We start from the raw sequence: 144,179 nt of genomic DNA, 5'->3' as shown, positions 1-144,179 counted from the left end.
CCTGCAATTATTTCGAATTTTGAATCAATTGACAGATATGTGAAATAAAAATTTTGAAGAAACATATCGGTTATAATAAAACTTTTTGGAAAAAGAGAAAATTGAAATCAGTTTAAAAAGAGTATATAATTCTCTCAACTGTGATTAAAGTTTTTCTGTCTGCATATGACTTACATATGTATGAGGTGTTAAAATTTTCAGGTTTGCAGAGTCTAATTGCCAAATTTTTTTGCAATATGTTGATATTTGATATACTATGTTATACGCCCCTGAAGTACCAAAAAATATTGAGTTGTTTTCGTTGATTACTTTGTCTATAGCAGCAGTTAAGGTTAGACGTGAAAATATGAGCTTTGCGATTTTCGTTTGTTGAAAGAAATGGATCAAAGAATGTGTTCGTAAATACTTGACCACGAAGAATACTGTAACGATGCCCCATCCTTCATATTCGTCAAACATGGCTCCGTGTGACTTTTTCCTATTTCCATAAATAAAAGGAACCGTCGCAAAAAGGCCGCCGCTTTACAAGCACAGATGACATTAAAATTGAAAGAGCTAAAGGCTATCGCAAAAATCGATATTTAGGAGAACCTCGACGATTGGAAGAAGTACTGACATAAGTGCATAACATCGAATGGGAACTATTTTGAAAAAATAATGAAAATTTCGCGACATTTTTTACACCTATGTAGTTGTAATCGAAAAATAAATCCTTTGTCCAAGTATTTAAGAATTATACCTCAAAGACCTGTGTAAAATTTCATGAAGATCGGTTCTCAAGAAATCTTCCACAGTTTCGAGAAAAACGCGTTTAAAGGCGACGAACTTAGAAGATCGGTTCTCGATTTCCGAAATCTTCCACAGTTTTCTTATTGTAGAAAATAAGATATAGAAATCCAAAAAATAAAGGTTGGTGCCACACACTCGCACTCGATTATAACCACAGCCACTGGTCAGTTTGAAAACAAAGTTTAACTCTTCTATATTAAATTAGAACAATTCCTGCTATTGCAAGGGAAGCTTAAGTGTTCTGTTCGCCATATGGGCGGTAATATGAGTTCCTAATCAGTTTATGAATTATTCAAAAAACCTTAGGCTTGTGTTATAAATTTTCATTTTTTGTCAATATTAGAATAAAAAATTTAATATCTGGTCGGATGTTTAACATATGGCTTCATTTTCCTCAAATAACAATATTAAATAAAACCTATAAATTAACGCAGACTTCACTCATGCTCTATGGTATGTATAATAAAAATGGTTGTTTGTGTTAACTGCAGGCAAGCGATGCTGCTTTTTATAAGGAGCCTTGTCCTGGAGAACACGTCGCATGGAATTAAAATTACATTTTAGTAGCTTTAGCTTCTGCAATCGGGAATAGGCGGTAAGATGCGAAACTTTTATACTGGAGTTATTTTAATTGAGAGAACTGCTTCTACCATCTACTGAATTTAAGATTTAGCTTCGATTTTCACACCAGAATCTTTTACTGCTTCAAAGATTAGCAAACTAAATGATATCTTTGATTTTCTACTAAGAATAAAGAGCATCTCATATTGTGTGACCCGAATCTTTATACGTAGTATAACATAAGTGGGACAGAATTAGAAGCTTCTATTACTAAATAAATAATTTCGGTTTGATGACTATTCGTTTATAAATATTTATATAAGTATGTACTTATTATGTTCCATATACATTACATTTGCTTAGTGAACATCCATATAAAAGCAACCTCTCGCGATATTACTGAATTAATTATACTAAAAAATAAAAAAATCAACCTCTCTCCAACTAATAATGATTCTGCTGCAAACACGAACTTAGAGCGTTGAGCAGTGGCATTTAGGAATTTCTCTTTCGATTATAAAAGCAAATGCTACAAATTATTTCGATAACAGTATATATGTGGATTGGCACATTGTATACATATGCATGCATATGCCATACAGCAGTGTTCATTGAAATAGCAATGCAACAGAGGAAAAATATATTTCGTTTTTGTTTTTGCATATTCCCTTTCGTTAGTTGATCGATTGCATATAGTTTTTGTAAAATATAATATAAAGAATAGAAAAAAGGAAAAACCTTTTTATATTTGCCTAGTTTTTATGCTTTTTTTGATATTTTTGCTCACATTTATGCATTTTTTTCTTCACTGATATAGCAGTTTTTGATTTTTGACGAAAAGTGCGGAAAAAATTGCAAATTTGTACAAAATGAGTTAAATTGAGTATATTATTATAATTTAAATTACAATGTACTATAAAAATGGAAAATTTTTAATTTTAATGCTTGGAAGAACTCACAGTTCCAAGAAAGATAGCCAGCTTACTGTTGAGCTAAGAAAAAATAAATAGAAATAAAGATTCGTTCAAAATGTTCTAGCCAGATGGCATGTAATGCCATAAATTATGACCTGAAATCAAGTAAATCTGCAAACTTAGAGGACCGCCGCATGGTATTAGTCAACAAATACACTCCTTTTGTATCCTATAGGGTAATAAAATCTTAGCTGAAATTGAGGATCAGCGATATAAATTTTCGATGACGACTGTCGAATGAAAATTTAAATTTTTGAAGCCCACGAAAGGTGCATTTACCTAACCAAAGACATATCAAAGTCCAGTAGGAGTTTGCCAAAAGTCAGTTATTAGCTAAAAACTGGCTTAGCCAAGAAAATATTATTGGCTATGGTATTACTAGCTCAATTCACAAATTTCAAACCTACAGAAAACTTATGGGAGGATATCATACTTTTTCAAAGCGATCCCCGTCTTCTAAGCTCAATGATCAAAAGTAAACTTATATTAAGTACTATATATATAATAAAAAACTTAAAAACTATAAAAATCTAAGAGTTTTTTTCTTTTTTCTTATCTCTGTATTCTATTTTACAAAAACTATGTGCAATCGCTGGCGCCTACGAAAGGGAAAATGCAAAATAAAAACGTTATATATTTTCGTTTCTGCTGCACTGCTATTTCAATGAACACAGCTGTAGTATATGCACTTACATTACATTTAAATATTCTATATAAGAAATTATACCACCAACCAATGTTCATGTTCAGCATTATATAAAGGAACAATCATTATACACGTTTCAATTTATCGTTCAATAATTTAATTATTTTTTGTTTTCACTGCTTATATACATACATGTAACATACATACACATATATATTATGTTTAATGGGGTTTGTGCATGCAACAAATTCTGAGACAAATGACAAAAAAGCGTGATTCATGGAATTCTGTTTTTGGGCTAAAAACAGCATTCTCTTTTTAAAACCTTTTTTTTCAAAGAAGAAAGGAATCTAGAGAATATGCGCTATGGAAATCCGATTTAAAGAACGTATCATACAATTTCGCCATACTTTTCGTTGAATTATGACACGGTGTAATTTCTGCTCAAAACCGTACTTTCTACGCACAATTCACAACATCCGATATATTTGCATGACTTCGATTGGAGGGAAATCACATATCTGCACTAATAGCGTTTTCTTTTTCCACAAATATGTTGTATTTATATGGTTCTTTACTGTCTAATTTACAGTTTTTACCTTAACATTTTTATACCATGAACAAGGTATATAAAGTTTGTCCCGCATTTTGTAACACCCAGAAGAGTTGAGTCGATTTAACCATGTCCATGTGTTTGTATGTCTGTGTAAACACAAAACAGTCTCTCAGTTTTTGAGATACCGATCTTAAATCTTTCCTTAAGACGAGTAGCTCGTCGGAACCAGCGTATAGGACCACTATAGCTGCCATACAAACTTCATGAAATTACACTGTTCTACAATGCTTTTGTTGCCCTAAATATAAGATAAATTCTGAATATAGAATATTAGAGCCCACAGTTCATGAAACTATCAATGGTTTTGTAAGATTTTCTCATATTTATTTTGAAATTTTTTATTTCCATTTTACACTATTAAAATCAGAAAACAGGACACAAAAAAACTGTTATTTTATAATGTTTCATTTTAAAAAGGTAAGGATATATTCAAATAAACGGAGAGAAAAATTTCTAAAACATGTGTTATATTTAAATGAACCGCCTTTTATGAATTTTTCTTTCACAATTTTCAATGTGGTAATATATTTTTAAGCACCAACAGTAATCAGCCATCATTTGACAATCTCAACAATCTTGATATCATTCCTCCATCACTTTTAGAATCTGGTTAAACCAGAGGAAGCGTTCCTCACTATCATTTGCATAATTAGCCGAAAATTTATCCAAATGTTTGCGGAGGTAGTGTAACTTGAGAGTTTGCCAGCATATTTTGCACAAATTTGGTGCTTTATGATTACCTAGGAAATTTGCGACTACCAACGCTAAACTTCATACAATTCACTTTCCAGAATAATCATAAGTTTGATAAAGTCTGTATTTTTCAATAATTTTCATGAATGAGATTGGAATCTGAATATTTGAAAGCATCAATATTTGCTAAACTATCCAGGGCAATAAAAAAAATTTGTAGAGCTGTTTTATTACCCAAAGCAATGGTACAATCTGCGAAGAAATTATCCAAAATTAAGTTCTTGTATGGAGTCTTTTGTATTTGTGAATGGTATTATAGCTTCGGTGCAGCGGAATTTGACGTTTTTTGTTGTTTGAGGTTTGTTAGTTCTTTTCTCAAAATATTGCCTTCTAACCAGGAAATAGAGCAACATTTTCATAAAGAAAGGAAAATGCTATAACGATCGATTGATGGGCCTGATCTTCAGTCTGGATAACACTCATCAAGCTACGTTTTAATATCAATGTAATTTTTCTTAATCGGAGTTTCATTAACATGTTTTCTTAAAAATATCTAAAAACTCATCTCTCAAACTGTTCAAGAACCAATACAGAGTGTCAGAATTAAGTCTGTACTGATTTTGATATATTTTTTCTATTATTCTTATATAATAACTCTTAAAGTTGAGGCCACAGACTCCGAATTTCGGTAGTAAATTTTAATAATTTCGACTCGTTGCTGGATCGTATATTTTTCCATGATTAAATGGCAAACCTTACTGAAGGGAAATGTCAAAAGAGTTGGAAAAATATGGCGTCGTTTGCTGTCCCTATCGGTCTACTTTTGTAGTGCCTTATTAAAAACCCTATGTGTATCTACACCAAAACACCAAAAGCTCCGTCAAAATCGGGAAGGACCTCTCCGAGCCGTTCGATACCAAACGAGGCTTCAGACAAGGCGACGCCCTATCGCGCGACTTCTTCAACCTGCTTCTGGAGAACATAGTTCGAGCTGCAAAACTAAATAGAGAAGGTACCATCTTCTATAAGAGTGTACAGCTGCTGGCGTATGCCGATGATATTGATATCATCGGCCACAACACCCGCGCCGTTAGTTCTGCTTTCTCCAGGCTGGATAAGGAAGCACAGAAAATGGGTCTGGCAGTGAACGAGGGCAAAACGAAATATCTCCTGTCATCAAACAAACAGTCGTCGCATTCGCGACTTGGCTCTCACGTCACTGTTGACAGTCATAACTTTGAAGTCGTAGATAATTTCGTCTATTTAGGAACCAGCATTAACACCACCAACAATGTCAGCCTGGAAATCCAACGCAGGATTGCTCTTGCCAACAGGTGCTACTTCGGACTGAGTAGGCGATTGAGAAGCAAAGTCCTCTCTCGACGAACAAAACCCAACTCTATAAGTCACTCACAATTCCCGTCCTGCTATATGGTGCAGAGGCTTGGACGATGACAACAACTGATGAGTCGACGTTGCGAGTTTTCGAGAGAAAAGTTCTGCGAAAGATTTATGGTCCTTTGCGCGTTGGCCACGGCGAATATCGCATTCGATGGAACGATGAGCTGTACGAGATATATGACGGCATTGACATAGTTCAGCAAATTAAAAGACAGCGGCTACGCTGGCTAGGTCATGTTGTCCGAATGGATGAAAACACTCCAGCTCTGAAAGTATTCGACGCAGTACCCGCCGGGGGAAGCAAAGGAAGAGGGAGACCTCCACTCCGTTCGAAGGACCAGGTGGAGAAGGACCTGGCTACGCTTGGAATATCCAATTGGTGCTACGTAGCGAAAAGAAGAAACAACTGGCGCGCTGTTGTTAACTCGACTATAATCGCTTAAGCGGTGTCTACGCCAATTAAGAAGAAGATGTGTATCTACATTATATAAACAAAAACAATCAAGAACGATGAGAGATAAGATGATAAACTTCTATAATGAAATTATGTTCATTGGGAGATTTTGAACTAGAATTATTACTGATCAAAATTTATATATATTTTTTTTAATTAATCATTGTTTATGTTACAAGTTGCATGCTAAGGAAAGCTTTCGGAAAGACGGTTGCCGTCTTTCAAATTGTCTATATTCAATTAAGATGATCATTTGAGTGAGATATTACACTATACCAATAACCTGTTCATATGTATGAAGAATTTCTGAAACATTTTCTGTAAATAAGTATATAAAAAATATCTATGTGTGTATATAACAAATATTTTCAGCATGATCAGTCGGTACTGATTAAGAAATCATTTTTTGTTTTAATAATTGCTACATAGTAATGTGGGAACTATTAATTAGTTTCCTATAAACCTGAGTTAGTGTCTTGACAAAGCTGAGGATGAGATCACAATTTTCCTTATAATTGAATAAGGTGAGCTTTTTCAATATTTGATTACTTGACCGCTTCCGGTGTGATATTGAGCGTGGGGTCGACATCATAACCACAAAATGGTTTCCACAAGGGGCGATTTCACATTATTTTTAAGCAAGCAAGAGTGCATATTTTTTATAATTGTAAAGTAATTTCGCAAATGTCAAATAAATATAATAGTTTTTAATGCGTTGTCTGATATATACACGCGACTATTTACAACACTAAGCCATTAGAATTTTAAAAATGTTTTACTTTGTAAATTTACTAGTTAAGGTTTACATAAACAAATATTGAAAACTAAAAATAAACTTTAGTACAGAAAAATGCCGATAACTCAGTATTAATTACTGTATTTAACGTTAACACACAACTATGAACGCTTAATGTCAATTAAAAGCATTTATATTTAGTGGCATGATCACCGGCAATACAAAAAAAACAAACAAGCACACACACACATACATAGTCTTTATTGACTTCACACACGCACACAATGGTATTAGTCATAGTTTAAGGGAAAAAGAAAATGATAAATTAATTTACCTCTCCCTTTAAGCCGGTTTTAGTGTTTAGTAAACCGTTTGGCTGCTGCACTGTGGCCATTATTATGCTTATTCTTTCAGATTCACTCGAGCGATAATAAAAATTGCGAAATTATGTATATGCTACGTATTATAGCGGTGCTAATACACTTTTTGTTTTTTTTTGTTTTTTGTATAAAAATATATTTTAAGACTTTGGTAAATTTGTATTATAAGCAAATGCGTGGCAGTTTTATTATATTTTCTTTTTATTATTTGTTTGTTTTGCTTTTTTTATGATTTTTTAATGATTTATTTTTTCACGAAAGTAACACGAGTCAAGTGTGCACCCGCTTTTGAGGTTCCCGATGAACTGATTTTTGAAAGTGCTCAGCGCACAATTACAACTACTACGCGATCAAACAACTACTGACCATTCTCCCGTTTGCTAGCAATGAGATGCGAGAAAGAGCAGCGATCAACACGCTATGGTCATATACTCATAAACGGATATAGGTTTGTTTGTAGGTTCAAAAAGCTTTTACGGTGAAACCCCAGTAAAAAATAGGAAGAGAAGAAACAAGAGTGCTTTAAAAGCGTATATTCTACATATCGCAATGTCCAAGCGTTCAGCATCAGTTTCGTGCAGAGCACAAACATACAAAAAAAAATACTTTGAATTTGTATGATGTATACCGTAAGTAGCAATACGTATGTATATATGCATTTATGTACCTCCAAGTGAGATAAACCTTATGAGGGAAATTGGAGAAAAACCATAGTAGTGGAGAAACCCCCGAAATATACATACTTTGAATTACTTTTATATGCATACACGCCATATTATGATTACTCATTTTAGGTGTAACGGAACTGTGAATGAATTACCCGTATTGCATGCTCATAAAGCAATTATGTATGTTAATATTTAATTATCTAATTCTCACTAACTAAAACATAGATTATTTCTTTGAAAATACCTGGGTTTTAAAGTGTGCTCATGACGTATGAAGTTTAGCAATCATTTACATAAGCACTTTACCGTTAGGTGCGAAACTTCTGATTGTGTAGTTCCATAAATTTTATTACTCTATATTGTTGTACTCCCATAGCAAAAATTTGTACTTCAAACGGTTTTCTGTGGCATTTTAAAATAGTGGGTATTTTTATCCAAATTTTCAGGTAAAGAAAGCCAAATAGCTAATTGAGCAATTTATCTATAACTGTGGGGACATATTCTAAGATAATTTTTAAGGAGATTTAAGCAAAAAAAAAACAAAAAAACGATTGTTGAAGCTTCTAAAGCAGGCTCCTCCCTTAAGATTTAAATATGTAAATCGTTTTTTTTTTTGCTTAAATCTCTTTAAAAATTATCTTAGAATATGTCCCCACAGTTATAGATGGGAATCCGAAATATTGTTGAAGCTAGAGAGGAAATAGTGGCCGAGCGTCTAACATTTATATGAGAGCTTGGGCAGACAGGCGTGCGATTTTTCGGTTTTTCTTGGAATTGGGGCAAAGTTTATAATTTTGGCATTAAATTATCTTCTATTTAAATAAAAAGAAACTAAGAAAAGTCAAGTTTGAACATATTTTTAAACAACATAAAGTAAAAATTTTTTGGTCAAAAACCCCCTTTTTCAATTTTAAAAAAATTGTAGAATTTTACACAATTTTTGGAATTTTCTTAGTTTAACTAGAAGATAAGTTATCAACTTATCTAGAAATTTCGCTTTAATCAATTATTTCTTAGTAAGGAAGAGCTAAATTCGGGTATAACCGAACATTTCATAGATTGCAACTTGCAAGGATTAAAGCCAGGGAAGCACCTTCAGGTACATAAGGCTCTTTTCTTATATGGGGTCTAGAGCGAGTTTTCACCTGATTTCATTCATTATAAGCAGAAATGTGCCCCGTTTTTAAGATAAACACGCTCTCTCAATTTTATTAAGATAACTCACATATCGGCCGATATATGAGTTATAAAGTCACCCGGAAGTACGAAAATCTTTATATTAGGTAAATGACGGCTAAGGAAAGTATTGACCTGATTCAAACCATTTTTGATACACAGAGATACTTTTAGCAGGAAAAGATTCTCGCCAAATTTCAATTATATACTTTACACAGTGACCGCTATTTCCGGTAAGAAGTCTACTATAGGCTCTGAGGTCCACATATTCGGTACCAAGGGGTTTCAACAGTTTTTGTTGGATTTGAATAATTTCAAGGTGGCATACTCTAAAGGCATTATTCGGGCAAAGTTTTATTCCGTTATATTATATGGAAAGAAGGCGTTGCTGCAACCCGATTTCACCCATTTTCACACTGTAATATAAAAATATCATAGGAATGCCAAATACAGACGGGCTCGAGATATGTGTTTTCACCTAAAAGTGGGCGGTGCCCGTCCATCGCCCAATTTTCACACCAACTCCATTAAAGCCCTATTACACCATCTCGCGGGTAAAGTTTAATGTCTTTGTCATATTTAGTTATTGATTTACCGAGCTTTTAGTATTTTTTAACACTTCCGTTATATGGGGAGTGAGCGGTGTTATCATCCGGTTCATCCATTTTCACACTTTTGGTAGGAGTTCTTATACGAGGCTTAAGAGATACATTAAAATTATTAGAGGGCGGGTTCACAAACACTTTTTCAAAATTTTTGATGCACAGGTGCCCTTGCTACATCTATATTTTAATTTGGTGCTTAGTTATGGCACTTTATAAATTTTCAGTTAGTGTCGTTTTGTGAGCGTGGTAGTTATCCGATTACGCCCATCCATCCCATTTTGGGCAAGGAACGCGCATACGAAGTTTCATCCAGATATATCAATTTTTACTCAAGTTACAGCTTGCACGGACGGATGGACGGACAGTCACCCGGATTTCAACTTTTCTCGTCATTCTGATCATTTAGATATATAACTCTGTAAGCAACTCTGCAGCAAACATGTCACAAAAATATAAAAAATATCGACCAGCCCAACTTTACTGTTACATACAAGTATGTATATATTATTATAAATGTTTGAAAAAAATTATCCAATTATTTATTTTATTTTATTAAAATAATTTATATTTTAATTTTTTTAACCGATTAATTATACACATACATATATTTATTAAATGTAGTTAAATATTTTAATAAATTGTATTAGTAATAACTCTGTTAAAATGTGCTTATTAACATGAGTCGCAGTGTTTTAAAATATTCCAATTTAAAGAGATTTTGAAAAAAATGTAAGTGAATATAGACAAATGTATGAGTTAACTTTCATAGTACTATCGATTTTCAGTTTACCTACTCATTTTCTTTTACTACTGTTATTTGTTTGAGTGTACTTTTGCATAAATCTAGAAATTCACTGCATATTTTCTGATGTAATTCTTAAAGGTTCTTATCACATACATAAATGCCACAATTTATTACAACAATCTAGCTGTAGCTATACCTCAGCGGTAGTTTACGTAGCTGTGTACACATATAGCATCTACATACATACATATGAATTTATGTAGCAAAATACATTGAGTATATTTATATACTAGATGATACAAATATAGTGCATACCGATTCTGTGGTGAAATCTCACTGAGAAATAAGCACATTGCGTTTATCATTGAAACAACAATGCCTTGAGCATCTTCGATTGCCTCATCTACATTCATAATATATAAGATATGTAAAACCTGACTCAGCATGAAATATTAAAAAGTTTATATTTCCACTAATCTATAATGTAGTGGCATCTACTTTGCAATGTGTATACAAACATTTCCTAGAAACATTACCTCACACATGTTCTCGTTGTACCTCTATAATACCAAAGTTCGTATCGTTTCTATGAGAGGGCAACTAGGATGAAAACTATTCGACACATGCATAAATTCAAAGCTTTTGGCCAATTGCTTCATGAGATTGATACTTTGAATGAAATTTTGGTATTTTGAAAAACTGGATAAATTACATTTTTTTGTGTTAAGAAAGCATTATTATTCGTTTGTGGTTTGCGAAATTCCTTATATAAAGTACAAAAGATAGTGACGCCAATGTACATAAAAAAAGAGATTACGGCAAACATCAAATCATTACACAGGTTAACACAAAAAATGTGTATTTGGTGCTGCTAATTCTATGTTGTAATTTGGTTTATTACAAGTAAACTTGTTACTTGTAATAAACCTCTAGATATCCTGGGACACTGTCAAAATTTTGAAACTGTGTGAATTGTCCAATTAAAATACCTAAAAACTTTACGTAACCTATTACAGCTTCATGGAAGAATATACATATACATTGAGGGCTCTAAAGAAACTCCGACTTCCAAGCTTTGTAATGAAACTGGGGCTCTCAAGGTACAAAGCTGAATAATGAAGATTGCTTATGAACAGCTCTAAGCCAAGTTTAAAATATTTTTTTACTAGAGATTTAACGGTACTCTTACGGGTTGAGACCGATTTCAACATGTTTCAAACCCAAGAAAGCGGTGGCAAATTTCAGCTCGAAAATTCTACGAAAAATTCTACGACTAACACAACAGAACCCTCAGAAGTGATCTAGTGAAATAATGGAGGGAACACTTCTCCAGCCTGCTGAATGGCAGTGAAAGCCTAACACCAGGAGATGGTGAACCCAATTCCACAATCGATGATGATGGCGCAGACGTTCCATTGGCCCATCATGAAGAAGGTCGAATAGCAATTACTCATCTGAAGAATAACAAAGCGGATTACTGGCCGAACTATTGAACTATGGCGGCGAAGAACTGATCAGGAGCATGCACTGCTTAATTGTGGAATATCTTTGTGGAATATCTTTGTGGACGAAAGCATACCCGACGATTGGAATTTATGTATGCTCAGTTCAATCCACAAAAATGGAGACCCCACAATCTGCGCCAACTTCCATGGGATAAGCGTTCTCAACGTCGGATATAAGGTTCGATCGAGCGTATTGTATGTAAGATTAAAGCAACCGACATCAAACAGATTGGACCTTATCAGTGTGGCTTCAGATCTGGAAAATGAAAAACTGATCAGATATTCACCATGCGCCAAATCTTTTCTTCGTCGATTTTAAAGCCGCCTTCGACAGCATGAAAACGAACTGCCTCTATGCCACTGTCTGAACTTAGTATCCTCGCAAAGCTTATACAGCTGTGTGCAGTTGAGAAATAAATTCTTAATTTTTTTCCATCATCAAATTGCCTTTATGTTTAATTTTTCACCTAGATGGCTAGTTTAAGAAATTAGATATAAAATTTTATGATTTATGATAGAAATTGAGATATAGTCAAAATCATCGTCATCGTTAAATCTGAGTTTATATAGTAAAAAATTGGACTAACTAATAAATGATTACTACATAAATGTATAACGAGGAAATTTAAAATCATGTTTTACTTAAATTAAAACGACAGCGGGTATTTTGCAAAATAAAATTTTATTTTTTGAGCAGAAATACATTTAAAAGTTGTATATATGATAATTATATTCAGATTTGTTATATATGCGAACTTATAAACCATTTATTTGCTATAAGTGCTAAAATAATATATGCGCATTGGAGGGTTAAAGAATGGCTAAGTTAACGCTGCCTAAAAGCATGCAACGAAAAACTCGTCGAAACATAATTTTTGGTGGTCATGCATATCTCTGAAATAAAAAAGTAATTTTTGGAAACAGTAACGACCAAATATTCAAGTATGTAAATATTGTGTTTATTTTGTTTTACGTATAAAAGTATATAACAAGTAAAAATAACTAGTATATGATTTGATGTTTTAAATATAATTATGCATATATAAAATAATGAATTCGCAAAGCCAACTGCTAATACTGACTGATGGATGAAATTACAAAGTATAAGTAAATCAATGTTGGTGAAAATATTTTTTGCTTAGAAGTATATAATTATATATGTATATATGGTATATATAGATATTGTAACATATCTTTATATACATATTTAAATAAATATATTTTCTAATATAATGATTGCCGCGAAATTGTTTTTTATATTTTTATACATACATACATACATAAATTTTTAATTACATATTTTTATAAAAATATATAATTTATAAATAGTTATAGCATATACAAGTTCGTTTGTAAAGACTATTTAATAAATATTAATTAATAAGGTACACATGGTGCATTGTGCGCTCTGCTGCGCTACTAGGATAATCATACCTACAAGTATTATTATTTTTCACTAAGATTAAGCAATATTTACAATTATAGAACTAAAGTTTTGAAAAACATTCAAAAAAGTATAAATATTATGTATTTAATGGCTATTGGCTGGAATGTTGATCCTGCTTGCTATCGCTTGATTGGCTTTAAAGCTTTTAAGCTGTATTGTCTACAGCAAGCTTAGCAGAAGAAATCCTCTTCACATTTGTTGTAACAACAATATGGTATGTTGTTGTAGCTGAGCGCATGTTCACGCTTGTAGCGTTCCTTCTTGTCGTGATGCAGCTTTTTCGGCTTGTAACGCGGAAAGACATCGACTTTACTCAGAATTTTGAAGTGCTCTTGGCCCACTTTCAGATAACCACCATGTGGGTACAAGCTGCGGCTGATGAAGTGACGTTTATCATTCAATTTTGGATCTATATGCGTGTGCGTGGGGAAAGAGAGAAAAAGAGTTTAATGAAATTTCATTCCACATACAATATAATTGTCAATAAAAGTCTAAAGATGTCTGTAAATATTTATATTAAATATATGTAGTTGCTATGGAAGCGAAACAATAAATGCGTGGTTTCAAAAATCTGCATTGACGCAAATTGCGGCTTGCTTGTAGCAAAAACAAAGAACCCGAACAATAAAACGGGTAAGAGAAGCGACAAAGTTTTATTTTTGAGCCAACTGGGTATAAATGTGTACCGAAAAGTATTTACTCAAACATACACATACACAGCTTAAATGATATGCATGCTTCTGGAATTATGTATGTATGTATATGATACGCATATGTTCCAAAGCTAGCTGATTTTTTGCAAGTAAGCAGAACTGCATTGTTGCTTTGTTGTTTTTGTACTAATTTGCCAGTATTGGTGCGTTGGTGTTTAGTGCGTCAAAATACTGATATGGTTCTCAGTACTTTAATGCTCTGTTCAGTAAAAAGCTTTAACTCCTTGAGGCACGCGAATGTTATGAGCCAAGCGAAAGCTAATTGAAACAAAACCCAGCTTCGATTGGAACTATAAGCTATAACAAGCGTTCTTGCCAAAAAAAATTCCTATGAATACAACAACAACTTTATTGTAAAGCGTTATATGCACCGAAATTACTACTATAAACTAAAAACTCACAATAAATGTCAGCTAAAATATCATACTTCCGCCTCTAAATTGCGAATTTACTTAAAACAAAAAAAAAATATTTGTTGTAATATATTTTCGTTAAACCTACGTGCAATTTGCATTCGCCGTTTTAGCGACAGAAACTGTAAAAATGAAATGCAATGCCAAAGTTGACTGACTTGGCGGCCTTTCCATGTCAGCCAGTCGCCACATGTAAACACAGGCACGTTGTCATGCTTGTCTGCCGTTCGATTTAAACTAATATTTTTTTAGATTTTTATTTACTAAATGTTTTTCTTTAATATCAGCAGGCATTTTTGTGCACATTTACTGTTGGCGTCGCAACGACATAAAGCCAACGTAAATATTTATTATTATATATACGCGTTCAAGTGCATGTAAGTCAATATATGCGCATAAGTATGCGCGCAAGTGCAAGTACATCTAGTTTAACACTTAATAAAATGTTTTGCATGCCACTTATTAACACCTTCGGTGATATTCCAGTTGACAATAAATTAACGCGTGCCAAATTCGTGCACTTGTCACACGTACGTTGCATTTCCTCCTACGTTCTTTACGCGCTTCACAGTCTACAACTCAACTCAACTTGTGTACACACGTACTTTTGTACAATATAAATGCTCAAGAACATATGCATTTACTCGCAAAATAAATTTTCATTAAATTTAATTTCATGTACAACTTACATTCATTGTGATGTATGTAATTGTGTTCGTATGGCATGGGTAGTGAACGCTTCTCTCTACCCTCATCTTGCTGGAATAGGTGCTCACACGCTTCCATAGCGAACATCTTCATTTTTTCCAGTGAACAATAGGCATGGCTTTTGGCCAGCGCGCCGCAAACAAGCAGTGTGGGCAATAGTATTCGCAGCTGTAAGATAAGAAAAATATAAAAGATATTTAATTTTAATTTTGTTGTTAATGTTGATACATTGTTGTTGCTGAGTTTTAATTTTTTGGTTTTGTTAACTAAAATTAAATGCATTTATATATGTTTGCTTTATGATACCCTTTTGAATGAAAAAGTTTGCTGCAAGTTACGTATACGCAATCGCGCACCAAATATGTGCAAAGATAGATATAAAAGACTTAAGACACGAACACCTACATTTTTTCATTTTCATGGGGTTATTGGTACTATAAATATGTGGTCTGAAGGATTCTCTAATTATTTTGATTATTTGTTAATGTTGCGGGATATGCGACTTTATAAGTTATATAAATCTTGCTTAATCACGTTCCATATATTTATAAACAAATAAGAGACATACAATTATTATGTAGGAAAAAATAGTATAATAAATTAGAAATAAGAAAAAACAAAGCATACTTGCACTATATAAATAAGAAAGATTTTATATAAGAAATTAAATTTGACCGATCAGTTTGTATGACAGCTATTTGCTATAGTGGTCCGACATCAATATGTTCGGCGATTGTAGCGCTGCCTTTGAGAATAATCTGCGCCAAATTGTATGAAGATATTTTGTCAAACAAAAAAGTTGTATGAAAGAAAGATTTTTATCGATAGTGTCAGCTACATATAGCTTTAGTGGTTCGATAGCGGTGATTCCGACAAATGAGCACATTTTTGGAGACAAAAGAACGTGTGCAAAATTTTTGATCGATACTACAAAAACTGAGGTACTGGATCGCGGGCAGATAAACGAATCGGTTAATCGATTTAGCACGTCATGCTGATCATTTAAATATATTTTTTAAAGGGTCTCGGACGTTGCCTTTCTCTGGCCGACGCATACTTCATTTTTGTTTTTCGCAGTTGTCATAATTTTCGTCAAGGAATAGTGATGCTTATTAAAAAAATTCGATTTTATGCTTTCAATAATATTTATAAGCCTTTTGTGCTTTATAAAATGCAATGAGTAAATACGAAAATAATGCTGAAGTAGGTATTAGCTAAGTAGTCGTATCTTTTTAGACTAAGAAATTTGTAATATTTCATAACTAAATGTTGTCTGGATGGTGCTACAATTTATAAAAGAGAAAGGAAAAGTTTACTTTTTTCATTACTAATCCTTCTCAATTTCTGTTTGTCTTATTGGCTAGTGTTTTATTCCAACCATCTAAGCTATAACAGACTAAATGAATATGAAGATATACATATATATTATAGATATAAGATGGATCTTTCATCAGCAACAAATTTTCTTCCTAGAATATATAGTAATGGATGATAAATTGATTTAGTCCTTTCGGAATACATTACGGTTCTATATGATACTTCTGATAAGCAGATGAGAATTTTGTTTACTACTATTGATATCATTGAGCAGCAGAAACGTTTATAAATGAAACATAATGACACGTTTTACCTCACCCAGTCTCAACTATTTGTACATCTGAATATACAGTATTTAATTCTGCCACTTTTATGAGTCTCACAGTCGTCGGTATTTCCTTAGCTTTTGAAGCAGCCATTGCTTCTCAGTCAAATATTTTTTCATATTTTATAGCTGAGTTCTTTATTTAAATAAAAGCAAATAACTGCTTTATCACTCATAAAGCTAAACTAAATTGAATGAAATATACGAATGTATTATATAGAAAGATCAGATGCGTACCATAATAATTCGCCGATCGCGATTTAAAATTAGCTCTAACAGAAACTTAATAAGCACTCAATCTGATTAAATTAAAAGCTAAGAAAAAGAAATTTAACAATAAATACTAAAATATATGTAAAATATCGGCCATACATTCATTCTTTGCATTACTTATTTTATTACAATTAATTGTGCTGGTTTTATGATTAAAAAAAACCACATTATTCCAACAACACGACAAGAGTCATCATGAGCAGTGAAACTCTCGCACAGTCATCATTGTCTTAGAAACCCAATTTCACTTGTTATGAAATTCGTACACTCATACATACTGATGTCACACAAAGACGCCAGCAGCTACATAAATACATTTCCATACAGTAAATGTTGGCAACGCATGCTTCAAGACAACATAAATGCTATTGGCTTGATGACTCAGATATTTTATTTCTGCTATTTCTTAAATTTGTGCGCAACATGTGTATTTCAACTTATTTCCCTATAAAAATGCTTAAAAAAAATTGTTCTTGTTTTGATTGTAAAATTGTGGCCAGCGCTTTGCCTTATTTGCCAACTTGCAGATATCGAACTTTTGCAACACACGCATATACATACACATATGGTGGCTGTGTACACTCAAGCGCCGCAACAAGATGCCGGCATTAAATTAAGATGCGGAAGTATTTGCGATAAACAATGTAAGAATGAGGCGTTTCGTGCAAATGCAAAATATGCCGAATTGCCAAACTGAGCGCAGAGAACATTGGGCAGAGAGGTAAAGCCGAAATAAAACGTTATTTTTAACTGCATCGTGCTACGATGCAGCAGCTGTGAGAAATGGAAAGTCCCAAGGCAAAGAAGAAAGGAAAAAGTAAATGAAATTGCACTTTTCGAAGCTAATATTTTATATTTTTAGTGTAATTTAATTAGGAAAATTATAACTAATAGTTAGTGGATTGATTGTTGTCAGTTTTTGTGCACTAATTTACTAGCACTACACTGCACTTACCGTTATATGCATTTTGATTTTTTTTAAGTTGGATAAACTATTAAAACTTAATAGCACGTAGTTATTTTTTGATGTAACACTTTATTAGTCAAATCAATTAAAGTATTTTTTTACAGTTTTTTTTTTTATTTTTACTTCAGCTGCCTTTTTAAAGGTGCCGTTTGGTCACTTGTTAGTTTTTTTTTTTTACAATTTGAAAATTTTCTTTCTTTAATATTCAACACTTTCACGAAAATAACAAAAAAAGGTCTAACTCAATAGACTCAAATTTCACTTATTTCACACACGTAGCGCTAACCGTAATCCAAGCGCTGTATGGCTCCGTGCACTTTCCGTTCTTAATTGTGCTTGAATTCGCCGCGTTCAGCGATATGTTTCATAATTAAAATATCGAGTGCAAATGAAAGCGCCAATTTCAATTGGTTCATTTATATATTCGCGTCGACTTGACGACAGGTAATGAAAGAAAGGATTGCCGCTACACACACTCACACACACACAGAAGCACAAACCGCAGCACTGGCTAACAACAACGCGAACAACGCAAGCGCACAGCATACCGTTTAACGCTTAAGCGGCTGAGAGCGCCGGTAAAGTGGCGCTCAAATGAAGAGCGCGCACATTATTAATTGAGAGCAATTAAAGCGATCGCTTAGCTACACATCAACTACTGTTGAATACAATAGAAACAAGAAGCGGTTTTTAGTTGTGATTGATTAGGAGATAAATATAAACAGCAAGTGACGAACGCTAAGACACGAACACACGTTCGATTTAACAGCGAATTAGTAACAAAACAACAACAGCACGAAATAATTTTGGGTGGGAGTAGGAAACTATTTGACAGTTCATAAATCAAACAATGCAACATCAATTCCGTTTTTCATTATTTGCATGTTTGCAGATAAGCCAACTGTTATTTTCATATTTTTGCTTTTTGTTGCATTCTTTATACATATACTTGTATGTACTTCGTGCATATACACAAGCACATACAATTATGGTAAAAAAATCGCTGTGCGTTATACTATTAACAAGTTAAGTAATCTAAATTATTATCCGATGCGCGTTGCTTTGACTTGTAAGAAATAAACAAGTTTATTATAAATACATGCATGAATAAGCTAAAAAATATATAATAGTTTTACTTTTCAGCAATTTCAAGCCGGCTATTCATACCCCAAAATATGACAAAAAAAACATTTTGTAATTTTATTTTTAAAAATAAATTATAATTAATTTTAATAATTAAATAATTTTATTTTAAAAAATAACAAATTGCATGCCCTCCATAAAATAAAATATTATATGAATTGGACGACTTTCTCAGTAAATTCGGGGTCAAATCCAATAATTCTGCAAAGTAGAACTTTATGACCGTTTTGTTCATCTCCACGTATACAATGTAGGTACATCACACCTTGTAAAGCCGAGAAAACAACTGCTGTCTTCTTCGAAGTGTATTTACCAAGAAGATCGTGAAATCAAAAGTCGATGTGCTCACATGTTGAATGGTCGCTATCAAAACAGAAGAGCTTGATGGCTTTTGATGGGAGAAGCATCAAGCAACATATCACTAACCAATATTTTTATACCCTGAACAGGGTATATTAAGTTTGTCACAAAGTTTGTAACACCCAGAAGGAATCGTCGGAGACCCTATAAAGTATATATATAAATGATCAGTATGTCGAGCTGAGTCGATTTAGCCATGTCCGTCTGTCTGTCTGTCCGTCTGTCCGTCTGTCTGTCTGTATATATACGAACTAGTCCCTCAATTTTTAAGATATCGTTTTGAAATTTTGCAAACGTCATTTTCTCTTCAAGAAGCTGAACGGCCGATATCGGACCACTATAACATATAGCTGCCATACAAACTGAACGATCGGAATCAAATGCTTGTATGGAAAACTTTCACATTTGATAAGATATATTCACGAAAGTTGGCACAGATTATTTTCTAAAGCAACAATGTAATCTCCGGAGAAATTGTTTAGATCGGTTAACTATAGCATATAGCTGTCATACAAACTGAACGATCGGAATCAAGTTCTTGTATAGAAAACTTTCACATTTGACAAGATATATTCACGAAAGTTGGCACAGATTATTTTCTAAGGCAACAATGTAATCTCCGAAGAAATTGTTCAGATCGGTTAACTATAGCATATAGCTGCCATACAAACTGAACACATAGTTACTAACAGAAATGCACCTGTGAAGGGTATTTAGCTTCGGTGCAACCGAAGTTAACGTTTTTTCTTGTTTATTTACAATTTTTCTGCAGACATGCTGAGTTCCATACACCGGCTCCAATACGAATCTAGGCGCTAGGCATTAAAGCATTTGCATCAGTACTTTCTGAACAATATCAAGTGACGCTGCTGAAGTAATACTGGCTATTGACATCCAGGGTGATGAATTCGAGCGGATATACAAGTTATCACAGCCGTCCTTTGGCTCCGATAAGAGAGAGTTAAAAGCAGCGGTGTCTAACCTCACTCAAAGGATGGTTGGCCCACAGATTGATACCGGACATCCATTCGTGGATCAACAGACGACATGGGGACCTGGATTTCCACCTAACCAAATACTAAGTGGACATGGGTGCCTTAGAAGGTATAGCACGACATTAGTCCGAATAGTCCGACGTGTTCAGAGTGCTTTGAAGACTCTGAGCATGTATTCTTTTATTACTCTCGCTTTTTAAGTACAAGGGAAAAACTGAAAACTACACTCGATGGTAGTTTTACGTTGAAAAACTTGACCGCATTTATGTGTTAGTCCACTAAGAGTTAATAATGACAAAAATGCTTAAAAAAATACACAATTAAAACAAATTTACGAGTCACAATGTATGATAATTATATTATATGAAAATCCTATAGTAAATTCGGCGTTTAGCCTAAGTACCTATCATGACTAGAAACTTGTAAGGCTTCACTTATGAGTTAAACATAAATCTAGAATTTATCCAGTAATATATGACAATAATAAGTCTGAAGCAAAGCATAAGGAGTATATTGACTCTACAAAGATAATTATTGTGTACTACGCTCAATTTAATAATTGGTGGTGTGGGTGGTGAGCTCACTTAAATGTGTTACTAAGTGAGGTATTTCATCAAAGTTAGGTGTAAGAAAAAATTAGAGATGGGCACATTTTTCAGCTTGAGCGTTATATGAAAACGGCTTTGGACAAACACGGAATTCCTCTTTTGTTAATCTAAACATTTATATTATTTCATATATGTACGTTTCATAGGAATGTGACATAAAAGTTCTGTAAGCTTGTTACTCAGCTTTACTGAAGCCATTAGTTCAGCAATTCTTTGAAATTATGTTATTTATTTGAAATAACGGAAACATTTCTCATTGACTCCCCCTAACACTCTCTCTCTTTGAGTCGCTTTTGCAAACAACAGTCGTGCCTCACTATATTCGGGGGCTTGACCGACCACGCAAACATTTTTAAGCAAGGGTATAAAAAAACTTGACAAATTGAAGGTGTGTTTAAAAATAACACAGCATTTGTACTTATTTGTGTCAAAAGTTGTGACATCAGAAGAATTACGTTACCATCGCATCAGCCCACTAATTCATCGATTTATCTGGATGGTTGTGGCCTCCACAAACCAGTACTTAATAATTCCAGACGCATGCCATCAAAAGTTCAGTGAACTACTTGCGAGACTCATGTGATATATGCATTTGCTCATATATTTATAAGTTGTAGCTGATTGCATTTAACAACCATAAAATAATAAAGTATGTTTCTTAATTAACTGAACAAAGATATTTCTTTGTCGGGAATAAAGACGCGATCAAGTTTTTGGTCTATGCCAAACGAGGAATGCAAAAATTGTGTGTGCATAAAGTCTGCTCATGTATCTTTAAGCATTCCAGTTTGCTGCCGATTCCGGTCACCATCACCATCAATAAAAAACAACAAAAAGCATCGCTAATGAATTGGCGGTGTTTTCAGTCATCTGAGCGATCAGAAATTCAAAATTATTCTTTCATAGAAGTCTAACAACGTGTCAGTAATTAATTTTTTTCTGCTCTAAGATGATCATCCAGCACTTGCATATGTTTACATAAACATATATTTTTTTATTTTTTTTGTTGGCTTTAGCAAAATTTAAGCTTTATGAATTGAAATTAAAAATGCCATAGCAACGCTAAAATATAGTATATATTGGGTATAATAAAATTTGGTAAACTTTTGAAAAAAATTAAGAATTTGAAGAGTATTTCTTTAACTTAATCCCTTCAGCTCTTTCCATGGACTTTCTGAAAATTGAAAGCGAAAAAGAACTCTTTTCAGTTCAATTTAATTGTACCTTAACATAAATACTTCAAAAGTTTAACTATAAGTATATCTTTAGGGCTAGTTCAGATTGAACCAAAATACGATTTATTAGCACGAGTCATTCTGTGTTGAATTTCAATTTTATGGGTATAATGCTTGTCCGCAAGTAGATGATAAAAATGACTGTAATTTCGATTTTGTTTCAACTTCACTAGTGCCATGAAATCGAAAATCCAGGTGAGGTGATGTTTTATATGACTTCGATCGATTTTTCAGTATTCTAACAATGACCTTATCAAAATTCTGTTTTTAACAGCGTTAAGGGGTGTGATACTTTCAAAAATTTTTTTTCCTATTACTTTTCGGACAAACCCTATATAGTTATTTGTGACCTGGGTAAAATTTACAAAACTGTGCTGTTGAATTATTTAGTAAAAGAGAGTAGAGTTCATTTGAGTAGTCTAAAATCTATATTACTCAAACCAGTTCGATTCGTCACTCTCCAAGATTTTTTATGAAATTTACATCACTACATTTTGCTTCACTTCCGAAACATTCGTAACAACATAATCATATCAGCATTTTTATGTTTTATGAGTTATGTCTTTCCAAGAGACTAAATATAATACATATAGTATATTGGGTATCAAAAATCCATCCAAATAATAAGAAATCATTCCATTCCTATTCAACGCTAGACCACATTGTGGTTAAGAAATCCATTAAATTTCATTCACAATCACATTTAGACCAATATGATATTTAAAATCTGATGGAAAGTATAAATTGATAGAAATCGCTGTATAGAGTATATTTAGGAGAAAATCTGGGCTGATTGCATTCATTTTTACCATTACCAAAATATACTCGAGAATATGCTTCTAAATAATGTTACAAAAATAACTCACATATTGAATTGAATGATATCTGCGGTATATAGCCTGCTAGAATAAAAAAAAATTATTATATAAGGTGATCCATTTCAAGGTTCCCTACTTTTTTTTAAGAAAAAACACAGAAACTTTAAACCGAACATTACACACAGCTAATCTGGGGGGTGATGGTACTAGGTCAGTATAGTAAAACCCTCAAAGAGTTTGGCGTTCGTATGTGTCAGTTTTTTTTACTATACTGACCTAGTACCATCACCCTGACTTGGAATTTCTCACCCCCAGACAATAATCCCAAAAATGTTTCACAGTGTTATTTGGCATTTACTTTTTAAAAATTATCTCTTTCAAATGTTGCCCGTGGCTATGTCTCGGATGGTCCATCCGTCGGGTCCAATTTTCGATAACTTATTCGAGCATTTCGACTGATAACTGGAAAACTGAAACGCGTGATCTTTTGCTCCAAGGCCTAAATCAAAGTGGGATTGTCCGCATAGACTTTAGGCTTAACATATCCCCACAAGAAAAAGTCTAACGGTGTAATATCATACGATCTTGATGGACAATCGACCGACCCGAAACGTGAAATTATCTGCTCACCGAAGTGTTCTCTCAATAAATCCATTGATTGATGCAATATGTTGGAAGTTGAGCCGTCTTGTTGAAACAAATGTCGCCGAGATCAGGAGCTTCAATTTCAGGCATCAAATAGTCAATTGTATAGTATCATGGCACGATAACGGTCACCATTGATGGTTACGTTCCCACCAGTATAATTTTTGAAGAAATATGGACCGAAAATTCCACCGGCTCACAAACTACATCGAAGCGTTGTTTTTTCTGGATGAAATGGCAGCTCTTGAATCTCTTAAGGTTGCTCTTCATCGCAAATGCGACAATTTTTCTTACTCAAAATTTGGCTCGAAAGCGTCGGACCTTCTTTGATATTTGCAAGAATCGAGCGAAGCGATATTGCTTGGGAAGGTCAAGCGGCTTCAGTTCTTGCACAAGCTGTATTTTGTACGCTTTCAATTTGAGATCCGGGCGTTAAATGCTCAAAATTGTACATCAGTCCGAGTTGCTAAATCGGCTCTCAATGGTCTTCGTGTACACTCTCTGCTACGGCTGCTATGTTTTCTTCTCTGCGTGCTGGGCATAGCGATCAAATATTATCCAGTAATAAATGCTGGGTCTCAAGTTGGGTGATTGCGTTGCGATTATGTTGATCATAAGTTGAGCGAAACGTGCGAAACACATTCTTTTCTGAGGGTGAATTTTCGCAATAAAGCTGGACGATTTGTAAACGTTGTTCAGGGGTAAGTCTTTTCATAATGAAATTCCAAACAATACTGAATAAAAATAGCATGACAGCTTGACACGACCCAGGCGTGATCTATCAAAAAAGTCCCATAGATTTTTTTTTTAGTTTTTATGCTCATATAAATAACGGAACTTGAGCAACCAAATTTTTTCTGGAGAAAGAAGGCCTCTAAGTTTTTTTAAGATACCTCACATATTGACCAATATATGAGATATAAAGTCAATCAGATTTTTGAAAATCCTTAGAATAGTTATTTAAGAGGGGGAACACTGACAAGATTTTATTGATTTTCGGCACGAGGGTACATTTTATTAGATGCAGATACTTTCTTAATTTATTAAAATACTTCACAGATTAATAAAGTCAACCAGAAGTTCGAAAATATGTATGTTAGGTATATTGGGGCAAGGGGAAGTAATGGCCCGATTTTACTCATTTTTGGCAAGGGCATTCAAGTTTAAGCTTGTCTTCATATCATACATAAACATATTCATCTTAGCAAGTTTACTTTTGATTTCAAAAGAAATCGAATTATTAATAACGTAAAGTTGGCTGAGATTTTTCTCAACTAAGATATATCACTAGGAATTTGTAAGTAGGGTATAAAAGTGACCACCAAGCTAATGCTAATATGTGTTACTGTTGCTTTCAACAGTTTACATATACGTAACAGTTTGAGTTTGGAAAAATATGCAAGGACGAAATTAAAATGCGATCAACGGGTCGAATGTGTTGTTAGTTCGATTGACGATCATTGCGCATTACATCAGCCGGTAATTCGGCGAAGTGGGTGCGACTGTCGCGTGAAAGTAAATATAATTTCGCCGATTGATCAACGCAAATGTGGTGACGTTGATACTACAAATACACCCGCATATTCAAATTTAAAAGTTGGCAATGACATGTAACGGTTTGTTAGCAATGCTCAATGCAAAATCACCGACTCGTCACTATAAATAATACTAACATACAAACGTCGTCGTCGAAAATATCCGTAAATCGTGCACTGGTCCAACAGGTGGCGACAATGCGATTTTTAACGATATCTGAGGGTGTATATATGTATGTGTATGCATATCTGTGTCCGTAAGAATAATGCGTGTGAGAATTAGTAAATATGTACATATACTCGTATATGTATGTATGTATATTTATGTGTACATCTAGTTTTAGCGGAATAAATTAGCTCTGTGCATCTAAAATTAGTCTTAATTAATATTATTATGGAATTACATATTCACGTACACACACTTACATATACATTGAGTAATTTTAAGTAGGTTGTTCTTACCGGTTGCAAATTATGTTATTTTAGCTAGAGTGAAACAAGTTTTTTTGGTTGCTCAGGTGATCACGCTGAACTTCGGTATCATAACTGTAATCTCTTAATATTTGCATATGCTTTTTGAAATGCACGCTTAAGGAGCTTACATCAGACCACATTAAAAACCTATATTCAGCAATTGATTTTAATATGAATCATAAAAATATGAATTTCTTTACATGCTCATACTCGTATTTGGTTATTTTTTACATATAATGTTAAGAAAATACCCGAATTACTCATTCCAATACCAAAAAATTAAAAATCAATAAGTAAAGAAAAAGGTTTTCTAACAGTGGTGCTCTTTTCCAAAGTCATAAAAACTGGCTCGCTCCGTTTCTTTGTGTATCAATAAGTTAAGTTAACAAATAAGCGACAACACATTTCTCAACTGTTAATGTCAAAACAGCATTTTAGTGTAATATCGAAACACTTTACAATGCACGAGACACATACATACATGTAATGTCATTGAGGAAAAATTATAATATTTGATATGAATTCGTTTCAAATAATTCAAATAATTCTAAATATTCCTGCAGTGGCAGCCCAATTTTTAGTGATTACATAAAATTGGCACGGATGCTTAGAGATGATTTTTGCAAACCTTAAATAAATATTGTGGAGAATGGAATCATGTGTAAAAGTTCACGCAAGTGAGGAAAGTTCTCTGATTGTCATTCGCTTGGGAGTGGCCAGTAGCGATTCTTATACATATGGTTCAAGCAGCAGAATATCCGTTTGAAGGCGAGATAAAGTGAGAAGGCGAACCATCTCTCCTCAGTTCTTCAACATATCGCTGATTTGCGTCCACGACCCGACGTAGGAGAAGGACGATGTGACCAAAGATCTCTTCTATGAGCGCTTTGAGGTCAAAAGCCACTAACCAGATCGATCATTTTGTGATAGACGGAAGACACGTCTCCAGTGTTTTAAGCGTTCGTACGCCCCGAGGTTCAAACATAGACTCGCACCACTATATTGTTGCAGCCAGTTTGATAAGCTGAACGAAAAAATGCGTGGATCAACAGAATTCAAAATCGAAGCATACTCTTGTAGAACCCCCAGAGAGGTCAACTTCGACGGAATCATTCTGCTCTTTAGCGATAAACAACACAATAAGCAAAATAATATATCGAATTTAAGAAAAAAGAAATAGTAGGAAGTACCATACCCAATTCTAATTGATGATCCATTTCGACGCTCCCTACTTTCTTAAAGAAAAAGCACAGAAACTTCAAATTTAATGGGAGTGTTTATTATCATTAGAAAAAGCATTCTTTGGCATTAATTTTTTGAAGTTAATCTCTTTCAAATGTTGACCGCAACTACATACGTCACAGATGGTCCATCCGTTGAGTCCAAGTATTCACCGACGAGTTCTCTCAATGAATCTATTGATTAATGCGATGTGTGGGGAGTGGCGCCATTTTGTTGAAATCAAATGTAGTCAGGATCAAGAGCTTCAATTTCAGGCATCAAATATACCGTTATCATGGCGCGATAACGGACATCATTGACGGTTAAGTTTTCGCCGGCACCATTTTTGAAGAAATGTGGACCGATGATTCCACCAGCCTTCATACCACAACAAACTGTTGTTTTTTCTGGAAGAAATGGCAACTCTTGAATCTCTTCAAGTTGCTCTTCGCCCCAAATGTGGCAATTTTGCTTGTTTCCATACCCATTGAACCAGAAGTGGTCCTCATCACTGAACAAAATTTGGTTCGAAAACGTGATATCTTCTTGGAAGTTTTTAAGAGCCCATAGAGCGAAGCGATGTCGTTTGTAAAGAGCGATCGGCTACAGTTCTTGCCCAAGCTTTATTTTGTACGCTTTCAATTTAAGATCTCGATGAAAAATGCACCAAGCCATTCCATACGTCAATCCGATTTGCTATGAACGGCGCCAGATTGACTCACTACGGTCTTATGTACACTTTCAGCTACGGCTGCTATATTTTCTTCACTGCGTGCTGGACGTGGTCTATTCGTTCGAATTTCATTCAATGGTGAATGCTGGGTCTCAAGATGGGTGATTGTGTTGTGAATAGTGTGCTCAGTAGGCCGATTATGTGGACCATAAGTTGTGCGAAGCGCGCGAAACACATTCTTTGTAGAACGTGAATTTTCATAATAAAGTTGAAAAATTTATAACTATGTACTAGAGACAAAGGTATTTTCCTTTAATTTTTAATCGTTACAAAGTTTGGAACTTTTGGTAATTTTGAAAATTCCTATTATGTGGGCATGGTTCATTGAGCTAAAGTATCTCCATTTATATCACACGCCAAATTTTGAATGTTGGTATTAAAATTTATTAGTCTTTCTTACCATTTGAGTAACGCATTTGCCATATCAATGTCTAGTAATTAACAATGTCTAATATGTAGTTAGTAATGGTTGAACAAACACGTGCCGTATGTAACACCGATTAGCGTTAAGCATGTAAACAAATACATAAATACATATCTATATATATACTTGTGTGTGTAAGTGGTGCGCAGTTCTTAATGACTGAAAACATACATATGTAAATCAGACTGATTGTTTAATCATTGCTAATTTACAAATAGTAAACATATTTTATATGCACAACGGCATTCATGTTAACCAATATTTGGTAAATATATTTTAATCGTGACATACAAATGACAAATTTTAAATATATCTGACAGGTGACCGCATTATACCCAAAAACCAGACTTTTTTATGACAACAAATTTTGCCACCTGAATAAATGAATCCATAAAACTTATTAATCACTATTGTGTTCGCGTGAGTGCATTTGGTTTAATTTAATTAAGTTACTCAGAAAACAGTTTCGTTAGTACTGCGCATTTTCAAAAATGTGTAAAGAATAGACATACACATACATTCATACACTTTATAAAATAATATTTACAAATTTCCGCTGAAATATTTTTTGTCAGTAAAAAGCAAATTTTTATTCATATCTTCTGATTGAGGACTGTTTGTTATTGTTTTAATTTACATAGTTTTATAATAATACGTGATTAGCTGTACATTTTTAATAGCAGTGAGCTATTTTTTAAATATTTTCACAAACTTTTGTTGCCCTTGTGGAATGCCGTTTACAGATGATGCAATTTTCTTTCATGTCGAATGCAACTACTATAACAAAGTACAGTTAAGTATATCTAGTTTGTACATACATAAGTATGTATTGTAGTGCACGTAGCAAAAATAATTTTACAATAACAAATAGACAGTCAACAAAGTTCCTTTTTCCGCCTTTTTCCCTTGAATTTTCATCTTTCACACTTGTTCAAGAGAAACAAGTTTAAATAGTCCCTTCAAATGCTATTTTAAAAAGATAAATAAAATTAAACTCGATTATACGCATAACTGTGGAGAACGCAGGAACTAGGTTAGTTGATCGGCCTTTAAAGCTTCAAAGAATCGGCAGGCATATTTAAAGTTATACGATCTTCCAATAGTGAGATAACATTCCACACAACATATTTTACTCATGTTATTGCAGGCAACACTCACGCTCGATTCTTGACATTATTCTTGAACCTCTAAAAGCATTTCGAAAATGAGTTTCGGTGGTCACGCCTACCCAAAACTAAAATACATTGAAAGAGTTTCCATGGAAACTAACACACGGTGAAACTCAATAGCTCTAACCATTAGTGCGGGATGAGGGCTCACACGTTTTTGCATGGGATCCTCACGAAATTTGACATATTCAGGGCAAACATTTTTTAACGAAATGATTTGATATCGATAACGCTGAATTCCATTCAACTTTATTACGAAAATTCACGTTCTACAAAGAATGTGTTTCGCGCGCTTCGCTCAACTTATGGTCAAAATAGTCGGCCTACTAAGCAAACGAGGTTTCAGACAAGGCTCCCTATCGTGCGACTTCTTCAACCTGCTTCTGGAGAAAATAGTTCGAGCTGCAGAACTAAACAGAGAAGGTACCATCTTCTATAAGAGTGTACAGCTGCTGGCGTATGCCGACGATATTGATATCATCGGCCTCCACACCCGCGCCGTTAGTTCTGCTTTCTCCAGGCTGGACAAGGAAGCACAGAAAATGGGTCTGGTAGTGAACGAGGGCAAAACGAAATATCTCCTGTCATCAAACAAACAGTCGTCGCACTCGCGACTTGGCTCTCACGTCACTGTTGACAGTCAGAACTTTGAAGTTGTAGATAATTTCGTCTCTTTAGGAACCAGCATTAACACCACCAATAATGTCAGCCTGGAAATCCAACGCAGGATTGCTCTTGCCAACAGGTGCTATTTCGGACTAAGAAGGCAATGGAGAAGAAAAATCCTCTCTCGACGACCAAAAACCAAACTCTATAAGTCACTCATAATTCCCGTCCTATATGGTGCAGAGGCTTGGGCGATGACAGCTACCGATGAGTCGACGTTACGAGTTTTCGAGAGAAAAATTCTGCGAAAGATTTATGGTCCTTTGCGCATTGGCCACGGCGAATATCGCATTCGATGGAACGATGAGCTGTACGAGATATACGACGACATTGACATAGTTCAGCGAATTAAAAGACAGCGGCTACGCTGGCTAGGTCATGTTGTTCGGATGGATGAAAACACTCTAGCTCTGAAAGTATTCGACGCAGTACCCGCCGGGGGAAGCAGAGGAAGAGAAAGACCTCCACTCCGTTGGAAGGACCAAGTGGAGAAGGATCTGGCTTCGCTTGGAATATCCAATTGGCGCCACGTAGCGAAAAGAAGAAACGACTGGCGCGCTGTTGTTAACTCGGCTATAATCGCGTAAGCGGTGTCTACGCCAATTAAGAAGAAGAAGAAGACTAAGCGTACTAATCGCAACACCATCTCCCATCTTAAGGCCCACCATTCGTTATTGAATAATATTCGACCGAATACATCATGTCCAACGCGCAATGAAAAAAATATAGTAGCCGTATCTGAAGCATTTTACGTCGGAATCTTAAAATAATTAAAGCGTACAAAATACAGCTTGTGGAAGAACTGAAACCGCTCGACCTTCCCAAGCGACATCGCTTCACTCTACGTGCTCTTGAAAAGTTCCAAGAAGATCCGACGTTTTCGAGCCGAATTTTGTTCAGCGATTAGACCCATTTTTGACTTAATGGGTATGTAAACAAGTAAAATTTCCACATTTAGGACGAAGGGCATCCTGAAGAGATTCAAAAGCTTCATCTCATTCATAAAAATAACGGTTTGGTGTAGTTTGTGGGCCGGTGGAATCATCGGTCCATATTTCTTCAAAAATGATGCCGGTGAGAATGTAACCGACTATTTGATGCCTGAAATTAAAGGTCGTGATCTCGGCGACATTTGGTTTCAACAAGACGGCGCCACTTCCCGTACACATCGCAACAATTAATGGATTTACTGAGAGAACACTTCGGTGAGCAGATAATTTCACGGTTTGCGTCGGTCGATTGGCCACCAAGATCGAGTGATATCACAGCGTCAGATTTTTCCCTGTAGGGATATGTAAAGTCTAGTTCAGGCATAGGAGCAAAACATCACGCGTGTCATTCGGCAGTTACCAGTCGAAATGTTCGAACGAGTCATCGAAAATTGGACTCAACGGATGGACCATCTGAGACGTAGCCGCGGCCAACATTTAAAAGAGATAATCTTCAAAAAACAAATGCCAAAGAATGTTCTTTCGAATGATAATAAACATTCCACATTCAATTTGAAGTTTCGGTGTTTTCTTTCTAAGAAGTGGGGAACTAAACGATTTGTAAAATAAAGGGTGATCATATTACAAATCGTTTAGTTTCAAAGTTTTCATCTACGTATGACCCAGAAGAACAGCCGATACAATATATCTGAGAGCACTTCTGAATTCTCAATAACAAGCTTTGAACAAATTGCATTGACAGTGGTACTTGTGAGAATGTCAAAGGTAATTAATTCATTACAGTTTTATTATGAAAACTTACTTCAGGGTTCATACATATGTAGAAAGCCATTAAACAGCTATAACTCAAGTTATCAGTATTAGCAATTATTATATTATCATAACTTGTTGAAGTCTTTCACAGAGATTCGAAAAATTGGGTCGTTATTAGCATAACATAGTTAAGTTGATTTAACAAAAATTAAATTTAAGGTCAAATACATACATACATATGTACATATCTAAAGCGTACCCATCAAATAACCGTGGCTATGAGTCAACGAAATTTCTATGAAATCTCCACGTTTCACCAATAAATCTTCGTTTGATCGTCCGTAAACGGTGTTTCATAGAAAATACTTATTTTTAGTTTTATTGCAAAAGAGTCCGTGTGTGCAATGTTAATTATTACTTACAGATACCTGCTCTAAATCCAAATATTGTTTGTAACTATTAAATTTATAAATGAACGTTGTAATTCAATTATTCATCTTTGAGGTCAACGCTCCGTGGTACTATAGTGCGTGTTATTAATAATTATAAACAAAAAACAGCCAAAACTAAAAGTGAGTAACCGAAACGTGAACTGAGTAAATATACACACATAGTAAATAATTTTCAAAGCTTAGCATTTTTGTTAACATTTTTAGAGATTTTATTTTTGCTCATACCAACGTGAGCACTTGTCGAGCACGTTAACCCTCAACTAAAGAATTCCAACTATGCTTAAAATAACAAAGAATACTGTGTAAATTGTGAAATTAGTATTAAAAACAAGATGTCTAGGATATTGACCAGTAATTGCGAAAATACTAGAGAGAACAGAGTACCAATTTTGCTGTGTCATCATACGATGAACAAAGCGCTTGCGAATTAGCTCACGATCACTGAAACGGAATAGATTGTATCACTTCTCCATTCGGCGCTTGAAACACGCTACGCGCTTATTCAACCCTTAATCTTGTGAACCCATTAATTAAACTGAATGAAATGCCCAAGTTATGAGGATGAATGAACACCGTTCGTTCGTAGAAAAGGCACAGCGGCGTCTAGACGTCAACCGCATAGCTGGTGGATGCCTAGCAACAGTGATCGAGTTGGCCAGCAGCATTCCAGCAAATTACGCCAATAACTTCTTTTGTATCTTAAAATGTGTGTGTGTGTGTGTGTGTGTATTTAGGCATGAATGAGCTAACACTTTTGTTTGCTGACATCTTAGTATTTGTAAACAAAAGCAAAACAACGAAATTAACACCAGTTGTTGGGCTTGTTTCCTATACTTTGAGATCTCCGCATTTTTTAATTGGAACAAACGTGGAAATTGAAATACAAAAATCGCAAATATCAAAATACAGTATTCCGCAAATAAAGCAAACATCATACGAAAAATAATTAATTGGTCTTATTATTTTTATAAAGAACAATTAGTAAGATTTTGTAGAAAATTTTAAAATACTTTTGTGAATAGCCAGAAGTCCCAAGGCGTTAAGTCATGGCTCAAAATTTGGCAGCGTTGCATTATCTTGGTGCAAACACAAAGAGTTGTCGGCCCATAATTTCGAACTCTTTTAAGAATAAGGAATTCGGTAATAGAAAAAAACTCCCAAAATAACCTTGATTTTCGACCTACTGTGTGGTGTTTTCTTCGGCTTCGGATCACCTTTACTACGATATTCGCTGTTTTTTTTTAATTTAGTGATTTTGGAACCAATCGTGCTTTCACTTTTCTTACTGATCCTTCCGATATTCCAACGAATCCAGTAAGATCTCTGACTATTAATCGTCGATTCTCAAGCCCCAATTCTTTTGTTTTATTAACGTGTTGATCATCAGTTGATGTTGCTGAGAATTGTATCTCAAAGACCTGTGTAAAATTTCATGAAGATCGACTTCAAAAACATAGTTTCAAGAAAAACGCGTTTGAAGACGGCCACTTAACCTAGCTAGCCTCGAGGACACAAGTGCTCAAGACTGTATCTCCGAAACTATTACTCGGATCAACTTGAAAATTTAGGACAAAATTCTAGAGGTGTTGTAGAATTTAATAAGACAATAAAAAGTTTCGATTTTGTGGAACCCCGTAATATAACTTCTTTGTTGAGTAATTTAACTGATAGTAAAAATCGCCGAAAGCAGACAAGCGTATGCTGCACACAAATGATTATTTTGATGTAACATTTGGCACAAATGTCACGGACAGTCGTAAAACTACGACTACAACCTAGGAAAAAAAATATTTCGAGGAATGGGTTTTCGCATGAAATTAAAATTATAAAGTCTTACTTTTTTTTTTGCTCATAGTAGTACCTCCTCCCCGCAAAACTAATATGGTTGCGTAAACTGACGTTGAGCAACATCAAAAGCTCCGTCACCATCGGGAACCTCTCCAAGCCTTTCATACCAAACGACATTGATATCATTGGTTTCAGACAAGGCTTCGTGTGACTTCTTCGACCTACTTTTGGATAAAATAATACGAGCTGCAGAGCTTTACAGAGGAAGTACCATCTTCTATAAGAGTGTACAGCTGCTGACGTACGCCGATGACATTGATATCATTGGCCTTAACAACCGCGCCGTTAGTACTGCTCACTGCAGGTTGGACAAAGAAGCGAAGCAAATGGGTATGGTGGTGAACGAGGGCCAAACGAAATATCCCCTGTCATCAAACAAACAGTCGTCGCACTCGCATTTGGCACCCAATTTAAGTTCGAAATCGTAGATAATCAACATCAACAGCAACGTCCGCCTAGAAATCTAACGCAGAATGACAGCGGCACGCTGGCTAGGTCATGTCGTCCGAATGGACGAAAACACTCCAGCTCTGAAAGTAAAAAGAACAAACATAAGAAACGACTGGCGCTCTGTTGTTAACTCGGCTATAGCCGCGTAAGCGGTTTCTACGCCAGTAAAGAAGAAGAAGAACTACTTCCTCATATGTAGTTCATAGGTTCTCACTTAAATTAAGAGGCGCATATAGTGTGGCAGCATAAAATTTTTCGAGGTACACGCGATTTCCGAAGACGTTAAAACAAGGTCCCCCATTGCCGTGTTTCCGCTTTCTCAGTGAAAGTACACTAAGGCATAAAAATCTCTACAATAAAGTCCATAAAATTACTCTGATCAAAAAACTGATCGGTTATTATATGGAGAACTATATCCACATCATGTAGAAATATTTGATAGTGATCGGATCATTTGTCTTCGAGCATCAACCATTTTCAAACAATGTAGTTTTGAGAAAAACACATTTGAAGATAATCTGCAGGAGCTGGCTTAAAGGCAAGGCACAACCATTATTTTAGCTTACACTAAATGTGCCCTTTAATATTTTTATTATTTAGAATTTTTGAATAGTTCCTGAGTATATGTATTTTAACTTATATATATTTTCTGTTTATAAAAAATTTGTTTTTATTTCTCAATCGTAAGATCGATTAACTCAAGCTGTCACAAGTTGTGTTAGGACTTTCAATATTTTGTGACGCATTCGTTGAAGAGTTCTTCAACATTTCTTATGATTTAAGTTAGTAATTCATAATTGGCGTATTCGGTCAACCTACCGAAATACTGAAAAAAATCACAACTTCACCATACTAAAACATTAGCTGCCGATTATTAATAAAATATACTGGAGTGAAAATTTAAAAAATACTTTTGATATTATTTGAATATTTTGAAAATTAAAGAAAAAATATATATTAGTTATATTCATTGACCAGCGCGTACATAAAGGGAAACGATGTGTCTCTTAAACGGGTCTGTTGCAACCCGAATATCCACTACATTATCTTATCTTTCTTCCGGCTACATATTTCTCAACTTGTGGCTGGTTGTTTAAATATTTTTTGAGATGGTCGTTTCAATTTTGAGGATGTTCTTGATGTTTATCTTGATTTTGATCGTCAGTTAGTATAGCAGCTGCATGCGATGGTGGTCCGATCTAAACAATATGACCGACGATTGTAGCAGTGCCTTAGATAATAACCCATGCCAAACCTCGTGACAATATCTTGTCAAATAAAAAAGATTTCCATGCAAAAACTTGATTTTGATCGTTCAGTTTGTATGGCAGCTATATGCTATATTGGTCCTATATCGGCGGATCCAACAAATAAGCAACTACTTGGAGTTGAAATATTTAGAAAATATTCCTCAGACACTGAGGGACTAATTCACGTGTATACAGAAGGTCGACAAACAAACACACGGACACGCCAAAATCGACTCAGCTCGTTAGGCTGATCATTTATATGCATAGATATAAGAAACCCTATAGCTCCGACGTTTCCTCCTTGCTGTTATAAACTTCACAGCAAACTTAGTATACCTTATTTAATATAGACATACTAATATAATAATATAATGAATTTTTATTCATTAAGCGTTTCGTGAAATAAAATTTTTAGTTTTCTGCGTTGAAACAAAGACACTATCATCAAACACCTTTACAGATTTAACATAGTTGAATTTGTGGCCTAAATTGGAACTTTTATGTTTATTTGGGAAACACTGTGCCACAAATCAGCACTGCTCATAAACATTTACACACTTAAACATTATACATACTGTATAGGAAATTTGTTATGATTTCATTTCATTTGATGATAAATATTTATTTGTATTTATTTCTCCTTGTTTGTTCGCATTGTTGCATCACTTCCGCGAACGACATCAAAGTCAAAGAGAAATTAACTTTTTCGAAAGTAATGCTTGTTTTTCCTACAGGGCAGCTTAACTTTTGACTAATTTTTCTTTTCAATTCAATGACTTTTTTATACGTCATGAATTCTTATACCACGAATCTCGATGACTCGACCACAATTAGAAAAAATGAAAAAGGTCAGTAAAAGAGGCGAACAAAAAAAACAGTTGCATTTGAGTAACCACATTCATTGAATTAGACATAAAAACCCCGAAATGTGGACTTATACCACGTAGTTAAACGAATACCTAAAACCAATTGGTATTTCCTTTGGCGCACAGAAGTGCATTCGATGATTAACTGAATGTGCCGCTAAATGCCGGAAATGCCATACCAAATTTTGGTCTGCATTAAAAGAGAGCTTCTTGGAATTAAAAAATACACACAGCGACACAGAGTGAAATAATGATGAAATTCGGAATTATTAAAGTTTTTATGAAGTATTATGCATATGTAGGTACATATGTACATATGTACATACATATATTGTAAGGTTATGTGGCGGTTAACCTATTTCATGAAGTTATAAGTAGTACTAAAGCACTTAAAATTAAATATCTCATATTTTAATCGATAACGCGTTATCACGGCAATATAGCAAAAAACAGGGAATCTTAAAATTAAAATTAAATACCTATAAATACAGTTCTTTGCCAAAAAAAAAAGAGAACTGACCACATTAACGGAACGAGTTTTTCAATTTTCAATAACAAATATATTTTTCTTTCACAGAATTTTTACAAAACATATTTACAAATTATTAATAAACATCCATAGTTCGTATATTTCAATTAATGTTGTATGTACCAGACCATGATCTAGACCGATTTAGTTCTTAACGCTAAACCACATTGTGGTCAAGAAAACTTGTTCACTTAATTTCACTAAAGGTAAACCGGAAGTTTGAAAATTGCTATACAAAGGTACATACATATATGTAACATATTGGGCTTCGGTAACTTCTGGACGTATCTCGCCAATTTTTGGCTCCAGTCTATAATATATACAAGATTATTCATTCATTTCTTTTGATTGAGACCCATGATATTGTGCGACATTGAAACATTCATATAAACCTATGTTGTATAAAGTCAACCGAAAAATTGAAAGTATCAATAGTGTGAATATAAGCGGCAAATATTTATAAAAAAAATGTAAATGCTTTTGCCGCAATGAATTAGTCTGAAAACACACTATATTCAGCTATTCACACCTGCAAGCGAAAATTCTCTATCAGCCATGGCTTTCAGTTAATGCTCTTAAATAAAACGAATATTGAAATGAAATATTTATATACAGTAATATTGCATTCACGTTACTATCGTTGTTTCCTTTTCCGTTTTCCAAATTTCATAATACTATTATTCACAATAAACTTATTTCGTGTTGTGAATAGTTCATTTGTGAACACCTAACCACAATGGGTTGCCATTACTAGTCTTATTTTCTATTTTGATCAGCTGTTCTTGCAAGTAAATGAGTTTTATTTTGTTATTTACTTTCCAATAATTCTTACTACAAAAAAATTATTGGTGACATTCAGAAATGTTGCATAATTTACTTATATAAATTAAAAATTATTTTTTCAAATAGCACAGTTATTAATATTAGCTTGCACTATTATGCAAACCCTTTCTAAAGAAATCTAATGCAACCAGAGTCAACTCTGCCTTTAATAAAAACAAACAAAAAAATTTAAGTTCTTCCATAAGGTGTGTGAGAGGGTAATATTTATTAAAAATTATGGTTTGTGGAAATGAACTTTGATGTTTGATATTGTTTTATGTAAACTAGAAATCGACGATTCGCTGTTTTAATCCATTTTATAAACATATCGCAAATAGAAGGGCTATAAAAACATTTGACAGTGTTGTTTATGTTAGAAAACCTTTGCAAAGTGTGCTTCCTACAAGTGTTTACACATGTACACCCTCCTCCATCCACCCACAAAGTATTAGCCGAATATACAACACGCACATTTCATTTGTGACGCAGCAGCAATACCATTGTTAATGGCTTCGAATTCGCAAGTTGGAAAAATTGTGGTCGTCGTTGCACTCACATTATTTTTCTACTATTTCTTTTGGGTATCCATATTGCCGTTTATGTTAATTGATGAAGGTGAGCGGAGTGATGACAGATATGAAGATTTTAATATATGATAACTAAAGGCATTTGCTGTCCTTTTGTATTCCAATTAATGTGAGCTGATGTCAGTGAACATATGTAATGTGACCATTTTAGATCCGTAAAAGAAAAACATACGCATGTATAAATACTTCAGTAAAAGAATATGTGCTTTCTAAATTCTGTTCCTTTGCATATGTTACGTATTTTATTGTATCAATATATGAAGTTTTATTCTTTAATTCCTCTATTTATAGGTAACTTCATACATTCGTTATTTCCGCCGCTTGAATATGCATTCATATTTCCCGCAATATTTGGAGTGATATTTCTTGGTGGCATATCAATATACACGCTGTACCATATTTGGGATCATATTTGGAAGAAAAAAACTATCTAAAATTGTACGTCATTAGCTGCTCTTACCTTGTTCTAAAATAAAAACAAAACATCAGTGAAAAGCAAATAATTGTGAAACGCGTCAGCGTCTGGTTCATAAGGTTATCTAACATTGGCACACTATTTCCCGTTCGAACTTTATCAGCTCTAATTGCATACTTCAACTTTCGACAAATACCGGCAGTAAGTGTATTGAACTGGTGTTGTGCGAACGGTCTATCAGAATGCCGCCGTGGCTGGTAATAGGTGTTTCAGGTGTAACATGTGGTGGTAAAACAACTTTGGCACACCGCTTGCGGGACTACTTTCAACAATCACGCGGCGGATCACTGTGGAATACCCCTTACATTGTGGGCGACGTACAGCTTATATCACAGGATGATTACTTCCTACCAGTTTTCGATTTGCGACACAAGTGGAATGAAAAACTGAACGTGATAAATTTTGAGCTATTAAGCTCACTCGATATGAAACATATGCTCTCTGACATAGCATGGATAATGAAAGGTCGCAACTTGGCAAGTGATCCAATGGAATACGTTGATTACATTAACGAGATGTCCATGTCAACGAATTTCGAGCATTATGGGCAACCAGTTACGCAACAAATGTACCATCCCAACAGCTATAAAGTCAATCAATGTGGCTTGTCATCGCGACATCAAAGTCAACAAACACAAAGTCAACACAATCAATATCTACATCATCATTGTCAACCACTGCATCAGCATGCACACATTCATGCAAATGCTAATGTGGCCCATTCTTCCCACATAATGCGTATCAACTCACAATTGGCGCATATGCGTGACAACAAAATCAATCTGCTCATAATTGAAGGTTTCACCATCTTCAATCAGCCGGAGTTGTTAACATTATGTAATATTAAGTTCCATTTTCATTTGCCATATGAAAAATGTTATGCGCGTCGTCAGAAACGCACTTATGATCCACCTGACGTCACTGGATATTTTGAAATATGTGTATGGCCACATTATGAGAAGAATTTCAATGAGATACGAGATCGACAAGATGTTACGTTCCTAAATGGTGAATTAAGCAAAGAACGTATTTTCAAATTTGTACTGCAAAAAATATCCAACTACTTTGAGGAACGCTGTGATGTGGCCTGTCCGCCACCACAAAAGCTTTTAGGCATACCGAGTTGCTTGGCAAATGGTCCCTTGAGTAATGAGAGTTGTGCTAGCAGTAGTACACGTTTAATAGCCGGTATTGGTGGGAACGTGACAAAAGCCAGCCCTATGGAGCAACAGTGAATTTATGGGGGAATTTGTTTTGAAATTCTCTAGTACGAAAGCTTGTTACAATTGTAAAGATTTCCTAACATATTATTTACATTAATTTATTACTATTTAAATGCACCGAAATTTTACATCTTAAGAGTGTTATTTAAGAAAGGCGGATACCAGTTTATAGTTGTAATAAAGTTGCAGTCTTTTTGAGTACCGAAATTGTAAAAACTCAAGATGTATACTTATTGTATATAGATATATATTAAAGATGAACCATCGTACCTTGTACTCACTATGTAATTATGCGTACAAAATATTAAATAATTTTGATGAATGTAAATGAACTATAAATAATTGGAAGTAGTAATCGTGAAATAAAATATTATATTATCTTATACATATATAAAATTGAAACGCTTTTTGTTTTATATCCGCAGTACGTCCGAATTACAAATCGAAAAGACGTGAAAATTTGGACAGTTATTGGTTTACTCCTGCAGAAGGTTCTAAAGGAGTTTTTTTGCAAAATCAATTTTGCAATTACATTCAATGAAATATATGTATTTCTACTCAAAAAATTGAAATTCAATTTATGTTTATAAAATAAATATCAGAATTGAAAAAATTTATTTCGGCAGATATGATTGTTTGTTGAAAAATTTGAAAATCTAACAAAACAAAATCAGACCAAATTTGGATTAACACCATCACGACGAAGAGGATCTTCGCGGCATGGTATTTGTGATACATTGATATTTATTCAAGGAAGTCAATGCGAACGAAGCCGCGAAAAAAGCTAGTAGTTGATGAAGCAAATCTATGTTTTCCTATTTTTATTCAATAAAGAAAACTTACCCGCTGCGATAATGTAAGCCTTTTTTGCACAGAGTAGTGGATGAGGAACGGTAATCATACTATAGTAAAATGTACTTAAATATTTCTCATTCTATTTACTTTATCTATGAGTATATAAGCGCAAGAGCTTAAATTTCGTAACACAAAGCTTAAGTGTTTCACTCTAATAATGATCTGTTTATTAATCTTGCCAGAATTATAAATATTTCATATTTTTATTGGTTTGCTACACTTGTAATTATTATCCAATACATTGCGAAATTGGTTTATTATTGTATTTATATATTTTTGTTTTAACTTCCTATCATACGATTTTATTATATATTTGTATAAAGTGAACATACTACAATGGTATTCAATTTCAATGCATGCCATTACAAATGTGTGTGTATGTATATTTATAAACTACTAAATGACGTGTTTTCTGTTTACATTGCATATTTATGCATGTGGTGTGGGGTGACTACGAGATACAAACACTTTTTTTTTAATTATTCTGTTAAGTTTCTAGTTCTAGTATGCTTTGTAACAATTATGTATGTGTGTATAATCATGTAATGTAGTTTTATATGCGAATCTTGCGCATAAGTTATATAAACACCAATTACTTTGCGGAATTGGCATGCCCAAAAAGAGACTGCAAAACAATATGGTTTGGATGATGGCGAAAATGGTGACGTAGCCAATACTTGCATTAGGCGTAATTGCTTTTCCATTTTATTTCTAGTGTACTAAAAACTAGCAATTTGCGTTTGTAACGATTATTTTTGCAATTTTCAATTTTTAACAGCTTTTCGATTTACAAAAGTACGTTTACAACTTTCTATGAAAAATTATGTTTATTATGTTGGTAAGTATTCGATTTCTGCGTGCCAATATATTTTATTAATGTGTCTGTCTGTATTCTAGTGGTTAAACTTTATGTGTTAGTCAATAACTTCAGTAGCCAGAACAGTGCTTACACTGAATTGATTGAAGTTTCAGTTTGCTTTTCCTCTTACAACGCATCCCAATCAATTTGGTTATTGTAAACTTCTTCTTCTAGCCATATCGAATAGTTTTCCTTGAAGTAGTCGGTCAATTCCACTTTGCGATCCCACCAGCCTGAGTGTCCAAAGAAAGCAAAATCTGAGTGCGATAGAATTTCGTCGCTTGGAAAGCCCCCCTCGACTCCATAATCATTCAATTGTGCGTGTCCATTGCCACCACCGCCCGTACCACTACTGCCGAAACCGTTAGCCTCATTTCCACCAGCAGCCATGTTATTACCACTTCCTGTGCCACCCCCTATATTACTCGAAGAATTATCTGAATTTCCGGAATTTCCATTGTTGCCACCTGCACCACATTTCTGTGTAGCTTCGGGATAGCGCCGCAAATTAAAACGATCTACGCAGGCACGCAATGTACATTCTTCAGCCTGAAAATCCCATGGACGCGACTCCAAGTCATTGCCAAAAGCCCAATCATCGTTAAGACGATGTCTTACTTTTGCATAAATGGCACTCATTGTCTTCATATTAGATTTGCGCCATTGGCGACCCAAATATTTGGTTTGCATTTTAAGTAATTTCAATACATATAACTGCATCATAGCATGGCGCACCTTTAGTGTTTTCTTGAGTATCGGTGCCGATTTGAAGACGACCAACATCATAACTCGTGAATGTTTCCACTTAATTAACTTATTAAGTATTCGTAAGAGATTAATGCAGGAGAAAACGTTACGCCATGAATAGTAAGGCTTGTCGGCGGTTTCGCCGCTATAAACGAAGCTTTCGCCCGATAAATCTGGCTGTTCTCCAATTACACAGGAAGGGAAATCCAATAGTGGTATAGTGTTTTTCATACCTACATATTCGGTGATAGTTTGATTGAAGAATTTGAGCACCAAAGGTATACAATTGGCGAATACAAGATGCTGGGACATAAATTCGAATTGGTATATGTGGTTTATTTTGAAATGTTTCAAATATAGCAGAATGATAGCTGATACCGCTTTAACAATTATTTCCTTATGCCTACTCATGTCAACGGTTAATTTCTGCGAGTCCGTTATTGGCATTTTTTTCGGTAAAACATCTGCCATTATATTAATGCTTTCCGTTTTCGATTTTGAAGTGGGTGATGCAGCCAATAAAACCTTCAGCAGTGCAATCATGTATTGTGGCAAATTCGGTAGAATCGCCTGATAAAGTACTTCGGCGGGATTTAATGGGATTTCGTCTTCGTGTGTGGAGATCGGATTTCGTGCGATTTCTTCTTCTTTTTTTATTTGCACATCTGCCAGGCTCACGTACATATGACGTCGCAAAGTCTGAACGCCTTCATGTATTGGTTGTGGCAGTCCCGCAAGGCTCTCGTGGTCATCAATCAACGAATAACCAATAAATTTATTTCGAGATATATCCAGGAATTGATCTATATCCTTTTGCCTTACTTTCGGTGTCCACGGCAAACGTGTTGTAACTTGTACCGGTAGTACGGGTGGTGGCTGTGAGAAGCTCGGCTGATTGTTAGGGTTTGCGGTGTTTGCAGATGGATCTTCGAACTGACGATAAAACTGGGAAATATCTTCCTCTTGATTTCCATTTCCGCCGTTATTGTTGGGTGGTGCGCTTTCATTACCTGGTGTTAATTCCATGTCCATCTGTTCTTGCTCATCAAGAAAACGTTGCTTCATCAATGATCGTCTGGAAATTAAAAAATCATTATAAATTAAAAATTTTAATTAAATCAGTACTGACCTAAATGCATTTCGTTTGGGATTTTGATTATCCAAAATATCTGTAGCAGTTGCTGGTGGCGAGCTTGCACGCATATTTTTCGTGACTTCCAGTGTGTCCTCAGTAACCGGCTCAAGTCCAGCTTTAATGCGATATTCATTTTTAAGATTTTTTAACTTCTCCATTCCACCTAATCCCAATAATGTTATTTTCCACAATAATAGAACGACTTTTTTCATGGGAAAGTGTGGTGCGGCGCCACTACAAAAGCGAGTTATCATTCCCAAAAGTTTGACAGCAAGTAATTCACCATCAGGTAGTGGACTATTTATTTCTTGTATGAAAGCTTCGGCAATATTTTTGTAGTCCTCACTACCCTTGTCATACTCATCGCGAATAGTTTCCGCAATTATATACAATACCGAAAGGATTACTCGTAAGTCGGTTGAGTCTACCAAAGTAACATTCGTGATTTTAACAGCAACAATATCAGGAGAACATGCGCTCTCTATTTCCATGTTAAGTAGATCTATAAAAGACGAAAAAACTCCTAATTCATATAATACAATTATATTGTCTCGTGTGATCTGATGTTGTTCTTCATCAGACTGAACTTCAGCCCAACATCCCTGTGCCAAATAGAGTATACAACGGGCTGCCTGCATTCGAAACGCTCGACTTGAAACTTCTAGTTGATCTATCAATTTCATTATAATACTGCGCTGTGATGAGCTGTCCTGTTTTTGCCAATTAGGTGGCAAATCATACATTTCCATTTGATCTTCGAATGCTTTAACATTTTGTTGAAGTTCATTAAATTCTGTATAACTATATAGTTCTGCAATTTCATTTTGATAAGTATCTACATCAGCATAAACAAAATCTAAATCAGGCCCATCACAATTGCCATCAACATCATGTGTATCCTGCTCGAAGGAGTTATTTATAGATGACAACATCATTTGGAAAACTTTCTTGGCAACGCCGTCTCACCCCTGCCAATAACAAGACTTGACTCCCTAGTAGAATGCAGATAGAATAGTGATATTGTAAAAAAAAACCCTGAAATAAATAAAAAAAAACTATATAAGAAAAAATAACTTTTCTATACAACATATAATTACCGGAAAACTTTTAATTGTTTTTAAATGCTAATTATGAGACGAGAAGCACATCAAGCGTTGTTGTTGTTTATATATTCGCCGAGTTGTCTTCAGTTAGGCCTTTGCTTTGCGCTAAACCATCGGTGTAACCGACCTAAGATCTTTCTTCCAACATTTCATATAAATGATAATCTTTCAATTTCCGCAAACCTATGAACTTTTTCTTTTGAATATTTTACTAGATCCCTTTTGGAATATTACAAAAATAAATTTCTTTCCCGAGACAAGTTTTTGTCTGTATGACGGAAAATTTTCTTTGACAATCGATACTTTCCACAAAACAGTGTATATAACCCTCAATTAAAATAAGGGTTAAAAAATGCCCGTATTTGTATAGGTTTATTATTCTAATAATCAATTATGAATATGTGAAGTAACTTAAAAACTCAACTGCAATAAATGTAAAACTTGTTGGTTTCAAGCCAATTAAAAGATACGTTTCAAGTGGCGACTACCTGAAACTCCAGTATATTAAAATAATTAGTATGGACTGTGCAACTCATTACAACTATGTGTAAGAAAAGACTGAGCAACAGGATTTCAGGTATTCATCCTTACAAAATTCATAGAAAATTTAAAAAAAATCTGGTAGTGTTCACAGGTAAATAACATATAATTTAACCATTAATTGTATTACAGTTATTTATAGTGTTCAAGTTCTTTACAAAAACAAAAAATAAATAAAATATTATTTCAATGACGCTCTGTAGTGGAACTTAAAATCAGCTGATAGAACGATGACAAGGCCAAACACCATTGGGAGGAAAAACATATTTTTTGTGGTTTAAGCCGGTCGCAATTTACTTCTTTATTGTAGATAAAAATAGTAAGTAATTATTTCAACGATCTTTTTCTAAATACGCATATTTAATTTAATTTAAACATTTATACTGAATATAAAAAATTACTCATTAAAAAATAATTACACGTATACGTATCGTAATGGAATGTGAACTTTGTACCAGACGTTGTAAAAAAATATAATTTTCGGATATTTTTTTTTATAGAGGACACTGATATATCACTTATATCGTAGTAAAAAATATATATTTTTTTATTCAACGCAGAAGTGAGTACATACATATTTACCACACATTTCACAATTCTCATGGCTAGTTTGGTGCACTTTTTTATTGGAGCGCTTGTCACAGCAATCGGGACTTATTACTACTACAACCACCACGTACAAGTAAATAAATATATCGTAATCAGAAGTTAAACCAAATAATGAAGATTTAACCTTTTGAAGCATATTATTATACATCTGCATATATCAATATTTATATAGGGTACTTTACACTAACTAAATGGGCAATGCAAATCTGACTTACTATATATCTGGTTCATAAGCTTGTAAACAAAAATTGCTTAGTCATTTTATAGGACTACTATAATAAACGAGTAAATTTTTTAACTACTTGATAAATGGTATCTGAAAGTCGCAGTTATTTTAAAACGAATACCATATGCCTGCATGTAAACAAATTTTCAATATGAAGTGTATGGTATAAAAATATGTGTATGAATTCATCGAAAAGGTTATCCTAAACAAGCCTTAAGCATCTAATAAGTTAATGCATATTATTTGAAATTCATAAAGTTCGTAATTTAAAGACTGCCGATATTTGTTTATAAATAATTTTGATTGTTTTGTACCGTAGGCAGCTAAAAATAATTAAAGCTTTAGCGATAAAGAAATGATGAAATCGGTTCATATCTTTTCCAATCAATATATACCGAGTTTGCTGTCATTTACAATTTATAAGAGTATATAAACTTTTCTTCTGTCTTATTTCCCTCAGATTTTTAAACTCTTAATATTCGCAATAAATTAAGCATAATTTTTATGAGCACTCTCATAATAATCCTTAGGGCTTTTAGCGAATATATACCCATGTTTATGTACAAATATGTATAAATATATACACTCGTATATAATATATTCATTCCTTATCTGTGAAGAGTTTGAAAATGAGAGTGTGAATGAAATATATGTACATATATGCATGTATATAAATTTTTTTCGCTTTTTTCGACAGACACAAACACATTTGAAGGTCGTGACTTTGCTTCATTTTGAGTACTTACATAAATGATATGTTGTTATGACTGTGGGAACAAAAAAAAAGAAACATATGTCCACAGAAGTTAAATCAGCAATAGGAAAATATGAAAGTTCCTTTTACTTTCATCGGTCGAAATTAAATTAAATATCTCTATAAATCTTTGTTGTTATTTAATAGATTAAGCCGAATCCGTCGACACAAAACGATTTTGTACCAGATTTTGTATGACTCAGCTGACAATAACTTATTTAATAGGCAATTCTTTTTTTTATTGCATTTACAGTAGCAATGTCCTTTAATCAATTGCTTAGGATTGGTCAATCAATGGCTAATAGCAGCGCCATATCTCTCAAGTTCATACGCTCTGCAATACCACAACTGCAACAACAACAATTGCGTCAAGTGCAACGTTGTTACAGTCAGTTTAGTTTAAATCCACCAACGATAACATCATTTAATACAAGCACTTTGCCAAATAATAAACGGCTATGTGTAGTTTTGTTGCCGATTTCTGGGGTTAGTTGCGCCGCTGCCTCACAACTTGCAAAAACCGAAAATGCACCGTCATCGTCTACCGGTGCTCTCCGTCCACAAGTCGATGATGTGAGTAATCGTTCAAAACACAAACAAAATGTACTGTGCTTATTTGAAACTTTTATTGGATATACACAGTTACACATATACATACATTGTTTGGAATTTTTACTACTATTACTACCATCACGTACCTGGAAATACCCAGTAAACATAAAAAGGAAAAATAATCATATTCAAAATTGATAAGCAGTTTGAGAAAAAGAATTAAAAACTGAAAAAATTCTGGCTATGGAAAATTCTTGAGAAATTTATTATTAAAAATTACTTACATATGTATATACTAATAAGTATATATTCATTTACATATCTGAGAGCAATAGAGAACATTATTCGTGTTCAAATTTCTTTTCAAAAATAATAATATGGGCATTGTCAGTTAGTTCATAACAGAATGTAAGTGTTTATTGGATGTTGATTGATTTGGGGACATAAAAAGGACCCTTTTGAAAAGTAGCACATCAAACAATTTCCATGACAGCCGGTTTTATCCGTCCAAGGGCTGTTATTTCGGATATCTAACCCCGTTATGAAAAAATGGGGGATCAGACGCTTTTTTCTTTGAGTACACAAAATTTCATCGATTTATCTGCAGTAGTTTATGAGAAAATAATTTTACAATTTTATCGTGCTCTAAAATTCTACCTCCAATAACATTAACAAAAAACTGAATTTTGACCAAATATTTATATCACGAGGTATGCGTCTGATCCCTCTTCTAATGATGTGCTAATTTTGAAAATCGGTGATTTAGCGAAATTTGCAGGACCCACTTAATGTGGTTTGACCCATAGGGTACATACATATGTGCAGGTGTGTTCAAAATATAAGTATTGTTCCAGCTAACACCTGTCATGTCGATTTGCGTACCCATAAACATCCACCACACTTACTGAATTGATTTCTATCGCTCTTCATAAAATATTAACGCTTAATAGGCTGTATACATATGTAAGTACGTAACAACAGTCACAATGTTGTGATATCAGCTGTACGTATACACATGCAAATATATCAAGAATTGTACATAACGTTGGGTTCGAACTTTGCATTTCTCACTGTCGCGTTTTTGATTAACTTTTCATAGGATTTGCATGTATGTGTGTATGTATATAGACACGCATATACCTTTGTATTTATGTGTGCTTGTTTATGTTCAATAATGAAATAATTGCTACTTTCTGAATTGCTGCTAACGGTTTAATACTAATAGGCTTTGTCACATTAAATTTTTGTAGTAGTTTTATTTTGCCTGTGCTTTAGTACGGTTGACAGCAGTTTTTACTCTTACTTTAACCATAATTTCAGATTGACAGCAACAACATGTCAGGTCCAGATCCTAAAACCGCCAAAACAATTTACGAATTCACCGTAAAAGACACGCATGGTAATGAAGTGTCCTTGGAAAAATACAAGGGTAATGTTGTATTGGTCGTGAACATCGCATCGCAATGTGGTTTGACCAAAAACAATTATGCAAAACTAACCACTTTGTTGGAGAAATATGAAGAAAAGGGTCTGCGCATTTTAAATTTCCCCTGCAATCAGTTCAACTCACAGATGCCGGAAGCAGATGGTGAAGCAATGGTATGCCACTTGCGTGATGCCAAGGCTAACATTGGCGATGTTTTTCAAAAGGTATGTGTGTCATAAATTTTTGTTACTATTTTATCCCATTTTTACACCCTGAATGAGGTATACATATATATTAAATTTGCCCCGAAGTTTGTAAATTCGGCAAGGTAAATAAAAGTGAAGTAAATCAGCGAACCTATAATCTTTACATATAAAAAGTACGTGTCACGCTGTTAGTCCGCGATGGACTACTGAACTACTGATCTAATTTTAGTAAAATTTAGCACCTGCGTCCAGTTCGAACCAACTTAGAAGATAGGATAGTAAAAACAATTCATAATTAAAAAATACTATATTAAATAGATGCTCTATTAAGCGGGCATCTCCATTAAACAGGCACATTGTTGATGTTTATTAAGTACAATCTATTAAGCGAACAACTCTATTAACTGGACAGAAAGGTTGGTAAGCAGACATTGAGAAAGAAGCCTTAAATTATTCTTTCCAATGAAATTTATTTGTATAAACATATTCAAAATTAAACCTCAAGTGCAATCACTTGGATTCTTACACCGACAAAAACGTTTTCGTCTTTATTCGTAAATAAAATTTTCACAGCAAAGCGTGGCCGAATCCCCTAGTATACATGTATATAAGGGTGTTTTTTTTCTTGAACTATTAATTTTTTTCAGTCCCGTCACAAAATTTCCTTGGCAATACCCTAAAAAAAATCCTTGAAAATTTTAGACCTTATTATTAACATTAAGAACTGGACCAATGGCTGTAAAAATGTTCCATAGAAAATACACTAAAATCGTGAATTTTTATCTTTAAATTCCTACAGATCAGAGGTATTTTATGGCATCGCTTTGACTTTAGACGCATATTTCTCAGAATTGTTCACTCTACAAAAGTGCCCGGTGCAACAAAGTCGTAACTCACACCGGCGAGGTAGTACGGGGCTCTAAACCCGATTTTTCCAAAAATTTCGCATTTTTTTGTATATATCTCATAAATGACAGGAGCTATAGAAAAAATGTACACGACAAATTTGTAAGAAATTTTATTTGTTATAAAAAAGGTCTAAGGTCAAAATCGCTATCGTTAATACTTCTCGAGATATTCAGCTTTTTATGTAAGGCTGTATGCAATTTTCATAGATTTTTTAATACATACCATCTATAAAATTTCCATATAGCCCACTGCGCCAGGCGCTTAATATGTTCGTTATTTCGGAATACTGCTGTATAACAAATACAATTATACTAATTATAATATACTTTCTTGCTTTATTCTTTACTAAATAACCTGATACATATGTATATTTAAAATAAATGAACTTTACAAATTTCTGTTGAAATTGAAAATTTACTGAAAACCTTACTTTTTCAGGTTGACGTAAATGGCTCTGGTGCAGCCCCACTTTACCAATTCTTGAAGCACAAGCAAACTGGCACACTCGGTAGCTCCATTAAGTGGAATTTCACCAAATTCCTTGTAAACAAGGACGGTGTACCTGTGGACCGTTATGCTCCTACAACCGATCCAATGGATATTGCAAAAGATATTGAAAAGTTGCTCTAAGTTCAAGTCGATTGTATCGAAAATAACCTTGATTATTAATCATACGCAACTTATTTCAAATAAGTAAAAAAACATGCATTAATCTACATTTATACTTTATAATCAACGCAGACTTTTAGTTTTTGGTTATGCTATTTCTGTGTTGTAATTGTTGTCTAAACCAGTGATTTAGAAAAGTCTGTCATTCATTTTTATTTTATTGAATTGCAAATAAAAATAAATTATCAAAAGGAAATAAACAAAATATCTTTTTTAACTCAGAAAATCAGGCATTTTAACGGTTTACAATCAATTTTAAATGCAAACCACGTTTCCGAATAATCGTATTGTAATGCTTGTTTCAGAGGTGCGCGTCTGTGTGTTTTATGGTTTGGCTTGCGCCACCGAATATATAGTGCAAATCAGTAACAGTAGACGCATATAAAAGTGCATCACGTACTTCCAAACATGCAAACACACACAGACACTTTAGGCACATTGTTATGAATGTAGACTAAAGTGACGAACATTAACCTTTCGCATCAAACTATTGTAATTTATTACGGGGAATGCTACCATTTTTAGTTTGCCTTTTGATATTTTTGATTTTGTGTATTTTTGGCATAATTTGCGAAACCATTAATTTGAATTCAAAAGAATAAGATAACACAAATAAATCCTGCGACAATTTTAATAGTTTGGCCAATGTCGTTAAAATACATACTTATGTGCCGATATATTTTTATATACATATGTATGTATTTGTTTCGTGTTCACAGGCAATCGTTGAAGTATACCTAAAATATTTATGAGTCGTTTATAGTTGTAGACCCCGTGCCAGCTGGGTCCCTTCGAGTTACCGGCAGAAATAAGCACTTGCTTGAATTCGAAAGTATTAATGCAACAATCTAAACATATGTCGTGTATGACCACTTTTGGAACACCTTTTTGCACTGACAGCATTCGTCCACTCGTAAAAAACTTTCTCGGTCGTTCTAACACTGGGATGTCGTTAGCTTTACGTGAAGGATAGCTTTTTGTATTGGTGTTCTGCGGCCACTCCAAAAAAGATTAATTCTGGCTCATCTAACACCCGCTGAAGTTATTATGTTCGTACCAAATATAACTACTTTTCTTATAATTTCAACTTAAGGGCGCTCATATCATGGTTATGTTCGGAACTACTAAAATTGTGAAAACTGTCAAAAGAATAACGTCAAAATTTAGTTCAACAAAAGGGATGACATAGCCTTTACATCACAAACAATGTGATAAAATTTAATACATTTTTCTGAGTTTTACATTTAGCTAATGTCCAATTACCAGAGTTTGAAGGATATTTCGAATTACAACAAAAAAAAACGGAAATAACGATGAGATGACTCGAAGTCCCTGTCACACACATATATGGCTTTTGTTGTTAAATTTTTATCTCGTCTGCAATAGGATACACGTCTTACCTACGAGGCATTCATTCTTGGATAATATTCGACCGAATAGACCACGTCCAGTACGTAGTGAAGAAAATAAAGCAGTCGTAGCTAAAAGTGTACACCAAGACCGTGGAGAGTCGATCCGCGCCGTTCGCAACAACTCAGACTGACGGATGGAACGACTTGGCGCATTTTACATCGAGATCTTAAATTGAAAGCATACAAGATAAAGCTTGTGCAAGAACTGAAATCGCTCGACCTTCCCAAGCGACATCGCTTCGCTCTATGGGCTCTTGAATAGTTTCAAAAAGAGCCGACGTTTTCGAGCCAAATTTTGTTTAAGGACTCATCGCCCATCTCTGGCTCAATGGGTATATAAACAAGCAAAATTGCTGCATTTGGTACGAAGAGCAACCTAAAGATATACAAGAGCTGCCATTTCTTGCAGAAAAAACAACGGTTTGTGGACCTGTGGAATAATTGTCCATATTTCTTCAAAAATGTTGCCGGTGAGAACGTAACCGTCAATGGCGACCGTTATCGTGCCATGATAACCGACTATTTGATGTCTAAAATTGAAGCGCTTGATCTCGGTGGCATTTGGTTGTTACAAGACGGCGCCACTTCCACAAACATCGCATAAATCAATGGATTTATTGAGAGAACACTTCACCTTTTGGGCCGGTCGATTGATACACAAGATCGTGTGATATCACACCGTTAGACTTTTTCTGTAGGGATATGTAAAGTCTTACGTCTATGCAAACAATTCCGCTTCGATTCAGGCTTTGGAGCCAAACATCACTTTCGCCATTTGTCAGTTACTAGTCGAAATGTTCGAACGAGCCATCGAAAATTGGAATTAACGCATGGACCCTCTGAGATGTAGCCGCGGCCAACATTTGAAAGAGATGATCTTCAAAAAACAAATGCAAAAGAAAGTTCTTTCGAATGATAATAAACATTCTCCATTAAATTTAAAGTTTCTATGCTTTTTCTGTAAAAAATACCGAACCTCGAAATGGATATTGCCTGCAAATCGTCCGCGTCGATTTCATCAAATTCCAGAAGAAGACAGTTAACAACGTGCTAAAACACTCGCTAATGATGGTAACGGTATTTCCTCTCTGATTTCGAAAGTAATAAGGCTCGATCCGCATTCGTACTACAATCCGCAACAAACGGTCAATTTTTGGGTATGCTATTGCGTTTCTTGAACATCACGAGAATTCGACTCAATCCAAAAGCGACAATTTTCTTTGCTGACGAAGCCGTTAAGCCAGAAATGGCGTCATCTGAGATTGTCGTGGTTTGGACTTACAGTAGCCATCGGAGAACGCCGCTACGAGCGGTCAAAATTACGTCACCCCTATTGGTAGAAGTTGTACATCCACTTTATTCCTGAAAAATTAAAATATGATTTTGGTGAGAGATCAAGGGAGAATACGGTGTAATGGGGAGGAGTTGTAGCCTAATTAGATCAATTTGGAAGGAGAAAGTAGAGGAAGAGGAAAGCCCATTGGAGAAGGGCCTAGTTATACTTGGAATCTCCAATTGAAACCAAACGACGAAAGGGAAGAACGACTGACGCGCTGTTGTAAACTTGGCTATAACCAAATAAGCGATGTCTTCGCCAATAAAGATGAAGAAGATATCAACTGAGATGGTTACTGTTGCAACAATCTCGCGCAACTTCAATCGACAGTTTACCAGTACAAAATCGTCATCTTTCATGATAGCCGAATGGCTCATTATAAAACGACGTGCGATCCTTTTGAAACTTCTTAAACCAATTTTAGATGACTGTCATCGTAGGAGCAGAGTTCCCATATACAGACTCGCTTCCAAACGCGATCAAAACAAAATTATGAATCCGATTCGGTGTCATTGACCGGTGAAGCTAAAAACTTATCGGAACGCGCGTGCATTATAGCGTTTTTAAACTCCTTACGCTGGAATACATGTTGTTTATCCATCGAAGACAACTTTATTCCAAAAACTTAAGGACCTAAACGCTGTACATAGCTTAGAAGCTCGACCTAATTTCAATAAACCATTTTCGTGACTCGTCAAGACATTAAATGTTTCGATATTAACAAAATTTTCGGCAACATTATCACAGCATCAAAGGAAAATATTAAAAACATTAAAAAAATTTACAACCAAAAATGTGAAGAAATTTTTAAACTTTTTACAAATGCAAGTTCGCACGCCAACTAGTTCTAGTTCAATGAATAATCAGCAAAATAAGCCACAACAACTGCGAATTTGGATATTTCCAAGTTTAACGTAAAAATCACAAGTTTTTCCACTCAACTGTAACAAAAAATTGACCTTCCGACAATTAGCCAAATATGCATGCCTGCCACCATTTCTGGGAGCATAGCTGTCGCCGCAAATGTTTTGCCGCAAAGCGGCGCGGTCTTACCCTTTTCGTAAATTTTCACGCTTCTTCTGTCACCGTTAAGGCGCTTACAACATTGACAACCGTGTGTACAAGCCGAAAATAGTAATTAGAATTTCTGTAGCGCTGTGTTTGTTCGATTAAGCCGAGCGTGCCAGCAAAGTAGGTGGCACAAAAACGTAAGCGCATGCGTATTGCATAATATCGAACAGAAAATAGTACATCATAAATCAATCTGAACAGCAACGATGCGCCTACTTCGGCGAGCAAGTGTGCGGGCTTCAGTTTTGACGCGTAAGCAATGAATTCGGAGCATTGGAGATTCCTTGTGTAGCGCTTAAGGTGACATTCTGATTTGCTGACACACTCGGCGAACACCTCGAACGCATAACTGGGTTAAAGACAATGCATTTCTTCACGATCACGCCGCGCATGTCTATAGACGGCGAGTAACGTAAATAACAGCATGATCATGCTGTTCAACAGGTCTGGTATGGTTGTTGTCAGCGATCGTGTGTGTTCGACATCCCCTGGCGCGGAGATTCGCCTGTGTGTTAACAGTATCGCGCAGTTGCCGGCCGGTATATGACTCGGCTGCTGCTTTGATAGACATAGTACAACACAACGATGAAGATCAATCGCTTGATTATTGACGATCGGTAGTGTGATGTGCCGACTGTTAGTAAACAATTATTTTTGCTTTGCTTACGTGCTAACAAAGTGCAAATATATGGTATGTTTTTTGTGCAGTTGTGTTTTAGAGTGATTTTCTAAAAATCGATTGAAATTGAATTCCATACGAATTTGTGTATTGACACGTTGAAAATGCCCAAAATAGTTTGTACTTACGAGTATTGGCCTGTAACAAGCGATCGCACTGTGACACTGCGAATCGGCCGTGCGTTTTATTACAAGCTCATCGCGTTGCATAGCATATAAAACAGCGCCAGCCCAAACATTCGAAGTTCACTCAGCTGTGGCCAGCAATACAAATCGGTAACGCATCGGTCAACGATTGTGAACGCGTACACTTTCGAAAACGAAAACAGTTATTGTTTGCTTAGCCGCGATAAAGGATAACCAACACGATGAGAACGATATTTGTGCTGTTGCTGTGTGTTGGCACAGCTTTCACGGCAACTCATGTTAATATCTCGATTGCTCAGCACCCGGCCACGAACCCGGCGGACGTCACCTATTTGGAGGGTACCGCACCGGAGGAATTGAAAGCAGGTCCAGCTAAGAAGCCAAGTGGAGAGGAACGTTTCGCCAGGTTGCGCGCAGCAGATGAGAACGATAATGCAGAAAAAGTTGAGGTGAAAAGTGAACAAAAACAAGAGCAGGGTTCGAGTTTCGTTGGTAACTCGAAACCCGCCCAACAAGCTCAACAGAGTACGGAACAATCGAATGGCTTTAGACCACAACAACAACAACAACGGTTTTATGGACGTATACGCCAGCAGAATCGGCAGAGTCAATTTCGTCAAGCCAATGCGCAGGATAAACAGAATCAGGAGTTCGAGCGTTATATACAGAACTATCACAGTGGACCGACAGTAGAAACGGTAAGTGAAAGTATTTTCAGTTTGCGAGAACTTTATAAAAATTATTAGAAAACCGAGACGCATTTATTTTGAGTTACCTGTTTGTCCGTCTACGTTTAAATTAATCTTCTTCTTTATTGGCGTAGGCACCGCTTAAGCGGTTATAGCCGAGTTTATAACAGCGCGCCAGTCGTTTCTTCTTTTCGCTGTTTAGCGCCAATTGAAAATTCCAAGTGTAGCCAGGTTCTTCTTCAACTGGTCTTTCCAACGGAGTGGAGGTCTTCCTCTTCCTCTGCTTCCCCAGCGGGTACTGCTTCGAATACTCTCAGAGCTGGTGTGCTTTCATCCAATCGGTTGACATAACCTAGCTAGTATAGCCGCTGTTAAAATTAATGCATGGGAAAAAAGCTGCTTACTGACTGCTTATGGGGAAGGTTTGGTTGTAGAGCTTTAGAAAAGTCAGAGCGATTCCGCTCTCTTCAGGGGTCAGGTAGATTTCTTAAAAACTGCAAAAACTGTAATCCTAAAGACTAAAACTAACATGCTAGATTTTAAACATTTTCTACACAATTTCGCCTTATTGTTAAAAAAAAAAGTTTTCACATATCCCAAAATATTTCACGCGCCTAATGTTCAGCAACACCCGGACCAAGGTTTCTATTACTTATATTATCTAATTATATATTAATTCTTTAGGTATTCGAAACAGCCGATCACTCGCCATCTGGACGTTATGAGTATTCATCGTCCTCCTCGTCTTCGGCCGGACCTGCGCGACTTGTCGCTATCGATGCGAAACCTTCACAGCAACACACCTTTGAAAGGCAAGTTGCACTTCCTGCTGCAGTAGCCGCATCAGCTTCAGCCGCAGCATCTGTGGACGAACAATCGAAATCAGCGCCCGACGCAAAAATCCAAATATCCCCCGCACCAGTGGCAGCACAACCAGCGGTAGCCGCTCCTGCAGCTGTACATGCACCAGCACCAGCTGTTTCTGTAGCAGCTGTTGTGCCAACTGGGCCATCAAAGACAGTTACTACTGTACACAGTGGCAGTAGTGACGGTGGCAAAATAAATCTGGGAGGTGCTTTTGGTAATAGTTTTGGCGGTGCTGGCAGCGGTTCTCATGGTGTGACATTTAGAGTTGCTGGTGGTGGTGGATACAGTCCACCAAATTACGATCAAGTTCCCAGTTATGCTAAGCCTGATTATGGACAACCCAGCTTTAGTTATGATCATGGCGATGCCGGTGGTTTTCTAAACGAGTATCCACCATCTGTTGATGAGCCCGCAGGTGGTTATGATGGCTTTTATGGCAACCAAGAACATGACTTTCATTCGAATGGCGGTTACTTGCCTGTAAACCCAAATGTGTATCAACGACCAGTAGTCACCAAAACTATACAAATTGCCCAACCAGCACTGAAAGCTAAAAAATTCGAAGTACGACATCCAGCTATCCAAAAGGAATTTTACGATATCGAAGAACGAGTTGTGATTAAACCAGCTGGCACGATAGTTGTTGAGCTGGAGCATCCTGTTGCGAAAATTCCGAAAGGTGAAACGGTTCTACCCCTCGGTCATCCTCATCCAGCCATTGCTGCTCAATATAATATTAATAGTGATACAGATATTGAGACTGAATCATCCAGCGCGGGTTCTTATAACAACGGCGTGCGCTCAAACTCGAATCAAGTCTATGCAGGTGCTGCTAGAAAAAATCCCGCCCCTGTTATTAGTGGAACAAATATTGCATCAACAGTTACCGCTACACCAACGAATAATCAAAATGCCAAACGCGATTTTGTAGAAGCCAATCTACGAAAACAATATGGTGAGGAGGCAAAACTCATAGCTCCTACTGATGCTGCGCTCGGGGAGCAAAATTCACGGAGTAGAAACTTTTACATACCTGCTGAAAGTCATGACAGTCAGCGTCAAGTACCTAACAGGAATTTCTCGCCAAACACCTTCAGACGAGAAGAAAGCAACTACCAACGTCCAGCACGTGTTGAAGCTCAGCAAAACGGGCAAGTATACCAACCAAGGTATTCTAAAAACGAAGAACAATCATTGAAAAATACATCACCCGATGTGCCAAATGACTTTAACAACGATGACGATGAATATAAGGGTGAGTACATCACAGGTAATTTCTACAGTGCCAGCAAAGACCCTAAACCTGCGCGTTTACAAGAGGAACCGGCAAAGAGTGAACGTATTACAGCCGAGCCTCAGACACGTATCATAAAGCATGAGCACACAATTAATTTACCACCTTCTCAGCATAATATTTACTTGGCGCCTAGTCGGTTTGAAGAACGTCCAGTACTTGTACAGGCACAACGTAAGCAAACGCCATCAGCTAAACAGCAACCTGCACACTTAGAAGAAGAACCCGCACGCGTGAGTGAGGTTAAATCGTTCTTGAATCGCCAGCGTGACGGTGTAGTTGTATATGCCGTTCCCGCGCGTCGCCCAGTGCCCACACAGCAGCGTTATACGCAGAATGAACGTCGGCAACCGCAGTATGTTGCACCACAACGCACTTACGAACAATTACGTTACGACCCCGATGCCGATGTCGATTCAACAGCAGTAGAATATAGTGCTCCTTACTCACATATGCGATACGATCCAAATGAGTCTTCACGCCTTACCGCAGATGTGGAATATCAGCGGGCCTCAGACGAGAAAGCGCCTCAAAGAACCATCACAGTACACTATAATCGTGGCCCCGAGTCTAATGCACGCCTCACTGCTCAAAATAAGTCAGAATCTGATTCAAAGGAGGCCGCAAAAATAGCGGAAAGCAATGAGGAGGTGAAGCCGAAAACCGAGGAAATACGCCCACTTGCACATATTCAATTACAAGTGCCATATGGCCCACAAGAAGCCGATGAGCCCATTAGAGTTATGTCTTCAATTAACCCGCCCAAGGAACGTAGTCGCACTGCCAAAATTAGTCAGCCCGAAGCTAAAAAAGCCATTGATGAACAAGTTGAGGATGTAAATAGCGAATCAGCTCCTGATCCCAGTGCTAAACAAGAAGAAGACGTTTTGCGTTCGGAAAATATCGAGTCACAACCCGACTGTGCTCAGAATGCAGAGAAAGTAAGCGCACGTTATGAAAACCCACAACCAAGTGACAACGAAAACGTGCAGTATGTTGCAGAACCTCAAACCCGTGTACAAATTAAGTCTCAACGCTTGATAGACACTAGTAACTCAAACGCTAACAGCAAGGAAAATGTGAAAACAGCACCCTCCGATGCGGAAAGTATTGACACAAATGGAAAAGACGCAAGTGCTCAAGCAACACCACCGGGCTCACGTGTAATTGCCGCTAATCCAGCACCTAACGATGCCTCCGCAACAAGTGAAAGCTTCCACAAACGTCGCATTGTGGTAAACCATCCTTTCCAAACTGTGCGCGAAGTCGTTGAACATGAGCCAATCACAAACTATCATCAAATACAAGTGCATGAACGCGCTTCACCAACTTCCGCCTACAATAAGGCGCCATACTTTGCACCCAATGGACAGCTGCGTCAATTCGAGATGGTGCGTGTTCCGGTTATGTACCATCACCCAAGTAGCGCTACTCACGGCAATTTAGTTTACGCCTTACCTGATGCTATTCCCGTGCACGAAGACAACGGCGAAGTGGAGCCGAGCTATCAGCAAAGACGACAGCGTGTACGCGCTTAAATCCGTTGCTTATTTATCAGTAAATATGATGTGGCTAATTGTTGTTGTTATTGCAGTGCTTGTTGTTGCCATTAATTAAGGACACTATGCTTACAAACATATACTTAATCAAATTTGAATACTCGTATTTTATATTAGAAATATGATATAGTTTTAACCGATTCCACTAAGGTTGAAGGGTTAACCTAAAGCTTACACTAATGATTGCCAGACAGCGTATATACGCTGTCCTTAATTTAAGTTTCTAAACTCCATGTATAAGTTGTCGAATAAACATTCAAATACGAATGACGAAAAAATGTTTTTTTACTTTTTAATTTTAAGTGTTCAAGAAAGGAGTACCATGCTGTGAAGACGATTAACAATATCAATGTAAAAATGGAAGCGGAGAGAATCGCGGAATAAATGGAACAACAATATCAGTCGGTCATTAGATTCTTTACTTTGAATGGATGCAGTGAAATCAAAAACTACTTGAATGCTCTCTACGGTGACTCCTTTCATTCGATGGTAAAAATGGTGAGGTCAAAAAATGGGTTAAAGAAACCGCACGCCCCTTTTTGATAAGTCACTTCCTGCTGTTACGCAATTAAATAAAAAATGGAGAATAGAGCAGACCACCTATTGAATGTACACAGGAAAACTGATACTATCTTCTACTTTATTGGCGTAGAAAGCGCTTACGCGGTTATAGCCGAGTTTACAACAGCGCGCCTGTCGTTCTTTCATTTTGCAGATTGGCCCCAATTGGAGATTCCACGTTAAGCCAGGTCCTTCTCCAGCTGGTCTTTCCAACGGAGTGGTGGTCTTCCTCTTCCTCTGCTTCCACCGCTTTGTTCGTCGAGAGAAAACCTTACTTTTCAATTGCCTACTCAGTCCGAAGTAGCACCTGTTGGCAAGAACAATCCTGCGTTGGATTTCCAGGCTGACATTATTGGTGGTGTTAATACTGGTTCCTAAATAGACGAAATTATCTACGACTTCAAAGTTATGACTGTCAACAGTGACGTGAGAGCCAAGTCGTGAGTGCGACGACTGTTTGTTTGATGACAGGAGATATTTTGTCTTGCCCTCGTTTACTGCCAGATCCATTTTCTGTGCTTCCCTGTTCAGCCTGGAGAAAGCAGAACTAACGGCGCGGGTGTTGAGGCCAGCAGCTGTACACTCTTATAGAAGATGAAACCTTCTCTATTTAGTTCTGCAGCTCGAGTAGCACCTATTGGCAAGAATTATTCTTCGTTGGAACTCGAGGATGACATTATTGTTGGTGTTAATACTGGTTCCAAGATGGACAAAATCATCTATGACTTCGAAGTTATGACTGTCACAGTGACGTGGGAGCAGAGACGCGAGTGTGACGACTGTTTGTTTGATGACGGGAGATATTTTGTCTTGCCCTCGTTTACTACCAGACCCAGTTTTGAAAACGTCTCCGTCGATTAACGTGGTGTGTGTCGTTTTTTTTACGGGTCTTTTCCAAGATTTGGCGATGGTCAATATCAGTTGTTGATCAGTTGTTGATTTTCCAGGCCTAAAGTCACACGGGTAAGGTCCAATCAATTTGTTGACGATGGGCTTTCATATTTCACACAATACGCTCGATCGAACCTTATATGCGATGGTGAGGAGATTGTGTTGTCGCCGTTTTTGTGGATTGTGCAGATCACACTTGAATTCCAATCGTCGGGCATGCAAGCTGGTGCATGTTCCTTATTAGTTCTTCGCCGCCGTATTTGAATAGCTCGGCCGGCAATCCATCGGCCCCCGCCACTTTGTTGTTCTTCAGACGGATTCGGACTTCTTCATGGTCGGGCAATGGAACGTCTGCTCCATCGTCATCGATTGGGGAATCGGGCTCGCCTTCTCCTGGCGTTATGCTTTCACTGCCATTCAGCAGGTTGCAGAAGTATTTCCTACACAATTTTAGTATCCTCTGTGCATCAGCCACAAGATCACCTCTGGGGATTCTACAAAATAAGCCTTCTGTTAGTCTCCGGATCTTTTCGTAAAATTTTTGAGCAATAACTCTGTCGGCCAGCTTGTCAAGTTCTTCGTACTCACGCATTCTGGCCTCTCTATTTTTTTGTCGGCAAATGCGTCTCGCGTCACTCTTCAAGTGACGGTATCTATCCCGTCCGGTGTACCATTGCGAGTTAGGCAGTATGTTTGTTCTCCACTGCGACACGGCACTTCCCATCTTTCCGAAAGTCAATGCTTTCGTTTGCAGCTGTACGTAAAGAGTTTGAAATGCCATCACACAGTTCTCTTATATCGAGATGCTGATGAGTGCTCTCAGGAGTGCAAGTCGAGTAGAAAATCGTTCGGTTGTCTTTTGTGATTGCAGTTTGTTGACGTGTGCCTAACTGATACTGCAGGCATCTAAAAATAACCATATATTGGGCATGAATTACTGAAATTGCGAAAGCTGTTGGCTAGATGAGTGTCACTTTTGTTTACTCGACCATGCGTGCACACACTGATACACCAGAGACCAAGAGTATATTGGATTGTATAGTGAACTTATCGCAGAGGACTTGCTCCGAATAATACAGCTGTCCTACCGGTTGGAAAAATGCTCACAGTTTTCAATTATTAGCAAGATGTGGTCTTTGGATATACCTGTAAAATGGTTTCAGGCTTCTACTATGGCAAATAATTTGGGCGATATCAAACTGCAGAAAAAGACGTAGAACAACGTTCTCGTCCACCATAATAACTTTCCGACTCACACCATCGCGGCTCCATCCACTTTATACTCCAGTTCTGTAAAGTTCACTCTCCAGAAATGTGACTGGAATGAAAAAGAGTGGACTACTTTGCAGACCTCCAGGAAACGTATTTTCAGGCGATTCAAAGAAGTTCGAGCATTTCTGGGTCGAACTGAAAGGGGACTGTGTTGAGTAGTAATTCGTGATTTTTCAGATTTTTATACTCTCGCAACAATGTTGCTAACGATATTATAGTTTTGTTCACATAACGGTTGTTTGTAAGACCTAAAACTAAAAGAGTCAGATATAGGGTTATATATACCAAAGTGATCAGGGCGACGAGTACAGTCGAAATCCGGATGTCTGTCTGTCCGTCCGTCCGTCTGTCCGTCCGTCCGTCCGTCCGTCTGTCCGTCTGTCCGTCCGTCCGTCCGTGCAAGCTGTAACTTGAGTAAAAATTGAGATATCATGATGAAACTTGGTACACGTATTCCTTGGCTCCATAAGAAGGTTAAGTTCGAAGAAGGGCAAAATCGGCCCACTGCCACGCCCACAAAATGGCGGAAACCGCAAACCTATAAAGTGTCATAACTAAGCCATAAATAAAGATATTAAAGTGAAATTTGGCACAAAGGATCGAATTAGGGAGGGGCATATTTGGACGCAATTGTTTTGGAAAAGTGGGCGTGGCCCCGCCCCCTACTAAGTTTTTTGTACATATCTCGGAAACTACTATAACTATGTCAACCAAAGTCTACAGAGTCGTTTTCTTCAGGCATTTCCATATACAGTTCAAAAATGGAAGAAATCGGATAATAACCACGACCACCTCCCATACAAAGGTTATGTTCAAAATCACTAAAAGTGCGTTAACCGACTAACAAAAAACGTCAGAAACACTAAATTTTACGGAAGAAGTGGCAGAAGGAAGCTGCACCCAGGCTTTTTTTAAAAATTGAAAATGGGCGTGGCGCCGCCCACTTATGGACCAAGAACCATATCTCAGGAGCTACTAGACCGATTTCAATGTAATTCGGTATATAATATTTTCTTAACACCCTGATGACATGTACGAAATATGGGTGAAATCGGTTCGCAACCAAACCTTCCAACGGCTATTTTGAATTCCATCTGATGCCTTCTCTGTATAATACGAGTATAAACATTAGGAACCAATGATGATAGCGGAATAAAACTTTACAAAAATACGGTATTTGAAAAATATGTAAATGACGTATTATGAAATCTCGATTATCACTTTACCATGCGAGTATAAAATGTTCGGTGACACCCGAACTTAGCCCTTCCTTACTTGTTTAGTTTTTGTTTTGCAGCATAAGTAGAGATCTTCGATTCGCCACCTATTTGCTCGTTATGTTTGAACTCTATTTCTTGTTATAACATATGCACTTTGTACCTCACTCGACTTGTTAGTTTTAAATTAACGAAAATGGGACCGTTACTCCTTTTTCAATATAACGGCATCACTTTTAGAATAACGGAAACACAATATAGACCATACTTACAATAAAGGAATCATAAAATATCACGCATACGCACTGACGCCCAGTAGACGCTTCCTAATTGTATGCCATTATTTCAAATGCTCAATTCATATACTTGCATAAATAAGAGCCAGCAAGATATTAACAGTATTTTACTATACATTTTATTAATAATTATTTTTTAAAGTTTTATATTCCGTAATTTATTAATTCTAACAACAATAAATACTCTTTTCAATAACTTAGAGCTACATACATAGATATGAGCATAATAAAATATAATTAGATGAGAGTAATTGGCAAGAGATTAACAACAAAAACAAAACACAGGCGAAGCAAAACACTTCGTTCTAAATTGAGCGAATGCTTACTTAATTTACTAAGTGTCCTTTACGCCCAACCGGCATTATGGAAGATTTTATAAATTTGATTGCGATCGATTTTTTCTGCTTCTCGATCGATTACGGCCATCTCTTTGGGTGTCAGTAGTGATTCTTTCGCAAGTGCAGCGGCAATACGGGGATTGCTATAGAAGCGCCGACTCTTCGACAATTCAGGTGGTAATAGTGACTCCCGCTCAGCATTGGCTACAACTGAGGGATGCGGTGGGCCCTCCTGATTGGGCTCCGATATGGGTTTGAAATCTGGTGGTGAAGTGGTATATTGCAGGTATTGATGTTGTTGATAGGGCAGTGGCACTGGTTGATGGAAATAAAATTGTGCGCTGCATGAGATTGTGAATAGGCAGAGGCAAAGCAAGACTGAGTGCATTTTGCTGCAAAAAAAATAATATATATTTTTTACATTAATTTAATTATAACGGATGTTCCAAAAAAAAATATGTGTTTACTTTTCAATGAGGAAATTTTTTATAAACTCATATTATATTTCAAATATTGTCTATTTACCTACTCTTCAATAACAAATTACAATTAGGAATTACCCAAATAATTTTCCCTAACTTTAAATGACAGTTTTAAAAAATTTCAGTAATATTTTTTGTATAATTATCTGTTTCATTTAGAATCTGTCTAATTATTTCAGTAATGAGAGTAAACAATTTTTTTCTGAAGAGTAGGAGGCCCAACAGCAGTTATGGGACAATAACAAATTTCATTTTTTTAGCTTCTAATATTTTCTTCATAAAATTTTACAAATGTAATATTTGATTGCTAACGTTGAATCGAAGTCGTTTAAGCTTAGAACAATACTTGGTTATTTTCTTAAAATAACTTAAAGCCTTTAGGCATTAATATTATCTTACATATGGAATGTCCTACAAGTTTTTCTCCGACTCAAACGTTAGATAGATTTTATCACAAGATTTCAATATGCTCAAGATTATTAATTGACAAAGAGCGACAACCAAATATACAACATAACATACAACATAACCTAAGATCACTTTTCATAAGTCTATGGAATAAAAAACAAATTGTATAAATTGTGACAAAAAGGTACTTGGAAATTGTAATTATATTCCCATGTAAATGATATTTCAAAAAAATGCATTTTGCTAAGTTGGTAAGACTGTCCTTAATTACTATGCTAAATATGAGAGCAAAATGTCAACCAGTTTGTTTACAGCAGCTGCTTAAGTCGGCGTTGCGATTTTAACAATGGATAAAAATATCGAACAATGAATTTGTCTCAAATTTTGTTTTTCTAACTAAATTTCGTGTGTGGAATCGTTGCGAATGCTAGAAAAGACTTACGGTTATTCAGTTTTATCAAAAACATAAGCCTACGAGTGGTAGGAAGCCTGCGAAGATGGTCGAAAGATTGTTGAAGATATGCCTCGTTCTGAACCGTCCGTTCGACCTCTTCAAATTATGAAAAAAAGTGAAGGATATGATTCTTAAAAATCCTCAGGCAAGAGAACAAGACATCTCTCGCATGTTCGTTCGAATGATTTTGGTGGATATTTCGGGTTTGAAATGCGTTATTGCTCGACTCGTCCCGATAAAGAGGAATTTTGTTTCAAAAAGTGTACCGTAAATAGGTTTCTTTGGACATGCTTGATGGTGCGAAGTTCGATTCCACATTAATGGATAGAATTATAACTGCCGATGAGACATGAGCTTATGAATTTGACCTGCATACAAGTCAACAATCATCGGAATGGAAGAAAAAAAGACGAGCCGAAACCAAAAACACTGCGCCAAAGTCACCTGAGAACACCGTGGTTTGGTGCATGAATTTGTTCCGGAAGGACAGTTGGTCAACAAGGAGTTCTTCAATTTGGCCGTATTAAAGCGTTTGTGTGAGAATATCCGTTGAAAAGGGCGGAATTGTCGATGCAAATTCATGGATTTTTCACGATGTTAATGCATTATCGCATCGATTCACGATTGTAACCGAATTTTAAGCCAATTAAATACCATCAATCAACCACCGTATTCACCAGCTTTGGCTCCGTATAATTTTTTCTTGTACTCCAAACAGAAATTGCTGCTCCGTGGAACCCGTTTTCAGTCGATCGAAGAGATAAAACAAAATTCACTGAAAGAGCTGAAGGCCATTCCAAAAGGTACGTATGAAAAGTCTTTGGAGGACTGGAAAAATTGTTGGCATAAGTGTATTACATCTGGTGGGAATTTGACGGCGACAAAATAAATATTCATGAACAATTTAATATTTTGCGTTTTATTTACAATTTCTGGGTACTTTTTTGTCACATATGAACTTTTCGGCCGACAAAAAGAAACGGATTTCTTTTTTTCGTTTCGCAAGAGGCACACCTTTCCATCCATTTACAATATTTTTAAAAAGATTGGCGCATTTTTATTATTTCTTATATCATTATGTAGCACTCTATTTTGTAATATACATACATACATATAACTATATTTATATTTCAAATATTTTTTAAAACATTTTCTCTTTCAAAAAAGCACTTTATTGATTATTTCATCTTCCATCTTAATATTTTACTTTAATTAATATTACTAAAAGATCCTTTTTCAGTGCACCCACAATGAGACTTACATCATTTTCGAAATAGTATTATGATAACTTCTGTATATCTTTATTAAAACTTAATTTTTTTATTACACATCCACAACTAGACAGACGAAAAGTTGATACAAGATAAACGACGTTCCAGCTGCAACTGATTTTAGAATTACTCCGAAACGATCTTTTATGTTGAATGAGTTTGAATATTGTGCGCAAAGCAAAATCAAAAATCAAAATGAAATACCAAAAAAATAGAAAACTGTAAACAAAGATTTGTGCAATGTTAAATAAGAACATACACAATGCGCTGTGGCGGCGTGTGCTATTAGCATACAGCGATTCGCTCTGGGTAATGAGTAATAACAAAAACAATAAAGCTTAATGAAATTGAAAGCTTTTGCGCATGCGCATGTGCAACAGTCTATAAACAGGAGGCAATATTAGCAATAACACAACAAAAACTACAAGCAGCGAGATCAGCGGCGGTTGTACTCTGAGCAGCAGTAGCAACAGAGGCGGCAATAGGCGGTAACCTAGTAGCCAGCATGTGTTGCCAACAACCGGATAGGGGTTATGAATGGTTATGGCGTTTTGTGCGAGCTTATAGTTGATGGATGACGTCCCGGAGAAGTGAACGCAACGCCTAATAGGGATATAACGTGGTTATTTCTTAATTGTAAGTACAATACTGGTAGCAGCGTTAAAGAATCATATACATGTAAATTTGTTTACACACATACATGCTGACAGTAGACAAATTAGGTGTCAAACGTGTTCGTGGTGAACTTGAATTCATTCTTAAATCAAAAACACATGATAATGTGCACATTTTAAACATTTGTGCTCAATTGAATTGTTTTATATGAATAATTAGCAGTCGTGTTGCTATGAATAGCACTTTTTCATATTTCTTGCGTTTTTCAATATTTCTCAAAATAACTCCTTTCTCTGAAAATCCTCTGTTTGACCTTTTTAAAGGTTAGCATATTTTCTATTGACTCAAGTCGCATTTGAAAGTTTGTGCGAGCAATTAAATGCAGGCAGCTGATCAGCAGCTGTTACAAATTTAGAGCCAATTAGTGGCATAAAAATGTCTGCGTATATGTATGTATGTTTCTATACGTATTTGCTATTATTCGATATAACTTGTATGTATGTGGGTATAGAAGAGTTTACAAAAACTAAAACACACATATAATTACTACAATTAATTTCGTCTCTAACTGATGTCACATGGCGAAAAAATATATGGTTCAAGATCAACCATATCCTCAACTCGAATCTATTGATTTTTAATTTACAAATGTTATATGTATATGTATAAATAGTTATACACATATTTTTATAATAAGAAAAAGTTACAAATCTTTCGTAATAAGACCTTGATTTATATTTGTTTTTAAGCATAAACAAGAAAAACGTTAACTTCGGCTGCACCGAAGCTGATATACCCTTCACAGGTGCATTTCTTTTAGTAACTATGTGTTCAGTTTATATGGAAGCTATATGCTATAGTAATCCGATCTGAACAATTTCTTCGGAGATTATATTATTGCCTTAGAAAATAACATATACCAAATTTCGTGAATATATCTTGTCAAATGCAAAAGTTTTCCATACAAGCACTTGATTCCGATCATTCAGTTTGTATGGCAGCTATATGTTATAGTGGTCCGATATCGGCAATTCCGACAAATGAGCAGCTCTTGAAGAGAAAATTACGTTTGCAAAATTTCAAAACGATATCTTAAAAACTGAGGGACTAGTTCGTATATATACAGACAGACGGACGGACAGACAGACGGACATGGCTAAATCGACTCAGCTCAACATACTGATCATTTATACATATACTTTATAGGGTCTCCGACGCTTCCTTCTGGGTGTTACAAACTTCGTGACAAACTTAATATACCCTGTTCAGGGTATAATAATATATATGTATGTATTACGAGATACATAGTTGTGAGTCAACCATGGTATATTTAGCGACTTTGTGAGCAATTATTATATCAAGCAAAAATAAATCATAAATTCAGTCATTTGAACAGAGACTTAATTCCCCAAATGGGGATTATCGAATCGGGCTCCACACAGTAGTGGTCATTTTAGACTGAGGGAATCGTCGCGATTAGGCGGCTGGAATAAGGCATTCTGTGACGTTTCTACTTATTACCACGGATTTTCGAAATCCTATAGAATTGAAAATAAATTTGGTTCTCTGATTGGGAAATGAGCGGGTAGACAGGGACGCAGGGATTTTTCTCTATACGAAGGCGATCAAACTACATAATCGAGTGAGAGGTGGTATCTTTTCAGCAAAATTAGATACCAAAACTGCCTTCCTTTTCATCAGAAACACGGGTGCTTCAGAGACGAGACAATAGAGTGAGGGAATATTAGTTCCGGTGGTATCGCAATTTAGCATATAATTTCCCGCTTTTAAAACCCCGTATACGATTTTAAAATAAATTTAAAAAATTAGTTGATCTACCTTAGTTTGCCCATACTACGGTGTTGAATTCGGTTTAGACGGTAGTTACCACGCTCAAACACGATGTTCTTCAAAAAACCTGTCAGAATAACAAACAATAAACAAATAAGGTAGAGCTGAGTTCTGGTATAACCGAACATTTCATACTCTTGCAACATGCAAGGATTAAAGCCAGGGAAGTACCTGCAGGTAGACAATTCTTGTTAGTTATATGGGTTCTGGGTTGAGTTTTCATCCGTTTTATTCATTCTAAGCACAAATAAGCACGGTATAAGAGAAACTCGCTCTCTCAAATTCATTAAGATAACTCACATAAGTATTAGCGGTATAAAGTCACCCGGCAGTTCGAAAATCTTTATATTAGGTATATGGGTGCTAAGGGAAGTATTGACCCGATTCAACTAATATTTAAGACACAGATACATATCTACTATCAGCAAAAGATTCTCTCTGAATTTCAATTATATATCTCACATATTGACCGATATTTTCCGTCAAAAGTCAACTATAAGCACTGGGTCCACTAATTGAGTGGGCTTGAACAGTTTTGGTTGGATTTAGGCAATTTGTGGCACATCTCAAATGCACTATTCGTGCAAAGTTTTATCCTGATATATTAATTCATTCTTGATTTGTGTGCTGGAAAATTTCAATGGAATTTAGAAATGTGTTATATGGGAAGTAGGCGTGGTTGTAGTCCGGTTTCGCCCATTTTTTCACAGTAACAAAGAAATATCAGATGAATTTCACCTACCAAATTTGGTTGAAATCGGTTTAGCGGGTCTCGAGATACGTGTTTTCACTTAAAATTGGGCGGTGCCATGCTTATGGTCCAATTTTTACCCTGGCTCCTACAAAGCCCTCTCATACCATCTCGGGATTAAAAGTCTGGCGTATTTAGTTATCGATTTGTCGCGGCCTTAGCAGTTTTTAACAGTACCGCTATATGGGGAATGAGCTGGGTTATCATCCGATTTCATCCATTTTCACACTGTCGTTTGCAGTTCTTATAATATTTACGCCAGTCGAGTGGTTTAGGAGGCATGCATATTAAATTTATTAATTTAAAAAAATGGAGGTGCCCCTTGCCAAGCGATCACATGTGTCAAGTTAGAGCTTTATCTTAATTTGGTCCTTAGTTATGGTACTTTATACGTTTTCGTTTAATGGCGTTTTGTGCGCGTGGCAGTGGTCCGATTACGACTATCTACGAACTCGTTGTTTTTTTTTTATTCGATTAAATAAATAAAGTAAAATACTCTCTAAAGTAAACTTTGTGGATAGAACCGTATACTATCGTTCTTTCTTATTTTTGTATTTCCGGTGTATTGTAGTAAATTTTTTTTAAAGGCATATTCCAGAACGGTTTTAAGTTACGTGCTTTAAGATTGCTCGAACTTTATTTAAGTACCAAAATTTGTGATCACAAATATGCTTTCACATGTTGAGTTATTTCTTTCGAAATTCACTCTCTTGATTGATTCACAATTTAGCTGTGTTAAACACATAATATTTACGAAAATAGTGCTAAAGTAGTATATACAATTAAAATTATTAAAATATGAATTTATTTTGTAGTTTGTTCTTTAAACTGGATCCGTATGAAGTCTTAATAAAATAATTCAAAATCCATTTACAAAATTCTAACAGACAAGTTGTAGATTGGCTCAACATTTCGTTAATTAAAGTGAATTACATTTCCTGACCCACAACACTATGCAATTTTTGCCGGTAGTCATCTATGGCCATTAAACTGTATGCTTAATTTGATGAAGAGATAATCGCGGACATTCAAATAAATGCTCTACTGCTTACGTTTATCACAAATATTTACACACCGCACACATAACGGAAGCGTTAAAGCTCATTACATTTGTAGACAACTGGCAAGAGTTCGACTAGTGGCATACTTATAACCCATTCGTAAAAATTAAAAAATGTTATTTACATTCGTTTGCAAAACAACAACAAGGCATACAACGGCGGCATTTAAGCCACTAAAGAACATAATCTCGTGATATTTGATTATCCATGAACTTTATGTTATCCACAATACACAGTTAATGTGCGCTGCCGCACTTCGCTGTCGCACCATTGGTCATTTAAGTGTGAAGTGAATTGAGTGGTTTGGTGAGTATGTATGTTTGGAGTGTACATGTAGAGGCGGGTGTGCCGCGTTATTTTTTTTATAACACGAAGCAAATTACATTAAGTCTTTAAGACCCGACCTTTTGTGAACTGTGTTGCTATATGCAACTTTTGACGTATTTTACGAACGATTCAACTTACAACCACAGACACATACATATGTATATGAAAATAATATACTTGTATATCTAACAAATTGCTAGTATTTTTTTATATTAATGCATAAGCGTACGTTTACGTGAGCACATTTGAGATATTCGTATATTGATACATACATACTTACAGATTTGAATTCGAACTTCAATTTAAATCATTCATTGCCAAGGTTTTCAAGTTATTAACCTAACAATGTACTAATGTGCTTCTATTCACGTATGCAAATTGTTAACATTTTCTATGGTGTTGAAAGTAAAATTATTTTTTCTAAATTCTTACACTGTAAGAACTGGTTGGAGGCAATTTTAGACAAGTTATACGTTTGAGTATCTTAAACTAGCTACAGTTATTGAAAATATACACAAAATTATATCTAACGGGTGATCCAAGTAGAGACACTTTTTTTTAATAGCCCTTTTTTGACCCATAAGTCGTGTTATTTTTGTTCAGTATTGTCTGGCATTCCGTCATGGAAAGACTTATAATTGAACAATGTTTACAAATCGTTCAACTTCATTACGAAAATTAATGTTCTGTGAAGAATGTGTTTCGCGCGCTTCGCTCAATGTATGGCCATGGCCATGGTTTTGACCCAGCTTTCATTATTGGATAATATTCGACCGAATATACCACGTCCAACGCGCAGTGAAGAAAATATAGCAGCCGTAGCTGAGAGTGTACACGAAGACCGTGGGGAGTCGATTCGGCGCTGTTCGCAGCAACTCGGATTGACGTATGGAACGACTTGGCACATTTTACAGCGAGATCTTCAATTCAAAGCGTACAAAATACAGCTTGTGCAAGAAGTGAAGCCGCTCGACCTTCCCAAGAGACATCCCTTCGGTCTACGAGCTCTTGAAAAGTTCCAAGAAGATCAGACGTTTTCGAGCCAATTGTGAACCGGTGGAATAATCGGTCCATATTTCTCCAAAATGATGCCATGATAACCGAATATTTCATGCCTGAAATTGAAGCTCGTGATCTCGGCGACATTTGGTTTCAACAAAACGGCGCCACTTGCCACACATCGCCTCAATCAATGTATTTATGGCGAGAACACTTCGGTGCGCAGATAATTTCATGTTCTGAGCCGGTGGATTCGCCACCAATATCATGTGATTATTACACCATTTTTCCTGTGAGGATATATAAAGTCTAAGGTCTTACGGACAATTCAGGGCTTGGAGCAAAACATCAGGCGTGTCATTCGCCAGTTACCAGTCGAAATGCTCGAACGAGTCATCGAAAATTGGACTCAACGGATGGACCAGCTGAGATATAGTCGCGGCCAACAATTGAAAGAATAATCTACAAAAAATAAAAGCCAAAGAATGTTCTTTTGAATGATAATTAACATTGTCCATTAAATTTGATGTTTCTGTGTTTTTTCTTTCAAAAAGTAGGGAACCTCGAAATAGATCACCCTTCAATATATTTTTATCTGAATGTTTAATATATGACTGTGTATGTAGATATGGCTACATAATTGTTACCCGAACCTCTGCCTGTTCTTCCGTTCTTTCATCTGTTCACTATGCCGATAACTGATCTCCTTAGTATAGTGAGAAAGTTGGGAGTGTAATTCTTTTTGTGTAAATATGACTTAGTGTCGGAAATATATCTAATCGGGTCATAGCTTCATTTAGTTCTCATACACCCAATATAATTATTTTAGTTCGAGATATCTCTATGAAATGGAGTGATAAGTTATCGCTGAGGTGTATGCGAATCGACCTCAAAGTTCAGTGCTATCGGTTAAAGGAGAAGGCTACATCAATAATATGTGGAACTAGTATCAGATACCAGTACAAATGGTTTATTCTCACAGGTTACGAGATATTCGACCAAACTCCACTAAAGCTGTATCAAGTAAAATAACTGACGAAAAGTTCTTTTAGCACCTTCTCAGACAGGGGATGAAATCGGTTGCTTACAGCCCCTATATAATGATTATGTTAAAAACTATTAACAGTGTGAGTACGTATGTAATAAACAAGTTAGCAGCATTAAATACGACGTAAAGTTATCTATACTAGATGATATGAAAGATATTTATGTGAACTCCTCTTTTTTAGGAACTAATCCGGAACGGTATTATTGTCATATACTTATGTTACAGTATGCAAACGGGCGCAATGAGCCGAAAACCATGCCTACTGTTCGTATAACGCAATTTTAAATTCCATTTGATTATTACTCTTGGTAAAAATACTGCCTCTGAGGTATGTTACCTCACGTCCAAAAACGTTCGAAATCGAGCCATAAAGAGCGCCTAGATTTCGAATATGTGAATCCCATGGCATAGTGCTGAATTTTTAACGATAATATTGTTTTTTTGTTTGGTTTCAGCAGTTCTTAATATAAAACGGCGGCCTGGACTCACCAAATATACAGCATAACTTTCGCAGCGTGAATATTCGGCCGAGGCGACTACGTTGACGCGCGACCTAGCACCTTCGTACAATTTTTGGAGTATCCCGATTTTTTTGACTGAAAGAAGAAAATCAACACTTCCCGCATATGACGATTATTTGAAAAAATACTGACATATCGCATATGATATATAAATAAAGTCACATATGTGGAAATGCAGTTTCTTTTCGGTCGTCTTCTTCTTTACTGGCGTAGACACCGCTTACAAGATTATAGCCAAGTTGGCAACAGTCGTTTCTTCTTTTTGTTATTTGGTGCCAATTCGAGATACCAAGTGGAACCAGGTCCTTCTCCACCTGATTTCTCCAATGAATTGGAGGTCTACCTTTTCCTCTGCTTCCACCGGCGGATACTGAATCGAAAACCTTCAAAGCTGGGGTGTTCTCTTTCATCCAGTATTGATTCACTGAACTATATCAATGTTGCCGGGTCCAACCTGGAAAAAGCAGAACTAACGGCACGATTGTTATGGCACATGCGCCACTAACTGTATACTCTTATATAAGATTGTACCTCTCTATTTAGCTTTACCTTCGTATTATTTTCTCCAGTAATAGGTTGAAGAAGTCACACCAGTCCCTTTGTCTGAAACCCCGCTTGGTATCGAACGGCTCGGAGAGGTACTTCCCGTTTGGTTTTCCAGGTTGTAAGATGACTGATAAGACCCAATCACTCAATCGTTCAATCCCAAGATAACTGATAAGGCTTATCACATTTTAGATACATATATCAAAATCGATCACCACTAACAGCTCGAACTATCTATTGATAAACAGCGGGAACTAAGTTGCGCACCTAATACGTGTTATGTAAATATAAAGCTTTTTTTAAAGGAATGTGCGCTGATACCTTTTAGTATTAAGCTAAAATTCCTGCTTTACAGGAATATGGTTTCTCTGTATTTATGTTCATTTTAACCCAAAATTTTTTATTTTTGTATCACCCTAATATACATATATGATTCATATAGTATATTAATTGACATATGTATATATAGTATGTATGTACTATAATTTAGCATTTAGTATTTAAATGCTTTGCGTTGGTTACTCATACGCCACCGGTTTTAACAGTTCCCACTATTAATCTGCAGCACCAACAATTGAATTAAACCGGTGCACACACCTACCCACCCAATACGCGACGTAAGGTCAAGGTCAAGGTCAAAGGAGTTTTTATTATTGCAACGAATTGCAATATTACAGTACACATGCGGTTCAATTAACCCACACACTCAAATCTTGAATCCGTTCAAACACGAATATCCTTATATGAATCTGCATACATACATACATACATATATGTATGCACATATAGTATATGTGTAAAAGTATGCCGTATGTATGAGACAACTATTTTTGAACCAACACACAGTTTAACCTTCCATATACACTTAAATGTGTGTATATAGATGTGTGTGTGATTATAGCAAAAACTGTCGTTTGCTCCAGAGTTGCTAGCAATGACATTGGTCGTCGCATGTTCGGCATTGAAAAGTCGGAATGTCGCTTATAAAAGTGCGCTCGTGCGTTGCATTGCACGCAGCAGACCAATTCAGCCGTTTGCCTACACACGCTATGTGCGTTCATACGTACAGTGACGAGCAATACTGTAACACGTTAAAGGCGCTTTTATTTCAACTAAGTATATTTCACCAGTTAGAGTTAAAACTCAATTTTTTTTGTTTGAAATGTTGTATGTGGACATCATATTTTACTTCTACTGTAAAAGTGCTAACATAAAACAACAACAAATTACTGTGAACAGCGAAATTTAAGAATAACTAAAATGTTACAGTTATGCACGCGTGTCATGTGATCTTTTATTACCGTTATTTTTTGCAATTGCGATAAGTACGCAGGAGTTTTTTAGTTGTTAAGTGATAATTGAGTTGTCAAGTAGCAAACGTGACCATGCAGCCAGAAAATACGCAGAAAATTTGAAAATTAATAAAGGAGGAGCAATCTGTGCGTAAAATAGCAACACAATGTAAAGTTAGCCATATGACAGTGCACAGGTTAAAACAAAAATATTTTAAAACCTCATCCAAGAAAAAAGGTGGTCGGGCCAGAAAAATTAACGACCGACAATGCCTCTCGCCCAATTGGTCACTTCGAACAATGCGGTAACACCCGCGGCAGCTCTTAAAGTGCTAAATATCGAAGCAAGTGAGTGGACAGCGCGCCGTATGTTGACAAAAAGACAAGTGCAGCTGCGGCGCGATTTTGTTGCAAAACATGAGCATTGGACTGAAGAAGATTGGGATATGGTAAGTTTAAAACAAAAAATGCTTAAATTATAAAAATATTCACTTCATTTTTTATTTTAAAGGTAATATGGTCTGATGAAACAAAAATAAATCGTTATCAGTCTGATGGGCGTTCCTGGTACTATACACGAGACCCAAACACGATTAAACCAAACCATGTTTCCCAAACTGTAAAACATGGTGGCGGTTCAATCATGGTTTGGGGGTGTATCGCCAAAAACGGTATATGTAGGTCGTCTGGTACGCATTAATGGAATCATGCGTAGGGAGCAGTATCTGACCATTTTACAACAAAATTTGGCGATAGTCATCGAAAATTTGGGTCTTGCTGCTGAAAAAGCTATCTTTCAGCAAGACAATGACCCGAAGCACACGGCTCGCCTTGTACAAGATTGGATAAAACGTCAAAAATTTTCGACCCTTACATGGCCCCCTCAATCACCGGATATGAATCCAATCGAAAATTTGTGGAGTCATGTCAAGGCGCAGCTGGCGAAGTACCCTAATCCTCCTAAGGGGGTAAATGAGTTGTGGGAGCGGACTCAAGAAGTTTGGAATGCAATACCCCCCGATTTTGTATCGAAATATACAAAAAGTATGCCCAACCGGTTGAACGCTTTAAAAACAGCTAAGGGTTTTTGGACCAAATATTAACTTTTTGGTTATTATGTTTTACCATTACATCGAGTGCAAAACTGTAACATTGAGCTTTTTTTACTTTATTACTTTTAAACATATTGAATTGTTATTAAATTACCATGATTAGTTACTTTAATAAAGCTAAGGCTACAATTAATTGAAAACTAAAATTAAATCATTAAAATCCTTCTTTATTTTTGTTTTTGACGTCATTTTAGAATGGATTACTGTGGGGTGTTACAGTATTGCTCGTCACTGTATGTATGTGCGTATATTTGCATTTAGGTATGCTAGTATGTTCATCTAACTGTTCATGCAGTAATTTATGTTTTTTGCATTTTGCATTTGCATTGGTTTACGCATTAAAAACCCAAACATGCATGCATTTTATCTAAGTCTACGACAAAAACATTTACACATACAAATGTACGTAGTATGTAGTACTTAAGCTCCTACTCAAATACGAAAGCTTGTATGCATGTATGGCATTTTATATACATATAACGGGTGATCCAAGTAGATATAGTTTTTTAAAGGCCTTTTTTTGATAGATCACGCAAACTATTATGTAATTTTTTTCAGTATTATTTGGCATTTCATCATGGAAAGACTCATACCTAAACAACGTTTATAAATTGTTCAACTTTATAGGTTCTATAAATTATGTGTTTCGCCTGCTTCGCTCATCTTAAGAGCAACATCACCCATCTTGAGATCCATCATTCATTATTGGATAATATTCGACCGGGTAGAATCGACACACACCATCTCTTCGTTGATTTCAAAGCTGATTTCGACAGTACGAAAAGGAGCTGCCTTTATGCCGCGATGTCTGAAATTGGTATCCCCGCAAATCTAATACGACTGTGTAAACTGACGTTGAGCAACACCAAAAGCTCCGTCAGGATCGGGAAGGACCTCTCCGAGCCGTTCGAAACCAAACGAGGTTTCAGACAAGGCGACTCCCTATCGTGCGACTTCTTCAATCTACTCTTGGAGAAAATAATTCGAACTGCAGAGCTAAATAGAGAAAGTACCATTTTCCGATGATATTGATATCATTGGCCTCAAAAAACCGCGCCGTTAGTTCTGCTTTCTCCAGAATGGACAAGGAAGCAAAGCAAATGGGTCTGGCAGTGAACGAGGCCAAGACGAAATATCTCCTGTCATCAAACAAACAGTCGTTGCACTCACGACTTGGCTCTCACGTCACTCTTGACAGTCATAACTTTGAAGTCGTAGATAATTTCGTCATTCGATGGAACGATGAGCTGTGTGAGATATACTATACAATACGCTGGCTAGGTCATGTTGTCCGAATGAACAAAAACACTTCAGCTCTGAAAGTATTCGGCGCAGTACCCGCCGGGGTGAGCAGAGGAAGAGGAAGACCTCCACTTCGTTGGAAGGACCAGGAGGAGAAGGACCTGGCTTCGCTTGGAATATCCAACTGGCCCAACGTAGCGAAAAGAAGAAACGACCTGCGCGCTGTTGTTAACTCGGCTATAATCGCGTAAGCGGTGTCTACGCCAATAAAGAAGAAGAAGAAGACCATGTCCAGCCGGCAGTGAAGAAAATATAACAGCCGTAGCTGAGAGTGCACACGAAGATCGTGGAGAGTCGATTCGGCGCCGTTCGCAACAACTCGGACTGACGTATGGAACGACTTGGTGCATTTTACGTCGAGATCTTAAATTGAAAGCGTACAAAATACTGCTTGTACAAGAACTGAGCCGCTCGAACTTGCTAAGCGCCATCGTTTGGCTCTATGGGATCTTGAAAAGTTCCAAGAAGATCCGACGTTTTTGATCCAAGTTTTGTTCAGCGATGAGGCCGATTTCTGGCTCAATGGTATGCAACTAAGCAAAATTGACGTTTTTGAGATGAAAAGCAACCTGAAGAGATTCCAGAGCTGCCATTTCATGCCGAGAAAACAACGGTTTGGTGTGGTTTGTGGGCCGGTGGAATCATCGCTCCATATTTCTTCAAAAATGATTCCATTGAGTAGATAACTTACATTGGCGACCGTTATCGCGCCATCATAACCGACTATTTGATGCCCGAAATTGAAGCTCGTGATCTGGCGGCATTTGGTTTCAACAAGACAGTGCCACTTCCGTCATACCGTTAGACTTTTTCCTGTGGAGATATCTAAAGTCTATGCGAACAATCTTACTTAGATTCAGACCTTGGAAAACATTACGCGTGTCATTCGCCAGTTACCAGTCGAAATGCTCGAACGAGTCATCGAAAATTAAACTCACAGGACGGACCATCTAAGACATAGCCGCGGCCAACATTTTAAAGAAATAATCTTCAAGAAATAAAGTCCAAAAAAAGTTCTCTTGAATGATAATAAACATTCCCCATTAAATTTAAATTGTATGTCTTTTTTCTATAAAAAAGTAGAGAACCTCGAAATGGATCACCCTTTTATATATAAGTACGTACTTATCGCCACTTGTATCAAAACAAAAATGTATGAATGACCGGTTGGAGACAAATCTACGCCACTTCATGTGCATATATGTATGTATGTGCAAATGATTTTATATAGTATACAGTATAAGAGAGCGGTGGCCGACTAAATGTAGAAAAAGGAGGCGGTGATAAAAACTGCACCACCGATCAGCCGTTTTGTTTGCTGAATCTATGGCAACCAACAAAAGTAAGCCAAGTGCAATAGCTGCGTATGTTTTAAAGTATCCCAAGGATACACATGCATACGAATTTCAAGTGCAGTTGGCATTATGGTGAGCACAGTTGAGTGAAATTTGTTTATCCAAAAAGAATGTTATTAATTTATTTTTGTAACTAATTCCGTTGAGATACTGAATAAAAAGAATAAAAATGATAGTTGTGTTTTAAGTTATCTGAGCTTGGATATGGATTATTATGATTATTTTGAGGTAACGACTTTATCTTACTTTTGGTTTGATATACACGTGGTGATTTAGATGACATTACATATATCTACTATCATTATCTAATACTAATAGTTGGTAGTATATGTTATCAAATTTTAACTATAATACAATTTGCTACAAATATTGTACTAATTTCTCTTTTTATTGAAAATAGGCCTATTGACAGTAAAATTACGATATCTTAATATTTTAGTTATTGCCTGCTATATATGCAATGAGTTATGAAATTGACTTATGATTTTTATCTAAATCGAGTAATACAAGGTGCTTCCAAAGTAAACAGGACTTAAAAAAAAAAACAGAACAAATGGTTTTGTTCGGCAAAATCAATTTATTTTATTCAAAATAGTCCCCTTCTGCTTCACTACGAGTGTTTTAGCTCGTTGGCCGGTATGGCCGCCAGTATGCCGGTGCAAGTCTTTTGAATGGCCTCTACGTCTGTATAACGCTTTCCTTTCATGGGCAAATGCATTTTTCGTACGATGCCATATCAGGTGAAAACGGGGAGTGGTTAATGGTTAAAATGTGATTTTTGGTCAAATAAACCTCTTTACTCATGTCCTTCGAATGTTGGATTCTGAGCAATTTTTGGTCGTCAGTCAATTTACGCGGAACAAACCGTGCACACACCTTTCGTAAGCTTAAATGTTCGGTCAAAATGCAATAAATCGATGTTTTGGAGATGTTCAATTCCATTTCCATGAATTTCAATAATGATTTCGGCTGATTTTTGATGAATTCACGCACAGTTTCGATGGAATTTCCGGTGATTACGGATTTTGATTGGCCCACTTGTTGATCGTCATTTATGTCCTCCCGACCACTTTGGAAACGTTGATACCACTAGATGGCGCCACCAGGGGGAGCTAGATTCAAAAAGTCCTGTTTACTTTGGAACGTACCTTGTATACTGAATAATATGCATACGTGTTAATAATAATTCAGAAAACTATTGGTATGGATATTTGAACAGTTTTGTTTTTTATAACATGCGAAGGAATTTCGTGTGTGAGAAAAAAATTATATTATGTATATTAGAGAGTGATTCAAAAAAAAATTTTTTTTTTCGTTTCGTACTTGGAAAAATACGTTCTTAGACACCTCTTAGAAAGCCTCTCCAAACATGAGTTATTAATTGTAACGGGAAGGTCCTCCTGCATACAGTTTTCTATTTTTTCTTATTATCAGATTGAAAAATATATATCTCCCTTCCAACTACTTGAAAAAATATCTTGTTCCTTGGATTTTGTAGGAAATTGAATGCTCTACAAAAGAGATCTATTATGATTTTTTCGTAAACCCAACCGTTTAAAAGATATTAACGGTTGAAGTTTGATTATTTTTGGGAAAATTTATTAAAAAAAAAATTTTTTTTTTGATCCACCTTAATATGCATTGATGTTTGACGATGAATATCTCGTAAACGCTTAACTTAATCGAAAAATCATAGGAGAACATTTTTATAGAGCAGTAAATTTCCTACAAAATTATGAGTTTCATCATTGATAATAATTTTTTTTCATTGAGTTATAAAAGTCATAAGAAATAAAAGATTTTCCCAAAAATAATCAAATTTTAACTGTTAATATCTTTTAAACGTTTGGGTTTACGAAAAAATCATAGTAGACCTTTTTTGTAGAGCATTCAATTTCCCACAAAATCTAAGAAACAAGATATTTTTTCAAGTAGTTGGAAGCGAGATATACATAAATTTTTCTATCTGATAATAAGAAAAAATAGAAAACTGTATGTAGGAGGACCTTCCCGTTACAATTAAAAACTCATGTTTGGAGAGTCTTTCTTAGAGGTGTCTAGGAACCTATTTTTCCGAGTACGAAACGAAAAAATAATTTTTTTTTTTGAATCACTCTAATGTATGTATATATTATAAACTGTATATTTTTTATACAAAGCGTTTTTGAATACACACCACAGGAAATAGTCTAACGGCGTCAAATCGCATGACCGAGGCGGTCAATTGACTGGGATATTTCGTGAGATAACACATTCACCAAACTTGGTTTTCAATTAATCAATTTTGACATTCGCTGAGTGGCTTGTAGCGCCGTCCTGTTGGAACCACATATTGTCCAATTCGGGTCAAAAATATTCGCTTATCATTGAACGGTAGCAATTCCCATTCACAGTAACGTGCCTGTCTTGATCATCACGCAAGAAGTACGGTCCAATGGCGCCGCTGGCCCTTAAATCGCACCAAACCGTAATTTTTTCGAGATGCAATGGTGATTCATGGAGTACATACGAATGTACTTTCACAGGAAACGAATTTTATTGATATCCCAAACAGTTTTTGTTTTATTAAAAAAAAAAAAAAAACGTTTGTAGCGCTCTTATTGAAAAACCCGCTCTTAAAGTTGAGGCCACTGACTCCGAACTTCGCTAGAAAATTTTAATAATTTCGACTCGTTGTTGAATCGTATATCTTTCCTTGATGAAATGGCAAACCTTACTGAAAAAAATGTCAAAAGAGGGTGAAAAAATGTGGTGTCCTTTGCTGTTCCTATCGGTCTACTTTTGTAGTGCCCTATTTTCAATATATTTTGTAAAATATATCCGTCAATGTAAAATGTAGTAAATATTTGGCTAATCCTATAATACCTAACATAATCAGAGCTGAATTGAGTTGTATTGAAAGAATGTGTAGCTTCAGGATCATACCCTTTTAAGCGCATCCCTGCAACAAATAATAAATAAATATACATTATCTTAAGCTATTAAAAATGCGATAAATAGCATGGCAATTCGCAATGAAATCTGAGAAGAGTGTAATACAAAAAAATATATCTATTGAACTCTTTACCCCCAGCAATGTTTGACTTTTTAAAGCATTCTAAAGGAATTCATGTTGATAAGTACACTTTAAAAGTTCGTATTTATCCAAAATAGTTTGAATAGATTTTATTCGAAGAATATTATATTTTTTTATACATATTTATATATGTACTATTTTTTATCCAAAATAGTTTCATACTAGATATTTATTCACGAAATATCAAAGTCACCGATGTTCGAAAATACCGATTTAGTTAATTGGCGGCTCAGGGAAGTATTGACCAGATTCAACCCATTTTTAATACACAGAGATACTATTATTAGGAGAAGATTTTTCGGTCAAAAGTTAACTATACATATATACTGGAATCCACATTTACGGTATGGAGTTCGGGACTACGCCCACTTTTTCAAAATTTTCAACCCACAGGTGCCCCTAGCCACTGGGATCCCTTGGGCCAAATTAGAGTTCTACAACTAATTTTAGTGTTTACTAATGGCGCCTTAACGTTTTTGGTTCAAGGTCCGATTATGCTCATTACGAACTCCGCTTTACTTTTTTACCAAGGAACGTGAATACTAAGTTTCATCAAGACATCTTCATTTTTACTCAAGTTACAGCTTGCATGGACGAACGGACAGACAGATAGTAACCCGGATTTCAACTCGACTCGTCATCCTGATCATTTATATATATATATAACTCTATATCTATCTTGCTTAGTTTTAGGTGATACTTACAACCGTTAGGTGAACAAAACTATTATACTCTGTAGCAACATGTTGCAAGAGTATAAAAAGTATAATATTTGTTATATAGTGTTACTTTATGGCATGCCCACATATACAGCTGACTACAACAAACACACGCACACAATTATGTACACGAGAATATGCACTTGAGCAGTGACATTGGCAAATCATCAAAATTGCTCATACGTCATGTCGTCCTTGAGCTTTAATGTGCGATTGCAACTAGTTGACATTTGTTTTGGGCTCACTTCTGGTCGTGCCTATGCTGCTAAGTTGCCGGCTTTGCTAAACACATAAACACATACACCAACTATTCATTAGTTGTTTTGCTTATGCTTTTGTTTTTGTTTCTTGCTTGCCGTATTGCACTTTGGTAATTTCTGTTGCTATGAAAGAACGAGAGATGAGGCAGAAAAATGCATTCGAAAAGCGCAAAGCAAAATAAATATGAACCGGTCGCACATAGACTAGCGCCAAGGCAGTTGCCTTCCCGGCAGTAGCGGCGTCGCCGTCAGCGTCACACTCACACGGCGACGCACACGCACGCATACATGTTAGCACTTACAGTTATTGCCTAATGCAGTGCCTGCAACGGCATCATTGCACGAGTTTGCCGCACATGCATCCGGCGCTTGAGAATTTAGTTCTCACTCGACGTTTGGCTCAAACAGAATGTTTATAGATTTTTAGTGCATTTCTTTTCTGCTTTACCGTTGAATTTACACCGTCACGAATAAGTGCAGCGTTTGTTGTTTTAGTTGTGTCACAGCATAATTAAATAAAAAATTAAAATGAGTTGTTGTTGGTAAACCCAAGTGTAGCGAAAAATTATGTCACCGGGTTACTATCGAAAGTAACGGTGGCACGCTTAGTTTGGCACATGCCAACACATGTGAATACCAGTGATGAAGAACGCACTTGCCATATGTACATATGTATGTATGTATGTGCATATTTCGCTTGCCCCGTAAATGAGTGAAAAGCGTCGTACGAATTTTCTCATAGTTTTTGTGATTTTTTTGCTTTTGTTGTCGTTTTTTTTTTTTTTATTTTGCAATTAAGTTGCCTGAAAACTATGAGCTCAGCTAGATTTTGAAAAGTGCAGCAGTTCGCGTGAATGCGCCCATATGTGCATGCATGTGCATGTGTTTGTGTATTTCGCTGCGCTTTGCGGAAATCAACGACTTATCACCTTTTTAACGGCAGTAAAAGCTGCGGAGCAATTCGATTTCCACACTAACAGTTGGTGGAAAGCCAAAGAACGTGTCGTGCGTCTTTTGTAACGGTTCGACTTTCAATAAACTACTCCTTCGTTGAACTTCCGGCGAAATTTATGTGCAAACGTGTGTACGAAAATGGACGGAGTCGATGAATACGGTGAGGACGTGGAAACTTTGTGCAACTATGTGCCTTTAAGAAAAGTGATTCCTTTTGAAGTTAAATATTGGCGTTGCTCGGCTGGCAGTGGTCTGGGCGACAATTACATGTCGGTAGTTAAACGTATAGAAGTGAGCACGCATGAATTTGACGGCGGCGTGACGGAGCGCAAAGGTGATAAAAAATACTCTTTTTGTTTGTAAGGACATGCCAAGTGTGCAGTTATGACTCAAGTAGTGTGAATTTTAATGAAATTAGTACAGCGTTCTTAAAAACCATATGTATGATTTTTAGTTAATACATCTTAAGCAAACAAATTAGTTTTATATTAATAATATTACAAAGTTGCTCAAAAGCATTTAAGTGGTTGCATGGGTTTCCTCGTGTAAAAAACAGTCTTTTTTCAACAATTTTTTTTCATATGAACAATTAAATATTTTTTAGAATTTTTATTGTTACAAATATTCATTATTAAAAAGTATTTCTCTAACTTTTGGAAAAAAATATTTTACGCTCGGCCATTCGGCCATTGCGGCACTATTTTTTGCGACTCGTTTTGGCAGGATAACTCTTTACAGGACAATCAAAAGTGGTAAAATACGTGTTAGAACTTGGACAAAGGAAAAAAATTGAAAATTGGATTTTTGGCAGACCCTTTTAAAAAAAAATTAAAATTTCAGTGAAAATTTCGCGTTGTAATCGATAGAAAATTCTTCGTACAAATCTTTAAGAATGGTATCTCAAAGACCTGTGTAAAATTTCATGAAGATCTGTTGAGTAGCTCTCGAGAAATCTTGCCAACCGACTTCAAAAACAGAGTTTCTAGAAAAACGCGTTTAAAAGCGGAGACTAACTGGCTTCGAGCCTATAAGTTCTCAAGGTTGTATCTCCGAAACTATTACTCAGATCAACTTGAAAATTTAGGACAATATTCTAGAGGTATTGTAGAATTTAAAATAAAATAAAATAATAAAAAAAATCGATTTTGTGAAACCCATGTAAGCCCTTAAAGAATTTATGCGGCAAGACTCTCTCTCACAATGTAAAATAATTGAAAATTTTTCAAAACTAATCTTCCGGGCCAAGATATCTCATAACTGAAGCCGCAATAAGTTGTTTTAACATAACTGAGCCGTAATTTTGTATTGCCTACCTCCCACGGTATGGACTTAGGAGACTTTTTCATTCTACAAATATGCTTATGGATGGCCACAACCGAATGATTATAATTCTAACAACCCGAAATCAATTATCTTAAAAATATTCAATTGATGCTATAAACAAAGCAGATATTATTTTACTTATCAGTAAGTTAGTTCCAAAAATATCTAGGAACTTTGAAAAAGCAATGATGACCAGAAAAATTTTCTTCCGAATGCCCGTCTAATCCTTCTATCTCAGCAAGCGATAGACTGAGTAAAAATTGAGAATGTTAATGAAGCTTGGAACATGTGCTCCTTTGCCACTTCAAGCAGATATACATATGTATGTATGTTTATGTAAACTTGTATGCACCTGTGTGGTTGGATACACAAAATGGTTAATGTTTATCTCTAGCCCCCATATAACGAATAAAATTGTATCTGTATTTATAGTTGATTTTTTGCTTTATGTTAAATAAACTTAATATATGTACGTCTACTACTACACCTTAAACGTTCTACGTAGGTCAAGCTAAAGGATTTTTATTCTTTCCAGCATCACGTGTTTTTTCCACCATGTTCATTATGAAATCAAGTTTATCTTGACTAAATTTCACAAATTTCAATAAAATAGTTGAAACGAACTGACGACATTATAAATTCTTTCTAATCAGTAATTTTTCTAATTTAATTCTAAGAATTTATGTAAAGATAAGCGCCATTATTTGCATGCCATAATGAAAATATACAGTTTTTAATTGCACTACAATGCACACTTACTCATACATAATATATTACCGTTGCATTAAATTAGACTGCCTTCACTTGCCTACTTTGCAACCATTCCGAATTAATAAAAAATTACATTACTTGTATGATTATTTTATATTTATCGGAATGAAATTCTGTGTAGTCAGAGTAGTCACCGTCGTGGCTGCGGATAATGGCCGCTAGAAAGTTTAAAAAGAAAAAAATTTTGTTGTAAATTATATTTTCCATACATTTCTTCTTTTTACTCTCGCAATCTGTTGCTCATAGTGTACATAGTTTTGATCAGCGATTGGTTGTTTGAGTGAAAATTTAAAAACTGAAATATCTTGTTGAAATTTGGTACACATTTTCCGTGAGACTTTAAGGATATTGGAATTGCAGATTGGAAAGATCAACCATTGTCAAGAACACAAAATACCGTTTGTTGAAAGAAAGTTTGAATAACTACGTAACAGATCACGTTGTTAAACCACAATTTGGTTCAGGGGTCACAGTAAGGAAGGACATCAGTGGTTTCAACATTTTAAAAAAGTGATCGGAGCTCAGCCCCATCATAGGTGTAGTACATATCAAAGAAATTTTTAAAGCTATAAAAATCATATACATACATGCGTACATACATATCTACATATACATACATATGTATGTTGGAATCTTTTCAGCATTTCAATCTAGTGTTGAAATGGCTAGAATCTGATATTAACCATGTACATACATACATTCCCAATATTACGGTTTGGTACTAAATATTGACGGAATCTGCGGTCTATATCTTCCCTAACCTAAATATATGGTAACCACACATGTATGTATGTATGTACTCGTATATAATGATTTTCGGCCTAATAATTAATTACAATCGATTCACAATTTCGTAGAATAACGAATTTTGGGTTTGCAGTCAAAATATGTACATACATACATATCGTCACCTGAAATGCAAAATAACGAAACAACATTTTCGGAAATTTACAGTGGCATGAATTACACACGACATAAAATGAAACATGAGTGAAAAAATTTTTTAATATTGGTTAAAACTGGTTTACATCTGAGCGCAGAACCTGAAAATGTTGGACATATGTATGTAATATTATGTTTGTAATTTGAAGTAGTGAATCATAATCAATAAGACACTCAATTTCGAATTTTTTGATGATACGTTATTTTGCATTTCAGGTGAGGATATGTACAAATAAAAAATAATATTTAATGAGTAGCCTTTCCTTATTTGTATGTATGTATGAATATTTATTTTCACCTATGCAATGAATGAAATATTTTTTATGAAATAGAATGTTTACATACATACATATATGAATGCACGTAAATATGTACATTGTATATATGTACATAGCTTCTAGACGACAATTTGCATTTTTCGCAATGACCTTGCGCAACGTCAAGTCGCTTTTTGTCTGCGCTAACGCAAATACCTCACACACACATGAAAATCGAAATGAAAGCATTAGACTGGTACTCAAACGCCCCCATCGTAGAATCCGCTCAATGCAAACAGAATAATCTTCTCGCTTTCAAAGCACACTCATCGCATCTCTTTCTTATACGAATACTCTCCAATTTGTTTTCTAATCTCGCTCACGAAGGTCATTCACGCAAACAACAATTTTATTTGTTTTTCATATATGTACATATAAATATATGTATATGTATGTGTGATGCACTAACTTTATAGAATTTATACACATCATTCGTTTCACCGCTGTTTTATTTTTATTTCTTGAAAACATGTAAACAAAAATCAGCTGTGCATCAATGTGCACGTTGTCTTTATATACAGGTAGACATATATTTTTGAACAATCAATTTATAACTTCTTTAATAACGCATAATTATTTGAAACGAACAAATAAGCTCTTATCCTCAGTGGTGAAAATTTGTAACTTAAGATATCAGTCACAAACTAAAATGTTGTGCCTAAGCCTTCCAAGCGCACCTATTGGTTCTCTAAAGGTAGTGTTTCTTAAGTTAGTCATTTAAGAATTTTATTTTCATTATATTGAAATTTTTAATTATTGCTAATTGTTTTATATTACTTTAGAAATCCATTAAATACAAAAATATTGTTTCAGGTGCACAGTGTTTTAGTTTCATAGTCAAAAGGCAAATTTTAAGTCAATCGCGCCGGCTTCTGTTTCGCTGTGATGAAGCATTTTACAACGAAATAAATGCCTACACTCATGTGATACCAGCCCTAGAAAAATATTTCATCAATGGAGACACAGTATTTCCGCAGTGCTATTATGCCGGCACGGATAAGAAAGGCGAGCTGATAGCGTTGGAGGATCTGAAGCAGCTCGGCTATCGCATGTCAAATCGTTTGGTGCCGTTCGATCTTTATCATTGTGAAATAGTGATGAAGGCAAGATATACATATACACGTGTAGAAACGTAACTTTACAAAATTATACAAAAACTTCTTCCTCCTTCATTTTAGGAACTCGCCAAGTTACATGCTACATCTATAGCGGCTAAGCATTTGGACGACAGCAATTTTCGTGAGCGGTATGGCAAAGTTAATGAAATTGTGTATTGTGCGGAGGCGGAAAGTTTTTACGGGAATTTACTCACATCCTCAATAGAAGAATCGTTGAAGAGTTTACGCGAATCAAACGTTGATGGCAGCCTTTCCGATTCCATTTGTATGATAGAGCAACTGAAAGCTGAATTGTATCAGAAAATAATGTATAGTATTAAAAATGCCAGCGATTGTGTTAGTGTAATGTGTCATGGTGATTTATATGTCAACAACATCATGTTTAAATCCAACATGGAAGATGACAACGCATGCCAAGCTCCGAAAGCGGTTAAATTCTTTGATCTACAGGTGAAACGTTGTTACCATTATGTGGATATGCTTGCTGCAATACTTATTTATATATTTTTCAGGCAATGCGTTATACTTCGTTCATTTTCGATATCCTTCATTTTATGTTCACCAGCACGAAACGCGAACTTCGTGATGCGCATACGAATCGTTTGTTGGAAACCTACCGTAGCGCTCTGCACAATCGTTTGGAACAACTTTTAGTTTCTCGTGAGCATTTAGAGTCAATACGAGAGACCTTTTCACTGGAAAATATTACTAAAGAATTTACTGCACATGCTCTGTACGGTTTAGCAGTATCCATGTGGGTATTGCCTGCAGTTACATTTGATCCTAATAATATACCAAATTTAGATGTCATCAGTGAAGCCGTACCAAATGCCAACGAAATAAAAGTTACACAAAAATTAACCGACGAGTACCATTCCAGAATAAAAGATCTAGCGCTAGAGTTTCATCAAAACGGCTACTTTGGTACTTGGTTAGAAAAATAGTTTAGTTAAATTTAGCAACAATTGTATACTTTAAGTAGCTGACAAAGGTGTGTGATTAGCGTTATTTGCTCTTTGGTTCTGAAAGCGATTACCAAAATTACTAAAATACATATATTTTTTTAAATATACTGTGTATATATATAAGAACCAATGTTTTATTTCACAATCCACTTTAAAAAAGTTTATGGTTTGATTGATTCCGAAAAAGAATCAAAATCAAAATAAAAAACAATTTATAAAAAAAAAAACAATTACCGGCACTCAAAATTAATTGTCCAATTAGCTTGTTTCAGCATACACGAAATGCATTTCTCAATTATAAGTTTGTTCTGAAATTTTCTTCTGATTGCAATTTCACTAACAGCTTGGACAAGCATGAAATTTTTCATTCATTTTTGTAATTAACTAAATAGATGGTTAATGATGTTCGTAGCATTATTAAATGTTGTTACCCCGCAGGCACCTCATTTCTTTCCACCCCAGCCCAAGAATCCCTTGACAAAACCGGAAATCGATGCGCCTTTGTTGCCTGGCGACTGCAATTTATCATCCAGCGATGGTAGTTCAATATGACCAATTGCTAAATCGAAGAAGAGTGGTTTGCATGGTATTGCCTCCATTTCGGGTGTCATCTTGAACACATTTGGCGTTTTAGTGTGCAAAGACTGGTCTTCCTTGTACTGTGACAATCGCTCGTATAATGGTTTTGTCGATTTTTGAGACTTGGATGTAGAAACCGAATCCTCGGAGGTATCATTTTCAAGCACACTATATGCATGCGCCGAAAATTTGCAACCGTCAATGGTCGAGACAAGTTTCTTCAATTCATCAGTTAAATTGAATTCATCACTGACTTTACCGCTCAGTGCTTCGTTGGCATATTTCGAAGAACGTTCGTAAAGAGCAACTGCTTCTTTCCACTTTTTCATATCAATTAGAGTTAGTGCGATGTAATAACAACGGAATGCTTTAAATGTCAGAGCCAAATTTTCCATTTCGTCTTTGTAGGCAGCGTCGTCTTCCATCCCTTGGATTTGTAACATTTCAGAGACGTTTTGCAAAATAATCTCGAATAAACGTGCGAGATCCTGTGAGCGTACCCGCTTGCCGTCGCCAACAACTTGTGACTTTTGATTTGGATCATCGAAGTTAGATTTCGCCTAGACATAAATAAAAGAGGTGAAAATTAATTTTTTTAATTACCTTTTTGAAATTCTTACCTGCTCTACAAGACAGAGATTTCTTTGCAAAGTACGACTGTGCCGTATGTATGATAAATATGCTAATAAATATTGTACCCCAGTCACAGTCTGTCCAGTGGTTAGCGAGCGCAATTTCGGATCTTGTTTGATTTCTTCTTTAACTGCTTGTATGGCATCTTTGCAATCCATCAAAATACGTTCAATCAATTCGATTTTTGAGTCTACTTTAGTAGTCTTCTCTAACGACTTATCGACTTCTTGTATACTGAGCAAAAATAGACGAACTTTTTCTGGACGTACAGTAACCTTGCGACTGCGCCATTCGATGGTTTGCAGACCTTCGCTACTCTCCATTTTTGTTTGACTAACCAATAGATCCAGGTTTTCCAATAATCCTTGTGCACGCAATTCAAGCAAATCATCAATTTTATTGGTGCCACCACCACCACCAATATTATAAGCACAATAACGAAGATTGGGCGTGAATTCGTTCACTTTAGCACGGTAAAGTTCTTGTTCATCCTCAGGCAACGCCTTGGCAAGATTTTCGTAAACTACTTGAGCTCGTTTCAAATGCTCTAAAGCAGAACCCCACAATTGCAATTCAAAGTGTAGGGTACCGTGCATCCAAGCAACATAAGCTTCACATTCCAGCTTGGTGCGCGCATCAAATGCTTCAGACTTTAAGAAAAAAAAGTACATGAAAGAATGTTTGAAAGAAATATAAAAATAAATAAACTTACATTACAAAGCTCTTGTAATTGTAAAGCATAGAAACATGCCCTACGTAGCTTGTTAATCAAATGGAAACGCTTTCTTGGCTCCGTGTTAGCTTCTTGTTTTAGCTGCATTGCATACGACCATGCACGTTCGGCGCTTATCAATGGAATATGTATGAAGCGTTCATCTGCTCGTTTTCCAGTCAGTTGAGCTAACGTCACATCTTTCCGTTTGAAGTGACGCTTGTCGCCCTGAGGGTACTTTAAGGTTTTCCTGAGACGACGAATACGACGAGTGCAATAACCACGGTAACGTTGATAGTCACCATGCCTCAAACCATGTTGTTGTTGAGCATCTTTCACCATATGTAGAACTACAAAACGGAAACGTATATATTTTACACAACAAATGAGAGAAAGTATTGGCAAGAATTAAAATGCATTTTGCATTTCTAGGTTAAGGGTAGTGCCTGAATGAATGCAGTTTTCTCATCTTACTTTCTACAGTGAATATTTTGGTGGGTTCCGGTGGCGGAGGAGCCTGCTCCGTTTCAGTTTTCTCAACATTTTCAGCTATAGGGGTTTCTTCGACCATTTTTAATTATAATAACAATATTAAGACGTGTTAATTTTGGTTCGAATGGTAAAAAACGAAATACAACTACGAACTGTAATGTCAAATGTCAAAACGTCATCGATTTTTGACACCACCTTAAAACAAATGTCTCATATAAGGAAGCTTTGTGTGGAGACCTTTTTTTCTAATTTATTACGCAAAACTGAGTGTTATTTTAAAAAGTATTAAAAACGTAATTACAATGAAATCATTTTAATATCAGTGCAGTTAATAACAAAAAGTTAGTTTTTAATTTTTAAAAATATTTTATTATATTGGTTTATTTAAAACTACGCTGCTATCAACAGAGTATAATAAACGTTCTCCCCTGCTTTCAATCAAAATATGTAGGTAAGGCAGTTTTCTTTAATGACGTTTGCGTTTTGACATTCCCTTTTGAAATTTTCTTGGCGAGGTGTTTAGTTCGCCGTATTTAGTAAATTTTTTAATCTTTAAGGTATTGCACCTAATTATTTTATAAAATTCATTAACTGATTAATTAAATTAAAAATTAGAGAATTTGTGTGTGGGTTATACGAAAAATTTTTGATCCATTTAGAATGAAGCAAATTGAGGTTATATTTTGGGTGCCTTAGTTGACCATGATTGTCTATTGTAAATGCAATGCCAACCAGGCTGACTTGTAAATACGCGTGTATGCATAGTTGTCCATATAGTTGGTGCGGGGAAGGGCATAAGTAGTGAGAGTAGATTGCTTCGTTGTCAATGTGCATTTATAACAAAAAGAAAACACGTTTCCACTTTAAAAAGTCTTATAATTATTGCATATTTCTCATTTTTTTAGCATGTCGCGTAGGAAAGAGCACGAGGAAACAGATAAACAAACGCGTATTGCTATAGTTAGCGATGATAAATGCAAACCCAAGCGTTGCCGTCAGGAGTGCAAGAAATCATGTCCTGTAGTGCGTATGGGAAAGCTTTGCATTGAAGTCACGCCTACATCCAAGATAGCATCTCTTTCAGAAGAACTTTGCATCGGTTGCGGTATTTGTGTTAAGGTAAAATTATTTATTACTAAGTTTTGCAAAATTTATCACAATTTTTATTTGTTATAGAAATGTCCATTTGAGGCCATAACTATCATTAATATACCCAGCAATTTGGAGAAGCATACAACTCATCGTTACGGCAAGAATTCCTTCAAACTCCATCGTCTGCCAATCCCACGACCTGGTGAAGTGCTCGGATTGGTTGGTCAAAACGGTATTGGTAAATCGACTGCTTTAAAGATACTCGCAGGCAAACAAAAACCTAACCTGGGAAGATACAGTGATCCACCAGACTGGACTGAAATTCTGGCGTATTTCCGTGGTTCAGAATTGCAGAATTATTTCACTAAAATATTAGAAGACAATTTAAAAGCGCTGGTGAAACCGCAGTATGTTGATCAGATACCTAAAGCGGTCCGCGGTGCAGTCGCGGAATTACTCGATAAAAAAGATGAGCGCAAAAATCAGCATGAAATTTGTCAAATGCTGGATTTGCTGCATATACGAGACCGCGATATAGCACAGTTATCGGGAGGAGAACTGCAACGCTTTGCCATTGCTATGGTGTGCATCCAGGATGGCGATATTTTCATGTTTGATGAACCGTCATCTTATTTGGATGTCAAACAACGTCTAAACGCTGCTTTAACAATCAGACATTTATTGCACCCAACAAAGTATAAAAATAAAAAACAATTATAAATGCTTTAATTGCCTATAATGATGTAAAATACTTATTGCAGGTTCATTATTGTGGTGGAGCACGATTTGTCAGTCCTGGATTATCTCTCTGATTTCATTTGCTGTCTTTACGGTGTACCCGGTGTTTATGGTGTGGTTACTATGCCTTTCTCAGTGCGTGAAGGCATTAACATTTTCCTGGACGGATTTGTGCCCACCGAGAACATGCGTTTCCGCACTGAATCGTTAACTTTTAAGGTAACGGACTTTAATTTGCCGTAATAAATAAATTGAAAAATACTTGTTAAATTTTAGGTATCTGAATCGGCTACGGAAGAGGAAATTAAACGTATGAATCATTATGTATACCCTGCAATGAAGAAGACATTGGGTAAATTTGAACTGACCGTGGAGCAAGGTCATTTCAGTGATTCAGAGATTCTTGTGCTTTTGGGAGAAAATGGTACCGGCAAGACCACATTTATTAGAATGTTGGCTGGTAATTTACAACCAGATGAAGAGGTCGATTTGCCAGTCTTGAATATTTCGTACAAGCCACAGAAAATTTCACCAAAGTTCCAAAATTTGGTGCGTCATTTGTTGCACGACAAAATTCGTGACGCCTACGTGCATCCTCAATTTATTGCGGACGTTATGAAACCTATGAAAATCGAGGAAATCATGGATCAAGAAGTACAGAATTTGTCTGGTGGTGAATTGCAACGTGTTGCTTTAGTTTTGTGTCTGGGAAAACCAGCTGATGTATATCTAATTGATGAACCGTCCGCCTATCTAGACTCTGAACAGCGTTTAGTAGCGGCTAAGGTCATTAAGAGGTAAACAAAATATTTATTTTTTGTGCTACTTTCGGATAATTGTTATTGTATATTTTCATAGATTCATTCTGCATGCGAAACGCACGGGCTTTGTGGTGGAGCACGATTTCATCATGGCTACTTATCTGGCGGATCGCGTTATTGTGCTCGAAGGTCAACCCTCAGTGAAAACTACTGCTTTCTCACCGCAATCCTTGTTGAATGGCATGAATAGATTCCTGGAACTCTTAGGTATTACTTTCCGCCGCGATCCCAACAACTTCAGGCCACGCATTAACAAAAACAACTCGGTTAAGGTACACAAATTATTTTTAAATGCACTCAAAAGCTTATGCATATGTATATAAATATTGATATTATATATATTTTTCACATGCAGGATACCGAACAAAAACGTTCCGGTCAATTCTTCTTCCTGGAGGATGATGCCGGTAATTAAACGGATATATTTTATGAATACTATCCAATGGAAGTACGTCGCATTTGCACTCGGAAACTTATATTATTTAGACATAAATATTTTTATGCAATCAAGTTTTGTAATCTTTACAAAAAATAGCAAACAAAAAACAAACATAGCTCAACCCAACCAAAGGTTGGTTTATATTAAGTGCTGATTTCTATTTTTGTAATGTTTTTTTTGCTTGATTCCAATTTTGTCTTGTAATGTTAACTACAATCTTAAAGCATTACAGAATTTTGTGTTAAATAACCATTTTGTACAATTTTTCAACCATAGTAAAATCAAGGAAAAATTTGTAATAGAAAATAAATTGTTTACAAGAGCGAACTAAAAGCCGACAAGATGCGTAATTGAAATTGTGTTGCCATTTAAAATAAGTTTTTTTTTTGTAGAAATTTGATTTGGAGTTCCAATGCATGTTGTATTTGAAGGCAAGATGCGTTTTACAATTGCTCTCATACACGTACTTCCTGTTATTTATTTATTTGTACAAAAAAAGTAGCGCATTAAATTGATTCGAAAACAACAAACTCAGTCTACATGATATTAAATTACATTAAAACTTTTATTGAGACTTCAGGACTATCTAAATGGTATTTTTGTTTTCTTATAAAAGACTTCGCGTAATAATAGACTTGAATAAGCAAGCTTGTAATACTTTTGAAATACTATTCTATCGCGCACTCTTTCTGCTTTTTCTGCCATCACAGCAAATATAAATACGCTTGCGTATAGTTGTTGCAAAAAAGCTCTATCTTCATTTTCATAGTTGCAGATTTTTGCAGAAATTTGTAGTTTCCGTTACATATTAAATAGAAGGCAAACATTTAAGATTGTTGGTCTTACTCAAAGATCATAAAAAGTATGAAGTTTGATTTTTTTATAATTGAAGCGCAGTAGTAATTCGATAAACGAAACGTCAGAGGAAAAATGCAAGAGATCAAAATAGAGCTTAGTCACAGAAATTATGTTTTCTTATTATTTATTTATTAAACTCAAATGTTATCTTATTTACATTTATTACTTCATCGTTTATCAAATTACTATCGCAACGGTTAACTTTAGTTTAAATAAATATTAATAAAATACTAAAAAATCGTATGTCTGTCCACTTTTCAAAGTTTTGCATTAGTTCAGTGCGTCTGTCTTTTTCACATTGCTTCAACATTTTCGAAATAAATTGGCTTTTATTAAATATATTCGTAGATGTACATATGTATGTACATTTATGCTAAACCAACATACTTTTATTGTTCTCTTTCAATATTCCTCCAAAACGGAATAAAATTTTTGATTTTCATTTATTATTAGCTTAAGTATTAACTTATATTAAATTACAATAAAAATGCGCCAAAAATTGACTCAATTTTCAAGTATACAACACACCGCTGTGACGCGATGCAGTGCCTGAAGACTATTCGCATTACCATATTATATTTTTAAAGAGAGACACTTAGAGAGCAAAGTTAAAAATTTGAACTGCATATTTCGAAAACTAGTTTATCTTTCCTTATTGTAAATGTTCACTTGCTCTATGTTAACTGGTGATGACCACAAGCTCTTGTGGCGGTTGCAGTATTTTTGGTTTCCAGCGGTTGCGCTGATCAATCGGATATCATAAGATCCTCCATTTCATTGCTCAGATCTGAAGCTTGCTTGCGTAACCGTATTGCCTGTGAAAAGTAGTTACGTAAGAATTTTAAAATTATAAATATACTCGAAAAGTAATTGCGATCGTACTTTCGCGCGTAATTCCTTTTCCTGTGTGACCAGTTCTTGTATTTGTTGCATAGTTTTGGTGCTATTCTTCTGTTCGATTGTCCAGCGCAGATAGAGCTCTAGAATTTCCGATAGTAAAGAATTTATAAATATCTGTAAGTAACTTTTAGTGCATTTGTTAACATTACCGCTCCACAATTCCAATGAGATCGGTGCCACGCTTGGCCAAATTACACTCGAATTGGGTTCGTACAATGGATTCAGCATATTTTTCAGCACATCGGGTCGATTTAAGTAAGACCACAAACTAGTGGTGCGCGTATGCACGCCCAACTCATGACGTTCACGTTCGGAATCACACAAAAATGTACCATATTGCGAGAAATAACTATGCTCATAAAGTAAAATTAGCATTTGCAAGCTAAATTCGAAACTGCAGGGGAATTGTGTATATAGCTGGTATATACAATCGAGAAATAACACAAAGGAGGCACCAGAGTTTTTCGGCCGATTCTGTGCGGGCGTATAACAGCCATAGCGATGACGTGATGCAAAAGGATGACCGGCCTGTATCCATTCCCGTTCAATTAAAGCTTGTATGCTAATTAAAGAAAAAGAAGTTTGTATGAGAGAAATTTCAGTTAGTAAAATGGCAGGCATTACCCGCGTACTGTGCGGCAATCAGGATTAAGTATTATCTGCACCAGTGACGTTACAATTAGTGTGGAGTCCAAACCTTTAGAACCATGCACCAGCACCGGACTGCCTTCCTGGTCTAGGCATTGTGCAACTACACAGGCAGCATTCAGTGAATTCAGTACGAGACTTAACCAGCCGCTTGCTTCTAGGCGTGACAGCCATTTGTCCGCGGAACATGTAATATCATTGCATGCTGTAATAAAATAAATTATATCAAATAAAGATATCAGCTTTGAAAATGTGTTAATACCTACCTTCGATAAGTTTGGTGTAACTATCCAAAATTGCTGAAGGCGCCGACACATTGCCAATAGCGCGATTCACTTTCTTCCATTGTGAGTAATGTTGATCGGTTTCGGTGTTGGATTTACCCTTCCCCCAAGTGTCAACAATAAACCCCTTTTTACTGCGTCCCAGCACAACGTTCAGTATCGCTTCGTCCGCACGACAACGTTTAATACCTTGTATGGAAACGGGCTGTGAGCTGCGCATTAGCGTAGCCTGCAAATACGACAAAATAAAAGTAAATAAATATTTTTTATCGGTTAGCGGTTTGAAAACAGTAGATTAAATCGTCACTTCATTGTACATAATAAATGTATGTAAAGGCACAACACATAGACATATGCAGAATTTCTCTACAACTGCATTCATGAGGAAATATTACGTAGATTATTTTAATTAAGGCAATGTTATATGTTCATAGGCAACTTCATATATTGCCGTTGACGATAAACTGTCGAGCTGAGATGGAATGTCTTCTTGTTTACTCGCATCAATAATTACTTACTCCACTCCACTCACCCCATTTTCATGCCGATAGCTGAGCACCGGAAATCGACCGCCATCTCTGAATGCAGCTGATTGCACAATTTGTTCATCTGTAATAGATTTAGGCACAATAAGTGCAGTGCCATACGTTGGACACACACTAAAATCCTTATTGACTGTGGTGATACGCCATTCACAACCCCCAACAGCACCAGTTACCGCTCCGCCGCCGATACCACAATTTTCATTACCATTGTGTAGATTGCTGGCAGCCCCGGAAATTAGTTTCGCAAATTCTAGTTCGGGGCTGTAACAAGCAAAGGATATGCACTTATATGAAAAGAAAGTCATGAAATCTACTCATGATTTGTATTTACCGGAACATAGTGAATCCGTCCTCAAGTATGGTATACATTGGTCGATAGAAAAATGGATATTCGAGTTCAGGATTGTGTAACGAACTGAGTGCCTCCAACGACGCCGCTACATTAAAATATTCTTTAGCATATTTAATCTCTAGTGAAATGATGCGTAAATCCTTGCACTTCAGTGTTATGATGCCGCCCATCACCATGTTTTGCACCATAAATGGTTTTTTCTCCACACAGTCGATATTTTTGTGCAGTAACTGTGAATGAACAAAAGTAATAAATATAACTATACATACATATACATATGTATAAGATGTAGGCAGTATGTAAGCATGTTTGTTTTGCTCAGTCAAATATGTTGACATGGTAAATGCTAATTTTAAAGCAAACAATATGCCTGGCTGAACTAATTAAATATGTTAGGTACAAGGAGGAAATGGTGTTAAGATACATAGCGAAAAAATTGACACGCTCCCATCATGTTTCCACGTCAATGCCTGCCCAACGGACTTGTGTGCCTACATATACATACATATGTACATATTGACCAGCCACTTACCCATAGCTCTTGGCTATTCTCCTGTCTGGCGCTCAACAGCAGATGATGACCGGTGATACAGAGCGTTCCCTCAACTGTTGCATGTAGATGGTCGTGTAAGAATACTCCGTCCAGCTTTGGCGTTTTTATGAGATCGGCAAACTCCATATTTATGCGATTGCCAAGTTTATGTTGTTACGTTTTCCAGGTCACTGGCACTATATAGCGCTGCACTTTGGTTTGCACTGTATATGTGAGTGTGTATTGCAAATGCTATTATTTTCAGATACTGATTCAATTAGCTTTACACATTTTCATTATCACAGCAGAGCATGCGAAAATGGGGTATTATGGTGCAACGCAATGGCAGGCTCAATTGATAGAACAAATCTATTGCACCGATGAATTTGCCTTTGCCTTCTTTTTGTGTACAAGTCACTCATTTACTTTTAGTGGGGGCGGTTGACACTGGACACATTGTTGATATTGTTTTTTTTTGCTCACTTTTCCGCTACTGTTGTTTCTAAAATAATAATTAAACTATACAGCATAAGACACTTATAATAATGTTTCTTTTTTTATAAATAATTCCAAGCCATATTTTGTCCGATTTACACAATCATTTTCAGAGAAAATTTGATAAGAATCGACGAGCGAACTGAATGTGTCTGGCAGTTTTCTTTTGTTTTGCCAAAAGCAAAAGTCGAAAACAATTTTCTTTGACAAAAGCTTGACATTTGACGTTTACTGGTATGTATGTTTAAAAAGCGTTAAACTCAGCATATCACTGAACCAATTGTATTGTAAAGTGCGTTAAGTTTGAAATATATTTATCTGCAGTATGGACTTAATCGGGAAATTTATACATATTTCTTTATTCTGGAGCATTTTTGGTTTTCTACTATTTTAATGACATGGGGTGCATAAGCGTATTCATATGCCGTGGCCCCGTCCTTAATATTAACAATTAAAGTTCATGTAATTTTAAGGTTTGTAATGGATATGTCTTGTATTTATGTATTGATATTTGATATTCTGTTCTGTGTGGCCGATGGTCGCTGGAAAGTTCTGGTCCGATTTCGACCATTTCCGGACATATGGAATTTAAAATAGATGAGGTTTCCTCTTTTGTCCCTTTTCAAACTTAATTATCAAGGTGTCAGAACATCGTGAAGCTCCAAATATAGTTAAAGTTAGTCGAGTTGCTCCAGCTAGATAGAGAATTTCAGTTAAAAGAAGGCGGTGCTACGCCTTTGACCGCATTTGGAAGCAGTTATATCCGATGATTTTAGGAACAGGAAAAAGAGCAATATTCTTACAGATATTGATTTGATTCCGCTAAAATGGGTAATTGTGTACTGGATTTTCTATTCATTATACATTTTTATTATAATTGGTGGTTAGGGCGAAAAATGATAAGTATAAGCCAATACCATATAATTAACGAACCGAACGGAATGATATTTCCATAAATGATTCAACATTTTCCAGTAACGTTGTGTGATTGACTGTGTCAAAGACAAGTTCAACGCTAATAGGTTTCTCCTCTCATAGGATGGTTGGTCAAAGTAGCTCACGTACTTTTTCGGATCAGTAGAGGTGTGACCATCAAAGTTATTATCAACCCGGTCAGCGTCTCTTCTCGTGATTTGACTGTAGTTCAAAGTTTACTCACAATGACGGACAAGTAACATGACTTTAGGTGTTCTACCCATTTCGTCCCTTAACCGATGTTAATATCGATCTGCTATAAGTGTACACAATTCTGGGCATTCATAGTGTGGATTTGCGAATAGTTTATACATATGTTCCGCCATCTCCTTCTCATTACGATCATTTAAAGGTCTATAGTGTCAAAAATCATCTCGCTCGCTATCTTCAAGTAAAACGTTGAAATGTACACGAGTTATCTATGGTACACGACTCAGAAGATCTCAGCGGTTGTTCACATTGATTCTTGGACCACAGTTATCGGTATACCATTCCGCCTCATAAAATCGACAATCTCGCCCATCTTATAATTAGTTGCGGAAATCATTATATGCGGTTTAACGAACCGATATCACGATTTTTGGAAGAGAATTGTATATCGGAGGAATAATTTAAATCGAATATTTACTAAGGTCTATTGCAAAGTAGATTATTATTATTATAAAGGCCTATTGTAAAGTCAAAAACACTGATGAGATTGGAAATGCTGTCCTTTGGGTAATCGATCCTCTTCCACTTAAGAAAGTAAATTTGTTTTCACTGCGCTTCTGCGATGAATATCTTTTATGTCATATTAACACTGGAAAGAACGAAACTGTAACTCACCTTCGAACGTTTTAGCAAATAAACAGTTCAGACACATTTTATGCATTTATTTTCATCAATAAATCTAATTTCTTGCAGCTACTTTTAGAAATAGTTTGCATTTTGTATCGATTGTTTTGCAAATTTTCACTAATTTTTTGCTATGCATTATTTTTTTGTAAAGGGAGGCTTACATGTAAAAACTACGAGAGCCCACGTAAACTTTTTCTAATTCTCTATAACGATTACCACTCAGAAATTGCTTTTTATTATGTTTATACTATGTATGTAGGTATGTGGGGTTTAAATTTACATTTTACAAGATGTTGTGTATTCATGATGCAATTATATAAGGTTGCTGTTAGGTGTGATTCCAAAATACATTTTTTAAACTTGCCAGCCAATAAAAATGTGTGCTTTAGAGTGGTAACTAATATGAATAGATTGTGAAACACACAAAATCATTAATATATGCACGAGGAATTAATAGGAAAAACACAAAAAAAAGTGTAAAATATTTTGGTAAGAAGAAGCACGCTCTCAAGAAACACAACCTTATATAATTGGCGGATTTTTTCATATAAGATGGAATCACAATGATTCATTTACATAAAAATTTGAGGAAAACAGCTCATCTTTCAGAATAAGTAATTTGTATATAAAGTAAGGCCTGGGGATGTAAGCCAAATGCACTTTAATAGTCTTAGTAATGATTTATTTTGAAAATAAAACAAAACGTGTTTTCGTTCTTACTAGTCATAAATGCCAAGTTGGAAGTTTCTTTAATAAAAAAAAAATTTTGTACCGATTACAAACTTAGACATATTTTAAATTAATACAAAACGTTACTTCAATAATATAATAATAATAAGGGATATTTAATTATAATTATAATTGTAATAGTAAAAAGCAAAACTTGCTAATTCGGTAATAATTTACATGAACTGAAAGTAATTAGACAAAAATTAACTAATTCAAATAATTAAATAATAAACGCGTAACTTAATGCTAAAGTTTTTTCATGAAACGAACAAATGATTAATCGAGAAATGCTTAAGTATTCATTTAAATACAATTATATGTTATAAACGCTAATTTATGGCGCTCTTTTCTTATATTAATTATGCAGTATTCGTATGCATGTATGTTTGTGTGTGTATGTAATCGTTGTCCTTGTTAATAATAAATGCGACATTGATGATTTTTTACTTTGTAGGTTTTACATTAACGTACATATATACAATCTTAAAAATAATTAAGCGAAATCAAAATTTACAATTGAATAAAATTAAATATGCATAAATGTAACTCCTCAACTATGTAAGTTTGTATTCAACGAAAACGGAAGTATGCAGCATGAATGGAATGCTTTAGTACGAATGAAAACGGTAAAAGCACAAAAAAAAAACGTTGTACGGAAAATTAAAAAATTACAATGCGAAGACACAAATGGGAAGACAGTGTTTTTCAAAGGACCTTAATAAAGTGAAGAAAACTTACTAGAAGCTACGTATTCTTTTTCATTGGAAGTACAATGAACAGCAACAAGTTAACTGTACTTTAATTTTAAATTCAAGTAAGCGACAAATTAATAAGTTATACATATGTTAATTTTTTTCGTTCAAAGGTATGTATGTATGTAAATGAAATGAGTTTGTTTGGATGTATGATCAGTATTAAAAATTAAGTGTTATATGAAATGTGCGGAAAAGTTGTAGAAACCTGTTGCTATTCCACATACGGATTACTTTCTGCAAATAAGCATTCACATTTTTTTTTACTTTCTTTTTACCTTTTTATAATGTGCATTGACTTTTGCAACCATTCAGTCTTTAAACATATAACTAAATGCCTCTGTATAAAATATATGTATATACAATATAATGGAAACGTTTATGCTGACCAATAACAATTTATGACAATTCATGGTGTTAACATATACTGTAGATATTTTCATAATTTAAACAAGTAACATTGAATAATGAAGTAGGTAATAATTTAGATACGTTGGAAATAAATAACAAATATTTTCAATAATTATTTTACAATACATTTTTTATAATTCAAATTCTATAGTATAACAGAGTTGTATAAAAATTCTTTCAACATTTATTCTTCTTTTTGTTTGAAAATAAACACTGAAAAGTAAAGCTTATTTGCAGAATATTATGTGTTGAGTTGTTGCAGTGTTTAGTGCTGTTCTTTTTTAACTTCATTAAGTTAGTTTATAATTAATTAATTCTGGTCTGTTATACAATTTCCCTACACGCATGTATAAAGGACTTGTATAATTTCAATAACTAATAGTTACATTACAGTTATCGCTTTCTCCTAGTTCAACAGTTATTATACAAAAGCCTTTTTTCAGAACAAATTTTTTTTTTTAGCTTGGAGCATTGCATATAATGCAGTAAATTGGAGTTCATTTCTTATCCGTTTCAACTATGACCTCTGTGAATTGAGGTGCAAAGTGAATGTTAAGCCAGAGTTTCTAATTTAATGTTTATAAATAAATCCAGTTATATACTACGTACTCGTATAAGTAGTACAAGCTTATGTAAATATTTCTATATATATAAGTATATCTACAAACAGACTACAAAGCGTTTAATTTAGAACTAACGCTCGCAGTTGCATATTCTTGCCTAATTTCACTTAAAATTTGTATACAATTATATAATAATAAGTAGGTATATATTTATATAATAGCGTTGTATAAAATAAATAGTCTCACACGTACATACGCATGCGTATACGAATGCGAATATTTTAGTATATTAATAATAATTCGTACAAAGTAAGTATTTGTTAAATAGATTTACGTAAATATGTATATATATATATAATAAAAATATTTAGAACATAATTTTTTTATACAGAATTTGAACTTTTGCTTGTAGTATTGGTTGCTTGATATTTATGTTACATTTCTGGGAAGTGGTTAAGTTATACGGTATAACTTGTAACAGCACACCTTTGTGGGCTTCTGTCCAAATCAGCATACTATAACGATTATCAGACGCATTACGAATTGAGTTTCATAGGTAAAAAAAGAAATAAAGAAATGAGCGTCATGCCCACTTATAGCTGCCATTTTACATAAATATATTTGTTTGGTAAGTAAGTACCTATTGCTTTTCAAGTGTTTAGGTACATAACGTCCCAAGCGAAGCGCTTCTTGTCTATCTTCTACTACTCATAGGTATATTAAAACTACATACTCCTATTTACTAACACTGAAAAGTCGGTGCCACGCGCCACATTTTCCATTGCATCAGCTATTTTAGCTGGTACGGATATGCGCGCACGTGTTGCATTTGTGGCAAAACTTGCGGTTGTTGTTGCTGCTGCTCTGGCTGCTGTGTGTGCAATACGACTTGTTGTTGGTGCTGCTGGTGTTGTTGTTGTTGATGCTGCTGCTGCTGCTGATGTTGCTGTAAATTGAAGTGACCGGCCGCATGCATCATATGCAAATAGTTGTCATCACCAATCGGCGCCTGTCGACTACCGTATTTCAGCTCACGCGCTATGCCAGCTTTGTAGTTGCGATGATCGCGATCGATGGCGTATGCCACTTTGCGCAGTTGTTCGATTGTGTTTTTAAATTCCACATAAGCGGCTGGCGATTGTTGTTGCAACGCCAAAGCGGTGGGCGCAAGTGGATTGTGGCCCTGCTGCAAATGATGAAAGGCAATGGGATCAAGCGGTGCCACCAATTGTGTCATATGTGACATAATTAATGTGTGTATGCGTTGTAGATCGAGCGCAGGATCGAGTGAGGTGACAAGATCCATTTGAAAGTAATTGATCGCTTCGGCGGAGACAGTGCGACAGCCGGGCGCGTTCTCGTCCGAACGCGAACAACAACTGTAAATGCCGTTCACAAAGGCGGACGGATGGAAATACTGCATGCGGATGGAATTGGTAAGGCAGATCTTGTGCAACAAATCGACCCATTCACGCTCCTCCACACAATTCGTTGCCTGGATAATAAGCGAACGCTCTTTACGTATGATCTGCAAGGGAAAATTTTAATATATTACTTGAGTTTAATAAAATTTATAATAATTGGGTGATTTTAATGAATAAAAATTGATCCATAAAAGAAAAATTCCATATTTCAATATTTTTTGTACACATATTTGTAAAGTTCCAGCTACCCATAAGAAAAAGTATCTGTGCGCCCCTTACACAAAAATAATTATAATACACACATACATATGTATAAGTAATGCTTTGGGATGTTCAGGCATCATTAGTTAATTATTTTACAACTAGATGTGGCAATAATTTAAACAAAAGCTAATAATGTGCACACAAATTGTTGTGAACCGGCGCACTGGGACAAGTATATTGCACCAAGATAAAACGATTAATTTCTGTAGTGTCATAATTTAGACGTTGCAAAAGCCTGAGCATTTGCATGAATGCGCTTAATTGCAACCGTGGGTATGCAGCAAAAGCTGTTGACAAATTATAATTGTGTGTTTATTGCAGGTTAATCCAGTTCTATTAATTAGAGTGTTACTATATATTTAAAAAATTTACTTTATTTCTAATAGTATTAAGGGGTTACATGGGTTTATGGGTTTAATATGGATTATGGATTTTTTTTATTGTCTAATTAAATTCTACAACACCTCTAGAATATTGTCCCAAATTTTCAATTTGATCCGAGTAATAGTTTCGATACAGATGCAGCCTTGAGAACTTGTGCGCTCGAGGCCAGCTAGGCTAAGTGCGCCGTCTTTAAACACGGTTTTCTCAAAACTGTGTTTTTGAAGTCGGTTGGCAAGGTTCCTCGAGAACTACTCAACCGATCTTCATAAAATTTTCAACAGGTCTTTGAGATACAATTCCCAATGACTTGGAGAAGGAAGTTTTTTTTCGATTACAACTATTTGAAAAAAAAAATGTCGAGAATTGTTCACTGAAATTTTAGTTTTTTTGTAAAAATGTCGACCAAAAATCCAATTTTCAGTTTTTTTTACTTCGTCCAAGTTCTAAGGTAAGGTTTTAACTAAAACTAGATGGAGTTATCAAACATTTTTAAATATTTCATATTTGTTCAACATAAAAATTATATATATTTGATAATTGTTGTATAGATATTTTAAAATAATTTGATTTTTTCGTTAGAACGACAGCAAACTTTCAGATCTTAAGAAACAATTAATTTTGTTTGTTTTCTAGTAATTTTCTTTTTATTTGTACTTTTAGTCTCCACTAAGCAAATGTACATAAATATATACAAATTATTCAACGAAAGTTGTATAGGGAAAGTGTTAAAGGCGCGGAAGCCAGCGTGTGGCAAGTATGGAAATACTTATGTACATGATGACAACTAACATGAGGGCATTGGGGAAAAACACACGAGAAGGCATATAACTATCGTATGCTCTAGCAAACAACTTGAGCGTACTATTATTATATTTTTTACAACTTCTCTACAATAGCGATGTAAACTGTAAAAACACCATTGAATTTGTTTCGTGTGAAACGCGATGCACATTATGTTGCGCTTTTTTATTGTTGCAATAACTATTGCAAAAACAATTCTATCCAAGTGTACCAAGATATGATTAAAAGTGCATTGTCCATATATACAAATTGTATACTTTACACACTACTGATTAACACAATAACACAATGTGCAACATAATTCGCCTTCAAAACTAACGCCCGTTACCAAGCAATGATTTCACTATGAATATGGGTATTCAGTGTGCCGGCGGAGTCTTCTGGCGTAGAGTCTTGCAGAAGACCAAGTTGAAATAGATAACATTTACGGTCATATGTATATATTTTGTATGTCTATAAATGTGAGCGTCCATAGGTGTGTTTGTGTGTGCTGAAGTGGTGAGCTACTTTTCTGTGGGCGTTGCAATTATGTTAATAATACATTTTTTCTCTTATTTGTACTTTATATTGATGCTCATGTATGCATATATATACATATATATTTATACCTATATATACATTATCTAGGTATGTCTAAACGGCACAGAAATTATGTGCGCTTGCCACACAAGAAAGATAACAAATGTGTGGGAAACACGCGAAACAATGCACATTTTTAATTACAGCAAAGAATTTATGTAAATCTTCATTTCATTCGAAGAAAAGTAAAAACTTGCTAAATGAATGGATGGGGCGGCAGTGCTCGAGCGTTAAAAATAGGTGAAATCGTGGGTATTTAAAGAAAATGCGAGTTTGCGCAAACAATTTTGCGTGGAAATTTTTATTTTTATTGCAGCGTACGCATTGCTGCATAATTGTACATTTCCATAGGTCTATAAATATGCAGAAAGTGTAAAGCGTATTATAAACCTTATAAAAAAGGAAAAGGGAAATTTTGATTTCCGCGCATTTTAGATTTCTAAAGTAGCAATTGTATTGTGCAGGGTGAGAACCACTTCCACACTATTCCCATTCAAATGCAAATATCGAAGAAAATATTTGGTCTGTGGGTTTTCATTTGTTACCTCTCTTTGCAGGCTTGTAAATGCAAATCTGCACTTAGTATTTTTTATACTATATTTGTGATTTATTTCATAATAGAGACAAGTCACACCCATTAAGTTCCCCAAGCTAAACGTTGCCGCATATTTTTTAATTATTTAATACATACCATAATACGAAATGCCAATTAACGGCAAAATAGGCAATACCGCCTATGCTCGTCTGGGTAATTGTAAAAGAAGTCAGCCGCCAATGTTGGGCCAAACAATACAACTAGTAAACATATATATGTATGTATGTATATAAAAGTGTCGATATGGCGCCCACAATTGAGCAAAAAATTGAACACCGAAGTGGTTTTGCACAAGACACTTTCGAGTGTGACTTGGAATTTGCGAAATGCAATAAGTTGGCGTTGACAATACTGAGTGGCAAACATCGAAGCCGAACAGCAATGGCGTTGTGACATTGTGAACTATAAATGGTTTTGCAATTACGCGTAATTACAGCATAGCAGCATGTCCACATACATATATGTGACATCAATAATATGTGGGCATTATGTGTTTTCAATTCGGTGTATTCAAAATCGGCTTGTTATGTGCCAACTGTCATTCTAGTGGTGTTTATTAATTTATTGTGCTTTTTGTTTCATAGGTATGAATATACATATAACCGTCGATACATGTAAACGTACGCAGTGTGCTACTCACCTTAAAACAGTTTTGCATTTTAAAACTCTTCTCATTCAGCTGCTCGACGCGCTCAATCTCCGACAATGGTATATCACAGATGGGTTGTTTGCCCTTTGATTTGGCATAGCTGAGGGTTTTTGTGGTTAGACGAAAGTAACGCTGCTTGAAACGCCTACGACCGAAACGTTTACGGCCCTGTGGATATTTCGTCATCATCCTGCATGTGCAAGAGTGTACGTGAACATAATGTTAGTGATAAAATTTGCATTTAGGTGCGTATTTGCATACATACATATGTGCGGTGTATTATATAGATAGATAGATAAGAGTAAAAACGCAAAAAGAAAACTTGATATAAACTAATAAAAGCCGAGATAATGAAAAGCGGCCAACGAAAGTACTAGGCTCAAATAATTATTAAAACAAACTTATATTTTAAATGAACAAAATATTTGGATGCCTCTAAAAACCAACTGCACAATTAATATGAATTGGTAAAAACGGATAATGCGAGAAAAAATGATAAAAAGTGACCTGTCACTGTCATGAAAATTTAAAATTAAACTTAAAAATATTGAAGAATCAACGATAAACTCATTAAGCTGTAATATAGTTGAAGAATTATTGAATAAATATTTTAAAACGTTTTTTTTTTAATTTTTTTTAATTTACTGGTCAAAATTAACTTTATTTTAGGAAAGAAATTGAATGCAAATATAAAAAGATAATATAAGCTTTAGAGCAACGAAATAAAAATGGTTATAGTATACAAAAAGTGAAAAAATTGCGAAACTAAAAACTATGGACCAACTCTAATGATTCGTGCAAGTATTTTGAATAATCCTTACCCATCGCTATGTTAGTAAATTTTTTAGTTACGTTGGAAATGCATTTCACATGAATTTATATTAGATGTTAGCAAGGATTTAGCGTTGATTGCGTTGAAATGGTGGTGGTAGTGCAAATGTGTTTATATTTTCCCGAAGATAAAAGAACAAAGCGAAACCGTATATATGTATATATTAGAAAATGCCAGCAGTAGACCATAAGCTTTAAATTCATTTATTGTTTTTCAAAAAATATGAAACTTACCCCTCTTTAAGTAATACTGGTTCGAGTGTACCATCTGCAGGGCACACAACTGGCAACAATACATTGGCTGCATCTCCTTGCAGTCGACAATCCTCGCCTGGTGTGGAAATCACCTCCAAGAAGTGCTTAACTGCCGTCACATGCTTCTCCGTGTAGAAACGCTTATACAGCTGACCGGTGTACTCTTCCTTGTTTGGCTGCTGTGAAGAACGTGAGCTCACCAAATTCCCAAGTGATTGTATCGTTTTCGAAATGAGTGTTAACGTACGGTTCGTTTGGTGATCCTGAACGCAAAAGAGTATAAATAATTTACGAATAAATAAAGAGCTAAATGCCAATTTATAAGTACTCACAAGTGGTTCTGACGTTAAATCGAACAACTTTGGACCCAGTATGGCTGGTGCAAAGAAACGTAAAAATATGAAACCGGATACCACTGAGTATCGCACTTCATGATTACGTGGGAAATGTCGGCCAGCACATTCGCGCAGATCGTGAAATATCTGACAGAGCACCTTCGGACAGCGCTCCGCACTTTTCGTAATTGCATCAAATACACGTTCAACATAAACTTGTAGGTGATTTAAATTTGTATCGACTGCTGAACGATCCTTAACTTTGGATGGATCTATTTCGCAGGGTTTCTTCTCCGCCAGTATTTGCGCGAGCACCGGACGCAGCGTCTGATGTAGATAAGGCAGGCCAGATAGTCGCATAGCTTCGTCCATCATCTTCGAAACAAGCGTATTACCGCGAAAAATCGTCGTAGGATCAGTAAGGTTGGAAATTTCATAGTCAGCCAAAGCTTTGATAATCGATGCAATGCGACCGGTGTGTGTAAAGAGTCGGACCAATGGTTGCGCCATATCCGTCTTACACGACACTAGTTCACCTAGTATAGAGACGGCGGACACAGTGATAGGTCGTTGGTCGACCGACTCCAACAGCAGGTTCATTAGGTCATCATAGGTTGCCAGCGGGAAGACATGATCAGCAGTGTAAAGTAATTTGAGGCGTAACGTACCGATCGTGCTGTCACAACTGAGTCGTGTACCAGGTGGGGTAGCGCATGAACGCGGTGTGGACGATAACGAACGATTCGTTGCACTTGCTGAGCGTGGTTGTAAAAAATACCACGCTGATTGTTGGGCGACGATTTGTTGTTGCTTACTTGAAATGGGTATTTTCACTTCACCGAGGAACACTTTATCGGCCATGCCTGCGGAATTGTGCCACAAAGCAACGGAAATCTCACAGAGATCAGCACCGCCGAGCGGATAAATTGTATAACCCTTATTGGAGTTCGTTGTACTGGCATCATGATGTGAGGAAATCGACTTGGTTGTCGAATTATCAGCATCTATACAGAGATCAAAGTACACCGTCTCATCGAATTCCGGATTAACGGTTTTCTCACGCACTTTTGTGCGTCTCGTCACTTGTCGTTTGTTCGTATAAGTCGCAGTAAATATAACATACGGATCACAAGTGCCATTCTTTTTAGCCAAATCAACGCATTCCAAGCAACGGACCGCAACACGTGCATGTCGTATTGCCATCACATTCTTCCAATTCGTGCTGTGTTCGTTATGCGTGCCGAATAGACCACGTGATTTTAGGGAACCACGTTGTATATTACTCAGTTCACTATTCTCTTTGTAATCATTCAGATGCGCTTGATGCTGGTGATGATGATGGCTAATATCTTCGATGATGTCACTGCGATCATATTCGCTGGGTCGTATTAGATTTATACGTTGCTCATGTACTGGCGGTTGCACCTCTTCATATTGCACCTCAATATGAGCCATACCCTGCACCTCGGAATCCGAATCGACCGGTCGCAATGCAAACCAATTATCCTTGTGATTGTACATATGCAGTTCTTCGCGTTTAATCGCTATTTTGCCAATTGGTTTGTCTTGTTTCATATGTCGATCACGATCCCACACATATATGGAGAGATAACGGAAGCGTCGTGGTATTTTAAACTGATACTCCTCGCCAAAAAACGGCGCCAATGTGCGTTCGATGGTGGGCGTGCGACAGATTTCTTCCTGATCAAGTGCGATTGTGCAGTATACATCGCGTACGCCTTGTGTGCTGCAACTGGTGTTCGCCGCATTGCGACTGCTCAGGTTCTTAGCTTCTCCTGCAAAGATGAAATATATAAATTATTTAGTATTTGATATTGTATCAGAGAAATAATGATATATTTTAAATACAAAAGTGCAAATCGACTGTTGTTTTCCCCCCACTTCCGAATTAAATCCTATTAAAATGCGTAGATGATCTGTTTATCATTCAAAGGAAACACAAAAATAAATAAATTTGTAAATTTCTCTTGAAAAAATCGATGAAGAATCAAGTTTTTTAGATGATCCAATGCATAGACCATTCCATATGTACATATGTATGTATATTTGTACATGTGTTGATAAAAATGTCTTTTATAATAACTAAATTATAAACATATAGTATATATGAATACGAAAATGTTTCGTTGTTCAAATTATGCACGTCACATGTTAGCTTTTCTTTTTAGCAAAGTGATTTCGAATAATTTTCAAGCAAAATATACATAAACATTCATGTGCTAACAACGCGCCCCTGAATTAGTACACACAAAGCAGTGTATTTACTAGAATCTGGCCACTTACTCACACCCGCCAGGCTATGTCATCAAAGCCCAATGAAATCGAATTCCACCACGCCTTACGACCTTGACGTGCCTGCCGGCCTGCCAAGCGTATAACTCATTAAATGTTTAATAAATATTAAACACGAACTTGTAGAGAAATCAATGAATGAATGAATGAATGAAAATGGTAGTGGCATGCCTAACTTTTTGGCCAAGTGCCCAAAACTAGTGATGGCGGCAAAGGCGCAAGTTATTGCCGGGCCAACCCTCAAAGGCAATACGTAAGCACATTATGCTAGATACATATCGTGCACGCATACCCATATCCTATATGTACATATGTATATGTGTATATAATTTATGAAATATCAATGTGACAAGGCAAGCGAATGTTGAAAAAATAAACCTACTGAAAGAAAAACATATGAAAATGCCGCAAGCAGAGGAAGCGAAAACGTGACTTCCTGCCATTCATGGCGTTGACGATGGAGATGCCGGTATTGGCACATCACACGCATATAAAGGCATTGTGCCGATGTTGTTTCAGCGGAAAGTCAAAGTCATTCATCGGACGACAAGGCAAAAGGGAATGAGTACAAACGCTGCGTATAAGAATTTTGCGAAATACAACATATGTACATATGTATATACAAACATGTGTGCATACAAACTGAATATCGTAGCAAAGGTCGAAGAACAACCGAGCTGTGGTACATAAGAATATGTATCCAGTATGGAAGTATATACAGATTTATTTATTGTATGTATTTTAACATTGTACATATGTATGTGTCGCTGGTTTAGCAGCGCGTGGCGTTCAACGTAATACCTGAGCGGAAGTGTCATTAATTTTACGTCGGAGACGACGCAGTGAAAGGGAACCAAATCTGCTGACTACCATTCTGAAGTATTCTTTGTATGTAATAATCACACTGGCATTTCGCACTTCCTTCCATTAAAACTTACATACATATGTGTGTATGTGTTTATGAAGGTTTTTTATTTAAATACTATTCGAGTATACTCTGCTATATAAAAAAATATACTAATGTACAAATTATTTAAATAAAAATAAATTTTCAAGTTCCCAGCGCTTTTCATTTAAAAACATTTGCATTTTCCAGAAACAGAAAGTTTGGCAAACGCTGCCAACAAAACTCATTGATAAGAATAAGCAGTATACATGAATGAAGTGAACTTCACCCATCGAACGGAGATACGTACAGACATTTGTAGGTGTTGCGTTAACAGAGGCAATTACTTTATTTTGACGTGACATTCCACTCGCGCAACGCACACTCAGCGCTAAGAGTGTGAGGAGAATTGAACGCCCATGTCGCCCGCCATTCAAGAAAATTGCCAGAATATCAACAAGAGCTATTACGAAAACAGTCAATAAGCGCTAACGTAACAGTATACACATGCATATGTATATTTGTGTATATAAACACAAATATGCGGGCATTCGTTCATTCGTTTGTGGGACGAGCGAATACTTATGATATCGAATCGCCTAAAGCACCGTAAAGCCGGGCAGTAGATAAGAAAAACAAAAACTGCAACAACCACGTCTAGGATAGTGAATGAAAAAATAGCAACTAAGCGGAAATGAAGTGCAAATAGCAAATCAACAAATGAATGAACTGCAAATACAAGGGAAACGAGCAAAATAAAATAGAAAAGATATGCTAAGTATGTGCTTAGTGTGAGCGCAAGAGTAATCTTATCATTTAGACTGCGATTAGTGAATGCCACCAAAGGAATGTTGTATGCATACGTTGATAGGAACTTATGAATATATATGTATGTACATTTGTATATAAATATATTAGTAGATTGATGTACTATACATACATATATTGTATATGTAAATATACATATATTTGAAAGCAAAGCAGAATTGTTGTCACAGCTGTTTTCACAACGCACACTCAGTTTAGGGAGTGTAAAAAAGAAAGATAAGTAGCTGCCGCAAGCAATTCACTGACTTCAATAAATTTGTAGTGTTTTATAATATTTAGCAAAACATTGTATCAAATATCTTATCCTTTAATCAGTTTATTTTATGAACGTGTTTCCGGGTGGAAGTCCCGCCTTCAAGCCACTTTGCTAACAATATTTTTAATCAGCACAAATTCAAATATACTAAATGAGATAAGTATTTTCGCCTTATCAAATGTGTCCATAAAATAAAATGAAAATTATCCATCAATATTTTTTAATATTAATGCCCTGAACATTAATAATAATATTATTGCCATTAATGTTTCTTCTTCTTTATGGGCGCAGATACCGCTTATAGACTTGATAGACGGCAGCGTTAATCCAGATTAACTGCGCACTTAATCAGATGCAAATTTGCGAGTTTGAAACTCTTGTAAACAGCTGATTGATTGTCATTTTTATAATACTTTGGATAGAAGATAAATATTGCGGTTGTTAGCCGACCAATTTTTTAAAAATCTAAAACAGAACTAGTTAACCTGCCGTCTGTCAATGTTTTAGCCGAAGATATCCTATAAATTATACAAACTATAAGCGTGATGAGCTAAATCGTCTGTATACATACATATGTATGCGCGAACAAGTCCCACAGTTTTTAAGATATATGTACATAGATCTGAAATTTTGCACATGTCTTTTACTTTCCAATTTCATTCGTCGCACCTGTGAAGGGTATTATAGCTTGAGTATAGTCGAAGTTTTTTCTTATAAAATACTGAATGACATCAATGCCGCAAATGAATTGCAACTCAATATTATACACGACAATTTAATTTAAAATATTTGTGAATGAAAATTTTCACGACCGCTAATAATCATAAAAACTTTTATATATCTAATGCAGACAAATATAAATTGCTGTACTAACGTAATTATACACATAGCCATACCAACATACAATTTAAGTAAATGATATACAATGACGATTTTATTACAAAATGACTAAGCGAAATTGTGTTATCAAAGAGGAAATCGTGCAAATTAAAAACTTCAGAAAAGAGCGGAAAATATAAAAATAAGCAGAAAAGAATGGAATTATTGATTGATTGAAAGGATGTTGAAACGACAATTCATTTTATCACGTTTTATACTATTTTTAAACAATTTGTATTATAAAATAAAATAAATTCCACGAAAATCTCCTTCATAGTGTCAGTATAATGAGATTAATAGTCAAAAGAAAAGGACTAAATAAACCGAGTAAAAATTAATTTGTAAACACATAATTTATTGCTTATCTTTCATTACCGGTCGGTTTGTAAAAAACGGATACACGCTCAATAAAAATTCCGACAAAGGAGTACACACACCTAGTTAAAGGCACATATGGCGTACGATAAATGAATAAAATTTTAAGCTTACGATTGCCGCATTTCTAGCGAAGTTCGCTACACGAATGCTGAATCAATAATTTTGTTTTTGCAAATTTGCATTTTTCATTTAAATTTTCATTATCATTGGGTACACATCACATATGTTCATGTACATATTATGTATTTATGTGCGATATGTTGCTGTATACGTTGTGTATAAAAAAAATAAAAAAAAGCAGCGAAACAAAAGTAAATATTGGTTATACGGAAAATAAAATAGAAATATGAATAATAGTTATATTTACTTATGAAGCGCACAGACGGTAGCGAATCCCGGTAGCGCACGGTACATACATATGTATGTAGAAATGTAAATAATGTGCGTGTAAAATCTTCATATAATTTAGTTGGTGGCAGGCACCACAAGTGTGTGCGCGTTAAATAAATAGTTTCATAGCGAACCGCCTCAGTATTCATTATACACGTAAAAGTTTGATAATAGCTACTTGTATTCATTGCTTTCATAAATTATACGCAACATGATTCATATATAAAATAAAAATTTTAATGAAGTAGTTTAACAATTTATAGTTTAAGAATCGGAGACTAATGTTCAACAAAAACGTGCGCGATCGATCAGGATTTAACACAATTTTGTTCGACAACGACAACGACAACGACCACGCCACTTTACTTTTAATCGATTTTGTTCGAGAGCATTTTATTTAGGTTAGATTAACTAAACTAGCTACAAGCCTGCTCAATATTATCTATATGAGAAAGTAAAACAGAGAACTATAATATCGAAATGTAGAAATTTGGAACTGCTTGGAAATTTCTATTGATAGTATTGAAATAAAATTCTTATTGGATTGTTTAGATGCTCATAATGATTATGATTCATTTACTAATAAATATTTATTTTACCAAATGCTATATATGTATGTATGTATATAAAAGAAAGTTATTGTTTTTGTTACAGTTTCTTAATTTTTTATATAACTATAAGAACGGCTAAACCGATTAAATTGTCGCTGAAAATATTCTCTCGGGGAAGTATAATTGGGTATTCTGAACTAGGGTAAGGAATCACGGAAAGGAGTCGGTGAAGGTGTTGATGGGTCCACTGTGAATGGCGGTTTACGTGTCAAAATTTAATGCTCCTAACAACTTCATAAATGGCAGAAATTATATTTCAAATCATAAAGCATTTTTCTTTGAAATTTGAATATTTCATTTCTTCAAAAAAAAAAATAATAAAATAAAATAAAAACAATAAAAACCATATAGGTGCTGCATACTTGTGGCTATATAAAATATAGTTTCTTTGTAATTGCTAATTTGAGTTTTGTTGCGGCTCTAATAACAATCGCGGTCGTTAGGAGGTAGACTGTCGATTATAGCTTAGCCAGTCTTTGCCCTTACTGCAGTTTCTTCAATTTTTTATAGTTCTACCTACTATAATAAGGGTTCATAGCATTAAAAAAAATAGACAATTGGTTGTTTAGTTCGAACACATGCCATATTCCATTACCCGAATACAATTCGTGCAGTATTCTGGTGTGGATCAACAGCTCTGGTGGTTGAGATTCGTTATAAATTAAACAGTTGGTAAACCTGTTATTTTATATTTATTGTTATGATGAAAAAAGGCTTTTTCACTAGGGGATGAGTTATCGGTTAGGTTAATCTGGTCGGTCAATGAGCCACGCATAGACCAGTTTTGGTCTTTTGCGATACCAGATGGAGTTCAGTTACTAGGTTCATGAGGAGTAGTCATCCTTTGTGACCTCACTGCAGTTTCTGTAACTAACTTTTTATTTGCAATTTATGAAGCTGAAACTTAATAATTTATATTTGCATTAAATACTTGTAAAAAGTATGAATTGTATTTAACGTTTAATTTTGCTTTTCTTGATGATGAAATGTAAATATTGCAAATTTACAAACCTTAAACTCTATTCGTATGAGCAATAGAATATAATAAGTTACACATTATGAAATGACGCTCAGTGGTGCCGCAATTCGCGCGCGAGTTTATGTAACACGAGTGCTTTTATGACTTTCGTAAAAAATTCTATTCACAATTCACTTTGCATTTCGCAATGACAGCTTGTCGCCAAATATGGTGTCTCAGCAAAAAATACAAAAAAGTAAAATGAAATCACAACAACAGCAATATATGGTAGTAGTTAGAAGCAATACAAGCAGCAGCTTACAGCAGTGGCAATAACGGCAGAAATAGTTTTGATTAATGCGAAAAGGAAACTATTACCTTACCAGCTGCTCAAATGACACTTTCGCATTTGCTATTTTTTCTTTTCCACCCAGTGCGTCCGCCTGTTACATGGCATCGTAAATATAATATACATTGAAATGTTTGTTATATATAACTGTTTATTTTTTGCCTTTTTCAATAGCATTCCAAACATGTGAGTGGTATGTGTCTCCTTCAAATAATTTTTTTTTATCCAGCAAAAACAACAAATCGCCAAGTTAATCAAGTCGCTTCATTTGGACGCCTCTGAAGGTTATACGAGTAACACAAACGAAATTGTACGAATATTTGTTTTTTTTTTACGGTTTATAAACTTCTTTGTATTAAATAAGTAGCGAGCACCAAGTGACTCGACGAATAATTTGCTTATAATTGCTATGCAACCAAGTTGGGCAGTTTTTGACACACAATACTTTTTTAATGGAGCTCTTTTAGCTAGTAATTTTATTTTCGAGCCTTAAGTGATTAATTTTGATAGTAGAATTAAAATGGCATTAAATGAGTTAAGTGAATAAAACATTCTAGTACAAAGTCAGTTGCAATGCAAGGTTAAAAATATTATATATAGCTCATTATATTCTAATATAGGTCACTGTGTCGTGGAGAGAGATATGAAACAAAGGTCTACTACAAAATATGGATACTTATATTTGGAATCAATTAAGTTAAGAAAGTTAATAAAGTATCTCAATAGACTGATATGACACAGCGCACCCGGTTTTATGCCATCAGTATCAAGCCGAGTTGGATGGTACCTGTGGTAGTTTGCAGCCTCGTGATAATTTTTTCAGTAAACTCGAAGGTATTGCAGATTTTTATCAGCTTAAAAAGAAATTTATCTTGATTTTGATTGGTCGGTTTGAATGACAGCTATATGCTATAGTAATCCAATCTTAAAAATATGTTCGGAGATTTGAGTATTGCATTAGACTGTGCGAAAAATTCGTGAAGATATCTTAAAAAGTTTTTCATACAATTAATTGATTTTGATGGGTTAGTGCAAAATAAAGAGAAAAAGACATGGAAAAAATTTCACATCAATAACTCAAAAACTGAGGGACTAAGTTCACGTTTATACAGACAGACATGTCTGAATCGACTCAACTCGCCACGCCGATCATGTTTATATATACTTTATAGGGTCTTTCTGGGTGTTAAAAACTTTGTGGAAAATATACCTTGTTCAGGGTATAATTAAGGTGCAAGTCGAACATTCATAAACGTTTTTTCACTAAGCAAGGTGTCTCGAAACAGTTTCAAAGCTGCCAAAGGTGACTTTGAAATGCAATGTGTAAATATTATGGTGAATAATTTTTAATACACCTGGATCATTCTTTACCAAACAAGAATTAATATTGCCTGTCAGATGCAAACTACCATTTCAAAGGGTAATAGTGTAGCTTTGAATTTGCAGCATAGATAATATACTACTTACTATGGTTAGAATGCTGCTAGGAAACTATAATTGATGAGTGAAAGATGGGAAATAAATCAACTGAGTAAACTGCAGCTGCAATAAACCAAAGAAACATCGGACTTAGAAAATCAAAGCGAAGAAAACAGTTGTATGCGTACTATAAAGCGATCGATGCGGGCTAGATGTATAACAGAACGTGTTACTATCACTATTTACTATATGATATGTACTACATATGCGCATGTACTAGTATATTAATATTTGTATGTATAGTATTCATGTGTTCGTACCTCTGATATATTTGAAAGGAAAACGTAAGCCAATTCGTAACCAGTTCAAAAATAGCTAATAATAATAATTTTCAATTGGACATCGAGCGATCCCAAATACAAGATGTAGTATATAAAAATTATTAATAAGAAGAAATGAAAAAAATCAAGAGCGATTTAGTAAAATACAATTTGAATTATGAAGGAATGCATAAAAAAGGTATTAGTGTCATACATTATACCCTCTGCTACTGTATTATCTAAAAATAATGTCAAACGGTACACAGATTGTCACCTTCTTGGACATTAATGCGTATAATTCGTTGGTTCTTTGTGAAGAAAGAGACACAATTTTCCAGCAGGGTATGGATGCAAGCAATCTCTACGATTGTATGTGTGAATTATTGTGTGCGGATGTACTAGGTACAGGTTTAATATACTCGTACAAGTCGTCTGAAACGATGTGTTGTAATAGGCGTGGGCCAGCACACTTGTACAAAGTGCAGTTAAAACGAGTATATACATACATATGTATCCAAAGCAGCTTCATTAGCTGCATCATCATCAACGGCAGTCGCAACGGCAACGGCAGCACCAACAGAAACAGCAACAGCAACGTCAACGCCATGCCCGTTTTATGACTTTAGCGTAAAGTGTATTGTACCGATGCAGCCGCAGCAATAAGACCGGAAATTGAACTTGGTTCATACACGTACACACGCACACACAAATGCACACATAACACATATGTATGTATGTATGTATGGATCTGTAGAAGCAAAATGAAAAAGAAGCAACACTACAATAGCAATAATGCTGGTGTATCAACCGGTGCAGTTAGTAAAGTAGAATGTATGGATGGTTTACCTGCAGGCAGGCAGGAAAAGAAGCCGGACCAACAACCAACCAATACCACTAAATACATACGTTTATATTTATACATAAAAAAACACATGTGCTAGCACACATGCTAAGAGATGATGAAGATCATGAAGCACAGTGCTTATTCTCATTCAACGGCAGCGTAACGATTGACCTGCAACGCAGCCGACCGATGGCAATGTGTGATGTGTACAGTTTGATTTGTAGCAAAGCGAGAAAAAAAACTGTTTATAACCAATTTTTCTTTGGACCAACGACCAGTAAGTTGCTTGTTCGCAAAGAATGAGCCATAATTTAAAACAGCAGACTTATTTCATCAAATGTCCAAGGCATGATTAAGATAGAATAAATAATGGTAGAAGGCAATTAGACATACAGACATATGTTTCATGCAAATAAGTCATCGATTTTCCAGCAGTCAAGGTACCTTTACATAACTATGATGAGTAATGGTATTGGAAATTATTATAAAATTATGGTTCTGCGGTTTACCACTGATTCTGAATTACACTAAATTATATTAAGCGATGAGCAAAATTTATCCTTAATAAGTCCAACAATGAATGAACTTTTCATACCCTGAACGGGGTATATTAAGTTTGTTATGAAGTTTGTAACACCCAGACGGAAACGTTGGAGACCCTATAAAATATATCTGTAAATTATGGGCTTATTTAGTTGAGTCGAATTCAATCACCAAAGAAATGTTTAATGATCACTATAGCATATAGCTGCCATACGAACTGAACATTCCCATCGTTCTTGCCTCTGTATTTGCGAAGGCTATTATAGCTTGGGTGCAGCAAGATGTTCAAGTGGCACCCAATTTCTTTTGTAAAAATTCGGTAATATTATTACCTTAATTAAATTATATTTGAGGGTCACTTAAATAAAATTTCTAATGGTTTCTGACTTTTTTGTTTTTTCTCATCATCATTAAAAAATGTTTAATCAAAACACTAAACATAGCGGAGCAGTAGGATAGAAAAGCTACGATATTCAAAAATATAGAAATATTGTGTGCGACTGATCTATTGGTCATATAGTATATTGAGAGACAGGAATGAGAAAATAGAGAAAAAAAAACATTACTTTGATATATTAAAATTGATTTATATGAAATATTTATAAATAACTTGTTCAAAATTAGTTCCTTGAAAAGCTTTTTAATTAAAACATTAATAAAAGGGAGCGCTCTTTTTGTACAACCAATTATTTTGCATTTCTTTACGAAATAAAAATAAACAAACAATCTTATTGTAAACTAGGCGTAAATAAATGAATTCCTTTCAATTACGCTATTGTGAACTTCGACAAGCTATCACATATGGCTTTGTTTTGATTTTGTGACATTAAAAAAAAATTTGTAAACTTATAAAGCTAATTATGCGACTGTTTTAGTTTAAACGCGTGTTTTTATTTTTAATTATTAATCGTACATATGTACATATATATAATATTTTAAATAAATTATGCAGATATGTATATTCGGAAGTATTGATATATTTGAAGGAATAATGTATTTAAAAGAACTTAAATGGTCCCACATTGGGTAGCAAGTTTATTCATTCTGAAATCGATTTCGATGGTGGCCTTGCTCTTGGAAGAATCATGTAACTTCAATCAAAATACATGCACTTTCTCGTTGCTTCCTTTTAAACCTTTTCTTTTATCAGGACCTTCGAACTTTCTACTGACCAAAAACATCAATTGTGTTTTGTTATAGGCTTTAGTTCATATAAAAAGTTTTTACAATCAAGTAAATAGTTAATAAATTTTATTGATAGTTGTTCACAACTACCAATTTTATGAACAAATTTCATGGATTCGCGTGAAAAAAAATGCATTAATGATTAGGGAAAATTTTCGAATATGGGAGTTTTTTCCCATGTGACGTTCACGACAAGAAAAATTCAAATTTGAGAATTTTTCCATGGCGAATGGTGTTCACGCGAATTTTAAGATAAGTCTGAATATAAAAGCTAATAAAAAAAGAAACTTATAATCGATTTATACTCGTATTAGATTATTCGTTAATGCTTTTAAGATGTGTGGGAAGCCTTTTTTGGCGAGCAATTACTATAAAATATAAGTTATTTTAACTTATGACGTATAACTACTTAGGAATTCAGCGATAGAATATTAAAGATTTTGTCTGAGAAAGTATGCGAGTATGTTCTAAGTAGCAATAATAGTAATTATCATATTTTGCACATATTAATACAAGAAATTCCCTAAGTAATTTATTAATACCAGCTCTCAAGCAACCCTTTACATACTGATGCCTACATATGGATGTATGGACGCATGGCTCTTGGCTGAAGATCTTCATTTTCATGACTGTATCTAATTGTATACATACATACATATGTAAGTATGTGTGGATGAGTTTGATTTCCAGGAACAGGGGATGCTGATGATGCAGCACTTCTTTTTTGCGTCACCATGGTGGGCTGCCCAACTCAACTGCGTACGTAAAAGAAAACTATCAGCTTGCAAAAATGAACTGAATAATAGAACTTCAGCGACCGACAAAGCTGTAAAGTGAAGATTCAGCGGAAGAAGGAGGAGTAAAAGAACACGTTCGCGTAAAACGATTCAATGTGTGCATGCGCATACGGCAACCGAAGCCGAAGCACCAGGATGTAGCTTTGGTCACATGAAAATAATACAACAATAACATCAATAGAAAACGAACAGCAGCTACACCAATGACAGCTTCAGCAGCAAGAAGATATTGCGCAACACCGGCAAATTTCCATCTGCCTTTGCAATTCAAAAGTTATGCGTGTTTCCGTTTTAGTTTGCTGTTACCCAGGGCGAGCATTCAACCTATGTATGTATATATGTATGTAAATATATTTATATACACATAATATAAAAGTAGATATGTATAAAAATTCATTTTGATCTTCCGTTGATTTTTCGAGCAGTCGTAACTGACTTCTTAAGCTTAGTTTACTTTTAAGTTTTGATATTTTTTTGATGTTTCATAAATTAAATCAATAATAACGGTAAGCAGTTTACATAAAATAGATTTTCTTTTGTTTTATTTTTCTCAGAGGCAATAAGGATTTAAATCAAGATTTCAATTTTATTAAAAAAAAAAAAACAGTTTTGCATTAGTAGAAAGTCTGTGTCTGAAGAAATTTCACATTATTATATGCTATTAACCTCTAGCATATGGAGCAACGTGGTGATATTTGCGTGCTCACAAATCATGAAATGTCAAATTTTCTTTTGCTTTCTTAATTTTTCTTTAGACAAGCTAATTTTCAGACAAAACAAAAGCCATCAACTATACAAACATTATCTACGAAATTTGCTGCATTACTAAGATTAAGTTTTGAAATTCAAGAGAAAGTGATAAAATATTTGCAAACAGCAAAAACAAAAGACCACTGTGCGTAAATTAACTTAGAGCCAACAGATAGACAGTTGGTGTAAACAATGAAAAATACCAGATAAACATTGCCGGAGGCCTATTTTACGCAAGCGATAAAAAATATAACTACACAGGCACATAAAACACTTCATGTATGACCAGAAAAGTTTATAATATCGTCAAATGCTAAAAAACATATGTATCTATAGTATCTTTTTAGACAGAGCTTGTTGAGTTATTGTGGATTACAGATATCGTATTTTAATCAGCTAGTACATTTGAATACCTTAAAAAATGTTTAACTAAAATACGAATTTCAAATAAGAAAAAAGTTTAAAATTTCAAATTTAAGTATGCTTTCTGAAAACTTGAAATTTATTCAACTTTTTTCGAAGATATGATTGCAAAGGTTATCGAAATGGTATGAACCGATCATTTTGATATTTCTTTACACTTTTCTTAAATAAAGTTCTCTGGTAATTAATGAAGAAAAAGATTTTCGGCAAAAGCTTCTATTTTTCAAGAGACTTTGAAATGAGAATTTGTCGGAAAAACCGATTTTTTTGGAAGGGATTTTGAAAATCAATATTTTCTTGCTTTGATTATGCTAAGTTAGAGAATGTTTACATTCTTAAAGGAATTTTAAAGAATTCTATTTGACTTATAACATCGTCCTACTCTACCCTATAACATCACCACTTTTATAAACTAAAACTGCGCAAATTTCATAAAAAAATAGTTTCGTTTATAGTATAAGTTTTCCGTACTTTCTAAACAACCCATAAACGCTGTGAGCTTACTTGTTATCAACAGAGCATATTATAGTTGTTAGTGTGTTTAATCTAGTTAGATACATTTATGAGCGGTAAGCACGTAAATGTCAAAGGATCACTTACTTCTATATACATACATACATATGTACATATATAGTTATGAAATATACACACCCTGGCGGCGCAGCAACAACTAATGGGGGCCAAATTGAAAGTGGTCTCAATTACAGTGGAGCCGAGGTAGAGGTAGCACACACCGCACTAGTTTATTCTAGCTTTACTAAGCTATGGGTATATGTACATATGTATGTATGTATAGTGTGTAGATATTACATATGTACATACCTATGTGTGGACTATATTTTATGTGTTCGCTGCTTGTGTGCGTATTAAAAGTCAATTCTAATTTTAAGGTCAGCTACAGAGCTGCAGCGAATAATGCGTGCAAGCTCTAAACTGGGGCTGAGTTGAACCCCATGGGGTCAGGCGTGAAATAGAATAGTGCCGCCAAGCCGCAGCAATAAGCAGGCATCAGAACACGGCTTACGATTATGATACTCATGTGGCACCGAGTATGCTTACAAACAAATATATATGTATGTATGTATAAATATATCGCATTCGCATTTATTGTATTTTTTTAAACACATACTATATGTACAGCTGTGTTCATGGTAATAGTAGTGCCGGTGGGTTCTCTAATATTTGGATGTTAAGTCGTTTCATAAGGATTTGAACCCATGCCTCCTTGACCTCTAGCCAAAGTTGTATTCTATTTGATGGATTTGCTGTTAACATTTTCCCAAAAATTTTGGATTAAATTCAGGTTCAGTGCCTGCGCTAGCCAGGACATTACGTCTATCCATTCTCTCTTTGCAAACCACTCCTTAGCTAGTTTCATCGCTCAAGACATCCTTCAACAGGTTTACATACCCTATTCGGTTCATTATGCTATATATCAAATATGTAGGGCCAAAACCATGGTACAAAAAGCCAGTCCATACCGTGATGCTCAGACCACCATGTTTAAAAGTTTTGGTAGCGTATTTTTGGACCCTGTTCCACCCAAAAGAAGCAATTTTGCTTTCATTGGTCCACCTCACATTCCGTCGTTTTGTGGATGACCAATTGAAATATTCTTTTGCGAACTTTATTCTTCCAGCCACAAAAGAATTACTTTCGGGGAACTTCTTATCTTCAAATTTTTCTCAAATAGCCTCCTACGATTTGTAACAGTAAGCGAAAATTTTCCATTTTTTTTAAATAATTTTTGAAAATCGTCAGCAATTGATTTTAAATATCGTATAATATGGCTGTGCTATATTATGGATTTTTGTCCATTTTAACTCATGATCCTCTGTTTTATCATTGTATTTTACAACACTGCATATCATTGTGGAGCTGTATTCCACTATAATTTTGATTCGCTGTATGTTTATTATCAATTTATTGTTTCCTTAGCTTTATTACCAATTATCGCTTGCCAATAAAACAACTTCTTCCTCTGCCCACTAAAAATGAAAGAGCGTTGGGATTACAAAAAAATTTCATTAGAGAATTCGTAAATCAATTAAATAAAAATCTAATCATTTTTTCATTTATCGACCCTTATCGACAATCACTACTATTTTAATGAACAGCTTGTTTTTTCAAAAAATATAAAAATTCGTCATAGAAAAGGCAGTGGAAGCAAATGTAACGGAAATTTTTGTTTTTGTAATTTGAAAAGTTCATTCTGCCAAAAAATATGTTAGAAAGGATATTTAAATATAAGAAGGCGTTGTACTACTATTTTTATGAACACAACTGTATATGTACAATATATACCTACATACATACATATACACACATACATATGTACGCAAGTAGTTACGAATGCGTAATTGTAGTGCTGATGAGTGCAATTATGACGCTGTCGATAATGATGATGAGCAACTGCGTGTTTAAGCCAACATACTATCAGGCAACAGTCGACATTACGAGCAAATGATTCGTGTAAAATTCTAGGTTTTCTGCATTGTATTTCTTTATTTTATGTAACTTTTTTTGTTAATATTGTAACTTCAGCAAGGAATAGTAGAAAACTCAAAGTCAGAGTCAATGTTCGTGCACGACGACTGAAGTGTAGACAAGCCGACTCGCCAACTTAGCTTGACTTGTCTCCAGCTTAGTTTATTTCTATGAAGACGAGCTTGCGTTTTCTCTTGTTTTACTTGTATCTTTTAGTCGACGGTCTTGTTTGTTGTTGTTAATATGCTTGTACTTTTTGTGATAAGTTGTATAACAACATCTTAGTTTTTGTAGCTACTTTACACAATTCAAGTAATTTTCTACACTTCTTCCAGCAATTGAAGTTATACCTTGTTTTTCTTTGAGTTGTGTCGTTCTAATGGTTTGAGAGAAGCTTTTTTTTTCAAAACAATTCTACGCTTGCGTTAATTACATATGTACGTGTATAACAAAATATTGTTTAGACACATTGTTGCTGCGCGTGTGTGTTGCGTGTAGAGTTCTTTGTTTTATTTTACTAATGTGAATTTGTTAGACGTCGTCATCGCTGGAAAAAACAACAGCTGAAGAGTATTATGTTCATGCAAGTTGCGGTGGCGTCGTGGAGCAATTAAGACGACGCACTGGCTGACTGGCCAAACGCCTGGAGTTCACCAATATTAGTGTATCTAGTCGCTGATGGAGAAAGATGTAATTAAAAGCACAACAACACAAATACGAGGATCCAAACACAAAGAGAAATACATCTACATATGTATGTACTTATATATAACAACATTGCAAAATGGTATGGCACACTATTTAGCTAATAAGTGTAGGTTCAGTTCAAATGAAAATATACAAACCATGGTGCGGAAAAAATAACTTATGGTATACAGAAAGATACAAAACGATATGCACGACGAAAACACCGGCCCTTCTTAGAAATCTGTAGTGCAAGTTTTGGTTGGATACAATTGTTAAGTAGAACGAAAAAAATATGTAAACAAATATATTAAAAAAAACACATACATATGTATGTATAAACTTCATTTGCGCAACTTCGTTTTAAATAAAATAAAACGACCACTTTCGGCTGTTAAGGGGTCTGGGTATCGAAAATAATTTCAGCAATTAGGACTTTTAAGGCTTTCATAAAAGTTGACGAAAGTTGTCGGGCCAATGTATATACATACATTTCAATAAATTGATGACCGTTCTATAAGCAGAGTAAGACTACATAGTAAAGAGACCCAGCATTCATTATTGGTTTGGTGTGGTTTGTGGGCCGGTGGAATCATCTGTCCATATTTCTTCAAAAATTATGCCGGTAAGAACGCAATCGTCAATGGCGACCATTATCGCGCCACGATAACCGTCTTCTTGATGCCTGGAATTGAAGCTCCTGATTTAGGTCACATTTTCTTTCAACGAGGCGGCGCCACTTCCTACGCATCGTATCAATCAATGAATTTATTGAAAGAACACTTCAGCGAGCAGATAATTTCACGTTTTGGGCCGGTCGATTTGACAATAAGATCGTACGATATCACACCGTTGGACTTTTTTCTGTCGGGGTACGTAAAGTTTAAGTCTAGGTGGACAGTCCCGCTTCGATTAAGGCCTTGGATCAAAACGAGAAAACATCACGCGTGCCATTCGGCAGTTACCGGTCGAAATACTCGAACGAGTCATCGAAAATTGGACTCAAAGGAGAGACCATCTGAGACGTAGCCGCGGTCAACATTTGGATGAGATAATATTAAAAAAAATAAATGCCAAAGAATGTTCTTTCGAATGATAATAAACATTTCCCATTAAATTTGAAGTTTATGTGTTATTTCTTTAAAAAATTAAGGAACCTCGAAATGAATCACCCTATAGAACTGAACCTACTGTTTGAGTAAGACATTAACATTTTGAAATGTAATATTGCATAACCAGATTGACCTTAATCAATTGGTCGTTTTCCCGATAAGATGAACCGAGCCGTAAAAGTTCATAAATACATTGAAAGAAATATCAGATAATTGGTAAAGTTTATTTTTATCGTCAGTTTTTTGTGCAACCAACCTCTAAAATTACAATAACAAAACTACAGCAGTAACAACATCCAAAATTCTTCGCTTCAAACAGTAAGTAGCCAACAATAAAATTAAATATATGCCGATTGCCATTACCAATTTGGTGTGCTACAATAAAAACAACCAAGCTAGTGCTGATGACAAGTTTGAAGCAACGATTCAACTGGTCAGACAAAACCACAATGAAATTATAAAGGACAGTGGCCGCAATTAAAATAGTTGCTTCTGGTGGCTGCTGCTTGTTTTGAGCTTTTAATTAATTACCTTTTAGAGTAAATTGAGCTTTTACCACTTTACGCTTGCTTCTGTGCATGCTAAGGCTAGCAATAAGTAAAAACATTTACAGTATATATATTTGATGTGGTTTTTGTTTTTTTTTTTTCTTAAACATTTGATGTAATTTTTTATCGTTACTGTTTAAAGTTACGCTAAATGCGTACTGCAGACAAAACAAAAAAAAGTACAATCTTAGAAAAGCATAGAAAAACACTGAAAACATTGAAATTATGATCATAGCAGCAACAATGACAAGCGTCAACAAGTCATTTCATATCAAACTCTAATAGTTGGGTGGTTTGACGCACGCACTTGCGTCTGCATGTGTTGAAATCTTGCTTGGGTATTATGACGCGCTAGATAACAAGCCGCAAACTTACAACTGCAAACAACTGTGTTGCCCACAATTAGTGTTGTTGCCAACAAAGACACCTCAACCGCGGCTGTGTGGTCTGCTCTCCTGTGGTCGATTTGATATGAACGCGACTAAGCTGGTACACCGTTGACGGTTAAGCCCTTTTTTGCGGTCATATGAGACACATAACCATGACTTGTAAGTTTAAGAGCACTTGAAGGAACGTGAATGCGATTTAAATTCGTCATATTTTAATACTTGACAACAGCAACGTGACAATAAATAAAATAAAAAATCACGTAATGCCTATAATTTTATTTGTTAAATCTACAAGGCAGATTCCGGCGTGATATGCGTGGTTTTTGTTTTTTTTTTTCTAAACATTTGACCAAATGCGTACTGCAGACAAAACAAAAAAAAGTACAATCTTAGAAAAGCATAGAAAAACACTGAAAACATTGAAATTATGATCCAGTAAATGAACGCGACTAAGCTGGTACACCGTTGACGGTTAAGCCCTTTTTTGCGGTCATATGAGACACATAACCATGACTTGTAAGTTTAAGAGCACTTGAAGGCGTGAATGCGTTGAAATCGAGCAGGAGATGCGTCGGTTGGGGACGCAATAAATTCGTCATACAATACTTGACAACAGCAACGTGACAATAAATAAAATAAAAAAATAAATAAGTTCAAATCTACTTTGTAGTCGCTCCATTGCGCTACTGACCAAATTTGCCTCCTGCTCCGTCAGCATTGAATGTTTACAAATGTGTGTTGCCTGTGTACACTATTGGCTTGATGTCCACAATTGGCTGCCCGCATGACTAATCGTGTCAACATTATTGTATTGAACGGCATTATTTTTTTTTTCTTCAATATCTTTGCGCAAGTTTGTAAAAATCAAAGTGACTCATATGATTTCAGCCAGGGTATTTTGACGTTTTTAAATTAATCAAGTTTTCCTATTATCCTAAGATTTATTTTAATGTATTACATGTAAGTATGCATGTATGTATGTATGTCGTAGAGGCAACGAGTTAAAATTAGTTACTATTGCGATAAGACGTCTACATTTTGGTTGTAGGACGTACAAGATTAAACACGATAGCAAAATGAAAAAGAGCCAGAGCACTAAAAAATAATACAATATAACACTTTAAACGCCGGGAAACGTGCTGGCGGGCGGAATACGATAGGATAAGAATATTTATGTATGTACATACATATATAAAATGTATGTAGGTAATAAATATAAATATTTGCGTTGCAAATTACCTTTGAAATAAATATTTATTGGCATAAGATAGCATACATTTTTGACTGCTAAATGGAAAATTACAATTATAATATCGCAATAATTACAGAAATTTTCGCTAAATTTTGTCAAAATAAATTTTTTACTATTAAAAATTTTAAATAATAAAATTTCCGCCAAATAACACAGATGGATTTTTTTTTAACTTGAGTGATTTGTTCAAATTTTGAAGCAAATCTTAGGGATGACCTAATTGGAAGTACAGTCCATTTTATTTCTACAGAAGCTCTAATTTCTCTATATCAATAAGTTTTTGGAAAGACTCACTAAAATGTTTGCCGATATTCTAACCTCATTCCATTAGCATGAAATAATATGCATATGTTCATATGAATGTATGTATATTTTCAAATACCGCATGATTATTTCGCCACATAATTTATGGTTGATTCTGCATAATCACATTACTTTTACTTTTGCATATGGTATACTTTCGATTTTTTTTATTCTAAAATATGGAAATTTTTGGTTTTGCTCAGGAATGTTTTTGTTTTTAATTCCAAAGAACCAAACAGTAATGTATTAAATATTTGTTTGAATCATGCTTTTTCATACGAAAATTGTGATAAAAATGTTATTAAAAATTCCCCTATGTATGAATTTCCAAGAGATTTAATTTAATAAAGAATAATTCTGGGTAGATCGCTTCAGTGCTCTTTGTTGTAGTTAAATATTAAAATAAATTTATTTAATTTTAGCAGTTTTTGCCAACCTATTTATCGTTATGACTTCAAAGCATAATAAAAGTACAGAAAATTGTAGTTCAGTCTTGCATATGTACATACATACACATGAATATATTTTATTCTGCACTGGGGACCAAGAAATGTGTACAGATAAGAAAACAGGTAATGCTGCCAGCCAATAAGACGGCAACTAGGGCGATGAGACAGGAAGCTCAACAAAAAAAAAAAAAAACAACATGGAACATATGTAGGATACATATTTATGAATTTACACAGGCAAATGTATGTATATACAGCGATGGCAAAAAGCTTGACGGAGCGTGCAAAAACCTAAGCTATAGCTTGTCGGCATTAAAAGTCTAAAGACGATATACATAGTTGCATATATGGCACACTACATACATACATACATGTGTACATAAGTACACGTTGAATTTCTTAGTCGTTTTTTATGCCTGGCTACTTATTTGCTACGTTTTGATGCGTTTGTTGTGGTTCTGTCATACGTGAAAAATTCATATGATGAGAAACGGAAATCAAAAGTTGAAAGTAACAAAGTGCGACTTTGCATAAAATTATGGGGTTGAATAACAAAGAAAAGAAATTCATTTGTGTATACATATGTTGGTATTTAATACACGCATATAGACTTATAAAAAGCTTATTGTTACAAATATGATAGACGAACTGGCAGCTAAGCGAACTTATAGTTTATCAAGGCAAGCGCTATTACCAACCGTGTGTAGAAATAAGTAATAATCTTATTTGCGAAGATGGGTGTGGTGCGGTTAGTAAAGCAGGCGCGTTTGCCATTTATGTATACGAACTGTTATTATGTTGAATGTGAATGAGTTATACCGAGTGACAAATAAAGCTTATGGTGAGAGCAATATATAGTATAATTAAAGATATTATATATATGTACATATTTTTAAATGGTATAATTTTGCTTTAAAAATTTTCCTAAAATGTATAGTTTTGGACAGAGAAATAGCATACTTTGAGTAAGAATAAAACGACGCTTATTATTAATATAAACACAAAACAAAATTTCATTCTTTCATTAGCATAGCATACATTGAGGAATAAGAAACTTATGTACAAAAAAATGAAAATATTTTTTCAATAGTTCTTTTTAAAACAATTATTAAGTTTCTAAATGCATATTTTGGTCTTATGTTTGTAGAAATAGCATAGTAAGTCGCTTCTGCGGAATTTAAGAAAATTTAAGAGAAATGCTTTAAGTGTTATTGCTTTTAAACACTCCCAACTTTAAAATTTTGTAGTTTCATCGCTCCAACGTACTATTTTTTAAATTTTGACGTCCTTTTCTAAATATTCTTTAACAAAGTTCAGCCGTGCTCATATTTTTCTTTTAATTTATTACAATTTCACAGTTTTTTTGTGTAATAGAACATAAATAAAAACACGATACAAAATCTATATTCAATACGACAAAACAATGGCGACTCAAAGACAAAAAAATTATTTTTAATAAAATGAAAGAAAAACTTAGTATTTTGTGGCCATTACTATTATTGAAATCGGCGCGACATTGATGCTGTAAGGTTATCCACTTAGGTTTGGGGTATATTCCCTCGTTGGAAAAACTGATCAGCATTTGTCACATTACTTCGATAAATTTTTTTTTTACAATTTCCCATTTATTTTCCATGGGGTTAAGGTGTGGGGATTGTGGGGGTCGCTCCATTACATCCACTTTATTTCGTTGTCCTGATGGATGACCTACTTAAGGGGCATTTCCCTTAACATATGACATCACTTCTTACAAATGAACAGTTTTCCACGCAATTCGACCAAACATCCAAAAACTAATTCAAAGCAAAAATTGGAATTGAACGGGAAAAAAGCGAGGACTTCGCTGTTAAACTCCTACTTATCCAGAATAGACTTCCGACATATCTAACATACATATGTAGTATGTCCTGCGTGCAGCGAGTCTCCGCATGACACTGGCCACCTCTTTGCATGCCCCACCAAACCCTCATCACACACTCGTTTCGTTTTGGTCCGACCTCGTCGAAAATGCACGTTTCTTGGGCCTCCCGGTAGATGACGTCGACGACAAACTAGATAATCCTTATCATTCTAATACCATGTTCAGACCGAAAATTTTAAAGATTAGATTACATTTAAGCATTTTATAACCCAACAGTGTTCTCACTGCCGTTAGAAAGATCAAAAAATAGCTGTTATTGTCATTCAAGAATTCACATCGCTTAATATTTATCAAAAGAAAAGATTGTCATATAGTATTTTCAAATAAAAGCCGTCTTTTTTTTAAATATTTTCCACATAATAGAAATAATGGATGCATTTTTCATTTGTTAAGTCGATTTTCAGATGAAATTAGATTCTTTGCTTTAAAAAAAATTTGTTTGTTTACATTTTTTTCCCTTTGTAGTGTCTAAATCAGCTGTGATAATGTAACAGATTTAAAGTGCTGACAAGTAGATTGCGCAAAATCAGAGTCACACAGAGAGATTTATTGTGGATCAGTTTCAAATCATTTCAATGAAGTGATTTGGAACTGTCATTTTTGTATGGCGAAATCTTGATAAATTTTTAAGATTAGTGGGATAATCCATTCAACAGCCGAAATCGTGTGATTAAGTGTCGGTCTGAACATGGTATAACGGGGATTAGATATCCGTTAAAACAAATGTTTTGTCCGATACTGTTTATAAAATTTTAGAAAAAACTTTAATTACGGTTGCAACGAAGCTAGGTATAAAATATTATTTACAAGAACTTACATAATTCAGTTTGTAGCATATAGCAATGCTATAATGATCCGATCTGAACAATTTCTGGACTGAAAACAGCTAACACTAACTAATTCGTCTGTACTCATTTCTTTTTAATCAACGAAACTTATATATGGAATTAAAGTTAACATTGCACTAATTAATACAAAAGTCTGTTGTAGCATAAACTAAATATTATTAATCTGGTCAACTAAAGTTCCACATTTATAACATTTTAACCACGAATAAAGAATTTATATTCCAAATCAAAGCCAAACAGATCTCCAAAATATGAATTGGGCTTTCTTTCAATTACAGATTAAACAAATACCTGTAAAATATGTCGAAAAGGCCTACTCTTAATCGCGTTCAATTCACCTACCTACTTGCCGGATCAGCGCTGTGCGTTCACTTTACCATAACATTCCGTCCATTCATGAAACCCACATATAAAATGATAACACACCAACCACACAAGTGTTCACAAACACATACTCAACTTCAGGCAGTAGCCCTGCGCAATTTCAGCGCATGAACAGAAAATTCATTCATAAAGGGACGTAGAGGGAAATATAAAAGCACCAAGCAAACAGATATAGCACTTCTGTGTCGGCAGCTGGTAAAAAGCAGCTGCATTTGTATAGGCATTCATTGTTGTTCCAGTTTCAACGCGTTTTCAATCAACACCATACCAAATGTCACAAAAACAGCGTGTGTGTGGGCATGTGTGAAGGAAATCAACAAATGGGAATTCAACGCAAGAGAAAAAGAAATAAATATATATGTGATATACCGACACAGTTTATATCTTATTCATTTATAGCTATGATGTTATTCAAATCTTGAATATTTTGTCAGTATTTTACACTCAAACTTCACCGCCAAATTCGGTATATATACATGTTACCATTGTTTATGAGGTAAAACACACTTACAATACACTTTTTAATTAATTTAGTTGCAGAAAATATGAAAATAATTTATAAAATCCAGCATGAGATTGCATTTTACACAATAATCATTGTTTTAAGCTAGAAAGTGAACGACAAAACGCACAAACCCACACATACACGAATAACGCGCATCATTAGCGAACAGCAACAACATTCCAATGCACACACGAAATCCCACCAAAAACCCCATGTAAATGCTAATATTTTACAAGGGTGAGAACAACCGAAATCGAATCGCACTTTTTCTTATAATTAAATAGTAATTTGCACTAATTTACATACCAATTTTCACTTTTAATTGCTCTTCAATTCGTACTTCGCGTGTATTATCGGCCATGTTGGATCCATAACTAATGCTTGTATGTTCCATACTGTGGTCGTCTCTTTCCTCGTATTTCTTTTTCAGATGCATTTCGTTAATTCTCCAGTTCCGTACAATATCGTGTTCGTTACACGAGGGAAATTTCACTACACTTTAGTGCGTCAGTGTTGCCGTTGTCTTTTATTTATTTAATGCATTAATAACACGAGCGGATAGCACAATTTGTTGAAATAAGCGATATAATTTGATTTAAAACATTTGAATTAAAATAACTGCTCGTTGCTTTCTTGGTCCACATTACTTGCGGACACTTTTTATCTGAAATTTAACAAATCACATAGGTTAGCATAATAAAAAAAAATTGTTTAAAAGCCATTATAATTTATAACAACGCAAAATTTTCATAAAATTTTTTTAACACAATCTTCGTAGCAATAGTTCCACATTTTACTACAACACAGTTTTTTTTTTAATATCAGCACCGGTTTAACAATTCCGATGTGGGATGTTTTTATGAAACACAACTTTTAATTGCATAAAAATTGTATATCACAAATAGTTTTAAATAAACATATATTTTAATTTTTTCACTTTAGTTTTAGTTCATAATTATTTCGTAACGTTTTTGGAAACTGTTCAAAACAAATCCATTCATTGGAAAATTATTTTATTTTTAATAATATTTTTTTATTTTTAATATTTTTATGGGAATTTTTCTCAAATTATTTTAGCATAAATTTCCTGCCCGCCAATCGTCTGCACCTCACTGTGCACAAGAATCCAATTAGTATGAAACAGTTTGGAAATGAAATCAATCTATGGACAGGTGAGAAATTAACGCCTGCCTCAAAGACGAAAAGTTGGAATTGAAGAGGAAATCCTTTTTACCGATTACAGCAAAGTGCAGAAAGACTTTCTGTGACACTTAAAGTTAACAGAGCTCTGTAGAATTTTCTGTTAAACGCCTGCAAATGTTTTCAGAAATCTCTTCATATATTTTTTGTTGTCCAACCAGAAACCGCACTTTGGCAAGAGTGAGAGGGCGCATTAACGAGTTCGTCATGCTTGTTTGCATAGATACTACACGAGCACATTGGTAATCGGGGTGCGTCACAGAGGAAATGGGAAATTTGAGTTCATTCATAAAAATCTGCTTTGGTTTTGCTCAGGTTTTTGGGATGATATTTCATGTACATACAAATACATGTATGTATGTATCTGCTTATGCATATTGCGTGCACAAGCAAGCGTGTACATACATATGTCGGTATATAAATAAATACGTGTTGTACATGTGAACGTGGGTATTTGCTGCTGGTATTTTCGGCACTTCGGAAATTGTGCGTAGTCGTTGCCGTCGCTCCAGCTATCTATGGTGTTTTGTTGTAGCCGTTGTCATTAGCTGTGCATATATGTAAGTACATATACATGCATACATATGTACATACGTATTATGTACTCATTATGTATATGTATATATTTGCATTTTGCCAAAGAAGTCAAATTTGTGAATGAACTGACTTAAAGCCGTAATGGTGTGCAATGTCATTGATCGGTATTTTGGGCAGAAAATTAGCGGGTTTGGAAAGTACATTTGCCATAAAATTGCGTAGGTCATAAGGCTCAATCGCAAATAGTTTTGATTATTCTTATCTCAATACATATGTATGTACGCATATAAAATTATATTTTTTCTTTTTTCGGCATCTTTTTTTTATTTGCACTTGATTGGCGAGTCACGGTTTAATTAGTTTCTATCACTTTGTATACATTTATTTCGGACAATTTGGAAATACTTAAACGAGTATTGCTCCAATTGATTTGTTTATTCATTAGCGTATATATCGGTGTAATATATTTTATGTATTCAATAACTAAATTCGTATCTTTTTTAGCGAATTATTAAACTTTTCATTCGAAGAAATTCGATTTTGTCAATAAAAAAATATCACTTCCGGTGTCTGCAGTGTGGTCTACTTTTCACATAGAACCAGAAAATACACATACGTACAAGCAAAACGACGAAATCGGAGTCGGCGGGGAACTTTGCTGCTGCACAAGTTTCATTCAACCGCAAAACGTACACCCGCAGTAAAAAAGCAGCTAATACAAGTGTGCACAAGAATTACGAGCTGCGACACTACCGGATGAACAACCAATGCGATGGACGATTTCTTTGCTACTATTTTTCGTTTACGACCACTGTAAAGCGAGTTGAAGTTGATTGCCGAACAACAATAACAGCTTTGTTGTTGTCTGCAAGCAAGCAGAGTTGACTGTGTTGCTCTGTACAGGGTTGCAGTATTACCTTGGAATTGAAATTACTTGTAATGCAACCCTGCTTTTCTATAACACAGTGTATGTACTATGAAACAAACAAGAGCTCTCTGTTTTTACACTCTCCTCTGTGTTTTTTCGTAACATGTTACATAGAGTATCGATCGGAATCGTAGACTATTCTAATACGAATTTCGAGTAGGTCGACTAAAATCAGGTGCTTTTCCGGACACAAGAACTATTTGCATTAGTGGGACTAGCATACGTTCAATATTGAATGTACATTTGATTGCAAAAAAAATGTTCAAGTTGGATCTCACACGATTTGTTAATCGTTCAAAAAAGGCTCTTGTCGATTAGTTGTTGAAAATTTGATAGCGGTGCTTCGAAACAAGTCCATGAAATTGTGACAGTTGATTAATCGTGATTTAGCTTGTATGAGCTCGAAAGTAAACAGAAGTCGACTGTATGGGTGTTCCAAGATGAGCCCAATCCACCAAAAGTTGTTTACATTGTTTCTGGAAAACCTGGACATGTCGCTACCATACCACTGGAACAACGCAGAACAGTAAATTCTGAGTGATATACAATCATTTGTTTGCCAGTTGTCTTTCAAGAATTCAGGAAAACCAACCGCCGAAGACGGATCCCTCTTCACTACGATAATGCAGCACATATCGACTGACATTAACTACGAGGTCAACGTTTATCGACACATGAGGAGACGGTTGATGCGTTCAGAACGCATGTTTTGGAGATACCTCAATCAGAGTGCCAAAAGTGCTTCGGCAATTGGTTCAAACGCATGCAAAAGTGTGTGGATCTTAATGAAGAATATTTTGAAGAGCAATTAACTGATTTTCGAGGACTAAAATCCGAGTGACTGTCTGTCCGTGCAAGCGGTAACTTGAGTAAAAATTAAGTTATTAATAGATTAGATGGATAGCAAGGTACACTTATGGACCTAACATCTTTTTAAATTGGGCGTGGCCCCTCCCCCTAAATGGTTAAATATACATATCTTTTAAACTCCACCTAACTCCAACTCCTAACTCCACTAAACTCGCTGGGAATAAGTCTTTCTACCATTTTTTCATACACTGTGAAAACGGGTAAAATCATATAATTATCACGTCCATACCCCATAGAACGGTTTTGTCGGAAACAAAATAAAAGTGCAATAACTCATTGAATAATTGCGCTACGAACATTGAGTTTTTCAATCAAGATGATACGAAAAATGTTTATAGGAGCAGGTGTAAAAATGGGCAAGATGGATGTAGCAGCGTCCACCTTTAAGTTATGTCCCATATCTCAGGAACTGCTTGACCAATTTCGAACAATAAGGTTATCTATGGTAAACTTTTCCATCTCACACTGGTACCAAGCCTACTTATCTTGATAAGATATAAGAGAGATTTGTATACTTTACAGTATACAAAACAAACATCAATGAAGTTATTTCAATATACTACAAATTTGAAGGATCCGGACACCACAGTGCATATGACTGAATATTAATCGAAAATATCACACGATCTTGTTGACCAATCGACCGGCTCAAAACATGAAAATTTATCTGCTCACCGAAGTGTTCTCTCATGACAAATGATGCCGAGTTTACAAGCTTCAATTTCAGGCATCAAATAGTCGGTTATCATGGCGCGATAACGGTCGCCAATGACGGTTATATTCTCACTTGCATCATTTTTGAAGAAATATGGACCTATGATTCTAACGGCCCACAAGCCACACCAAATCGTTGCTTTTTCAGGATGAAATGTCCGCTCTTGAATCTGCTTGCTCATTGTCCCAAATGCGGAAATTTTGCTTGTTTACATACCCATTCAGCCAGAAATGGGTCTCATCGCTAAACAAAATTTGGCTCGAAAAACCCGAATTTTATTGTAACTTTTCAAGAGCACTTAGAGCAAAGCGATGTCGCTTGGGAAGGTCCAGCGGCTTCAGTTCTTCTCTTCTGAAAAACTGAGACACTAATTCGTGTATATACAGACAAACGGACAAGTCCGTCAAACTTGGATCTCAGACGTTTTAATATAGCCTGTTTAGTAGGTACGAAAACAATTTTCGCTAGTAAGATTGGAGTATACAACTCTTTTCTCGATAATCGCAATGAATATTAGACACATATCTCTCTTCAATCATATATCACGCATGTGGATCCAAAGTTCGCTTACGCAAAAATATACATTATATAAACCATACATATTAATATATGTACATGTGCATGCACTTGTTTATGGATCTCAATTCCTAATATTTACATTATAAAATCAACCGGGAACACACGCAGCCAGCGGTAAGTTGCCACCTTCCGGTCAAGTGCTGTCAATAATATGCGGCAAGTAAATAAATACGTCCAAGTACTTTGTACCCTCGTCGTCTACGCGGGCGGAGGCGGAGTTCTGCGAGTGGCTGAGTTACAAGGTGATTGAAATGTGTGTGGGTATGTTTTTATCTACCTACACACAAACGTATGTACAAGTAGCGCCACCGCCAATCACTCGAATGCCACAAAGACCACATCATTTCTGACGGTGGCGCAACACCAGAACACACACCTAGCCACAAACGTTCAGAACAGCAAGAACACGACAAATGGCAACGACAAATCACGGCTGCTGCGGTATCACGCGTGGTATCAATGGGCAGCGCGGTGTAATGAGTGTAACTGGCAAACCAAATTGTATTGATGCTGATTGACAAATGATGTGGTCCATATTGACGATGCAGCAACATGCTAATGATGTTTTTAACTTCAATACCACCGATCTGATTGCCCATTACACAGTACATATTCACTTTGCTTGCTGCGCCGTTCGTCCGTTAGCGTTCGCCTACTGACGCCAATACAATTTATGAATGAAATTGTAAACTTGCCTTTGCTTGTTGCTGACGGGCGTATTGTTGCGCTGTTGTTGTACAGCTGCTTGGCCAGCAACATGCCACACCAGAGTAATTAAATATAAATAAAACCGATGTGTTGCGCATACAAACACGCATACATATGTACGTACACACGTCATTCGGTCGGATGTGCGAGTGTAAAGACGAGCTGCCGCGAAGACGTGGGAGTTGAGGAAGTGAAAAGTCACCATGTGGAAATGTAAATGGAAATGGGAAAGAATTTGGAGTAAACCCGCAGCTGTGTATGTATGTGTGTTTGTTGATTTGTAGGCACCTAGCTGCTTGTGCCGCCAGTCAGTTGTTGTTTAAGTGGCTCAACAGATGAATGGACGCATAGTGGGCAACATGCTTCGCTGTCGTTTGGTGTCGCACAAGTGGTCGGCATGCGAGCTGGAATGAGTGAATGGCAGACAGTTTTGTTAGGTGCAAGTGCGGTGTGGCACTACTTGGCACCGCACGCCGAGAGATCAGTGCAGCGGATTACAGTGTTCAATAATGCTATGAACAAAAAGTTTAATTTACAAATAAGTTTTTATTTTTAGAAGCTTTGCATTTCCTGAAATACATCAGAAAACAGATTGTTGCTATAATATTGGAATTTGCTCTTTTAGGTTCTATGTTTTCAGTTTCCGAATCCTACAGTCGGTTTAGAGTTTATTGTCTTTTCGCAATTCGGCGTCAATTGGAAATTCTAAGTGTTGCGAGGTGCTTATCCGCCTAGCCTTTCAAACGGAATGGAGGTCTTCCTCTTTCTCTGATTCCCCCGGCGGTTACTGCGTCGAATACTCTCACAGCTGGAGGGTTTTCATCCATTCGGACGACATGACCTAGCCAGCATAGCCATTATCTCTTAATTCGCTGAACTAAGTCAATGTCGTCGTATATCTCGTACAGCTCATCGTTCCATGGACTGCGGTATTCGCCGTTGCGCAAAGGACCATAAATCTTCCGCAGAACCTTTTTCTCGAAAACACGTTACGCCGACTCATCACATGTTGTTATCGTCCATGCCTCTGCTCTATATAGCAGAACTTGTAGAATTTGGTCTTTGTTCGTCGAGAGAGGGCTTTACTTCAAAATGGCCTACTCAGTCCGTAATAGCACCTGTTGGCAAGAGTTATTCTGCTTTGGTTTTTGAGGCTGACGTTGTTGTTGGTGTTAATGCTGGTTCCAAGATTAACAAAATTATCTACGATTTAGAAGTTATGACTGTCAACAGTGACGTGGGAGCCAAGTTGCGAGTGAGACTACTGTTTGTTTTATGACAGGAGATATTTCCATTTGCTTCGCTTCTTTGTCAAACCTGGAGAAAGCAGAACTACCGGCGCGGTTGTTATGGCAAATGATATCGATCTCTCGGCCTACGCCAGCAGTTGTACACTCTTGTTGAAGATTGTACTTTCTCTATTCAGATTTGCAATTCGAATCATTTTCTCCAGCAGCAGATTGAAGAAGTCGACAAATCGGGACTCGCCTAGTCTGAAATCTCGTTTGGTATCGAACGGCTCGGAGAAGTCCTTCCCGATCCAGACTGAGCTTCTGGTGTTGCTCAACGTCAGTTTACACAACCGCATTAGTTTTGCGAGGATACCAAATTTAGACATAGCGGCAGCTCCTTTTCGGGCTGTCAAAAGCAGCTTTGAATTTAACGAAGAGGTGGTGTGTGTCTACACTAGTTTACAATAGTTTTGCGTCTATGATGTTAAAGACTGTTTCTTGCTAATTTTGGGTTGCTAAAACCGAAAATGATAGTAACAATTTCCTGTGTTGTAGTCAAGGGGTGTAGGTGTCAAATCATGTATATAGACGGCCAATCGCAGAAGGAAACACTGAAGCCGAAACTATTTGTATTCCTTTGAAGTAATAAAGATAACCACAAAGTTTTACAGAAATAATCCAGCTATGCTTTTTGTCAGAAAATGGATATTAAAATAGATATTTCGATTATTTCGAATAAAGTCTCATTTTAGTTCAACATGGTATTCTTTTAGATCGATACATGTGCCTCAGCGATGCTCCAATTTCTTTGGCTCGTCTGACAATCCGATCAGAGATCTGAAAAGTAGGCAGAATACTTCGCCAAATGGGACCGTTTTTTCTGCAGTTAGGCGTCGAATCGGCTCACAGTTCTTTTACAGATAGCTGATGAAGATCACACCTTCTGAATCCTAGAAAACACTGGCCATCGCCTTTTTCGAGCCAGATTCAAATCTGTTTCGACAGATTTTTGTCTTTAGTATGCACCAGTGTGCCCATGTTTTGCCGACGGTCACGAAACGATGCGCAAACCGCTTCGGATCGCGCTTAAGCAGCGTTAAACACTGCTGAGAAGTGGTATGACGGTAGCTCAAAACTGCTGGTCTAAATCGACTAAAATTTTGACAGGAGGCGATTACTTACGATAGTGATCTCTTCGGGCGGTGAATAAAAGAACTTATCGGACCGCCCTTGTGGCTTTACTTGACTTGTTCTTTTTAGAATATAACAGATTATATAGTGACGTCGAAAACTATGTATTTATTTTTTATTTCGGAACATTTTAAGAGGTACAATTTTGTGTCTGTCATCTACCTTACACTTAGTTTAGCATCATTACAGCCTTGATTAAGGCATCCTGAAGCTGACTCACTCAAATATTTGTTGTCGACTTTCATTGCTGGCAGATGGTCCACAGGTGTTTTTGTCGTGCTCTTAACACGAATGAAAAATATC

At 35.5% G+C, this 144,179-nt stretch overlaps 13 protein-coding genes and 1 long non-coding RNA gene across 18 annotated transcripts in view; 7 read left to right on the top strand and 7 right to left on the bottom strand.

The window, feature by feature from the left end:
• Window positions 1–7,574, bottom strand: part of LOC126761617 (ninjurin-A-like) — a 9,953-nt gene extending 2,379 nt beyond the window's left edge. Inside the window, exons 1-2 of the mRNA XM_050477943.1 lie at window positions 7,205–7,574; window position 1 (exon numbers count right to left, since the gene is read on the bottom strand). The exon at window position 1 is cut by the window's left edge and continues 102 nt beyond it. Of these exons, the coding sequence (XP_050333900.1) occupies window position 1; window positions 7,205–7,264 (61 nt within the window). The 5' untranslated portion in view covers window positions 7,265–7,574. The remainder of the gene's footprint in view (window positions 2–7,204) is intronic.
• Window positions 7,575–13,182: 5,608 nt separating this feature from the next.
• On the bottom strand, window positions 13,183–18,499 carry LOC126761618 (uncharacterized). The gene is made up of 3 exons (XM_050477944.1): window positions 18,101–18,499; window positions 15,212–15,398; window positions 13,183–13,805 (listed from the first exon to the last, which is right to left on the bottom strand). The coding sequence occupies exons 1-3, from the start codon at window positions 18,110–18,112 to the stop codon at window positions 13,567–13,569; spliced, it is 438 nt and encodes a 145-aa protein (XP_050333901.1). The 5' UTR covers window positions 18,113–18,499; the 3' UTR covers window positions 13,183–13,566.
• Window positions 18,500–38,270: 19,771 nt separating this feature from the next.
• On the top strand, window positions 38,271–39,090 carry LOC126761620 (uncharacterized). The gene is made up of 2 exons (XM_050477950.1): window positions 38,271–38,673; window positions 38,937–39,090. Exons 1-2 carry the CDS (start codon window positions 38,565–38,567, stop codon window positions 39,077–39,079), a joined length of 252 nt encoding a protein of 83 aa, XP_050333907.1. The 5' UTR covers window positions 38,271–38,564; the 3' UTR covers window positions 39,080–39,090.
• Window positions 39,091–40,745, top strand: LOC126761609 (nicotinamide riboside kinase 1). The gene has a single exon (XM_050477930.1). It carries the CDS (start codon window positions 39,303–39,305, stop codon window positions 40,353–40,355), a length of 1,053 nt encoding a protein of 350 aa, XP_050333887.1. The 5' UTR covers window positions 39,091–39,302; the 3' UTR covers window positions 40,356–40,745.
• Window positions 40,746–41,335: 590 nt separating this feature from the next.
• Window positions 41,336–45,328, bottom strand: LOC126761600 (striatin-interacting protein 1 homolog). Its single transcript, XM_050477920.1, has 3 exons — window positions 45,037–45,328; window positions 43,934–44,974; window positions 41,336–43,879 (listed from the first exon to the last, which is right to left on the bottom strand). The coding sequence occupies exons 2-3, from the start codon at window positions 44,872–44,874 to the stop codon at window positions 42,184–42,186; spliced, it is 2,637 nt and encodes an 878-aa protein (XP_050333877.1). The 5' UTR covers window positions 44,875–44,974; window positions 45,037–45,328; the 3' UTR covers window positions 41,336–42,183.
• A 458-nt stretch (window positions 45,329–45,786) lies between these two features.
• LOC126761611 (uncharacterized) lies at window positions 45,787–51,138 on the top strand. Of its 3 annotated transcripts, XM_050477932.1 has the most exons (4): window positions 45,804–45,901; window positions 47,425–47,744; window positions 49,044–49,373; window positions 50,703–51,138. In XM_050477932.1, exons 2-4 carry the CDS (start codon window positions 47,430–47,432, stop codon window positions 50,892–50,894), a joined length of 837 nt encoding a protein of 278 aa, XP_050333889.1. In that variant the 5' UTR covers window positions 45,804–45,901; window positions 47,425–47,429; the 3' UTR covers window positions 50,895–51,138. The 3 variants fall into 3 exon arrangements, with proteins under 3 accessions (XP_050333892.1, XP_050333889.1, XP_050333890.1); XM_050477935.1 differs by lacking the exon at window positions 47,425–47,744 and having other exon boundaries at window positions 45,787–45,901; XM_050477933.1 differs by lacking the exons at window positions 45,804–45,901; window positions 47,425–47,744 and adding an exon at window positions 46,151–46,264.
• A 3,877-nt stretch (window positions 51,139–55,015) lies between these two features.
• Window positions 55,016–60,227, top strand: LOC126761598 (uncharacterized). Its single transcript, XM_050477914.1, has 2 exons — window positions 55,016–56,275; window positions 56,951–60,227. The coding sequence occupies exons 1-2, from the start codon at window positions 55,799–55,801 to the stop codon at window positions 59,963–59,965; spliced, it is 3,492 nt and encodes a 1,163-aa protein (XP_050333871.1). The 5' UTR covers window positions 55,016–55,798; the 3' UTR covers window positions 59,966–60,227.
• A 4,162-nt stretch (window positions 60,228–64,389) lies between these two features.
• Window positions 64,390–84,257, bottom strand: LOC126761619 (uncharacterized). 3 transcript variants are annotated; one of them, XM_050477948.1, is made up of 2 exons: window positions 83,737–84,257; window positions 64,390–64,953 (listed from the first exon to the last, which is right to left on the bottom strand). In XM_050477948.1, exon 2 carries the CDS (start codon window positions 64,947–64,949, stop codon window positions 64,569–64,571), a length of 381 nt encoding a protein of 126 aa, XP_050333905.1. In that variant the 5' UTR covers window positions 64,950–64,953; window positions 83,737–84,257; the 3' UTR covers window positions 64,390–64,568. The 3 variants fall into 3 exon arrangements, with proteins under 3 accessions (XP_050333905.1, XP_050333906.1, XP_050333902.1); XM_050477949.1 differs by lacking the exon at window positions 83,737–84,257 and adding an exon at window positions 71,446–71,495; XM_050477945.1 differs by lacking the exon at window positions 83,737–84,257 and adding an exon at window positions 67,167–67,799.
• LOC126761622 (uncharacterized) lies at window positions 76,562–77,450 on the top strand. Its single transcript, XR_007667380.1, has 2 exons — window positions 76,562–76,636; window positions 76,699–77,450. It is a non-coding gene; the product is annotated as an uncharacterized LOC126761622 (long non-coding RNA).
• A 101-nt stretch (window positions 84,258–84,358) lies between the features above and the next one.
• LOC126761605 (uncharacterized) lies at window positions 84,359–90,527 on the top strand. Its single transcript, XM_050477925.1, has 4 exons — window positions 84,359–85,299; window positions 89,132–89,421; window positions 89,497–89,886; window positions 89,949–90,527. The coding sequence occupies exons 1-4, from the start codon at window positions 85,104–85,106 to the stop codon at window positions 90,378–90,380; spliced, it is 1,308 nt and encodes a 435-aa protein (XP_050333882.1). The 5' UTR covers window positions 84,359–85,103; the 3' UTR covers window positions 90,381–90,527.
• On the bottom strand, window positions 90,507–92,980 carry LOC126761603 (signal recognition particle subunit SRP68). The gene is made up of 4 exons (XM_050477923.1): window positions 92,800–92,980; window positions 92,326–92,675; window positions 91,601–92,263; window positions 90,507–91,540 (listed from the first exon to the last, which is right to left on the bottom strand). The coding sequence occupies exons 1-4, from the start codon at window positions 92,894–92,896 to the stop codon at window positions 90,845–90,847; spliced, it is 1,806 nt and encodes a 601-aa protein (XP_050333880.1). The 5' UTR covers window positions 92,897–92,980; the 3' UTR covers window positions 90,507–90,844.
• Window positions 92,981–93,281: 301 nt separating this feature from the next.
• Window positions 93,282–96,257, top strand: LOC126761057 (protein Pixie). Its single transcript, XM_050476965.1, has 7 exons — window positions 93,282–93,374; window positions 93,723–93,936; window positions 93,994–94,604; window positions 94,671–94,866; window positions 94,924–95,444; window positions 95,506–95,740; window positions 95,824–96,257. The coding sequence occupies exons 2-7, from the start codon at window positions 93,724–93,726 to the stop codon at window positions 95,881–95,883; spliced, it is 1,836 nt and encodes a 611-aa protein (XP_050332922.1). The 5' UTR covers window positions 93,282–93,374; window position 93,723; the 3' UTR covers window positions 95,884–96,257.
• Window positions 96,258–96,448: 191 nt separating this feature from the next.
• Window positions 96,449–100,681, bottom strand: LOC126761059 (myotubularin-related protein 9). Its single transcript, XM_050476966.1, has 8 exons — window positions 100,027–100,681; window positions 99,474–99,724; window positions 99,130–99,403; window positions 98,580–98,826; window positions 98,290–98,518; window positions 97,815–98,227; window positions 97,648–97,745; window positions 96,449–97,580 (listed from the first exon to the last, which is right to left on the bottom strand). The coding sequence occupies exons 1-8, from the start codon at window positions 100,171–100,173 to the stop codon at window positions 97,512–97,514; spliced, it is 1,728 nt and encodes a 575-aa protein (XP_050332923.1). The 5' UTR covers window positions 100,174–100,681; the 3' UTR covers window positions 96,449–97,511.
• Window positions 100,682–102,353: 1,672 nt separating this feature from the next.
• Window positions 102,354–138,450, bottom strand: LOC126761158 (GTPase-activating protein). Its single transcript, XM_050477114.1, has 6 exons — window positions 138,274–138,450; window positions 136,223–136,580; window positions 110,903–112,701; window positions 110,550–110,833; window positions 109,476–109,674; window positions 102,354–106,316 (listed from the first exon to the last, which is right to left on the bottom strand). The coding sequence occupies exons 2-6, from the start codon at window positions 136,350–136,352 to the stop codon at window positions 105,579–105,581; spliced, it is 3,150 nt and encodes a 1,049-aa protein (XP_050333071.1). The 5' UTR covers window positions 136,353–136,580; window positions 138,274–138,450; the 3' UTR covers window positions 102,354–105,578.
• Between the last annotated feature and the right edge of the window lie 5,729 nt (window positions 138,451–144,179).

The sequence above is a fragment of the Bactrocera neohumeralis genome, chromosome 6, assembly GCF_024586455.1.
Source record: "Bactrocera neohumeralis isolate Rockhampton chromosome 6, APGP_CSIRO_Bneo_wtdbg2-racon-allhic-juicebox.fasta_v2, whole genome shotgun sequence".
NCBI lineage: Eukaryota > Metazoa > Arthropoda > Insecta > Diptera > Tephritidae > Bactrocera > Bactrocera neohumeralis.
Note: the sequence above shows the minus strand (reverse complement) of the source record. Positions and strands in the feature narration are given on the sequence as shown.

Excerpts from the sequence above, each read along its gene's own strand:
- LOC126761605 (XM_050477925.1), top strand. The coding sequence starts at position 85,104 with ATGGACGGAGTCGATGAATACGGTGAGGACGTGGAAACTTTGTGCAAC. Across the intron at positions 85,300-89,131 it reads CGGCGTGACGGAGCGCAAAG|GTGCACAGTGTTTTAGTTTC; the intron begins GTGATAAAAAAT and ends ATATTGTTTCAG. Across the intron at positions 89,422-89,496 it reads ATTGTGAAATAGTGATGAAG|GAACTCGCCAAGTTACATGC; the intron begins GCAAGATATACA and ends CCTTCATTTTAG.
- LOC126761609 (XM_050477930.1), top strand. The coding sequence starts at position 39,303 with ATGCCGCCGTGGCTGGTAATAGGTGTTTCAGGTGTAACATGTGGTGGT.
- LOC126761059 (XM_050476966.1), bottom strand. The coding sequence starts at position 100,173 with ATGGAGTTTGCCGATCTCATAAAAACGCCAAAGCTGGACGGAGTATTC. Across the intron at positions 97,746-97,814 it reads CTCATTGGAATTGTGGAGCG|AGCTCTATCTGCGCTGGACA; the intron begins GTAATGTTAACA and ends CGGAAATTCTAG. Across the intron at positions 97,581-97,647 it reads AAAAGGAATTACGCGCGAAA|GCAATACGGTTACGCAAGCA; the intron begins GTACGATCGCAA and ends TACTTTTCACAG.
- LOC126761611 (XM_050477932.1), top strand. The coding sequence starts at position 47,430 with ATGTCCTTTAATCAATTGCTTAGGATTGGTCAATCAATGGCTAATAGC. Across the intron at positions 47,745-49,043 it reads TCCGTCCACAAGTCGATGAT|ATTGACAGCAACAACATGTC; the intron begins GTGAGTAATCGT and ends CCATAATTTCAG. Across the intron at positions 49,374-50,702 it reads TTGGCGATGTTTTTCAAAAG|GTTGACGTAAATGGCTCTGG; the intron begins GTATGTGTGTCA and ends TTACTTTTTCAG.
- LOC126761618 (XM_050477944.1), bottom strand. Across the intron at positions 13,806-15,211 it reads TTACATACATCACAATGAAT|ATCCAAAATTGAATGATAAA; the intron begins GTAAGTTGTACA and ends ACACGCATATAG.
- LOC126761603 (XM_050477923.1), bottom strand. The coding sequence starts at position 92,896 with ATGGTCGAAGAAACCCCTATAGCTGAAAATGTTGAGAAAACTGAAACG. Across the intron at positions 92,676-92,799 it reads CAAAATATTCACTGTAGAAA|TTCTACATATGGTGAAAGAT; the intron begins GTAAGATGAGAA and ends TCCGTTTTGTAG. Across the intron at positions 91,541-91,600 it reads ATCTCTGTCTTGTAGAGCAG|GCGAAATCTAACTTCGATGA; the intron begins GTAAGAATTTCA and ends ATTTATGTCTAG.
- LOC126761598 (XM_050477914.1), top strand. The coding sequence starts at position 55,799 with ATGAGAACGATATTTGTGCTGTTGCTGTGTGTTGGCACAGCTTTCACG. Across the intron at positions 56,276-56,950 it reads GTGGACCGACAGTAGAAACG|GTATTCGAAACAGCCGATCA; the intron begins GTAAGTGAAAGT and ends TTAATTCTTTAG.
- LOC126761600 (XM_050477920.1), bottom strand. The coding sequence starts at position 44,874 with ATGATGTTGTCATCTATAAATAACTCCTTCGAGCAGGATACACATGAT. Across the intron at positions 43,880-43,933 it reads CCCAAACGAAATGCATTTAG|ACGATCATTGATGAAGCAAC; the intron begins GTCAGTACTGAT and ends TTTAATTTCCAG.
- LOC126761620 (XM_050477950.1), top strand. The coding sequence starts at position 38,565 with ATGGCTTCGAATTCGCAAGTTGGAAAAATTGTGGTCGTCGTTGCACTC. Across the intron at positions 38,674-38,936 it reads GTTTATGTTAATTGATGAAG|GTAACTTCATACATTCGTTA; the intron begins GTGAGCGGAGTG and ends CTCTATTTATAG.
- LOC126761057 (XM_050476965.1), top strand. The coding sequence starts at position 93,724 with ATGTCGCGTAGGAAAGAGCACGAGGAAACAGATAAACAAACGCGTATT. Across the intron at positions 94,605-94,670 it reads CATTTATTGCACCCAACAAA|GTTCATTATTGTGGTGGAGC; the intron begins GTATAAAAATAA and ends TACTTATTGCAG. Across the intron at positions 95,741-95,823 it reads ACAAAAACAACTCGGTTAAG|GATACCGAACAAAAACGTTC; the intron begins GTACACAAATTA and ends TTTCACATGCAG.
- LOC126761158 (XM_050477114.1), bottom strand. The coding sequence starts at position 136,352 with ATGCATCTGAAAAAGAAATACGAGGAAAGAGACGACCACAGTATGGAA. Across the intron at positions 110,834-110,902 it reads ATTTAACGTCAGAACCACTT|GATCACCAAACGAACCGTAC; the intron begins GTGAGTACTTAT and ends TTTTGCGTTCAG. Across the intron at positions 106,317-109,475 it reads AAATGCAAAACTGTTTTAAG|ATCATACGTAAAGAGCGTTC; the intron begins GTGAGTAGCACA and ends TTTCCCTTGCAG.